Below are 144,179 nucleotides of genomic sequence, written 5' to 3' on the forward strand. Positions count from 1 at the left end.
AGAAACTTTTGAGGTCCCCTACTGAGTTCTTGGAAGGAGATTAGACTTTAAAAGGGACCCATACCATGCCAGAGTATTGCTGTGAGTACCCTCAGGAGCAATTAACCCTATCAGTAATGGCATGAGTAGGGTTGCTCCTGGATGTAATATCTGCATGCTGGGCAGTGAGCCACGAGCAAGGTCAGGCAAACTCTACAGCAGAATGATTTGGCTGCTAACCTGCAGAGCTGCAAAGTGAGTGATATTGAAAAACCATAGAGACAAAGGGTTTGGTGGCATGAGACTGACGTTCTGCAGGACTTCTTGGGCCATCAGCACAGGATCTGTGAGCAATTTAGTCAGTTCAGCTTGCTGTTTTGAAAAGGCAGAAACTGAGCCACAAAGGATAATGAGGTTTTCTTAAGGTAATTAGAAAGATTTTTTTAAAAAACTTGTTTATGTTGTATTATTGTGTTCTGTACTCTCCTTGACTGCTGAGCCATTTCTGGTTCACCTTTCACTGCTGACCAATTCTTTACTCCAGTAAAGTGTTACTTCTTAACACCATGAAACCTTCATATATATTTTTTTCTCTCTTCCTTGGTTTCTTTAAATCTCAGTGACTAATATATTGTCTTTTTTCTTTCTTCCAGCTCTTGGCTCTGGGTTGTTTTTAATTGGACCCTTGTTAACAGCTTCCTTGTTTCCCTGTATCCATACACAAAGCACAGCTGCATGCTCTCCCTCTCAACCACAGGAGAAGAAATCAGAAAACAAAGTTCCCCCGAGGGAGCCCAGCCTGTCTCTTCTATAACAAGCTGTAGCAACTTTTACAAAATGACTGCCTCTGTGCGCAGACAGCTGAGCTCTCTGAGACAAATCTGGGGCTTGGAGTGCACAGACATAATAATTACCAGAAATACATCACAAGCCCCTTTCCTGGCATTAGTTAGGCCATTCCTAAATCACAAGGTGCAGTCTCTCTCTCACTCCTGACTCTCTGGGTACAAAAACTTTTGCTTTCTGTCATTCTCTCTCGGAACACTGCAATTTTTCTCCCTTAAATTGTAAATGATAACACCTGCTGGGGCTCTTATTTGTTCATTCCCGTATCTCTGGCTGCTCCCTGTGTGAGATATTACGCCCACACAGAGGTATGAAATATACAGTAGCTGTTTGTGAAACTTCTATATGAAAGATGCAGTGAATATAAATAATGGTATTGTTCCGATGTTCTTCATCTTGTATCTGACAGAACATGTTCAAGAAACTCCAGGAGCACTATAAAGCTGATGGAGAAGTCATTCACACTGTATCAGTGTAGCTGAAAACAAATGAGCAGGACTGATCTGGACATCCTATTTTCCTTTCACCACCAGAGTGTATTTATTCCTCAAGTCATACCATATTCATATTTACTTTAATGATTCATAAACATCCCAGGTTCCAGAAGCTTCTAATTAACTCATCTATTTAGTGTCATTAACAGATGCCCAGGGAGTGATTTATTGTACACTACCGGATCACACTAACATATAAATCCAGCCAATTGAATTGGCAGGCAGTCTAGGTAAATATCTTCTGCTGCTTGTAGATGAGACTCCATCCTAAATTCAACATTAATGCCCTGCAGACTGTGGCTGATGTATTATTGTTTTCTTCCTCTATTACTCTGCACATGTAGCATACATTGTATTGTATAACACTGGTTATTTCCCTGTCTTTTTAAAGAAAAAAAAGACTTAGTGAGCTGCTGCCTCAGATTTGGGGTATATTTTTATGCTGTCTGAGAAAAGAGGAAATCAACAGCCTCAAAGAAGTTTTTGGTCAAGCTCCTTTTGATTTACCTCTGCCTTCTGTAATTTCAAAACTGAAACCAGTCTCTCTAACACCCTAGAGCAAAACAATCCTAAACTTCATGAGACAGTTATATTGGGAACCCTGCCTATAGCAGAGTTGTGGCCACAAGTCCAGCCTTTTTATTGATAAATAAGGCAGTGGCTTTTTGGGCAGTACATGGAGTGAACACCTATGACAGCAAAGTTGCTCTGTGAGTGCTCCCACAGTGATGAGCCTGGGGATGCTCTTAGAGATTCACACTGCTGAATTCCTAGAGGGACTTGCCAAGGTTCACAGCCGGGGCCAGCTGAACCTCGCTGAGCCCGGCAGGCAGAGGCAGAGGGACGGCTCAGCCGGCAGCCGCAGCGGGAGAGCTGCGAGAGCCCAGCCGGGCAGGGCCCGCCCCGCGCCCTGGCTCCGTGTGAGGGCCGCTCCCGGGGTCACTGCCCGAACAGCATCAACGCAGCCAGCCAGCTGCACTTGCTTCACTTGGAAACTGGCGGGCTTCTCTTTCAAATCCTAAACTACTAATTGCCTGTGCTTGTTGCCTGGGTGGGAGCTCTCTCCCAAAGCTCACAGACAAATTACTTACCACGCAGGAGGAGAGTTGCACATATGTGGCAGATAAATTTTACAGTTTTTCTCTTAAGAGCTCACTCCCTTTGTATTCCAGTTCCTCCCAATGGCAGCACCATGAACCAGTTTGTGTTCAAATGCTAAGGAAACATAGAAAAATGCTGTTTTTAAATTCCTTAAGGTGGGAATCATTAAAGGACTGTTAAAATATTCTCTTTTTTAAACAGAAATTATGTTTGTGTCTATTCACAGTCTTTAAAAAAAGGTGAATTTAACCTTTGTGTTTCAATGACACTGAAAGGGACTTTTGTAAATAATTAGGGTGTTTTCTGTTCTATTTCAAAAAAACAATATTTTTAGTAAAGTGACTGGGTTTTAATATACTTTTGACTCAGAATTTTGACTCAGAGATTTTGATAGCAAACCAACTCTGCTCCAAGTCTTACTTACAGCAGTGATATCTGGGGGTGGGTTTCAGGAGCAGGAAGAAATATAAGCAATATTTATGGAGGAATGGGAAGCAAAATGACATTAATAAAGTATTTCTAGGAGTTACTAAATTTCTCCTCAGGACTCACCTCAGCAATCAGTGTGATAACACCACCACAATGAGCGTGACTGTTTTAAATTTCAGTTAAAGCTTTCATCTTGACTATAGCACCCTTCAGCCCTGCTTCTGTCTCTCACAGTCTGTTCCAAAGATGCTTATGGTCTCGAACAGAACAGTGCAGGCACAGCCTGCTCCTAGCAGCTGTGTTGCAAGGAAGGCCTGGGCTGGGGCTGCAGCAATCCTGTGCCATGAGCACAGAGCACACACACCATGCACCTCCTGTGCTGGGCAGATTCTCAGTTCTCAAACTCTGTGACACAACTGTCTATATAATTTGAAAAGCCAACAGAAAGCGTCATAGATGATAGCTATGTGCTCCAGACATTCAAGGACCTGTGCAGACAGTGCACAAAACTACTTTGCAAATGCATGATAAACAGGCTAAGGAATTGTCTAGAACACACAGCTTAAACACATGTAGGTCAAGAAGCAGAAAGATTTCCTTTTAAGAACATCTCAGTTAAGAAGAAATGCATTGATAAAAGTTAAAAATCTGGCCACAGATGACAGGAACACTGTGAGAGCACACTGATGCCACAGCACGTGCTATGCCGCACATCTCTATTGTCATTTCGGTCACTCACTTCAGACTCTAATGCCACCAAACATTTAAGGAGGCACAGGAAGCAATAGCTATTAATGAAAATCAGGTACTTGAAACCATTTTAGAAACTCTCTCCTTGTGTGGCTTTGGGCTGGGGTAGTTACTTTTCTTCACGGTAGCTGTGTTTTTGGATTTGTGCTTATGTGTCGAGATGTTTTCATTATTGCTGAGCAGTGCTTACACAGGGTCAAGCCATTTTCTGCTTCTCCCCTCACCAGCAAATAGGCAGGGGGCACATAAGCTCACATCAAGCTCAGCATATAAAGCTGGGAAGGAAGGTTGGAGGACATTTGGAGTGGTGTTTGTCCTCCCATGTCACCATTACACCTGATGGAGCTCTGCTTTCCTGGGAGTGGCTGAACACCTGCCTGCCCATGGGAAGCTGTGAATGAATTCCTTTTTCTGCACTGCTTGTGTTTTGCTTTGCTTGTGTCTTGCATGCTTTTTACTTTCCTTATTGAACTGTCCTTATCTTAACCCACGAGTTCTCTCACTTCACCCTTCCGATTCTCTCCATCCCAACACAGAGGAAGCTGAGTGCATGGCTGCATGGGGCTGAGTTACCAGCTGGGGTTAATTCTCTCCATCCCAACAACACAGGGGAAGCTGAGTGCATGGCTGCATGGGGCTCAGTTACCAGCTGGGGTTAAACCACAACTCTCCTCCAACCCAGTTCTGATCTGTTCCTAACCTTACAGAACAGCAGAACAGTCATCAGGGCCCGAGTCCCATCACCCCCCTCAGCTGTTTGTATTCCAGGAGTCTTGCACAGCTCTGCTACACTGTGATGGCATTAGGCACTACTAGTGCTTTGATTCAGCAATTTTAAGTTGCATTTTTTCTATTAAAAAAAAAATAATAAACTACAGGTGAAATAGGTAAGACTGGAGATGCTCTTATAATGTCAGGAATAACAACACAATTGCACACCCTCCATGATTTTATTAATAAATAAAGATCAACATCAAGAGAAGTATTGATTCACATGGTGCTTACAGAGAAATTTAGGCTGGACAGGGCTTTTGAGGGCATGAGGTCTATTTGCAAGAGTTAACTTTTGTATTCAGAGATAAATAAGCTATTGTGTTATATTAGGTCAGTTTCATAATCTCTAACAGGCCAGCTGTAAGAACTAGTTTTATGAAGATCAGCAACCTCGATTTAGAAAGAAATCTAATATCCCACTGAAATCCATATCAAGGCCAAGAAGCATTTCTAAAGGACTTCTACATAGCATGTGAATTTTAACACAAACCATGATGCTGGAGAGAATAATGAAATATAAGGGTTCTTAAATATTTTGTCACAAACCCAATACTAAATAACAGAATAAATTATTAGGACAATAACCTGCAAATACCGAGATACAGTAATAAGCAGTACCACCTCATAAAAATAAATTTTAATATTAACAACCCAATTTCATATGAATGCATATTAATCTATATTTTTTTTTTCCAAAGTTCAAAAAATGTTCGAGTTCTATATTGTCTGCAAAGATGGGTTTATTCTCCTTCATTCTTCTGCACTGACTGCATGGCTTCTGCTTTAACTCTATTTCGTTTTCTTTTTCTTCTTTTCTTCTTTTCAGCAGAAGGCTCCTGACCCTCCTGTGTTTTCTTCTTTTTCTTCTTCAGACAGCTGAGAGGATTGGGGCCTCCTGCCCTTTTGCGTTTCCTTCTCTTTTCACCTTCTTGCTTTACTAGTCCTTCTTTTTCTTTAAGCTCCACAATACTTTGTTTTTGGTACTCTGGAACAAGCTGATTTGTCTGCAACTTTTGAACAAATGCCAAAGATTTAGGAGAAGGTTTGTCTAGCACCATAGTGTTCTGAATAATAAAGAGGAGAGGAATGCCAGGCTTCCTTTTCACTTTCTTTGATAACTCCTGGTCCTGCAAGATTAAACACTTTAGTCAATATTTTCAGATGGAATGGTATTTGCAATTCAAATGCACCTACTTTTAATACAAAACTATGAAGATAAATTACATTATGAAAAAGATAAGAAACTTAATCTAGCAGATATACATGGCAGTGCCTTTCACAGCAACTAAATTTCATTTTCTCTCCTGATTAGCTGTACTCCTGATGCAAAATTTACCAACATTCTCCCTTTTCCTGCATGTATATGCATACATACATTTTTTGAGGAAAAAGTCCCAATTTTCTTGTATGCAGACCACCACACCACAAGAAGTAACAATTTTTTCTGTAATAAGTAATTTTTTAACTCCTGTAACCTACATAACTATAAAGAATTCTACTATAAACTCTTTTATATATATTGTATATCAATTATACATGCAGTGCCAATAACAAACCCAAGAAAAAAGGGCTTTTTTATTTGTATAGTTATTTTTTCTTTAGTTAGTTCAAAATGTCTTAAAATTGAAGTTATATGGATGTTAACATTTAATGTCATTTTTCAGACTACTGTGCAAAGCAGTTCAGGGAAGAGGATGCACACACAAGCAATATGCAAATTAACATTCATGAGTTGTTTTTTACATGTCAATAGGTAGTCAGTATGTTCTCATACTCCTTCACCTAAAGTAAGCAACATCATTACAAAGTAAAAAAAAACCAATCTAGTTGTTCAAGTAGGAGAAAAGATTCCCTGCTTTGTAATTAGGAAATACATTAAAGAGCGAGTAAGGCTTTACATGATTAATTCCCACCAACTATTTAAAAACCTCATAATCAAAGTTACTGTAGGCTTCTTTATCCTTAGCTATCAAAACATCACTTCAAAAGAAATGGAGCTACATTTCCCATGAGCTTTTACCTGTGTGGCAATAAAGAAGTGATGAGGGTTGCCATCTTCAATCATGGAAAGTAAACAGGCTGAACCACTCACAGGATTCTTATGGTGAGAACAGCTTCGAACTTGAAATCTCTGGGCAATTAATTTTGCTCCATACAGTGCTTTCCCCAGTGATTCAAGTTCTTTTATGACACATCTGAAAACCAAAAGAGACAATAATTTTTAAGCAAAAAAAACCCTCATATTTTTTACAACAGCAAAAGGCTGATGTGAGTTACTTAGGAATAAGCAATGCCCAGTTGTTCAGGTGCTGTGATTTGTAAATGGCACCCAGAGCTCTGAAAGCAATAGCCCATCTGAAGACATCAGCAAGGTTTCCTTGGCTGTAAACATGATTAACCAGTAATAAAATTAAGATATATTCAATGATTTAAAAATAATTCATATCAGTGACAATGCTGAGTCCTTAAATTTATGCTTGAATACCACCAAGTGTATGAACCACTACCTAACAAAATTATTTTTTAAATTGAATTTATTTTTAAATTAACTCATTATAAAACTTGAAAATGTAATTTATTTTTTAAAATGGAAATAAAAGATCTGGGGAACAACAGGCCAGTCAGTCTCACCTCTGTGCCTGGAAAGATTATGGAGCAGATCCTCCTGGAAAATATGTAAGACATGAGGAAAACAAGGAGATGACTGGTGACAGCCAACATGGTTTCACTAAGGGGAAATCATGAAAAATCTGGTGGCCTTCTGTGTCAGAGTTACAGTGCTGATGGATAAAGAAGGGCAACAGATGTCACCCAACTGGACTTATGCAAAGCTTTGCACACTGTTCCACACAACATCCTTGTTTTTACACTGGAGGCATGGATTTGACAGATGTATCACTGGGTGGGTACGGATTGACTGGAGGCTTGCATTGAAGAGTTGCAGTAAACAGCTCGATGTCCAAGTGGAGACCAGTTACAAGTGTCGTTCCTCAGGGGTTGGTATTGGGACATTTGGCGTCTTTGTCAGTGACATGGACAGTGGGATCCAGTGCACCCTCAGCAAGTTTGCCAAAGACACAAAAATGTGTGGTGCTGTTGACACTCTGGAGGGAAGGAATGCCATCCAGAGGGGCCTGGAGAGGCTTCAGATGGAGGTAATCCTTGTGAAGTTCAACAATGCCAAGTGCAAGGTCCTGTATATGGGTCAGTGCAACCCAAGCACAAATGGATTGAGATGGAAGAGAATGGATGGAGAGCAGCCCTGACAAGAGTGACCTGGGAGGTGTGCTGGTGGACAAGAAGCTCAACATGAGCTGGCAGTGTGAAAGCCAACTCAAAAGCAGTGCAGGCAGCAAGGTGAGGCAGGGGATTCTCCCCCTCTACTCTTAGGGAGACCCCACCTGGGGTCACAGCAAGCCAGCTCATTGCCCCTGCAAGGCTCTTTTCATAACACTGAGGTGCTGTCTCAGCAGCTCAGTATTGTGACAGCAGAGAAAACATGTCCATTCCCCTGGTCTCAGTGGAAGCTGTTGGTCAAATGATGAACAGATACTGCTGACAAAGAAGCAAGAAGTGATGTTTCAACATGACAGGAATAGTTTGGATCACTGCAATTCCCAAACCTTTCACAGGTAAGGACATGACTCAATACTTTATACTGTTTAGAAGTGCAGGCCAGTTCCATACACTGTGCAAGAAGGTTCAGTGTGTTTTTTGAGCCTAGGATACACCTCTTCCTGGTACTTTCACTACATGCCTCCACAGTGAGCAGTTGGCTATTCTGTTATTGCAAATATACAAGGTAACTGCATTTTTGTATTTTAATCTATACAATATACCTAAGGCAGGCAACTTCAGTATGTAGTGTGCATGGCCATATCTTTGTCTAACTCATCCTTGTCCTCCCTTGCGAACAGCAGCTTCGGAAACAACCCAGCACTGGCAGGCTGCAGCTCCGGCCAGGCAGGAGCTCCCTCCCGGCCCACATCTCCGCTTGCCCGTGCTGCTACCACCCCGCCAAGCAGACGCTGCGGGTGGGAAGAGACCCACCGGGCCCTCCCTCACACAGCGGGGTCAGCGCTGGCCCCGCAGTCCGTGCCGCTTTCGGGACGGCAGCTGGGCCCGAGGATGCTCCCAGCCTCCTGCAGGTCACCCCCAGCCCCCAGCCCTCCGCCCCGGGCGCCCTCGCTCCCCGCCGTACCGCGTGGTGCAGAGCTGCGTGGCGCCGCCCAGGTACCCGGGCAGCTGCTCCCGGATCTGGATCTTGTTGCGAAGCGCGGCCTGGCAGAAGGTGCCATCCAGCAGCACCTGGAAGGGCTCGCGGAACTGGAAGTTGTGCTTGTAGAAGCCCATGATCTTCTTCGCGTGCTTTTGTCTCGTCACCCCCATGGCGCCCGCGCCGCCGCCCGGAACGGCCGCGGCTGCCCCGGAAGCTGCGCCAGGCCCGGGCGGGGCCTCCCCGGAGAGCCGGGACCGGCCGGAGCAGCGCCAGGGCAGCACCCGGAGAGCCGGGACCGGCCGGGCCGTGCCGAGATCTTCCCCCGAGAGCCGGGACCGGCCGGGGCGGCCGCCCCGTCCCCGGAGGGTCCCGCCTGCCCGGCCCGCCCTGCACAGGGGTACCCTCAGGGATGGTTCGCTGCCCCTTGTTTTGCGGTGCTGTGCTCGCTCCTGCCGTTCGCTGAGATAAGAAATGCCGAGTTCTCTTTTTTTTGCAGTTCACTGTACTGATAAAATTATAGTTGCTGTCGCAGAGACTGTAGTTTAATCACACCTCAGCACACAGAATCACAGAATCCATTTGGTTGGAAAAGCCCTCTGAGGTCATCGAGTCCAACTCAGGATCCAGCATCACTTTGCCAACCAGACCACGGCACTGAGCCATGTTCAGTCTCGAGCATCTCCAGAGACGGTGATTCTACTCCTCCCTGTGCAGGCCATTCCAGTGTCTAGTCGCCCTTTGTGTTATGAAAGTTCACCTAATGGCCAATCTAAACCTCTCCTGGCACAGCTTAACACTACATCCTCTCATCCTGACACTTGTTACCTGGAAGGCTTAGGAATACTTAGGAAGGCTTAGTCAGTGCCCATTTATATTTGTGCCTATATTGGTTACATCAATCTTCAATGTGCACAAAACCGAAGTTGAAAAGCACATATTCTACATTTTAATTTTTTTTCCAAGACAATTTAATTGCACTGCAATCTGGGGACACAGCTGTCATTGAAAAAGTGCACAAACTCCTCCCTGTCCAAGACAAAACATGAACACACCAGACATCTGGCATTAAGAAACCAAACTTAATGCCCCTGTTTTAGGCAGGCAAGAGGATGTGATACCTTAACACCATCAAAATGAAAATTGGAGACATCTGTCTTGCTATGCAGGTTCCACAGGAGACACCTTTCTGCCTGGGGACAACTGTACTGCAAGCAAAACCATAGCAAGCACCTGCCAGTTTGTTGTAATCAGTCAAGCTGCTCTAAGATCATTTAAGCAAATACTCAGATGTCATATTGGCCTTTTTGCTAGCAAATAGACATGGAAAATAAGTGCTTCCAAGTAAGTTAGTTAGTGTCAAGAGAAAAATGAAAAATAAAGGATTTGATTACTATTCTAGAAATTCAAATGCTTACATGGAAAAGTATTTTAAAGCACTTAGGATGAAAAGTGCAAAGAACAGGTGATTGAGAATATTTTCCATGGATCCAATTGTGATGTTGACAGTATTTTTCTGCCATTAAATTCTTCTTTCCAGCTGTCTTCAGGGGACAGTTGTGCATGCTCCTGAGTATCATGGACATACATGGATATATGCCTTATTATCAGCTAAGTGACACGCTGAATTCGTTATTAGAAATAGTCCTATATATAAAAGTCTTCATCAAACTTCAGTCCTGTAGCTGATGTGTTTCCATAATGCCATGATGATTCAGTTCTCCTATCTAACTGCACAGTTTAATTATTTAAGATGTTAGACAAAAACACTCAGCAAGACTCCGAAGTAAAACCTTACTGGAGAAATTATTTTTTCTTCAAGTAGGTTTTTGCTTGTTTGTTTTTGTGTTCTCTCTGTGTGTGATGACAACTAAGTAACTGCCCAAAGACAGGCACTTGTTCCATGATAAGAACACTTTCCACACCTTACCTTAGAATGAAGAATCTCCAGTGATAACAGCTGCTATTACAGCTATTACAGAATGGAGATAAAAATTAAAAAAAAAAAAGGAAATAAGAGCTTGAACTAGTTTTTGAATGAAGTGCAAAGTAAGATATAATCCAGAGTAGGGCATTAAATACCATTGTGATGAGATACTGTTCTCCTGGTAAATAGTATCATCACAGACAAGTTGTAATGTAGCTGGTATATGTGGAATATGTTCAGAAGGCTGGCTAGCAGGCAAAACACAGCACAGATTTCTCCTTCTTATTCCTCAGAAGATGGCATTAATTGGATGGTAAACTACTTTCAGTACAATTGTTTCATATGTATGCAATTTTCTTAAAAATTATTTTTAATAATTTTAAAATATTAAAAATAAGGTCTCTAAGACTACTATAGCAGAGAAGTACAGTTCTTTCAGCATTTTCTTTCATATTTTGACAGTATTTTTCATAAACTAAAATTTGCCATATTCCTTTCAAGTTCAAATCTTGTACTATTCCCATGAGCCATCTGTAAAGTGGATTTAAAAAAAAAAAAAAAAGTAAGTCTAGGGATTTTATGAGAGGTGTTGAATCCAGACTTCTCTGGTTCCTGGGGTTTGTTGCTTCTGGCAGCTGAAATCCATCCATGTACAATCTCTGGACCCAGCAGGATCCTTATTCTCCCGAGTGTCCTGGACAAGCGTGGCACACACCGAGGGCACTAACAGCCAGCACACAGAACTCTGCCAGAAATGACACATGATGCACATTCAGGGAGTGAAGTGCTGCTGCCCTGTCCAGCTGAGCAGGACTGAAATGCCCAGGAGATCCTCACACACCCTCACTCCCTGTACTCACCAGAACCCCCTCAGTCACAAATCCCCATGGCCCCTCGGTCCATCCAGTGCCCGTGCCTGGACCCTGGCCCTGCCACACATGTATGTGTGTCTCCTGCTCACTGCCTAGTCCAGTTCAAATCTGATAGCAGATTACACATCCACAGGATTAAATTCACTGGGGCAGGCTATTTAGCTGCAAAAGAAAAGTTAGAAACCATCTTCATAAAAAGATAGGACTAGTTGCTGTGATCAGGCAGAGAGCTCAGTAAGACAAATGTACTGAATGCTGCCAGCTCACATTTGAGTCCCCTTACATCTCACTTTCCCATGAGTCTTCCTAGATCCTCCCTTTCCCTGTCTTTGGCCTGTTCCGTGAACATCCCACGGAAAATTTTGCAGACTCCTGCTGATGCACCATAAGAAATTTTGCACAAATATCTTGTGGTACTCATGGATAATCAGGTTTTCCTGTTCTCACCAGAGACAAAGCTCAGACAAACCCTATTCAAGGTGTCTTCCTGGGCAGCTCCTTTAATGTCCTCCAAGCTTCTGCTCCCCACTCTTGTCTTTGTTATCACCTACTTACTCAGCAAATTTTGTGCACCTGTGTGTGTTTCTTAGATCACTTGCCCTCTTGTCTTCTTTTATACTGAACAAATGCAATGAACCAGGTGCTTCTGCATTCCACATACCCTTCAAAGACTGTCAGTAGCACAGCAAAGCTTGTCATAAAGCTCGGGGGAAAGTTATAGCCCTTGTATTTCGTTAAGAAGTTTCATCAATTATCTGGCTGCACCACCAAAAGACTCTGAGTTTGGGGTTTTGCGTGTTTTAGTGTTTTGGGGGATTTGGTTTTTGTTTTTGTCTTTTTTTTTAAGTGAGCATTTTATTGAAGCACTAACAAACCACTTGCATCTTCAGTGGGCTGCTCAACAGCAGTTCCATTGTGCAAGTGAGCCTGAGAAGAAAGATGGAGGTTGTTTTAACATTACCTTTATTAATGTGACTTGCTTTTTCCAAAGACAGGAAACAGAATTAGAAATGGGGAACTTATTTTTCTGAAATACAAGTCCTTGTTTGCTGCCAGACACAGTACAGGTTTCTGGGTACAGGTCTGATCTGACACAATAGTTCCTGTGTCTTTATCAATAATATTAATACTTTGAAGGTAAATAGACATTTTTTATGAAAAAAGGTGTCACTGAAGAAGGAGCCCTTTCTCTGTGTCCAAAGTGGGAGGAGATGTTAATGCTGAACTTCCCAAGCCTGTGCAGAGGTGAAAACCAGGTATCACAGGAAGCTGGGCTTCACCAGAGACACTGCACACAAAATCTGCTCCAGCAGAAAATTAGCCCTCTGCAGAGCAGACTATCTCTTGGCATAAATGAGTTCAGCTCTGGTTTTGAGTGCTAGGTAATGCAGTAGTAGAATTAAATAACAAAATTGCTGTGACATGGATTACTTGAAGTGAAAGCTGTTCTTTATCAAAGAAGCTTTGATGTAGGCCTAGTAACAAGAATTTCCCCTAATAGCTGGCACTTGTTAAATGCTTGTAGCTTGTTGAGAAAATAGCTTCTGATTCTCCCAAAGTTGTCCTGTGTCAGACCCTTTTAATCTGAACGTGTTGCTTTGGGCAAGTCTGCTGAGTGGTTGTCTGCAGTAAGTCTTAGCACCATGCTTAAATATGAGAAATGAACTGATTTACAAAAAAAAGAAAAGGATAAGGTTTTCAATTTCAACATTTAAAAATAAACAAAACTGTAATAAACACAGCCCATAAATCATTGTTTGAGGGTATCTGAAAATACTTTCCTAGGTGTATTTTTTATTAATTTTTCTGAGATATGTATAGGCCATAGAAGAAGATTCATGTGCATTTACTGCTAAATTGTATCTGTCAGAATGTATATTATTCATTGATGGCCACACCTTTCATTACCTTGAGGCTGGTATTGAGATTTTGAATTGTAGTCTTTATCATGTGCATTCTTCTTTTTCAGTGCCTATTTTTCTGATATTTCATGGGAATGCAGTATATGACTTTATAATAACCATGGCTGTGATAAATTCTGTTTTTCCTGCATGGGTTAGTATGATTTCAGCAGATGAGAATTTTGTGTATGACAAAGCTTTCTGCTTTTCTGGCTCTACCATTACCATAGCTAGAAAATTATTTCTGGCTTAAATACCATAACAGCCCATCACAGTATGTCCCACATAACTATCTTTTAAATTGTGTATCATAGGAAGAACACATTTAATGTAGAGATCAGCATATTTAGTTTCACAAGGGTAAGAAAGAAAATACAGAGAGTATCAGTGCAGGTTTTAAGTGACTGCTTATAGTAGCATGTATTTTGAGAATGCTCTGGAGACCAAAGATTTTGCAGGCAACTTTACCTTTCTTATTAGAGCTGAAAGAAATTACAGAAATGAAAAAAACCAGTGGGATTCTTGACAGTTTCTCAAATGTTAAACCAGCTTTGCTGTGTTTTTTGACCTTGAGCTAAATTCACATGAAAGATCAGAACAGAATCAGATCTTATCCAATATAACTAAACTTTCTGAATAGATACACATCTCTGATGCACATCATTTAGTTTATGCAGCATTTTTGGTTGATGCAGCTCTTTATGATGTACATGTTAAACAACTGGTTTCATACTCCTGTAAGGACACACAAGGACATTGTTTTGGAGCAGCCTTCCCTCCCTGCACTGTTCCTCAAGATCTGCACCAGTTAGCTGACATTCTGCAGTGCTGCTCCCTCTGTACTCACTGGTAGAAGCCCTTGCAGGATGTAAAAGTGCCATAATGTAGGAAAATAGAAGTCTTAATGGAGTATCCAGGACTGGAATTGTAACTTCAGTTTGTGAATTTTGAAGAGCACAGGAGACAGGAAGATACCTTGCCAAACCCTGACTATCCTACACCTGATATGAAAGGTAGGTAGAGGGGAATAACAGTGATGCTTTACACATCATCTCCTATTGTGCCTTCATTTTGAGCAGAACATCCCTCTCCCCCTTTTAATATTTCTGATACAAAGTAAATATAAGTCCATTTTAGATCTCTTAAACACCTACATGGTCTTACCTTGGAGATGACAGGAAGCTCAGAAGACATAAAACATTTTTGATTTTTGGTATGCTCACCTCCATTTCCTCAGTTCTTGTTCTCCTTAGAGAAGGTTGTTATATTCATCATGGTAGGGCTTGTGTGCCATCAAGAATTAGAAGGGTCAATTACTTGATTGATTAATTAACTGATTATGAAGAGAAGGTTGAACAAATTGACATCAAAAGAGAAATTATGTGAGAAGAATTCTCCAACAAGAAATTAACTTATGGCCAAAATTCTGATTTATGCCAGAGAACTCACTTCAGTTGCCTGAGATACCGTATGTATCTTTTCACCTTTTCATTGATTTCAGGGAGAAATCAGTTTACTGGGAACAGAGAAGTAGAATTTTTACAGTGTGGTAATAAATCATACATGCTCCCTACACTTACATAATTTTCTAACTTGATACTCTAGAAAAGAGTTTAGCTCTGCTTAGAAACATACGGTAACTGTGAAATACCTTGTCTTTGTTTTACAGGCTAAAATTAGCACTTAAAATGTCTAAGTTTGTTTTATCAAATGCATTTTCAATTAGGCAATTTTTTCATTAATTCCTTCGTCTTTTTTTGTTCCTATTAGCTGTATGCTAATGGGTTTGAGATGCAGTAGTAAATGATCCATTAATAGTAAAAAATAGCTATAAACACTTGAAACATAAAAGTTAATAAGAATAGAAGGTAACTAAAAACACTTATGGGAAAGCATCTATTGAAAAAAGCAGAGAAAAAATGTTGAGTGGTGGAAAACCCCCAGACTTTCCCAAGGAAAGAGCTTATATTTTTTAATATTTCCTTCACATGCAAAAATACCTTATTATGCTACTGCCCATTTTTTAAAATATAATGCTTATACTTCTAATCCAGTAAATGCTAAAAGGTTGCCTGTGTAACAGCATGGCTGAAACCTTCCATGGCCTCTGAAACCTCCATTCTTACAGAAAAGAAATTGAATTTTCCAAGTTTATATTCTAGTCCCATAGTTCCTTATTGCATTTGATGTTTGTCCCTGGGGGTTTCTATGCTCTTGCAGCTTCCACTTTTACAATTTTTCTCTCTCTCCTACACCTTATTACTTTCCATTTCCTACTTCAAATTAAAAAAAAACCCAAACAGCAACAATAAAACCAATTCCTTCACTTGATTGTCTTGAAGAAAATTAGAAAAAAAAATGTGGAATGGATCTGAGCATTGGTATCATTAACTTCTAAAATCTCAACTAGCCTCTTGAGAAATAATAGTAATTAAAAATCCATCTGCACAAAATGCCCATGCATTTATGTAGCCTGATCTTAAATTTTCCTCTGTGGAAAGTAGTAAACATTAGATGAATACCTGACACTTCAGAGGGTGATTATTTATCAGTGAAACAGAACGCTGTAGATGCTGTAGAAATAAGTATGCAAAGGTCCTGACTTCAGTAAGTTGCAGCTGGTGATCAGTGATATCTGAACAAACTGGGAATGGAGTGCTGCCTCATTTATCAGGGAGAACCTACCTTAACATGGGTCGGTATGCCTGGGGATATTTTATTTCTTTGAGTCCTAAATTGCTGTGGTCAGCAGGACACAAATAGCTGAAACTCCTGAATTTCACAAGGCTTATACGCAAAGCTGCTTCCTGAAGCTGGGGCTGGAATTTGGAATTGCCCTGCACGTGGCAGACAGTGCTGCTGAACATAACTGCAGTTATGGGTTCTGTACTGTTACAGAGGCATGCACCTGGCTAAACTTCATCTGCTGGTGAGACATGACGATCCCTGAGGCTTCCCTCTTTTTTGCGGGGAAACAAAAGTAAGAAAAGAATGAGCATTTAACAGATCTTGTCTGTTCCATGGCTTTGGAAATGTTACTCACAGGTCTTCTTGCCATCTTTCTGTTCTCCCCTGATGCTGGGGGATGAGAGCTGAGTAGGTGTTTGGCTGCTGGCCAGGGTTAACCCACCACAGATACCTTCAGATACACAGAGGGACCTCTTGTCATTAGGGTTTTCACTCTCCCAAAGGGATGTGGCAGTGGCATGTAAAGGAGAGGCTCCTATGAAAAGGTAAACAAGAAAGGGATTTCAAAAGGAGCAGAGGTCATGCCAAGCATAGAATTATTGTAGAATAGCTTTATACTTGAACATGAGGATTAAGTACAGCCTTAAAATCACTACACTCCTCCCAAATACAAGCCTTGCTTTACATGGGAAAGGTGTTGGATTCTTTCTTCATTTGTGAGCAGTGCACCGGCCTGCTGAGGCAGTGTAAGAGCTCATTCCCTTTGTGGCACACTGAAAAAGGTCACCAGTGTATTCATACAGAGATGGGCCACAAGCCTTTCATGCCTTTCACATGTGTTTCCCCATGTTTGAAAGCTTGAGCCTGAATATATCACCTCTCTCAGAATACCGAGATTTTCTGAACTTGAAACTTCTGCAAACTGCAAGACATTACAAGGTGATTTTAAGTTTGTGTTAGTTTTGCCACCTAGTTTTAGAGATTATTTTACTGGAAGCAATTATTTATTTTTTTTAACATAATTAATGTTGTTTTAGGCAACTCTAGTTATTTGTACAAGTTTGTATTTGGGTGTTGTTATGTCTCAGTGCAAGTACAGACTGCTATGTGAATCCTAAGTGATTCTTCCCTATTCCTCTACACTTTGTGATAATGAAATTAAAGTATTCATTATGCCTAGAAATATTTGGAATTGCTGAGAGGGCAGGGAAGAAAAACACAGAATTCAGACATGACCTATTTCCCAAGTGGTAACAAGTCATTGCAGGCTAGCCCATCTCGGGTGCATGGTCTTAGCCTGCAGCATACACAAATGAAACTCAAGTTGGTTTAGCCCTTGAGGTAAAGTCAGTCTGACGATTTGGAAGGGATTATATCTTTGAACCCTAATCAGATAATTTCTGTTTAGCAACTCTAGTTCTGCTCATAGCCCTGATATAGTGCAGAGGTGCTTTGGGGGATATGACACATCTCAGTTTCACCAAGGTTTTAACTTAAACAGGACAGGGGAATTAAAGGGTTTTTGGTTGGTTCCAGCTGTCTTTTGATTTAAGAGAACAATTTAAAAATGATTAATGGAGACTGTGCATTACTTGAATTTCCTAAAGTATTTTGTGATGAAAGTCTTCTGTTTTGTGGTTTTCCTGAGTAGCTTGGGCAACGTTTCTAAATTCTTCACACTGACATCCTTTTTGTGGCCTCCTTTTCAAGAATTCATAATTTTCAACGGTGAAATTTTTTATGGCCTCTTGCCCCCAGTGATTTGGTGAGTTTTGTAAGGTAGAAAGTTGATATTTGCTTTTCATTTTTCATGTTAATCATAATTAACAAAATTGACTCAATTATTCTGGCAGTGCATTAAGTAGTAAGCCCTATGCCAGTCCCTTGAATAGGGATATTTTGGGTGCCCACAGCAATATCTCTGAACATGGTAATGTTTTGTGCTGTAGTTACTTGTTGGGGTTTTTTGGTGTTTTTTTTTGGGTTTGTAGTTTTTTGGGGTTTTGTTGTTGGTTGGTTGTTTTTTTTGTCTTGCTTTGTTTGATTTTGTTTGTTTTTTGTTTTTGTTTTTGGTTTTTTTAAATTAGATTGATTTTCTGTTCAGAAATTTCATAGGCCAGGATAATATATCACATTTGTATTATCCCAGAAGTTTTCATTCTTTTTCAGATCCCTAAGAATTTGCCAGTGTTAAAGCACTGTGCATTTCAGAAGGTATGTTTTCCTATTTCAATACCCTTCAACAATATTTTGAAGTATTCCACACATCTCCAGCAGTCCATGGATGGGAGTTGAAAATCACTGTATTACCATAGTACTGCTTCCTACTCTTTGTTTTCTTTAATTGAATTTATTTGACCAGATTTAGTTTAACAAGGGCAAGTGCTGGATTCTGCACCCATGACAGGGCAGCCCTGGCTGTGTGTACAGACTGGGGAATGAGAGGCTGGAGAGCAGAGCCATGGAAGGGGCCCTGGGGGGTGATGTCAAGCTGAACATGAGCCAGCAGTGCCCTGGCAGCCAGGAGGGCCAACCCTGTCCTGGGGGCATCAGGGACAGCATCACCAGCTGGGCAAGGGAGGGGATTGTCCTGCTCTGCTCTGAGCTGGGGCAGTCTCACCTCAGTGAGTGCTGGGGGCTGTTTCAGTCACCACAGTATAAAAAAGATATTAAACCATTAAAGAGCATCCAAAGGAGGACAACCAAGGTGATGCAGGGCCTTGAGGAGATGCTGTATGAGGAGCAGCTGAGGTCACTTGGTCTGCTCAGCCTGGAGAACACTGAGGAGAAACCTCACACAGTTTACAGCTTCCTCAGTGGGGGAAGTGGAGGGGCAGGTACTGATCTCTTCACCCTCATGACCAGTGACAGCACACGAGGAAACAGCATGAAGCTGAGTCAGGGGAGGCTTAGGTTGGATATCAGAAAAGATTCTTCACTCAGAGGGTGGTTAGGCACTGGAACAGCCCCCCAGGGAAGTGGTCATGGCCTGAAACCTGACAAAGCTCAAGAGGCATTGGGACAACACTCTCAGGCACATGGTGTGAGTCTTGGGGATGTCCTGTGCAGCCAGAGCTGCACTTGATGATCCTGAGGGGTCCCTTCCAACTCAGCATATTCAATGATTCTATGACTATTATATTATGAGGTAAAACTGGATATTCATGTTAATATAACAGCTAAGTGAAATAATAACATTGAATTAAACAACTTCATTCTCTAGAAAAACATCAAAAGGCAGTGCCAGTGGGAGTGCAGCCTTCAGTCATGGAAACCTAAGGGCAGGACTCAAATGTTCAACACCTCCATGATGGCTGAGCTTGCTGGCCACAGCACACTGCCCTGAAGCTCAGGGTTGTTATTGCATCAGCCTCTCTACAAACTGCTTGTAGAAAAACCCCCTCTGCCCACTGCACGTGCACTTCAGTCTCTTTGGGGCACAGGCCCTATTTACCTCAGTGATGCTGCCATTGTGAACTTCCCCTTCAATCTCCATTTAAGAATTATTTTCCCAATGGAAAATGTGAAGTGAGATTCATCATACCTTCCTTTAGACATCTATCACAAGGTGTCCTTAGCAGAGCTGGGTGTCCAGATTTCTTGCTAGGGTCAATGCAGTTCTAGTCAGTGATATCAGTGGCATTTAGGATACATTTTGCCTTCCTGGGATGATTATTATACTGGATTCTTTGCTTGAATTTGTTCCAGCAGCAATGCAAGGAACTGATAGGGACTATTCTAAGTGATGTTAGAATTGTTTTATAGGAATAAGCAAATGTTGGGTCTGTGGCTGCAGGCAAATACACATACATTTTAATATTGGTGTTGATAAATATGTTCCTCACCCTTAAGTAGAAATGACTGTTAGCTACATTGTTGAAAAGATAAATTTTTATGAAGTCACATATTTGGCAAAGTGTCTGAACAGATTTGGGGGGCTTGGTAGGGCTGCCTTTCACAGCACGTTGCATTTTTCAGAAAAAATTTGAAGAGTAGAGTTTGAAATTAAATTAGAAAAAAGCACACAAAAAAACCCCAACCTCAAACAAAATAAAGCAGCAAAAGCAACTGTTTTAATGCAACACAAACAATTCCTGAGAATTGCATGTGAAGTTGATAGTTCAGGGATTAGTGTAATGTTAAGAGTTTGCACTGATGCCTTGTTATTCATGCTCAGGACAGAGATTCACGTCACTCCACAGCAGTTTGGTTTTTGTAAAGGTAATACACAAAGCCTTCAAATCTCTTAGAAGTACATCTCCCTCAACACTTGCAGGTTTATTAGGTGAAAATCCAAGACTAGAGTCTCCTCAGCCATGCTGGGAGCCCTCACTGCAGCCCAGGGCTGGGAATTCAGGTCCCTGTGGCATCAGAGCTGCCCAAGGTGGCCTTGGAAATGCACAGATGGAGCTTCCTGGGCTGCCAGAGATGGTTTGCCAGGGGCCAGCTGGCAGTTGGACCAGGGCAGTGACCCTTCCCCTCCCCTCAGCACTGGTGAGGCCACACCTCAAAGCCTGAGCTCAGTTCTGGGCCCATCACTACAAGAAGGACATTGAGGGGCTGGAGTGAGTCCAGAGATGGGCAATGAGCTGGGGAAGGGTCTGGAGCACAGGGCTGATGAGGAGCAGCTGAGAGAGCTGGGGGTGTTTGGCCTGGGGAAAAGAAGGCTCAAGGGAGACCTTATTGCTCTCTACATCTCCCTGAAAGTGTTGCTCAAACAGGTTCTTTCAGCCAGTGTGCAAGAGGCCAATCCACACAGAGTTCAGGTATTTGATTTATTTACAGTTCTATGCAGAAAGGGGTGCTGGGTGGCAAATCTACAAAGCCAGCACAATGACTACCAAAACTTTTCACTATTTATACATTTTAGCAAAGGCACTAATGTTCATTTGTTAGAAGTTACTTAGTTCTCTTATTAATTAGCATTCTATCTTCTATTGGTTAATGATTCTCTTGCTTCCCACGTTAATTAGTCTGCATGCTAAGTCCTTATCTTCCTTTGAGTTGGTGGCTTTCTTGAGTCATGATTTTCCACTGCTGAATTACTTTTTACCCCATGGGAGCTGATGCAGCACAGTTGCTGAGTTGTCCTTATTAGTTTCTTCCTTATCTTGAGGGTTCTGCCAAATATCCTTGTGGCCCATAAATTCCGCATTCTTTGTGTCCACTGCCAGTGGCACATCCTTCTTCCCAAGCTCTTTGTTAACTTTCCCCTAGGTCTGTGGCATCTTTCCCCTAGTTCTGAGATCACTGAAGAATATCCAGCGTTTAACCTTAACAAGGCAACAAGTATGTTTTCTTTCTAATGCCTGGACATTGCTTAGACCTTGTTAGCTGCTATCTAATTCACAGAATAAATCTCCTTTTTTGTTGATTAGGCTTGAAGGCATACAAAGAACAAATGTCAAAGAATAAATTTTCTTTCTTAATTTTTTTTTTACATATTCCACATTTTGAAACCAAAGAAGGTTGTGGCCAGATGGAGGTCCATTGAAACAGGTCGACCCCCATGGCAGGGAGAAATGATGAGGAGGACTCCATCTTATCAGAAGGCTAATTAATTACTTTATTATATGATATTATTCTATATTATATTACACTATATTGCCTTACATCTAAACTGAATCTGCCAAGCACTCCACTCTGCACCCCAGCTGCACAGAATCTTGTGGCTAAACAATCTCCATAGTGCATTCTACTTTGGCACAACACAGGCACAGCAAATGAGATAGGAATTGTTATGATCATTCTCTGAGGTTCAGAGAATGTGAATCTCAGAAATATTCTTGGGAAGATTGCCTTGCTTTTCTCTGTGAGGAGAAATGTGGCTACAGAGGTTGGCCTCATCTCCCAGGTAAATAGTGACAGGATGGGTGACAGAAACAGAGGACATGGCCTCAACCGGTACCAGGGGAGGTTTAGGTTGGGCATCAGGGAGAATTTCTTCCCAGAAAGGGCGATTAACCACTGGAATGGGCTGCCCAGGGAGCGCAGTCGGCATCGATGGAGTGTTAGGAGACGCCTGGATGGGCACTCAGTGCCATGGTGTAGGGGAGAAGGTGATGTTTGCTCATAGGATGGACTCGATGATCCTGGCGCTTTTTCCAATGTAAATGATTCTGTGGAGAGGAAAGCCGGCAGGGAAGGCTGTTTCGGCTGTCGCATGCCGGATGAGCTGGCACAAGGCCCCAGGCCCAGTCTCTGCGGGCACACCCGGGCCGAGCCCTAAGCCGGCACCGCCGCCACGCCGGACCCCCCGCTCGCCGCTCCGCGTTCCCGCCCGGGGCCGTTTGGCCGCGCAGCGCCCCGGCCGCGCCGCCGCTTCCGGTGTGGCGCGCTTCCCTTTCCGGCCGTGCGGGGCAGCCATGGCGTCGCGCAAGGAGGGCTCGGGCGCTGCCGGCGGCGGCTTCGGCGCCTCCAAGGGCAAAGGCAAAGCCGCCACCGCGGGGGACTCGGCCGTCAAGCAAGTGCAGATCGACGGGCTGGTGAGCAGAGGGCCCGGGGCCTCCGCGGGCGGGGGGCGGGCGGGGTGGCCGCGTGGAGCCGCCGGCGGGGCCCGTGCGTGGGGCGGTGCCGCGGCGGAGCCTCGTGTCCTGCCGGGAGCGGCGCTTCTCGAGGGGCAGGAACAGCGTCCTGCCCCTGCCCGGCGTCCTGCCCCTGTCCGGCTTCTTATCCCTGTCCGGCTTCTTATCCATCCCTGCCCGGCTTCTTATTTATCCCTGCCCGGCTTCTTATTTATCCCTGCCCGGCTTCTTATTTACCCCTGCCCGGCTTCTTATTTACCCCTGTCCGGTTTCCCGGCTGTGCCCGTCTTCCCGGCTGTGCCCGACTTCTTATTTATCCCTGCCCGGCTTCCCGGCTGTGCCCAGGCTCCCCGTGCTCGTCCCTGGTGTGTCAGCCAAGGCCGGGCCAGCGCAGAGTGATTTGTCTGTAATGTCCCATTCCCCCGTTCAGTTCTGCCGTCCCTGTGCCCGGAGTTGCTCTTTGCAGCTTTCATAGCTCACATTCGTACCAAATACCCGGAAAATGCCGCAGGTGTAAGAGCTGAGAAGCGCAGTGGGTTTTCCCTCACCCTTTGTGCTTTTTGCCTTCTCTGTCAGGGCTGTCAGAACCTCCTGCCTTTGCTTAGTGAGAAATAAATTAAACTGATGGGGTGAAGTGGCTTAGCAGAGAGCAGAGCCTTCCTAATACAGACAGTCCGTGCAGGCCAAAACTGGAAGAGCATCTGCTAAAGTTGGTTCTTGGCTTTGCTGCTGCTTCTTTATGTGTTGGTTCAGGACATGAAGAGTTGGTAATACTGTTAGTGACACAAGGAGAAAAAGTTACTTCTTAAGGATCGAAACATTGTTTTATTACTTCATCATCTTTGCCAGGTGTCAACAGAACACTGCACAGCTGGAGTGTGAAGGGGAGAGTTGGCACCCTGGTTATGAGAAAGAAGATCATAGTTTTGAGACAAGCTTTGGTGCCTGCTTGGCATTTTTAGTAGTAGTTCTCAGCTCTTATCCTGGAGCTATACAGTGTAGTAAATATTTGGGAAGATGAAGAATAATTTATTTGTGTGTAATAGGTCTTGTGAAGAAGGAAGTCTGAATCACATTTTTTCTGCCCTGTTGTGTCCAGCTATCTGTGTGCCTGTGGCTTTGGTGCATGAGGCATTTTCAAGGAGTGGTGAAAACTGACCAGTTGTGAAATGTTCCAGAAAAGCCAGCAGTGGGTAGCAGGCTGCTCCTGCTGCAGGCTGGTGCCATACACTTTGATAACAGCTGGTAAATTTGATTTATTTGCTCCTGGTTTTTCTTTATCAGGCATATAATCTGCTTTGTGAGCTGCTGTTGATTCAGATCAGCTGTGACCTGATGCTCTGCTTCTGACAGTCCAGCAAATGCTTATGATTTTGTTTTGTTTCATGTTTTTTTTTCCCTCTCCTTGTATTTTCTTCTGGTACAGCACAGTGGTGCCTCTCACATGGAGTCAGTACAGAGGGAGGTGATTTATTGATAACTATCAAAGCTTTCAACTTTCCACCTCCTGCAGATGTCTCCTAGACAAAGTGTTCTCAGGACATTGACACTGGTTCATAAACTTCTGTGACATCTGTGATGGAGAGAAATGTTGGCATAAATCTGCTTGCTATGCAAACAATGTGAATTGTGTTAGAAGTCCTTCAGATGTCTTACTGAAATTCTTCTGAAGTGTTCCTGATACCTCACTGGTTTAAATGTCTGCTCTCACAAAGTAACAGCACTTCCTCCTCATCTTGGTGATGGCCAGGGTGATTGCACACCAAGAGCTGTGAATTCAGGAGGGCATCAGGGGACTTGGTGATCTCTTTCTCCTCAGTGGTGTCCCATCTCCTGGCAGTGTCACAATTAACCCTTCAAGTGGGGCTGCTTTGAAAGCAGAGGCATGTTTAGGTGCCTTGCTTTGGAGTCTGTGAGTGCAAAATAGAAGATGCATCAGTAGTCTCTCTGTGTGAGAGTGTGATAGAAGTGTGATATGTTTAGAAGGCTTGGTGTTTCAGAGGAATAATAAAGTTAAAAAACCCTCAGTATTTGTAATGAAAAGAACATCTGAATGTCAGGATGTTACCTTAATATGTAATGGTGCAGCAATTTCTGCTTCTTGGGCCTCTTTTTAAAATCTGGTACAAATAAGGCATTCTAGAGTTAACTTCTTTCTTATTTTAATCTGTTCAACTTCTTAAATAAACTTAGAATGAAAATGGATTCCGGTATAGGTGGTCTGGTTTATCTAAGAAATTGGAAAATGCAGGGTAAAAAATTAGCCTCCAGAAGCACATTATAAAATGTGCTTTTTCCTTCAGGTGAGATGTAAGAATTCATGAATTCGTTTTTGACCATCCTGACAAAAAGATCAGATTAAGTGCCACCTATGATATCCTGTTGTCTTTGCTTCCTGTTGTCAAATTTGACTGGATATTCTGTCATGTTTTCTCCAGTCAAGGAGCCCAGAGAGAGCTTTTGTTTGCAGCAGTGCCCAGGCTTGGGGAAGAGTGACTGCTGGAAAGAGCCTGGGGGTGCTGGTTGACAGCAACCACGTGTGCCCAGGTGTCCAGAAGGAGCAGTGGCATCCTGGCCTGGGGCAGGAGCAGGGGAGTGACTGTCCCCTGGACACAGCACTGGTGAGGCTGCACCTCAAACCCCATGTTCAGTTTTGGGCTCTTTGCTACAAGGAAGTCCTTGAGGGCCTGGAGCATGTCTGAGGAAGGGGCTGGAGCACAGCTCAGGTGAGGAGCACTGAGGGAGCTGGGGCTGTTCAGCCTGGAGAAAAGGAGGCCCAGGGGAGTCCTTGTCACTCCCTACAGCTCCCTGAAAGGAGGCTGCAGCCAGGTGGGGTTGGTCTCTTCTCCAAGGTAACCAGTGATAGGACAAGAGGAAATGGGCTCAGGTTGGTACAGGAGAGGTTTAAGTTGGATATTAGGAAAAATTTCTTTACTGAAAGGGTGGTTAAATATTGTAACAGGCAGCCCAGAGTGGTGGAATCACCATTCCTCAAAAGTGTTTGAAAATATGTGTAGATGTGGCACTTAAATACGTGGTTTCATGGTTGATGGTGAGACTTGATGATCTTAAGGGATCTTTTGCTAAACAGTTCTCTGATTCTATAATTATTACAAGCTGTCAGAAATAATTATACAGAATTTGCTTACCATAATTTGCTTACACTTTTTTTTTTTTTTTCTTTTTTTTTGCAAGAGGTGTTGATGGACTCTGGTTTGTTCTATTCTGGAAATTCTTCAATGGGAACCAAATATTTGGTAATTCAGCTGATAAAATTAATCAGATTTGGTTCACTGATATTATAGTATTTTCCTTCACTAAGAAATTTCATCTATAAGCTGATGTATTTTAGGACATAAGAAATAATTATTCCTTTGAATGATTTTTAGGTTAACAGAAAATTCTAGATTTCCATCAAGTCTTGGAGACTTCTCTAAAATGCTTCCCTAGTGAAACTTCTAACCCTACCACACTGCCTAAAATTGCACCTGTGGAGGATTCCTTGGCATATTTATGCATTTCTGATGATTTTAGTAGTGATATCAGGCAACATAGAGAACTGTGAAGGCAGAAGTGAACTGGTGTGTCATTCAAAGGCATAATATGATCTGGTAGGGTAAGTAAGTAGCATTTTTACATGATGAGCATCAAAGTCGGTGTCATTCAGAAATTGAACTAATATCCAAAACCAGTGGTGGATTGTGGGTTGTGTCAGACCAATAAAGTGTGGGTGATGGATATATGGAAAATTTCTTCTGGAAAATAGCAGCTGTGGGATGGGAGGTGGGGAACTCTTAGCAAGGCAGGTGTGCTGCTAGGCCAGATAAGTGTTATTATGAATCACATTTGCCTTCAGAGTAGTTACAAGGGACTGTGTTTTTACTGGGAAGGTGTTTCATTCTCTGCAAAGCTTCTGCCTGAGGGTATTCTAGGAAAGAAGGTAAAATTACCTAAATTCATCTAACTAAATTCTTAAGCTCCAAAATTACTTTTTCTTTTTAAATCTTGCCCTTGCATTTATTTACACATTCAAAAAATTACACACCCAGAAATGGTTCTGAAGAACAGTGTTAGCTGACTGAAAAGGGTTTGCTTATGCATGGCTCTTGCAAAGTAATATAACAAGATCCTTAGCTCATGCTTAATCATTCATATGTGCATTGCTTTTATCATTTCACTAATGGGAATGATGCTTCCTTTTTTACTCAACCACTGCACGTGATTTCTTTTTACACATATGTCCATTGCACACAATTTTAACATATTGTAGGAAGTAGCAAAAGTTACGTAGGTTTCTATTCTTATATCTTCATAACTGCTGATGTGCAAAACCCTCAATACTAATAACAAATTGCTACTACACCTTAAGGTATCTTTGTAAGTTTGTTTGGAGTAAATGCAAACATACATTGGCCAAAACATAAATATGTCAAGGGGATGGTTAGAAGTTGTAGGCCTTGTCTGCCTGTGTGCATCACCATCACCAGTGGGGCTATAGTGCCACATTCTCTTGTGTCAGGTACGAGTGATTTAATCAAAGATTGTTACTTCAAGCTTCATTACATCATCCCTGATTTGGTGATGCTCTGGTGTGCCTAGTGCTCTGTATTCTTATCTATGGTAAGTATATATAGAGGATTTATTTGCTTATTTGCAATAACACAGATAAGAATATATGAGTCTACATGTTCAAAAAACCTCTCAGATAATTTTTGAATTCTTTTTCAGTAGTTGCTCTGTTCATAATTGTGATATTTAGGTGGCTTGTGTGTCACAGACACATTTTATGAAAAATCCTTTCCCTAGAATGTTTTCTTCTGAGAAGCTGAGAGGCCTCAGGAACAAAATGTAACCAATGGTTATCTGCTGCTGTGGAATGCAGCAGGTGCACCTGTGATTGGTCTCATGGGCTTGTTTGTAATTAATGGCCAATCACAGTCAGCTGGCTTGGACTCTTCTGACACACAAGCTTTTGTTATCATTCTTCCTTTTCAATTCTTAGCTAGCCTTCTGGTGAAATCCTTTCTTCTATTCTTTTAGTATAGTTTTAGTATAATATATATCATCAAATAATAAATCAAGCCTTCTGAAACATGGAGTCAGATCCTTGTCTCTTCCCTCATCCTAAGACCCCTGTGAACACTGTCACACTTGTGCATTCTTTTAATTACCATCCATTTTTGCCATAAAGAGGTTGGATACATTGGACTGTATCCTCAGCTGTTTGTAGGGAGGAGCCCTTCAGGATGATATGTTTGACCACAGTAAATGAAATAAGGTCCCATGATTACTGAAAATCAGTTTATAAGACTTGTAAATGTTTGTGTAAGGACTTTAAAAAATGACAACTTTTGACACTATGGAAAGAAAAGAATCAATTTCCATAGTAAATTTTGTAATTTTGTTGTACTGGTGAAGCCTGTATTGAGCTGGCTGAAATCTCTGACATTTCTTGAATTGTGAATTTTGTGCTTTCCCTAGCATTTCTTGTGTTTCTTTTTTTCCTTCTTTACCCTTTCTGAAGACTTTGCAAGAATGCAGAGTGGTGGGTTCTGCCTGCTGTCATTTATAGTGTTTCTGACATTGCAGAGCTGTAGAGGAGTATTTTAGGATATAACATCCTTCAGGCTGTATTGTATTTTGTGTTTCTTCCAAAGGAGTTAAAATGGAATTTTAATTTGAAGTTTAATCTTGTTGACTTTTCCTTGACCTGTTTCCCTAAAGAGTTAGATGACATTGTGCTGGCTCTGAGAGTTGGTGTGTGGATTGAATACTGGCTTGATGTATTCATGGATACCTTGAACCATGGAGAAGACAGTAGAGCTTTGTTTTATATTCTATTAATCTTCATGTATTAACAATGAGTTGCATGAATCTAACCCAGAAGGGAACTTCTGACATATAATCTGTGCTTAAATTCAGAAGAGAAAGCATTAGTATGTGCTGGTAAGTTGAAAGGGCAAGAACCTCCTTGGAATATAACAATTTTCAGGCTTAGTGAAATTTCTTGAACTGCAGTTGGTAAAGTACCCATATCATGATGTTCTGAGAATGCAAATTTCAGTGTTTTGTCAGTGGATAGGAGGGGATATGTGCTGGCAGAGCACAAACTTTAAATGATTTGTAAGAGTGCAGTGGTGCACTCAGCATCTCCTAAGTGTCATGGTAAGTGTACCCTGGTGAGGCATTTGGAACAGCAACATCTGGTATCGCTTCATGCCATCAAACTTGTGTGCTGACAAAAGGAGTTACTCTGAATGTGGAGGTGCCTTAAATGTTTCAGCAGTGTTACACTTTAAGACTTCAAGGGGAAAATCTTGCTTCAAAACAGGCTTTTCTTTTGCTGCATGCAGGGAGGAATAATGTGTTGCCCTCTACACTGCTGTCACTAGCAGTTCAAATTCTCTGATTTTTGGCCCTCTTATGTGCATATCAAACTGGTCTCTGGCGTGGTAATTGTGAATTCATAGCTCCTGTGAAAACAGCAGATCGTGCTCTTGTGGTTCCTTGTTGTTTGTGTCGATACTGAGGACGAGTATTTCCATCAGATACCTTTCAAATAAATTCCTACCTTTTAGTGATTAAAATGTTCCATCTAAAATGCAGCAGGTAATAATCATGACCTTTTGTGCTGGTTGGTGTTAGCTTTGACTCTGTGTTGGGAGGTGACCAGTGATGATTCTGTTGCTGAGTGCAATCAGTGCATTATGTCTGCTTGCACACTGAACATTGTTAAATGTTCTCCTTTGGTTTTCAGTTTATTGTAAAAAAATCTGAGCTTTGCAGCTGGCATTCAGTGTGTGTGGGTGAGAGAAGGGTACACAGAACTGCAGGCCCCAGGGAGAGACCCAGCAGGTACAGATACTGAGAGGCCCTTGGTGTTGTGTATGAAATGAACACCTCCCAGACCCTATTCAGTCTCTGGACTTTTTCTTCCACCTTTTAAATAAATCTTACAGACTGTATGAAAGACCTTGTAGGAAGAGGAGCAAACTTTTTTTGGTCCCCTAATCTTTGAAAAAGGATGGTATATCTTCAACTTATTGTTGCTATAGTATTTTATCATTAATCTTTGTTTGCCAGAGATATTTTTTGGATATGGTTCCTTTTGGATGTTGTTTTTCCATATTTACACACAAGCTCAAAATACCTCCTCAGCGATGGTATAGTTTTGAGCATACTTTTCTTTCATATTATTTTTAATAATTCCAGCAGCATTAAGATTGCAGAGATGTGATACTGACTTTACCAACAGTGTATAACAGTTTAATTACATTACCACATAACAAAATCATACCAGCTTAATGGAAAGTAAATTAATTGTTAATGTACCAAATGGAAAAAATTTAGGCTCATATAATAAATATTCTTGTTAGTATTTTGTATGATTATTCAATAATCCAAAACAAAGGCAGTAGAGCTTAACTTTGATAATGTCTTTTTTAATGTGCATACACAAAGTTACTACAGCATAAGTGTGGGAATATTTTTGAATGACTTGTGTATGGATATTTATTTCAGATAAGCATTCTATTAATTTCTTTTGGCTTTATCAAATTTTAAAGTTAATAGACAGGCTTATTTACTCACGGGAGTTTGAAGATGTGCCTGAATTTTGCTTTGTGCATGCAATAACAGGCTAATTCTCTTTTGTAAATATTTGGGTTTTTTTCCTGGACAGAGAGTGTGTGGATGTTGCTTTGAGCATGTAAGTCTTGTTGGTCTTTGCCTTTGTTCTGCTCACATGTTGTATCCTGCTTTGCAGTGTGTTTGCTGCACATCCTTCCTGTTCCTTGGAGCCCATATCTGGGCAAGAAGCAGTGTTCATACCCCTTCCTGTTTAGCAAGTTCTTTGATGTTTAGGAACATGGAGGTGTAAATCACTTATCATTATTTGGGGGTTTTTTGTGCCTACCTGAGGAAAGTATGGAGTCTGACAAAATGCTTCTTCAATCTAGGGCTGAGTTTTGAGCACTTGGGTCTTGGGATTTTTTACTATTACATTATTATCAATGCAAAGAAAATTAGCTGTTTTAAAGCTTTTTCAACTTTAGATGAGATGTAGGATATTTACTGCAGCTGTCATCACTCCTTGGAAGCAATTTGAAAGCCATACTGCCTTCTCCATTGGCACTCTCAGTGATAAAATTTCGAATGGTTGTTTTTAATCTCTTTGTCACAGTAGCTGTTATTAGAAATGGAACTCTGCTGGAAGTGATTTTCATGTGGCAGTGTTCAGATGATGACACAAAGGCAAATCTCTGTTCGAAAGATGGGAAAGCTGAAGCAATAACTGACGTTCATGGTTTGGGCTTTTTTTTTCCCCCCTCAATTTTATACTTTTAAGTCAGCAGGAAAACTGAGACTCCATGCAGGCTTGGTTCTCTGGATTGCACTAGCTGTTACTAGGAGGATCTGTCTCTGTTGCAGCCCCTTAGCACATAACCAAGTGTTTGCCAGAAAGGCTGAGTGTTTCAATGTGGAAAAAATCATTGTGCAAAAAGTTATAAATTACCCTACTGGAATGGAAGTCATTCCAGTAGGGATTTTACTGGTTACTTGGAAGCATCTGTTGAATGCATATGGAAGTCATGCTTTGAAGACACACCCTTAAGTAGCATATTCCAGTTTTGTTGTGCAGGGTATGTTTTTTGGAAAAGATCAGTAGTCTCAGATGAACTCCCACTCCCTCATCCCCATCTAGGTCTGCCTTTGCTGATTTTTGAAGGTCAAATAGATAAGAGTAACTGTCTTGCAGTTTTTCTTCAACTTCAAAATGGTAGCAGTCTGGCACAATCTGATTAAAGAATAGGCTGTTAAATATTGCTACTGCTGCTTTTGGCTGTCATCTTTAAATCTTTTTGTAGGAAGCTGCTAGAAGTTGATGCTGAAGAAAACCTTGTACTTGCAATACACACTCCTTGTGCACCATGAATGTGAACTCTGGTATTCACTAACACACAGAACGTTTTGTCCACTGTGTGCTGAAGGATAAATACAAAGTTCTGGTGTTTGGAGCAGAAAATGTTGAAACTGTGCCTGTCTATACCACTTGTATATAATTTCCATATGTTGTGCTCTGAAGGAATATATTCCTTAGCTTTCATTCTTGAAATGATGGCTAGATATTGAATTCAGTAAGAATAATAAATATGAATTGTATTGGCAGTTTGCAAAAACTGCCTGAACTACTGAATGTTTTCAAAAGTGTTTTGTTCAGTGAGATTTGGGAAATAGAAGAAATAATATACTAAGTAGTTCTGGGGAAATGCTCCATCCCTCTTGCAACCAGCAGAATTTTGATGTTAATCTCATCCCATCCCTGTCTCTGCCTCCTGTCAGTGTGCTGGCCATGTCTAATGCCCTGCCTTTGCACCAGGAGGTCTGGGGCTGTCCTATGGAAGGGTTTCTATGAGGAAGTGATTCTGCAGTGCCTGTGGCCTTGATGGTTTCCATGGGAATGTGCAGGAATCCATGTGCTGTGAAATGTGTTATGAAACTTTGCATTGCAGAGAACTGTGTTTTACCAGCATGTGAGCACAGCAATGGCTGTGCACATGTAATTCTGCATTTCTAGTTACATTGAGGCAATATTAAAGTGTTCTAATGGCTTGTGATTAACCCTGGAGATGATTGTTAGCCTGAACTACTGTAAAACTCAAATGTAGTGGGACAAAAATGAAGAAGAGATGGGTCTATTTGGTAACACACACCTTGATTAACATTCAGTATTTTTCTGTTTTAATAACCTTTGCTTTTCTCCACTATTTAAATAGTTTTTCCTTTGATGTGTTGCAGTTTGTGTTTAACTGCTTCCTTTTGCAAGAACAAGCAGCTCACTTGGACATGAGTAAATAAATGACTTAAACAGATATTTCATGATACCTACAAGACATTAGCTGATGAATGTAAATTCCTGGCAGAGTCAAGGAAAACCACAGCCTATGAAAACCCAACATGCCTCTAGCCAAAACCCAGTAATCTTCCCTTCTGATGTTGAACTTGTGCAGAAACAGCCTTGGTGTCTGTACTATTTCAGTTCTTCTGTCTGAACTCCACCTACCTGTGTAGTCTTGTCTCAGTTTGTCTATTCCATTTTATATTTTGGATATTAACCAGTTTTAGTTCTAGGTACTGAGAAATGTTTCATGTTCTGTGTCTGGTTTTACATGAAATCAGTAATTTTCGTAATTTGAAGTAGGTTATGATTTTTTAAAAAAATCTTTCTGACTTTGAAAGTGTCCCAGTAATAGAACGAGGGAGCAGCCAACCTGTGTTTGCAGCAAAGCTTGCTTCCAGTGAGTGAACAGCCTGTGTGTCAATCACTTGGCAGTGCCCGTAGGATCTGGGCTTGCGCTGTGGGAACAGCCACCCTGACGGGAAGTGGGGCGCTGTTGGCAGGGGCAGCCAGGCTGTGTCCCTGTAGGGAGGCCCCCTTCTTGTTAGAATGGTTTTCCCTCCTGCTATTCGGGAAATTCTAGAGCTCTTGAGTCACAGCAGTTTGGAAGTAATTCTTCTTAAAAAGAAATAAAGCAACTGAAAGAGCAGGTGCTTTAGAAGTGTTTTCTGTGGGATATTTCGGTGGTGGTTGAAGCTTTGCTTGCAGTTCGTGTTGAGCATGCTGCTGAGCTACACATAATCTGTGCAAGAGTGTTCAGAAAGTGAAAAATAAACAGAATGTCTATTTTTTTCTAGACTAAGCTTCAGGATAAGCAAGGTACAGCTTTTTCAGCCACGCTCCAAACAGTGCACATAAGCAGTTAATGTTCAGGAAGAATGACAAAATGCCTCTTGGCCAGTGACTGACTAAAAATTGTGCTTTGAGTCAGCCGCATACTGAAATAAAGTGACAAGGGATGTTATATCTGGTTTATTGCTGTATATGGGTGTTATCACCTTCTTTGTCCTGTTGGAAAGAAACCCTAACCAAATGCTGAAGGAAAGTGAGATGGCTGTAAGCAAGAGGTAGTCTGGAAAACCATCTAAATTCCTGTCATTACAGGGGGAAATGGTTCCTAAACCAAGCAGAAGTGACAGAAAAGACTTGTTACATCAATAATGTGTTATGATTTGGGTAGTTTTCTTTAGCCTCATGTAGATATTGTGGAGCAGAAAGGTTACTGATATTCCCTCTTGCAGTTAAATAATTTGAAGTCTTGAGGTTTACAAACTAAGCAAGTGTTATGGTACTAACTGATGCCATAGGACACCCAGAGACCAAAAAGCTTTGGATGCTTCTCATGTGCTTCCTACTACTCAAAAATATTAATATAGTACAGAAGCATGTAGTATCATCCCCCCATATTCAAGGTGGACAATTTTCTGTTCAATTTAACATGGGTTTCCAGAATGGTTTGGTGCTGAGCACCTACATGAGACAAAGTTGACAGACTCCTATAATTTATAATTTCAGTGTAAAAAATATATGTAGCATTCTCTGCTTGAGGCCCACGTGAGATCAGTGCACGTTGTTCATTGCTGGTGAATTTAGGCTCAGCTCCAAGAAACCTCTGCTCATGTCAAAAGGATATTTTGCTGTTTGCACCCAATTGAGATGGTATGAAATTGCATGCAACGTTCTGTTATGCTCCTATGTAATTATTGTTTTTAAGCCCCAAATTTTTGTCAAGTTCAGAAATAAGATTTTAACATCTGGTGTTGAATTAGGTGTTGAGTGACATAAAATGTAAGCTTACTCTTCCAAGAGCTGGATGTACAAAGACTTCATAAATGTTGCTGTTTTGACTCTAGCAAGTCAAGATAAAGGAAAATTATTGTGGGGCGTTTGAGGTCTTCTGTCCAAAGAATGACTGCTACACTTGCTAGATAGAACAGTGAGGGCTAAGGCTTGTTGTTTCTGCAGTTGCTGTTCAGAACTATATTCTTCTGAAGTTACCTTGCTTTTAAGTCTACTCAGTCTTGGCCTTAGGTTTTTCAACAGAATGTTTAGATTAAGTAGCTTTTGATTACTTCTCAGGGAATTAAATTTTTTTTTGGCCACCAAACATAGTTAGAACTGAAGACATCTGCCAAAATAATTACTTTAGGATGTTGAAGGTCTTAATAGAAAATTATTTTTAAATTTTTTTCTTTTACTTCTTCTGAGATAAAATTGGTCAAAGAGCTTTAAGAATTTTTATTCTAAAGTTAAGTATGAAGAAGAAAAGAAAAGATGTCTAGACATCCATCATGTCAGAAATGGTCAAAAATGCAGTCCTGTTCAATAAGAGAATCTAGAAAAATTCAAAGATCTCTGCAAATAAGCTGGAATATGCATTTAAGTGACTTCAGTGTTTATCAGTAGAAATTGTCATATTTATTGAGATTAGTATAACATGCAAAGTTCAGTTTCACCTCTAATCTTTGGTTTCATACAATGGTTTGGGTTGGAAGGGACCTTAAGAATCACCTAGTTCCAGCCCCCGTGTCATGGGCAGGGAAACCTCTCACAGGACCAGGTTGCTCAGAGCTCAATCCAGCCTGGCCTTGAACACCTTCAGGGATGGGGCATCCACTGCTTCTCTGGGCAACCTGTGGCAGTGCCTCACCATCCTCACAGTTAAGCATTTTTTCTAATATCTGATTTAGAAACACTCTCTTTAAGTTTGAAGCCAATCCCCCTTGTCCTGTCACAACATGTTCTTGTAATTCCTCTCCATTATCCTTGTCGGCTCCCTGCAGGTGCTGGAGGGCCACAGTCAGGTCAACCCAAGGCCTTTTTTTTCCAGGCTGAACAAGGCCAAATCTCTCAGCTTTTCCTCACAGGAGAGGTATTCCATCCCTCTGGTCAGCTTGGTGGCTTCCTCTGGATTCACTCTAACAGGTCCATGGCCTTCCTGCACTGGGGAGTCCAGAGCTGGACACAGCACTGCAGGTGGGATCTCATGAGAGTGGAGCAGAAGGACAGAGTCACCTGCTCGACCTGCTGCACCCTCTGCCTTGGATGCAGCCAGGACCTGTTTGGCTTTGTGGCCTGGGGGTGCCCAGTGCCAGCTCAGGTCCGGCCTCACATCCAGCAGCACCCCAAGTCCTGCTGGCCAGGGCTGCTCTCCGTGCATCCAGCCCCCAGCCTGTGCTCTGAGCCAGGTGCAGCACCCTGCCCTTCTCTTACAAAATCTGATGCAGTTCCCGTGGCCTACTTCTTGAGCTTGTCCAGATCCCTCTGGATGGCATTCTGTCCTTCAGGACTGTCAGCCACTCAGCTCAGCTTGGTGTTGGGCTCATGCCATGACTTTATGTGGTGGCAAGTCTTGTGCCATGAAGGTTCATATCCAACAGTTCTGAGACCAGGGTGTCAACCTGTTGATTCTGTACTTACTTCTGACATGTTATCTGTCACAGTGCTTTCTAGAACCCATTTCTGTGCACTGCCCTGATTAAGGTGGAATTTCCAATGTGTGTCTGTAAACATCTGTCTCCTTAATCATCTGGAACAGTGTGTCATGTGTATCAGACATATGTTCTCTTAATGTTAATCGTTGCAGTAATATCTTTAATTTACTTCAGAGTTCCTTTTCTCCTGGCAGGAAAGTTGAGAGTCTCTGTTATTGTCTTATCAAATGGTGCTGTAGCCAGGAGACAAATCAGCTCAAGGCAAGTTTTTTTGGTCAGCTTCCAGAACTTGTCTTTTGTAACTGTAGGATAAGCACTTATCTGTAGTGTATAAAAACCTCATCTGGAGCTATTAAAATGTTAACATTGCTCATGTTTCATGATATCTAGGGTTTTTGTATTTTTTCCCAAGTCTTTGTTTAAAAACAAAGCTATTCCATCCTTACTTGGGTATTTCAGAACTGTTTAATTAAATTTCATTTTTGCATAGCTAATTGATTGTTTCAGCACATCACCAGCTGTAGATTTGCTTTTGGTGTAGGGCTACCTGGAGAAGGAGACATGGACACTAAATTACAGTAAAATGTGGTATGTCTTCATGTGGATATTAATTGCTAAACAGTTCAACTCTTTATCCAGAGGTGGCATATATGCCATACATATACACACCATTTATGTATATCAAGAAGATGTTGATTCCAGGCAGCTCTGAGGTTAACACAATTGCCTCAGTCATTGTTAGTAATGACTAATATTGTGATCTGTCCATTTACAAAGCTGTGTTATCAGTTCTCTTTTGAATCTGGTTTATGCTAGGAGTTTAAGTAAAATGGCTCATGCTGAAACAGTGATAAATAAAAGTTCATGGTTTGAGTTTTAAGGGTTTGTGTGGAGAAGGCACATGTGTGATATGGATGCATTCAAAGTGTGTCACACATGATTGGCAGTCACAGCTTTGAGACCCTTTTGCCAGGCTGGCTGTGGGTCACAGTGTCACGGAGTTGAGCACTGGGAGCAGTGAGCCAGTCAGTGCTGACACCGGCTGTGTCCCCAGAGACTCCCTCCCCATCCTCCTCCCCAGATGCTGGCAATTGATGCCAGTGGTTGTGACCACAAAGCTTTCTTGGGTGGCAAAACATGTTAAGCATTTAAAAAGATAGAAATACTTAATTTAAGACTGTATATCAGTGTGCTGTATCATGTATTCGCTGGGCTAACAGGAGCTCTCTCTTGTTTGATTTCACATGTGCAGGTACTGCAGTCTGGTTTCAATGTGGTGACATTCAGCTCTCTGGAACACTGCTGTAAATGAATCCTCAGTGCTTTGCTGTTGTTTCTCTTTAGATAAATGCAGAAATGTGCATCTTGGTATATTCATGTCCCTACAGTGGGATCTTCACAGAATTTTCCCCTAAAGGCTCATGATACTTCAGCTGTAGGTTCCTGTTACATGTATTTCTGTAGTGAAGAACAAACTTTTGAAATTAGCCACTATGATGTTGGGATGTAGCCCAATTTAAAATTTGGCAGTATGCAGTTAAAATATGTATCTTTGATGTTCTTAATAGTTTCAGAATGGCTTTTATTTTTTTTTTAATTTTTTTTAGTTTAATTTTATTCTTAATGTTTGAACAGCGCTTTGAAGATTTGGAAATTAGAAGCACTGCAGAATTGCAAAGTTGTTTTTTTTTTTTTTTAAATTGAGGATTAATGGTCATTAAAATCTGATAAGTGGCTACTCCAAGTGATTAAATTACTTTGGTGTTTTGAACACTGAATGTACAAGGCTGGGGGATTCTTGAGTTTTATTTAGGAATTACTTGTATATTCTTTTCTGAAGAGTCATTATGTACTTGAATATTTCTTACATGCTGATTTACTAAATCGTGCTGCATATGATTATTGACTTGTCTTCAGGATATTAGAGTTTAGAAATCAGAGGGATTTTTTGTTATTTGATACATTTTCTCCTTAAAAACATAACCTTTCCTGGCTGGCCAGCTGCATTACTTTAGTAACAGCAGCAGTTGAAATGGTTTGGTTTGGATAAATGTTAATTTTGTGTAGCTATGGCATAGCAGTGAAGGGTCTATGGGTATTTAAAACAATTTATAGCTTGTACAAAGGAGCAATATCTCCTATTAGGGGAATAATTGGATAGGAATTATAAATGGTGTTAGGAAGGTGAATCAGCATTGACTGAAAGATGCTTATACTGGTGTTCATTTAAATATCTTTGGGAGTTTTTTTAAGTGTTATTTGGAAAAAACTGATACTTTTCAATGTGCTGCATTACTTGCATTATTTATATTAACATTTACTACATTTATTTTCAGACTAATATAACTGCTCTGATTCTGTTCCCATGCTTCACAAACATAGCATATTTTTCTTTTAGGAAATATCTAGATACAAGTTAGTGCTCATTTCTCTTGAGTATATGTGGTTTATTCAGTATGAAGTATTGAAATGTTATGGCATTGGTGTTTGCATAGTGGTCAGCTCTTCCTGCTGTATCTAGACTAGCAAACAAATGGAAATTACATTTTTTTAGTGTTGTAGCTGATGTTATTACTAGAGAAGTAGCTCTGCTTTACACCTGCAGATCTGTTTTTGGTACTGAAATACAAGTTTCAGAGCACATTTCCTGCTTGGTCATATGGTAGTGTTTTGGTGGCAGGGTTTTCAATCTGAGCTGAAGAGTCTGCTGTACAAAAGACTGGTGTCTAAAGTGCTAAATAAAACTGTCCAGAACAAAGAACAAAATGCAAACAAAAATCCTGTGTCGTTGGATGCATCTTTTTATAAGTGATTTTGGTAGCTAATGTATTCTCCAGTGTAGTCATAAACACAAACTTCTGCAGTGTCCTAGTGGCTGTGAAATTTGGAGTATTGAGTTCATGAACTTCTCTGCTCCCTTTCTCAGCCTCTGCTGGAAAACGAGGTTGCAGGTAGGCTTAAATCCCTGGGGTCTGTGTCTCCCTGGATAATGTCTGCTCTGATCTTCAGGCTGGAGATTGAAAAGTGCAGGCTTTTCATTGTGTATTGGGGTATTTGGTTAACATTTAAGAACTCTGAACTCCTAGTTTTCTTCCTCTGAAAAGTCATTGATACTCTGTGACAGCCCATGCTTGTTTCATTTGTGACTGCTTTCTGTGAGCAATTATCAGAAACGCTGCAGCAAATTGGCATTGTGTCATAAATGCCCCTGGAATGAAGTCAAACAGGCAAATAATACATTAACAGGGACACTCAGTGTGCATAGAGAGCTCAAGAGAAAACGAGAAAAATAGTGGAAAAGGTGAAGTTTACAAGACTGTAAAGATGCTGAGAGTAGTTGTAGACAACTGAGTGCCCTCTGTGCTGTGTTCTGGCAGGGTAGTTAGGGATGCCATGGCTGTGGAAGACAGGGCTTATGGCAAATATGTGATAAACCTTAGCTTTACACTAAATGCAAGCTGAATATTATTTATGTGCTGACTCATATATTCATCTGCTACGCCCAGGTGATCTCAAACTGGTGGTTGGTGTATTGTTTCCATCACTGTTGAATACTGCTTCACTACCCACTGATCCTAATTTCCTTACTGTTTTCCCATGAAATAACATGTATATAACCAAAGTATCTCTTTGTGTCTCTGCTCTGTAGACCTGTTTTAGCAAATTGAATAAAAATGTGTGGCTGCAAAGGATTTGAGTGACAGATGTGAATGAGTATTGGAGTGAAATGTTGTTTCATTGAGAAGCTGCAATGCAAGTATATATAGATTGAAGAGGAAGCACAAATGAATGATACTGTAAATAAACAAGGAGTCAGGGGGTGTTAGTCCAGTTTGATACTGAAATCCAACTTAGTTGGAAATGGGTATTTCTTTTCAGTTTTACCCTCTGTACCCTGCCTTGAAGTATGAAGCTCATTTTCCCATTTTAGCCCAAGAAGGCAGTGTATTTGCAAATATCTTCTACTCTCCTTTTTCTTTCATTTAATCTCTGTTAGGGTACTTCAGTACATTAATGGTGTTTTACAAAGAGTGACATCTGCTCATCAACAAAGGAGAGAGCTAGGGACAAATATATGTTCCTGATGTGTAAGTACAAGCTTAACTTCCTTCCCCCCCCTCCCCTGCAGAATGTTCTCTAAAAGCCAGTACTTGTACAAAGCCTGTTCTAAGGGCAGTTCAGCTGAAATCTACTAAACTAGTTTGTTTGCCAGCAGATGTTAAAGTAGTATTGCTTTAATGAAAACAATAATCATCAGACATTTTCTGTTGAATTTTGAATGGATGAATTAGGGTTTAGTAGAATAAACCTCTCTTACACTGGAGAAAGCATAAGTTCTTTCAAGTCAAGGTTTGTGGTTAGTGTTGTACCTTATTGTAGTTCTTGTCAAGTATAAAATGTTATTCAAGTATGAAGTGTTGCTAGCAAATGACTGGCTGTTTTTGAGTGGTTTTGTTCATACTGTTCCAATTTACAGTATCATCTCATGAGAATTATTCATTGTAGAGTTCAGATTTAAGAAAGGAAGTGGAAATTATGTTGTTAAAAATATTATGAGTAATTTGTGCATTTTTTTTTCTTTTATCATTGATTTTCCTTAAATACCCTATGACATGCCATTCACATTATATAACTTGAACTATCATCTGAAGTAAAACTTGAGTGAGATGTACTTTAGAAGATTATTGCAATTGAAATTTGATGGGATCTGCACCTTTTAAAAAATTCCTACCAGTTTCTGCATAGTTTTTTAAGATGTTTTGTTAGTTCTTTGTGCCCTCTTTCCTTCAAGAGGGGGCTTATTGGATCTGCAAGATACTGTTAAAAGCTCACAGTTAAAGCAACAAGCTAAAGTAAAAAGGATCAATATTTCATTTTAGAATGGTGTTTCAAAAAATTGATTTAGAACTGCATTTTGATGGTTTATTTAATGGTCTTGTTTTTTCCCTGTAATATTAGGATGGCTGTCTGTTCCTCAGCCTGTATTAAAATTGCTGGTGCTTAAGCTCACTTGCCTTGCAGCTCTAAACCATGCAACAAATTTAAAATTCCAGATACATAGGTTTGAGGACAAAACCAATGCATTGCATATTATGATTTTATCATTTTGTGTTCTAGGTTGTGTTAAAGATCATTAAACATTACCAAGAAGAAGGACAGGGGAATGAAGTGGTTCAAGGCGTGCTGCTGGGTCTTGTGGTGGATGACAGACTGGAAATCACAAATTGCTTCCCTTTCCCTCAGCATACAGAGGATGATGCAGACTTTGATGAAGGTAATAGTTAAAGTGTTGTAAAACTTAGACTAAAAAGAAGATGTCTATGGGCTGTAAAGGCCTTTTTTCCTTCACAGTGAGCAGAACCTTGTATGTACTCAGATTTTTTACTCTGGGTTGAAGTGTCAATGTTTAATTGGAGTGCTGTCCTGAAAATCCAACTTAAAGCTTTTCTGTATAAGGGAAGTTATAGGGGATGGATACTTTATGATATGGACATTTATTTTGGGATGAGACTCCATAGAGGAAGTTACATTAGTTTCCTGTCTGCAATTCATAATCACTTTGAAGCTTTTTATGGAAATGGCTGTGTGTACGTGTGTGCACACATACACATCTGGATGTAGCTTGGCACATAGATTGCCTCTCTGTGGAATTAATTGTATGCATTAAGTACTCATTGGAAATCTGGAGAGCAGAGCTTTGTGAGTTTTGAGAGACTTTGGCTAACTTGAAGTCTGGATGATCATTTTGCTAAGTGAGCTAGAATGTAGTATGGGTGGTTTCTGTCTGTCTCAGTGGTTTTTGCTGGTCCTAGTGATGTTTTGCTAGTGACACTGTAAGTTAGTGTGATTGGCTTGGCACAGAATGACATCAAATTTATAAAGCCAACTTAAAAGGCTTACAGTTCTAATATTGATATCATAAGTATGCATGTGTGTATTTAAGGATGCTATTAGAAAAACTTTATTAGGGCATAAAGAGTCAGTTTAACTTCAAGAGTAACTAAAGAGGCAATATAGTCAAAGTAGTTGCAATTGCTTCTGTTTTGATAACTCAGTTTGAACAAGATCACTTAATCTGTATGTATAAACTGCTTTTTCTTGCTTATAATGAAATTAGGTATTATTAAATTAATATATTATCTTAAAAGAATCTTGGGCTCTGCTTTTATAGCAGAGATAATTTTAAGAAGTCTTTGCAGCTTGGTAAGGTTTTGTCGCTGTTAATTGTCTTCTTGTGGGATTATACCGTTAGGTCAAAGAAAATAAGAGTGCAAAAACAAAAAGGAATCTTAATTGTCCTACAATAACGTGGTGCTTGAGTCAGAACTATATTTTACTAAAGCCTAAGAAATATTTTAGCTCCTTCTAGGCTCCTTCTCTACTGGAGCTCTTCAAAGGATTGAAGTAATCAAAATTCTTAATTGGACCCCATGCTTCATTTTTTTCTGTAGAAAATGGCTGAATTATTTCCATGTAGCTGATAGGAGAGCAAGTATTGAAAGGGATTTCTCAGTGTCAGAGATGGATTCATCTCACTGTAGGATGGCTCCCATGCTGAGCTGTAAGCCTGTGATCTGGTATGCAGGGTTCAACTCTTTGTGTTCGGGAGAAACTTCCTTCCAGGGAAGTGATTTTTGGTGCAAGTCTTTCCTTTTTAAGCAAGTAGGCAATAATCCTGACATTAACTAAGGTCCAAAGGCAAAGCTTCCCTCACCTGGACCCCTTGGCTTTTCAGCTTTCTGTTCCCATGCTGTGGCACAGAAAGCAAAGCAAGCTCTGGCCAGAGAGGGAAGTGAGCCTGTGGCAGTGAGGCTGGTGCTGCCTCTGGCAGTGGTGGGAAGCTGCAGCCAGGTCAGGGAGCTTGCCTGTGCTAAACCCTGTCAGCTAATTCAGGAGAATTTCCTATGGGTTTCCATCTTCCCTAGCCTGTACTTCATGTATCACAGACATGTTGCCTGTGTATTCTTCTCAGTGAAATGCAGTTAAATAGACTGAACCACTTAGAAAATGCCAAGTGCTCGTGTTCAGTCTGCATTCCCTTTACTAGGGGCCTGTTGGGATCTTTAACCTATGTAGTAGAGCCTAGAGAAGATGAAAACTTAAACAAAATGGCTGTTGGGGTTGCTTGCTTGAGCCTTTGGTATCTTTTTAGGCTCCTCAGAGTTGTCTTCTGTCTTGCCAATGTGAAAAACAATAATGTTTTATAAATGCCCCCTTTTTGTTTTTCCTGGACCTGTGTTTCCCTATGTAAGCATCCTGCCAGATTTTCAAAAGATTCTTTTTCTTCTAGATGCAGATAATTCAAGTAGAGAAATCTCTTGTTATGTGCCAGAATATTAAAATGGAGGATGCTAAAAACCAAAGAAAACAAGGCACCTCCTGCCTCCTACGACTAGTGTATTACTTCAGTACCCTGCCTGGCTTTACATATTTGCACAAATTCAGGCCCACAGATATGGAGGGAAAATACAAAGGCCTTGGGCACTTCAGTGCTGCTGTCACACAGAATAATACTTAACATTGTGCTCTTTTGTCAGGATGATGTTGCATCATCTGCTGCCTTAGTGTAGGCCTTAGTGGTCTCGAGGTGACTGTTGTTAAGAGAATTTGAGCTTTTGTACGGGAGGGTGATATTTGAGCAAATAAACTGTTGGGTAATTGGCAAGACACATTCACATAAATGTTTTCCTCTTTTAAGCTGTGCAAACCTAATACAAAACACATTTTTGAGGGTGCTAAGAAAATATCCTTAAATTGAACTTGAAATAGGTATGTATGACATTTAAGAATCAGTTTGATAAAGATGTATTTAAACTTGCTTACAGCAACCATTGCTTTAGATATGCTTAGTTATGCTTTTGTTATGGTGCCATTTTGTCTCTTGCTTCTAATGCTTGAGATAATATCAAATTTTGACTATTTGTTACAGAATTACTTCAAAAATTAATAAAAAAAACCATATCTGAACTTGTTATTTTACTGCAAGAACATTTGTTAATGCAATTCGAATTGGACTATTTCTGAAACTACAGAAAACAGAGAGAGGTTTTTTCAGGTAATTCTTATTTCAAATGTGGGTAGACTGTCCACCATGTATGAATCTGCAGGTGTTTTTCATCATAGAAAGTTTCTCCTGAAGTGTTGTCTTCCTATGATTCTTTTTACAGAGTGCAATTTTTTTGGTGAGATTTCCTGTCAGGGAAGTCTTAAACACTTAGGCTGGCCTGCTGCAGCATGAGATTTTTAGTGGGGGTGAGAGGGTTCAACCCAGCTCTCTGTTAGAAATCTGTAGGTGAAGTTTGGTTGATGATGTGTGAGCTAATAGAGGAAAATTGCAGAATTGTTGTTGAGTCCTCAGCAAAAGATGCTTCAATGTGAATGTTCAGTATTTTAGGGCTGCACTTTGGGCTTTTGGTTAGGCATTTACTTTTCACATAATTTTGCTTCCTTTTTGCTGGTGGACTTCAATCCTCATAGGCATTGGCTTTATTTTTCAAAGCACTGATCTTAAATTTCATAAAGATGCTTTCAGCGATTTACATGTGCGACCCCTATTCCTGTGCCCCCTGTCTCCCCTTCCCCACGTCCTCCACCCCACAGATTGAACTCTTGTTTAGGGAAAATCAGATTTCTGCTGTAAGGGTTTTTGGCTTAGGTACTTCTGTGAAAAGTTGTAGTATTCCAGCTTGTCTTACTGAGGGTAATTTTCTGAGAAGTGCTTTCACTTTAGGGCACTTCCAAGCCTTTGTCTGAGCATAGTTTTGCTGTCTTTCAGTTAAGGTTTAGTAAAAACCTTATTTTCTCTATGTTCTTCCTGATAAATAAATGTACTTTTCATGTCTGTATATTTCCAAGCAACATGTTAAGTTCAATCCTTGGCACTTTATTAACTTCATCTTCAGTCCTTTTCGCTGAGTAGCTTTTCTCACAATTTAAAGGAAATTTATGTTCCCTTCTTGGAAATACAGCAGTTAAAAATGAAACATACCTCTTGTCATTCATTATAGATGTTGTGAGACAGGTTATTTCATTATTTTGAAACAGATTTATTTGACTCTGATGTATTTTAGTAACTTAGTTACTAAAGCAAAGATGATAAACCAGGTCCTGTTGTAAATTTGCCAATCGGAACTTTGACAGTTATATAATTATATATCAAAATAAGTTCTATATGGTTGTAACCTTTTCTTCTTCTATTAGATTCCCTCTGAAATGCTCCAGAAGGAAAGCTGATACTTTCTCCCCCTATCCCCCAACATTATTTTTACTTTGTTGCTTAGGAGGATTAATTTCTGTTTTCAGGTTAGAATTGATGATTAAATATTCAATTACCTGTGGTTTTCTGTGTTTTAGGTTGTATTTAGTTGTGTAATCATTCAGTAACAACTAGAAATAACATAGTGTGACATTTCCACAAACCCACCATTTTGTTAGCCTCAAATGGGTGCAGTTTCATGTGGACAAAGGTATCATAGCTCATAAATAGTGCTTTTTCAGGGTTTTACTTGGCCAGGGCCAGCAGCAGTTTGAGCTACTGAGCCTTGCCTGCTCTGTTCACTCACCTGTGACATGTGGTCCTTGCAGAAGCAGAGGGCTTCAGGTAGAATCACAGAATCATCAAGGTTGGAAGAAAATGAGAAGATTATCAAGTCCCACTATTGCCCAGTACTATCACTGTAACCCCTGAACCACATCACCCAGGACCAGATCCAGATACCCTTTAAATACTTCAGGGCTGGTGAATCTGCCACCTCCCTGGGCAGCTTATTCCAATGCCTGACTACCTCAACACTGGAAAAAGAAATTCTGATACCTAATCTGCATCTGCCCTGTCTCAGTTTAAGGCCATTTCCTCTGGTCCCCACTGCAGGCACAGCAGAATAGACTGGCCTCCACCTCATGACACCCTCCTTTCAGATGGCTGTAGAGAGCAGTGAGGTCCCTCCTGAGCCTCCTCTGCTCAAAACTGAGCAGACACAGCTCCATCCGCTGTTCCCTTAAGACATATTTTCTAGACCTCTCATAAGCCTTGTTGCGATAGGGTCCAAATGGACTCTGTGAGGGTCGATTTCTTTTGTTAGTATTGCTGTAGTAGTCCTGGTGTCATTAAATCACTGCCCTCCCAGCAGTGTTGGTTCATCTGTTTTCTGTAAAGGCTTCTGTCCAGGTTAGATTTAGTCAGTTTTTCTTGTTTTATTCCCATTTTAAATCAAAGGTTTTATCATTGTATTTATCATCTTGTATTTCTCTTGTATTGTGTGACAGACCTTGAACATGCAGTGACTATAACTATGTTCTGAATAGACAGATACAGTTTTAGCTTTTTTTTGTTCATATAGGTTTATTCTCTCTAGATACAACAGTTGCAGCTCTTGTCTTTTGTTGTTTACTGTAAGAAAATTGAATGCTTATGAAATGAAGAAATCAGGTTACATGATATTTGAATTTTATTTCACTAAGGGCAGGAACAGATAACACAAAAGCTCCCTAATCACAGCCTTGGTTCTGGTTCCAGTTGTAGTCATTTATGTAGATTCCTCATCTGTGTTTTTTGTAAGGGCCTGTTGTAATTTAGGAAGAAAGCCATACTGTGTAAATGTTGACTTTTCAATTACTGGGTGCTGGTGAATGCCTGTCAGGTTTGTCCATGCATTTATGAAGTTACACTTCATTCTCTGTGTAAAAAAGGATATAGAATTTTATGCTTGTTTGTTTGTTTTTATTTCTTTCTTTATCATTTGGGTATAATGAATATGTGAAATAGTCCATAGGCTCAATAAGGTTTAATTTATATAAAGAATTTAGATGATTATGACAAAGGGTGGATGATCAGTTGTTAAGCATTCAAAATAATGTCACCTGATCTTTGATTTTTTTTTTTATGGTTTGCCAGAACTGATACTGCAATATAATGATGGACAAAAACTTTATTTATTATGTGCTTGTCATCCTATAAGATGTATCACATCTTCAAGGTTTTTTAATAAATCTTCTAATCACACCTGAATTATTTTGTACTTTACTTGTCCCTAGTGCAATCCCTTGATTTGTTTCCTGCAGGGAAGCTAATATTGACATGGTTTGTGTAATTGTGATGGTTCAGTGGAGTAGCAGGCATGCAGCCTGTTAAATGTTTTGCCTGAATTTTCATACTGTGCAGACTTAGCTGTAACGACTGCAGGTTTTTGTTTTCAATAAGTAAGAAAGGAGAAATCCCACTAAAAGCCTGCTTTACGGGGCGCGGGCTGAAGTGTGCTTGTCTCTATCAGAGGCGGCAGTGAATGGCAGAGGATGCTTTTGTAATCACGAGTGCTAAGAAACAGCGAGGCATGTGAATTGTCCGGGTGTCCCCGCCATGGCCCCTCGTGTATCCCCCCCCGATGGCCGCATGTCCCCCGCCGTGTCCGTGTGTCCCCCGCCGTGTCCGTGTGTCCCCCGCCGTGTCCGTGTGTCCCCCGCCGTGTCCGTGTGTCCCCCGCCGTGTCCGTGTGTCCCCCGCCGTGTCCGTGTGTCCCCCGCCGTGTCCGTGTGTCCCCCGCCGTGTCCGTGTGTCCCCCGTGGCCGGGAGCCGCCGGCAGAGGGCGCCCGTGGCCAGCGCTCGGCCCGGCCCTCCCGGCCGGTGTCCCGGGGCGCGCGGTGCCTTCTCTGACACGGGGCATGTAATCTTTTGCACAAACGAACACAGAAAATTTGTTAGAAAGTGCATTGACTATCCTGACTCAGTATTTTTGTGGTTCTTAAATAAGCCTAAATGTGCCGTGTGCTCTAAGGCTCAGTGTAGATGGGAGAATTAGACTGACTTCCATGTGTGTGTATCCTAAAAGCAGGACGGAGCTCGCTTCTTCTGCGGGTTTGCTTCTTTGCTTCCCAATTCTGCCACGCTAACTAAGAGAGAGGAGGCAGCAATTGTGATGGAGCTCAATGGTTTATCTAAAGGGATTTACACTACTGGACTGTGCACACATAAAAATTGCACATCGACTATTCCTCTTCTGACAGTATTGCTCAAACTGCCTGAAATGCTTTGTTTACTGCATTTTTGGATTTTCACGTTGATTTTTACTGTAGGGGCAATACTTTAAAGTGGTAGGTTAATCCTTTTGTTCAACATCTAATTTTATATCAAAAAAGAGAAATTATTTTGCTCTTTAAAGTACCATGCATATTAAAGTTTTATTTAAATCAGTTTCCATTGAAATGTTGCTGCAAAATAAGTTAGTGTAATATGATTTAAAATGCAAGATGTTCTACTAGCTCTTAGCTTTTTTGTTGTTTTTTTTTTTTAAGAAAACATATTTAATGGCACTTTTCCTTGAGCAATTTTAAGCAGAAAAACCTAGCCTAAAATCCGTTGTAGGTTGCTTGATTTTTTTTTTCTCCGTAATTTGCAATTGCAGGGATATTATTATCTTACTTAATAAGCTCCCATGCTGTACTTTACTTAAAATTGTATTTAAGAATATTCACTTACTTAGCCTGAAAATGAAGTTAGAAAAGCGTCTGTTTTAACAGATAGGTAGTTAGATGTATATTACTGATTTTTAGTGGCATTGAAATGAGCTGGGAGATTGTATCCAACTCAGCTATTTAAACATTTCGTTATATGGAAGATTTCATCTTGAAGCCAGGAGTTTTTACTTTGTAGCTTGTGTTCTATCTTAGCTGTACTCTTTATTTATAATCATGATACACAATAATTTAGTTTGTTATATGGATATTTAATATAATCTTGTAAGACTTGCAGAAACTCATTAATTTTTATATGGTCAGCAATATGAAAGCCCAGTTTCTTTTACCTTCAGTTTTGATAAAATATTACAAATGAGATATTCTGAATTTAATTTTTTTGGTGCTAATATAATCAGCTCAGCATTGACTGAAGACATTAAAGAGCACAGAAGCAGATAACCAATTAAATGATGAAAGTGCATGTGTGTGTATGTATGTATATACACCACACTTAGTGTCTGCTCGTGTCTACCTCTATGTTTGGAGGAACTAAAGCTTCATCCAGAAGGAAGCCCAATGTTGTGAGGACAACATTGTCAGTTCTGCTAAAAACGTTCAGCTTCTTCATCCTTGATGATTTTCCTTGGTCTTGGACAATGTGGTACAGGAGTGGCTGTTTCAGTAGGACTGCCTGGATCTCACTCTCTGTAAGGGACCAATTATTTGTGGACCTTGTGGTTCCCCTCAGCCTTGGCCATACATTTGGGCTCTGCACTCATCTGTTCTTTTCCCAGTGGGACTGGACCAAGAGGAAGAGAGAGTTCTTTCAACACCTTCTTATTACCTCTTTCCATTCCCCCTCCTTCCCTTTTTTGCTAATGCAAGTATTTAGCCATTTCCTTTCCCAAAGAAAGCTGTAATAAACTTGAGGGAGCTGAAGGCAAGCACAGCAAAATGAGCAGATCCCCTATTTTTTTTTTTTTTCTGAGAGCTAAAATTAAGGAAATGCCTATAGTTCTATTGAAAAGCAGTTCCAATCAATGCATCTGTGTGAGAGGTAATAGAAACTGATTGAAATAAATAGTAGTAGTAAATTATGAAAAATCATTTTCATTCTTATTTCTTGTTCAATAATGTTTTATGGACTTATCAGCTGCATAATATGGAAAAATTATGTAGCATTATTCTCTCAGAAAATGTTCCATACTCAAGATACAGTACACATGAAAGCTAAGTTGCACCTCTTTTGTTCATAGTGTTCACATTTATTTTTTTGATGTAAAGGTAGAGACAAGAAGCTGGCCCGAGGTTCAGGACTGAATTTGGAATTAAATAGTTGAGGAACAGACTCAAAATCCATTCTGCTGGCAGGAAACCCACTGCAGCAGTGGAGTTAAAGAGATACAAGAATTTTTTTCATAAAAAATTAGAGAACTTTAAGATGTTTTAAAAATACTAGTCTTTGATAGAAAATAGAAAAATCTTAGTAAAGTTTATGTTTGTATCTTTATTTTAGCATTAGTTGTTTATGATTAATACATATTGTGAAATCCAGTGGTGCAGTCAAAAATATATGGAAAAACTGAGAAAGCTCAAACTGAGCAGATCTTGCTTATTTCTGTAGTTTGAAGGTAATCCACTGTATAGAATCCTAATATCAGCAAAATTTAAGAGAGTAAAAACTACTTTAAAACTCCAGTGAAGATGAGCAGGGTGTGCATAGTTGCACATGTAATAGTGTACAGTAACTTAAATTTATATAAATCCTTATTGACTGCATCCACAAAATGTTTTTGTTGCAGATAAGGCTCTCACCCATCTGACTGAAGAAATTCACTCTTTTGGTTTGTGGTGTGTCAGTTGATAAGTTGCAGTAGTAGTATGTAGCTTGTAGTATGTATCTTGCCTTTTGTTTCATTGTGCTGAATTCACAGTTTGATTTCTCTTATTGGATTACGTGCTTCGGTACAGTGTAAATTCATGCAGTAGAAAAATACACATGAAAATAGGTGTTTACAGTAAAATACTTACATGTTTTTGTAAGTTTAGTGTGATAAATCCTCTGTACATATTTATAGCCAGCATGCAGACATGTGGAGTTCTAGTTAAAAATAAAAATGGAAAGATTTCTTCAAACTGTTTTAGAAAACAAAACAGGCATATTCTTTGTGTGATATATATAGGTCATAAGGGACATCTGCTAAGGATAATTTTCTAACACTTGCTAACAATCCTAATATAATATGGCCTATTCATCAGTCATATTGTTCCTGACTTGGCTAGCATGGATTTTAGTGATTCCCGATGTGCATTTAGACTCCCTTAATTGCTAGTTTCTTGCTGTTCTGTCTTATTGTTTTGTAGGACAATGCATAAGCGGGCACAGAATAATCAAAATGGTTTCCCTGGCCATATTAGGCACCTAACAAGAGATGTATTTGCTGTGCAATGTGTGCGTGTTTTTGCAAGTAGAAGTCTCGTTGAAACAAAATAAATCTTACCAGGGAAGTAATTCAAGGATTTGAACACGCTGTTCAGTGTCTGTGTGTGTATATATTTATATACAAAAACCTGATCCATGTGGGGTGTATTGCAGATTTTGTAATGCTCTTTTATGCAGCAGAGAAATCGGAGGGGTCAGGGAGGAGCTGCCGACTCTAAACATCATAATTTTGAAGTTCTCGATAAACTGTTAAATTGTGCCAGTTTTGTGTCTTTGGTTGAGAAACAAAAGCTTCTTTAGAGATATTTGCAGTAGAGCTGAGATCTAATCTTTTAGGTTTTAATCAACTCAGAATTTCACTTAGCTGCAAGGCATTTGACTCCTGAAGAGGTGCATGTAATGTTCTTGCAGCTTGCACACGTGAGGCAAATAGTGCTGGGCTTCATTGTTTGAGGGGAGAGATGTTATGGTGGGGGTTAGGTTTTGATATTAGTGAAAAAGGAAACTGACCAGGTGAAGCTTGGCAAAACTACTTAAAGGGGTATTTGCAATTTGACTGTAGATGGAAATATTTTTTTTTCTTTTCCTATTTTTTGTTCTTTTAATTTTTACCAATTTGTATTGCTCCACTGTTCCATACTGTGCTCTTACCTACAGATAGAATAATAGCTGTTTAATGCTGTAGGATAATTGTGATAATAATTAAGTGTTTTATCTTGATCTGTTTTCTGCTACTCTGTGATAATGAAAGAGAAAAAAAAAGCTAGAAATTGTAGCTTTTGCAGCAATTTGGGGGAAGCTTTCTTTATAACTTACTCTCGGTGTTGATTCTTGTTCAAAATTGTTATCCCTCTGATCAGTTTTGGGAAGAGCAAAGCAATTTTTTTTTCTAGATTTGTTACTCTCATTTTTACTCAGTTGTTTTTGCCAAGCACGGTAGATGGTCTATAAAATCCCGCATAGCTGCAAAACAGGAAAATTGTTTGTTGGGGCTTTGTTGTTTTGGGGTTTTTTTCCAATTCTATTAGTGATTTTTACTTCTGTTCTAACAAAATGTGTTTAGGAAGACTGGTGTGGACTATTAAAGCAGTGCCGATGATCGAGAATAAATCAGCCTGGGACTGTGAAGTCAGTTGTTGAGTATAGTTAAAAGATCATAGTCTACACAAATGTTGATTTCATTCACAGTTTAAATCTGTATCTCTGTGGCCTAATTGAAGTATTTTACAGGACTTAATAGTTGTTGTCCACATTGAATAGTTGAAAATTTCATTCATCTGTGCTCAGTTGATTTAAACAGTTTGGCAAAAAGGGTGTGTAAACTATTTTGCTTAGAATATATGTACAGTTTAGGCAGAGAACTACTGCTTTTCTGTAACTGCAGCCTGGGAGAAAGGAACAAGGAAAGACTGAGGAGGGAACTGGAGACGCCGTTGTAAGGATGCAGTTTGGACACTGGGTGCCACTCCTGGTACACACTGAGCCTGAAAGACTTTCTCAACACCGTGGAACAGCAGGCACTTGTAAAAATGGAGGTCTTTGTATACTCACGGAATTCTGAAGGTCTTCATCCCCTGAGCCTAGTGGTTCTTGTAGCTGAGAAACATTGTCCTCAGTCCTATGAGGAGTAACCAAAGATACAGGGGCAGGATTTTTTTTTTTTTTTTTCAGTTCTACTGAGAATGGTTTTCTAGACTTGGTATGTTGCTGTCTAGTTCCATACCTCCCATCATGTGTAAGAGAGATAAGAGTGCAACACCAGCTGTTCAGGAACTGGACCAAATATGACAATTCTCCTCCGAAATAGAAAAAATAATTGCAAAACTAAAAAATGTTAATGAAATGTCTGCCTGCAAGCATATATATATATACATATATATATATTTATAAAATATATATATACATATATGTATATGTATGTATGTATTTTTATATATAGTTTCATTCTGCCATGTGCTTTCTTTTTAGATCATTTCAGTGTCAGATTCATTTGGTGGTGCGTTACTGGTAGAAGACCAGAGGAAAGGACAGTTGAGGATGGTTTGGGATTGGTCAGTTTAGTGGACTTGGAGGCAGTGATGGTTTCCAATAGGCACTAAGTGTTGAAGATATGAGGAATGCTGAGGAGATGGAATAAGGAGTGGGAGTAAGAAATGTTTAGATGTAAATTGGAGTGAGGTTAGTGCTTCCACCCTGAAAGCTGTGTAGCTCTCAAACTAGGAAGCGTGACCTGATTTATGCTTTACTGTGCTCATGCCCAGAGGCGTCAGCTGGCTCTGGGTGTCCCAAACATTATACAAACACATACTTGCTCAAACATTTTAGAAACAGCACAGGAGTTTAGGTGTCCAGTTCTTAATGGCTTTCAGTGGAATATTGTTGGCATCTCTTTGTGGCTAATTTGGAAACTGAAATTTCAGTTATAGCCGAAAGGCAAGTGGGGGTTTGGAAGGTGAAATACCATAGCATTTTAGAAAGATTAGACCTCTAAACCTTATTTCCATACCAAAATTTTGTCTCTTTTGTATGAAAAGAAATTGAAATAGTGGGTCAGAAAATAACATGCACTTGGAGAGGAAGCAAAACACTACTTGAAATGATGAGTGACAGGGTGAGGGATGGGAAGCACCTTGTAAAATTCTACTTTGATGCAATGATGTAGAATTAAAAACAAAACATCCCTCTATCGTGAAATGTAGAAATTTGAGCTCTTGGTTTTACTTTTTAAAATGACATTTGAAAAAGGTTCCTGCTATTCACAGTGCTCCATTGTATGATACTTGACCAAATCTTCCAAGGCATTTTTCTTGTAATGATGTTTCAAGTGAAAAATTAATTGATGTATTCAAACATATAAAGCACAAAGTTAAATGAAGAATAAATGTCAAATCAGCTTTTTTTTCCTCTTTATCTGCTTGCTGTCAGAGCTTATAGTAATTTTAAAGGTAATGACTTCCATAAGTAGGCAAAAATTTTGACTGTGTTTTTACATGAAACTTTCAGATTAAATCTAGTAAAGTTGACATTAAATTTTTAAATTTTTTGGACAAACATATTGGCCCACAGAAAACTATGGCAAACATGAATCATTTGGTATTCCTCTGTAATTAGCTGTGCTTTATGTAGATGGTGAATAATACAAAGACACGCTGGTTTCTGTGGTTTTGCCAACTGTGGTGAAATGCCTTATTTTAAAATTGGTATTTTTAAATTTTTTTTTTATTTTTTCATATTAGACCTTCTTATCGAAAAGCACCAGATACATAAACAGAGCCAAAAACGAAAGAACTGGCACAAACCTTTTGTTGCCACCTGGAAATCTATTAAATGGGACACTTTAAATAATGAGTATGGCATGTGATAAGCTAGAGCCACCTGGGTTTTATTGGGCTGCTCGATGCTTTGATCACAACTTTATTTAAAGAGGTGTCTGTTTACAACGTCAATGTTCCTTGTCATCACTGTGATTTAGATTTTAATCTGACACAATACAAAGAGGAATTGCAAAAATCAAGACAGTACTCAAATGGTAAAGTGGTGTGGGAGAGATGCTAGTTCAATGTGTCAACCTGGGAACAGAAGCACCTGTTTAAGCAAGACCTGTAATCTGGAAGAGCAGTAGATGGCTTTCAGGAGATGTGGGACACATCATGCCATGGAGAGAGTGTTAATAACTCAGGCTTGCTGGCAGCAGACAGAGTTTACATGGAATGGGGTGCTGTCATCTTGGATGGAGGGATCAGGGCCAGTGAGTGAGGCCATGTGTGTGTTGGTTTGGTGCAGCTGTGTCCCTTAGGAGCTGGTGCCACAAGGCAAGGCAGCACAGCTGGTGTCACAAGGCAGCACAGCTCTGCAATGCACTTCTGGTCCAGCCTGGAGTTCCCAGCACAGCCCTTTGCAGAGTGCAGACATGCTCCTTAACATTTCCCTTTCTTGCATGTAAAGGACACTTTAACATGAAAGGAGGAGTACTCGGGTCCAGCTTCTGATACTGCTCATACTTGCTAACCAGTTAATAAAATCTGATCCATCTTAATAACTTTGAATAGGGGAAAGATCTGTTTTTATTCTTTCTATTACTAAAATTTTGATACAGTTCTGCAGCTATGAAATAAAGCCATCACTGTATAGAGGTCGTGTAGGTTATCTCTTTGAGGCTTTGCTGATTGGCAAAGGAAGGAGAGCTGCTTGTTTGGTGATGTCTAGGTATTGGTTTGGTTGTGGGTACTTGAGCATATTATTGAGCCAGGAACAACACTGCTTTTCTTGCTGAGTTGCCTGCTGCTGAAAATGCCCTCTCCCCTGCCTCCCCCCCTTTTTAGTATTACAGCTGTGTAGCAGCTAGTGTTTTACAGTAATGGTGACAGGAGTTCTTAATTGGGATTGATTCTGTTGTGTGCTTTTGCTTTCTTCAGTGTAGAGAGGCTGAAGGGACATTTGATGAAATCTCTCTAAAGAAAAATGGTTTTGCCCGATATTTTTCCTGCATCCAGGGTGGTTGCAAGAAGAAGCAGAAGGTTGAGCTTGTATTAGGGTGAGTCATGAGGAGAAAGAGAACTGTACCACAAGAATAGTGGTACAGTAGGGCAGGTTGAGTGGAAGTCTGGGGAGGTCGTGAAGGATACGTTAGCCAGATGTTTGCTGCAAACAGTGTGTAATGGGAGGAAACAGCTATCAGATGACTTTTAGCTCTGTCCCTGTGATTTTGATATCCTATTTATCCTGAATTTGAAAGAGACTTTTAAATTACTGAAACTGATGCATTTCAACTACTGTAATTTGATCAACTAGTTAAGTAATATTTTCCATACCCCCTCCTGTATGTGGAAGTCTTCATTTGTGCAAGGGTTGATGTGAAGGTAGTTTGATTTAATTGGAAATATGTACAGTTATGAAATGGGAACCCAACATTTGCATGAAAGCATCTCAACTGATGTAGTTTAAGTATGTCAGAATAGTATGAAGAAGAAATAATATTTTAATTATTTGTCATTTTACTCAGTTGCATATGTTGCAGGTTTTTCCTCTTTAGCGTAAAGGAAAGCAGTTGATGTGAATATGGTAAACATGGAGTAATGCCCAAATGTCTTTTAAGATCTACTACTTTATAAAATAAAAAAGGTAATTTTAGTAGGGAATAGGGCAAATTTGGGGGAATCCTCCCCATTTGTAAATGTCTGATTTTGGTGGTTTTAGTTTTTTTCTGTTTTTAAATTGCATACAAAAGTCGAAGCTTCCATATATTTTTTAATTGGAAAATCTGGGGTTTTTTTCTTGATATTTTTAGCAATTATAGTGTTAATATTAAAATTCATTACATATGTGCAAGTAACTGTTTCATTAGTTCACATTTTCTCTTTCAGAACAAATAACGTTTAATAATTAAGCTAAATTTTTTAATAACTTTTACCGCTGACTTTTTTGCATTCAAGGAAGTGCTACAATCTTAGTTGAAATGGCAGCAGGTCTGTATTTTCAGGCCATGAGCATGCACTCTGTCTCAAAGCTTCCTGCTTATTTCACTTTTCCTTGCTTCAGAAGTTCTCATTCTTGTGTCACTATGCTTTTACTCACTTTCAAAGCTTAAGTGAGCCTCTAAACGTGTCCACAGGAGATGCTGGACTGCCTTGGTGGGCTGAGGTCCCTTCACTCCTCCTGGTGCCCAGCTGGTGTGTCCCTGGTCCTGCTCTGCTTCACCCAGCTGCACTCCAGCCAGACCTGTAGCCAAGCCCTTGCTTGTACAGGTGGGAACTGGGAAGTGCCCTATAAATAGGGACAGATGGTCACTGCCTGGGGTTGTCTGGACCTAGCCTGTGTGTTTAAGAGACTTTCAGTTTTCTCTCATCAATGGGTTTATTTCTGTCTGGATCACGTTTCAAATGTGCTGCTCTTCTTAAGGTTAAAAAGGTATTGGTGGAAAGAAGCAAATGTTAGTGGTCAATTTTTATATTCAAGTGTCAAAGCATAGTATTAATGTACACCCCAATCCCCATTAACTCATTAGGTTACTTCCACCATACTTGTAAGTCTTGCAGCCAAATATGTTTTAAATATGGGAATACATTGATAAAATTATTTGTTTATTGTAAATTTGGATAAAAATAGCCATTGTCACTTATAAGAGCACATTTTTGGATTGGCCATTTTTAGGAAAGGTGTTGCTAATGTTCTGGGCCTCCAGCTCAAGTAGACTTTTTTGGTTTTATTTCCTAGTAATGTATTGGAGATCTTTGGCTCTGCTAAAGGCCTATCTCTGTGTTTTTGAAGATTACAGCTAACAGTTATAGTTACTGTTACTGCAGCTCTCCCGGATACAGGTTGTGCCTGATACTGTTCCCTGAGGTTGGAGCCAACATTCTTTTGCAGAAGGTGTGCTGTGGTTTGAGAGCTGTGTCACCAGGTGAAGTAGCTACAGGAGGAAGTGGATAGGCTACACTGTATTTCAGCCAAGGAGTAAGAGACTGACCGGTTCTTTTCAGAGACACCACGGTCTCAGACTCCTGGGAGTCTTAAACCTCCATTGCAGAGGAAAAGCAGGTGGATTCAGAGCCCTGCAGGGTAAGTAATTAGTCAGAGGACTGTTAGTCAAGGGTCTGTTCACAATGAGGGCTGGAAGCAGGTCACTGCACATAGCAGGAGGAAGGTTCCTCCTTGGAATTTGACAAGTAGGACTGGCACCTTCTGCAAAGGTGTGAGGCTCTGGAACTAGAGAGCCAGACAGCTGATGAGGTGATTGAAGGTCTTTCTGGGATAGTGGGGCCTCCTGAGGCAGTGCCACCTCTACCCTGTATCACAACCTCCTCTGTTAACAGAAGTGGGTAATTGCAATAGGAGACTCCCTCCTAAGGGGTACAAAGGGCCCAATATGCAGAGTGGACCCCACTCCCAGGGATGTCTGCAGTCTCCCAGGAGCTCAGGTAAGGGACATTACTGACAAACTCTCCAATCTAGTAAAGCCCTCTGATTACTATCCACTTTGGTTGTTCAAGCTGGTGGTGATGAAAGAACTGAAGTTCTGAGGGCAATCAAAAGAGACTTCAGGGCCCTGGGGAGATTGGTGGAAGGATCAGAAGTGTGGGTAGTGATTTCCTTGAGCCTTCTGGTAACAAGGAATAATATTAATAGGAATAGGGAGGTCCATCAGGTCAAGTTGTGGCTCCTAGGTTGGTGTCAGTGGAAAAACTTTGCGATTTTTGACTGCAGGATGGTATACTCAACACCCACTCTAACACCTGACAGGATGCATCTGTCTCAAAGGGGAAAAAGAGCTCTAGGACAGGAGCTAATGGGGCTCATTGTTAGAGCTTTAAACTGGCTTGGAAGGAAGAAAGGAACAAACAAAGCTCACCAGTGATGAGTGATGGGACCATGCGCCAAAACTTGAGGAAGGGAGTATTAGTGAATCCCCTAATTTGCATTACCAGGTATTGGATACAATCTACCACACTCAGAATGTTTCTACGCTAACACATGTGAGGAACAAACAAGAGGAGCTTCAGGCTTTGTCCCAGTCCCAGAGATTTGACATTACTGGTATAAGTGAAACCTGGTGGGATGAGTCCTGTGTCTGGAGTGCCCTGTTGGAGGGTTACAGGCTCTTCAGGAGGGACAGGCAGGGCAGAAGAGGCTGGGGGTTGTCATTGTATGTAATAGAAATGTTCAAATGCATGGAGCTCACAGTTGGAATGACACAATTGAGAGTCTCTGTGGGAGAATCAAGGGGCAAACAATTCAGATGTCTTTGTAAGGGTCTGCTGTAACCTCCCAGCCAGGACAATGATGCTGATGAATTTATTCTTTGAGGAACTAAGGGACACTTCCAAGTCAACTGCCCTTGTCCTTATGGAGGGCTTTAGCTTGCCAGAAATTAACTGGGAGCATCACACAGCTGGTACAACCTGCACCAGAAGATTCCTAAAAATCTGGATGACAGCTTTGGAAGAGGTCCTAAGGGAGCTGGCAGGGAGAGGTTCCCTCCTTGATTTGCTGCTTGTCAACAGAGTGGATCTCATGAGCAAAGTCAAAATTGGTGGCTGTCTTGGCCACATTGACAACAGAGTGATAAAATTTAAAATCTCTGTTGACAGGAAGAAAAGTGCCAGCAAGACCCCAGCTCTGGACATGAGGGAGCAGACTCCAGGCTGCTCAGGGAATTAGTGAGTAAAGTCCCCTGGGAAAAAGTTTTTGTACATGCTGGGGTCCCTCACTGCTGGTCACAGTTCAAACATCACCTCCTAAGGGCACAGGAGCAGGCAGTTCTCAAATGTTGGGAGTCAGGCAGGGGAGGCAGAAGGCCAACTTGGCTAAGCAGGGATCTTCTGTTGGAAATAAGGTAAAAAAGGAAGGTGCATGCCCACTGGAAGCACATGAGAGGAATACAGAGATGCTGATTGCTTCTGTAAGGAGAGGATTTGTGTGGCGAAAACTCAGTTGGAGTTGAATCTGGGCAGAACTGTGGGGCACAATAAAAAGTTTTTTCAAATCTGTTAGTGGCAAAAGGCAGTGTAGAAATAAAATTGTCCTGTTACAGGATGAGGAAAACAGGGACAGACACAAGGCAGAGATGTTTAATGCATTCTTTGCCTCTTTCTTTAACACAGAGGAGACTCCAAGGGGTGTCCTGAGCTGGAGGACCATGACTGAGAGAGTGATTAACTCCCAGTTGACCCTGAAACTGTGCAGGATTTGCTGCTCCAGCTGTATCCTTACAAATATCTGGTGCCTGGTGAGGTTCATCCAAGGATCCCCAAGGAGCTGACTGATGTCATTGCAGAATCTCTCTTGATTTTTGAGCTGTCTTGGGAATCCAGAGAGGTCCTAGCTAACTGGAAGCTGGCAAACATTATCCCAGTTTTCAAGAAGGGCAAGAAAGAGGAGCCCAGAAACTGCAGAACTGTCAGTCTTACTTCAGTGCCTGGCAAAGTTAAAGAAAATATTATTCTGAGATATTGAAAGCACCAGGCAGACAATGCAGTCGTAGGTCACATCCGGCATGGCTTCATGGGAGGAAAGTCCTGGTATGAAACCTGATTTCCTTTCATGTCAGGTAACTCACCTAGTTGATTAAGGGAAGCCAATTGTTGTAATCTTTTTGGATTCCAGTAAAGCTTCAGCATTCCTGTCTCTCACAGGATCCTTCTGGACAAAATGTCCAGCCCACAGCTGGGCAAAGACATCATGGGATGGGTGAGCAACTGCTGATGGGTCAGGCACAAAAGGTTGTGGTGAATGAGGTGACATCAGACTGGCAGCCTGTCACTCGGGCTCTGTGCTCTTCAGCATCTTCATCAATGGCTTGGACACGGGACTGCAAGGGGCACGGAGCAAGTTCCCAGATGATACAAAACTGGGAGGGGCTGTTGGCTCCCTCAGAGGCAGGGAGGTCCTGCAGAGAGACCGTGACAAATTAGAGGGCTGGGCAGTCCCAAACAATGTGAAGTTCAGTAAGGGCAAGTGTCAGATTCTGCACCTGGCATGGGGCAGCCCTGGCTGTGTGTACAGACTGGGGAATGAGAGGCTCCAGAGCAGAGCCATGGAAAGGGACCTGGGGGTCCTGGTGGATGGCAAATTGAACATGAGCCAGCAGTGCCCTGGCAGCCAGGAGGGCCAACCCTGTCCTGGGGGCATCAGGGGCAGCATCACCAGCAGGGCAAGGGAGGGGATTGTCCTGCTCTGCTCTGCTCTGCTCTGGGGTAGCCTCACCTCAAGTCCTGGGTGCAGTTTTGAGTGCCACAATGAGAAAGATTCTAACTATTAGAGAGCATCCAAAGAAGGGCAAAGAAAGTGTTGAAGGGCCTTGAAGGGAAGCCATGTGAGGAGTGCATAAAGAGTTCCTCATGAGGGGAGGGGGAGAGCCAGACACTGATCTTTTCTCTGTGGCAGCCAGCAACAGGACGTGAGAGAACAGCCTGAGGCTGTGTCAAGGGAGGCTTAGGTCGGATATCAGGAAAAATGTTCACCCTGAGGGTGTTGGGGACACTGGAACAGGCTCCCCAGGGAAGTTGTGACAGCACTGACAGAGTTTGAGAAGTGTTTGGACAATACTCTGAGGCACATGGTGGGGCTCTTGGTGCTGTGCTGTGCAGGGCCAGGAGTTGGACTGGATGATTCTTGTGGGTCCCTTCCTACTCAGCTTATTCTGTAAAGTGGTAAAATAATACACCTTCCAGTATCATCAGAGATCAGTGTCATATCTTGATTAACACAAGGTCACCATTCTCATTTTATCAAGTTGTGGCTAAAAGTGATAAAATAATTGTTGACGTGGATGAGAAGAACTACAAGTTTCATACAATTTATTAACTAATGCTAAATACATTTTTTCATATATATGCATTCAAACTCTTACAAGGCCCATCTGGCCTCTACTTTTGTTATGTAGGTATGGAATGAATATAGCATGATGTGAAGAACATACTTGATCAGGTGTTTTTAAACACATCAGTAGTCTTTTTAATTTAAAAAGTATTAACTGTTTAGAAGTCCTGTTGATATTTTTCTTCCCAAAATGCTTTTCTCTTGTCAGAACTAGTGTAAAGGTATATATGTGTTCTTTCTGTCTCTGTGTAGAAGAGAGGTGTGTAGCGCACTGAACATCTATAAAATGCTATTGCTGTTGGCTCTGTGAGAAGGGAAAATTACTCAAAAGAGACTTGGAAGAAAATAATGGAAAGGGACGTAGCTTTCAGGCTTGAGGAACTGCAAAGCACTTCTGAGCTGTGGAAGGAAAAAAAAAAGACTTTGTTTATGCTAGTAAATTATAAACTTGAAGCTATAGTGAATGCAGGACTAAAGTGGATTTAGCCGGTGCTGTGTAACTTTGATCATCATTATGGTTTGTTTTGCATTTCCTTCATAGTGTCCCAGGCTATCTTTGAAATGGCTTTGTTGTCATCATGTCATCCACACGTACAGACTCTGAAACTGCTCTTCTGTCCTATCTGGAACCTTGCAAATGCTGTATTTTCTTTAGCTTTCCAAAGTATTTGGTGTCTTATTCCATCTTTTTGTATGGAATATCACTCTGTGATAAATTAATTTTTACTGTCACCTCTTTTTTAGGAAGTCTCTCTTTTTTAAAGTCTCTCCCATTCCCTGTCCAGATTATGCCATTAGGGTTACATTTGATTTATAGTTCTCTTGTCTTTTGCCTTGATCTTTTTCTGTCCTTCCCCCAGCTTGTCCTATTAACATAGAACAGAACTGCCCTTGCTTGCACTGCTGCTCTTTTTCCCCTGGACTTCCTGCTTGGAAACCTTTTTTCTGCTTGATCTTCTGACCTGCAGACCAGGCTGATAAAAGCACTATCTCTTTGCTGCACTGTCATTTTTGCTAGCTCTGCTGGATCTGTATCACCAGCGATCCTGAGTGTAAATTTTCCAGTGTTTATGTTACTGCCTGTTCCAAAATTAAAATTGTGTTATTAATTTAGAAGGAAGTCTCCATCTAATATATTAGTTAAATAACATTATGATGAATGAAGTGTAAGCATTCAAGCTGCTAATAAACCAATGCATGTTTTGAAAAATATGCAATTAAGAGTTAAATTTGCAAGAGTGGCCGGTGGTCCTTTTGCTGCTTCTACTTTACAGCTTTTATGCTCATTAGATGGTATCTAGCAACACACATTACATGCAGCTGACAGAAGTTTCATGGATCTTGCAGCCAAAAACACAGTCTGTGTCCAGCTTGCAGGCTGGGTCTTTGGGCAGTCTACCTGAAGCTGCAGATGCCTTGAAGCAAATGCCCTGTTTTATATAGGAAAGTGTAGGTAGCTGAACCACAAAAGTGCACTGTGTCTAAGATGTCTGCTGCAGGGAATCGAGCCAGCGTGTGTAGGAGAGAGTTTTAATGGTTGTAAAGCTGCCAACACTAGGTAAAAGGTGGGATAAGAGAATGATTTGTACCTGGAGTGTGAGATTAATACCCTGCACTTGCATAGCACCTTTCATTTGACGATCTTGGCGTGCTTTATGATCAGTTAATTGCCTCATAACCTCTCTGTGAGGTAAAAGCTATCACTAGTTTATGGTTAAAGAAGCTGATGCATAGAAGAATTGAAGTAACTTCCTTGGGATGCCTGGGTAGTTGTAGCAAAAATATTTGAAGTTCATCTCATGCTAATTTTTGGATGTCTGGCATCACAACACTTAATTTCACTACACAAAAGGCAATAATTGATTCTAGCCCTTTTTGTTCCTCCGGCTCTTCAGTTGTGTGAGCTCCTTCCCTGTGCTTTTGTTCCCCATGGTCCTTTGAACTGTGGTCTTACAGGTGACAGCTGTTGAAAAGGGAAATAAAGTTCTTTTAGCTGAGTTAGAGCACTGCAAATTGTCTGTCTCTTTTAAAAGTGAAGAGCAGAGTATTACCATGGAAATAGTTAAATCTTGACTTTCTTCCCACTCTTCTCAAAATGCAGGTGTCAAAATACATTCTTCGTATGTTCCCTTTTGTTCTTGTCACTTAAAGAAATCATAAACCTGTAATCCTGTACTGCCTGAGTTGCCATGCTTGAAGCTAAATATGTATTTTGCTTGTGGTGGCTGGGCAATTCTGGATGAACTAAAAAGTAACTAGCAATGCTCCCATGAAGGCATGGCTTTGTCTCTGTTAGAATTTACGAGCATTAAATAAAATTGCATTTCCCTTTTAGTGTGTGGACACACCTCTCTGTTACCCAAAGTAAACTTCCACTTACTTTTTTCCTATTCACCTTTTTTTTCATGTTATGCATAAAATAATCAGAGATATTTTTTATTGTTTTAACCACGTCGGTATAAAATTCCTACTTGTCCATCCTGGTTAGGAGAACAGGAGTACCTGGCAGTTAAGTGTGTCCTGGGAAAGGATACCTCAAGTCATTGGTTAAAGAGGCATATGAAAATGAAATTTGTGTATTAGGGGAAACAGTGCTACAGGCTACATCCTTTGTAGTAGTGTATGTGAAAAGCTATCTTCAGAAAGGTGACTCAAAGTAGTAATTCTTAAGGTAGAAGTGTACTTCAGAATTTATTTTGAACTATGACAGTATATATCCTGATTTAAAGTACACAAAAATAAAAATGGACACTTGCATACCACCCCACATCACGAAACATGATTTCTGTATTACATGTACCAGTTATTAATAGTGACTTCCTTTTGGTTTTAAGAGAGAGAGTCAAAGGTAGTGAGAAAAATATAATAATAATCATGAGCTCAGTAAGTAGAACACATTTTTTGACCTCAGCTTTGTAGAGGAAAAAGGAAAAAGTAAACAGGATTTTCTGTTAAAGTACTGTGGACTTGACAGAACTGGTAATTGGTTTTAATCTTTCATTTCAGCTGCTTTGCCTCACTGGATGAAGTAGGGTTTTTTTCTACTTCTTAATATGCCACAGTGCATCTCATGCTGCAAGGCAAAATCATAAAGTGAAGTATTCAAGATAGATGAAAATTTTTTACTTCCTTTTTTTTTACCCCAAACCTGTGGTTTGTCTTTTATTTCTGATCTGTATCTCATTTAGGAAGGCCATAAAGTATTTCTTCCTTAAAATAAGAGTGACTAGGGCTGAACATCATTTAACTAATTTCTTAAAGAGAAATATTTTGAAACAGATGTACAAACCTTGTCTTTGTTACAGAAGACAATCTTAGAAGCTTTTCAGGTGGCACAAGGTGATTTCTGTGATGAGAAGGGAAATGGTTGGTTTCCAGGGAGAAAACTTAAAATCATTACGGTTGGAAAAGACCTCCACGATGATTGAGTCCAGCCTTTTACTGAACACCATAGCCTGTAGTGCCACGTCCAGGCAATCCTTGAACCTTTCTGGTGATGGTGACTCTGCCACTTTCCTGAGAAGCCTCTTCCAATGCCTGACTACCCTTTCAGTGAAGAAATTCATCTTGATGTCAAACCTGAACTTTCTGAGGCACAGCTTGAGGCCCTTTCCTCTTGTCCTGTTGCTTGTTGCCAGTGAAAAGAATTTAGCAGTTTTAAGTTCAAATGACAAGCTGAGAGGTTTTGAGCAAAGTGCAGTTGCTGATGCTGTTTTTAAAAATTTTAGAATCACAGAATGGCCTGGGTTGGGAAGGACCTTAAAGATCACCTAGTCCTATCCCTCTGCTGTGGAAAATGATTCTGTCAAACTGCTGTAATGTATACAGGTAACATTATATATTATACTGCATACAGGTAACATTAACCAACTTGTTCCAATTCATCATCCAGCTCTAAGAAGGTTAATTAGGTCACCATTTGTGCGTTACAACTTTCAGAGGTTCATACTGGTGAGTGTTCAAACTGGCATGGTAGGGAATGGAGCAGAATTCATCTCAAGTAAGAATACCTGCAAACCTTCTGATGGTGACTTTTCTAGTGCTTGGTACTTGTTCTGCATTTGGCAGTTTAACTAAAGAGCTGTTGCTCTAGCCTGGGTAAAGTTATGGTCATGCTGAAGAAAAGCAAACCCCTTTGGTTGTTTTTCTCTTCTGTGTAGTACAAAATGCATGGTGTTATGGGTGTTTTACTAATTTCTGTGTTCTACCTGCATGGAGTTTCTCTCCTGCCAGACTTGCACACGTTTTTCATTGTTGAAATGGTATTGATGCATCACCCATTTTCAGTGCTCAGTTCATTTGTCACACAGAAGAGAACTGTCTCTGCTGCCATAAAATTTGTTTTATTGCCAATACATTTAAACACTTTTGATTAACTTTTATTGGGGCCCTTTTATTAAATTTGATGCCTGTGAATATCATGCTGAGGTAAAGATTGCTACTTCGGATGCCACAAATTTTATTAAATTATTATCTCAGAGCATGGTGGTTCTTTTTTCCTGGTCTGGGCATCAAGTTGATTTGGAATCTGGCAAAAGAACATGTTGTTTCCTTCTTTTAAATTGGCATCCTGCTAAGTAGTAGGGCCTCCTGGTTGCTTTACACAATTATTTTTAAGATATGCAGAAAACTCCAGAAATATGAATAGACTTCTTTCTTTTAAAAGCTTGGTGTTTCATTGAAAGATACATTTATTTTGTTTGCCTCTTCTACAAAACAGTTTGTAAAATAATAACGCCCAAGAAAACATAGCTTTTACATGCAGTGTTGTTGTCTTTACAGAAAATAATCCAGCTGACCTATGTGAAACACCTATTTACTGTTTCCCTTCACAGTGGGCTGGAAATGGAGTTTTTAGTATTTAATGATTCAGCCCTGAAGGAAGAGATTTTATTTTTATTTTTAAATTGAATTGACTACTTTTAGTGCAAGTTAATTAGACCTTACTCCCAAGAAGAATAAAACACTAGTAATCTCACTGCAGGTCAATATTGATTTGAAGATTACATTTTATTAATTTTACATTTTAAAAAGGAATACATTTTCATTATTTAAGAAACTTTGCTGTGTAAAAGTAGGTGTCCTTATATTTGTTGATAATAAGTATTTTTTACAAATGTAATGGATGTCATGAGATTCTGTGTAATGGAAACGATGTAGTAATTAATTTATATCATAACAATGAAATAGTATTATAGGTCCATTTTGGTGAGGATAGAGATGTGCCAGTTACATCCTGGGACTTGAACAAGCCAAGTGGGTTACTAAAAATGGACTACAAGATAATGTTTGCTTACAGTTTTAACTGGGGAAAGAATGTCTTTATCATGTTTTTTGAGAAAAAATCAGATTAATTAGCCATAGTCCCCAGTGGTAAATAGGCAAAGAAGGATTGGCAAAAAACATATCAGTGAGAAATGCAGAAGATGATAGTTTGCTACTTTTATGTTTATAAGGTGGTAATTTACTAGTTTTGTATTTAGTCAGTGAGAGTTGCATAAGTAAGCAGGCAAAGCTTAAGAAGCAGGGACAGTGTAAAGATATATGGGCATTAAATTGGCAAAGAGTGGAAGGAGAGAGAAGAGAATTAGTACATGAAGAAAGAGTATATTTACTATAGTGGGAGTTGTAATTCTATGTTACTGGGAGTGAAGTGATGATTGGAAGTAGAAGTTGAAAGGCAGGGTGTTGTTTTTTTGGTAGGGTCTCTTTCTGTAAAGATAAGGCTAAAATGGGTGAATTTATTTTCTGCATTGTAAAAATCAAAGGGTTTGATTCAATGCATAAAAACCAGCATTTGAGAAATTTGATGAACTGTGTGCTAAGTGATTATTTTACCTCCACAAGAGACCCTGAGGCCTGCAAGTTTTTTGACACTGAAGGAAATGTGTAATTTTTTAAAATAACTCCTGCTGTTAACCTAAGAGAGAACTTCCATATGGAAACCTAATATAAGTTCCCCTAGCCATGCCAGAAATGCAGATATGGTGTTTCATGTAGGCTTTTCTGTGGCTCTCAGGCACACAATTGCTGAACATGTGACAGTAAAGAATGTATTTCATCCTAAATTGGTAATAAGCTGTGTTTTGTATGAAAAGAGGATAGTAATCTTTGCCTTGTGCCACCTAATCTGATAACACTACAAAACACTACAAAATGAAAATATGGGCATCTGTTCTAGAACATGTGGTGTTTTCTTTTTTAATAGTAATTTCTACTTTCAGTTTATGTCTCCTGTTCAAAAAAGATTTTGAAGCTTTTCCTTTCCCCAGGCTTCCATGGACTAATCCTCTACATATGAAACTATGGCTTTCCTTTTCTAAAAATGAAGGAACTGGTTATGAAATGTATAATTTCTTGAGCTTTAGGTAGATCTTCATGTGGAGGGCCAAACCATATCACTCTGCTCCCTTTTCGTCAGAGGAACATGCTTTGTATGCTTTTAAAAAATTGCTAGAAGTACTTTATCATTGTGTATTCCATTATGGTAGACAGTATTTCACAAAAACCACATATAAAAGACATATAAAAGAAAAATTTAATGTGCTCTGTAGATATTCTGGAAGGTGATCTGTCTGCATACCAGGAAAGATGTTTGCTTCAAACATACTCAAGAAAACAAGTTTATTTTCTTAAGCAAGCGAGCTGTTTATACAAAATATTGTCACTTCAGGACACATATGAAGTTAATGACTAGAATCTGTTTGAGGTGCTGTCAGATGGTAGTATATGTTTTTGGCACACCATGCTTACTAGTATTCTGATGTTTTGGGCTAGATTTTATTTTAAACATAATTTATCTGAAAACTGGGCATGTAAATAGTGCTCTCCTTCCTCCCCAACAGAAACATTCCTTCTAAAAATTTTCCTTGACATTTTTAAAATGTGTCATTGTAAAACCAACTGGGGAACAAGACCTGAACAGTTACAAGAGTCACAGTATTTGAGGTCTACTCTGCTGCTTATCATAGGTATATTGTTTTCTTTAGGAGTAAAAAGAAAATATATTTCAGTAAATTACTATAGCTGGATGGCCTTCATGGTAGTTGAAAAAGAAAGAGAAATAGCTGACTTATTTTATAATAATAATATAATAATTTGTTATTGAAAAAAGGCTACTTCACATCTATTAGAAGACTGCACAGTATTATAACCAGCTAGAAAAAATGGATTCTAAGTCATTCCAAAATAAATAAAGCTTGTGGTTCTTACTGTGATACTGGAAAGGGGGAAAAATAAAGTCTTAAGAAATATTTTAACATGTTGTTTTTCTAAGTATAATTAATTAATGGCTCCTAATTTTTTTCCTGTCTAATTTGTATAAGTCAATTATTACCAATGGGAAAAAAATTCAAACAAGCCAAACAGATTTTCAGTTACTTTTTTATAACAATTCCACAAAATGTGGAATGAAGTCTGGTAACTTCACTGTTCCATGCAATGGGCAGATTAAAGCAGGATTTTTAAGCATTGTTTTAGAATAAGCCAGCTACTTACCCGGTTCTGAAAATTTCACTAGTCTCATGTAATTGAGGAAAAAGACAATGACAAATTGAGTTAATTTCATCTAGTCCCACTTAGCACCTAACATTACAGGCACAAAGAGTCTACTGTTTTTCAGACACCTTTTTTGGCTATTTTAAATAACAGGAAGGTAACATGCAGATTTTTCTGGTTCTCCTAATTTTTTTAGTTTCTTGGTGGCTGCTGTGGAAGTGTGGGGCTATTGCAGACAAAGGGAGCGGTTTACAAAGGTGGAGGAAGGGCGGAGTAGAAGCTTGGGAATGTCCCTGAACAATATTTCAAAGGCCAGATTTTTTCTATTGAAACAAATCTCTTTAGGCTTATTTTGTGTTTATAAAATTGTAAATTTTCTCTCTCTCTCAGAGAGTAGCAAATTTGGTGGCAGGGGAAATCTCAGTTGGCATTTCACCCTAGGATGAGAAGGTACCTGTAATCTGGCCATAAAAAAAGCACAACAGTGATCAGAATTAAGCAGCAAATGGTAAAACCCAGATATGTTAAATGTTTCAACCTGTTAAATGTTGAAAGTATTTACTGGAGGAGATGATGGTTTTTCATTCCAAGTTTATAAGGCAGTACTATGTTACACTCTCACAGAAATATGCAAGTAAAGAGATGATAAGGTGAGATATCTTCCATTTTACTAGACACAGAACTACTTTCAATGTATAAACTTCAAGGGTGACACATTTGGTTTACAAAAAGATACATGCTTTTAATCAAGTTTTTCCTGTGATTTAGCTGATGCAGTCTGGTTTTTTTGCAAAACCTCTCACGAGTTCTTTGTTTGAGCACATTTTAAGCTGTAATTGCACGCAGTGTTCTGGTGAGATGGAGGGGCCTGTATCCCTGAGTGTTTTGTTTGTTTTGGTTTGGTTTTGTTTTTAAGTATATGCTGAAACAGTTTTCTAAAAATCATTCTGGTGTTTTGATTTTTACAGTACCTCAGCCTTTCAAGTATTCAGTTTAATGAACTGTCTCTGTTAAAACACAAGCATGTTTTCTCTGCTGGGTTTTCATGTTCCTAGAAGTTGGGTATCTCAGAGGATTTTTAGAGTGCTTTGTAAGCTACTCACTAATTTTTCATGGAACTCAGTCTTTTTCCATAAATTTTATTTAAGTGACTCAGAAAGTGTAAATGGGTTCTTCAGTTCCTAGCAAAGTGTCCTGCTTGCTTGCAGCATCCATTTGATGGTGTAGCAGGTAAAATCAGCTCTAGAATAGTGGCCCCAGAGGGTTGCTGTACATTTGCTTATTTCTGTCAAGGTACCTGTAAACCCAAATGTGGTCATGTTGCATTTGTGTAATGCACCAACTGCCATGTTCCCTTGCTTGGAAGTGTTAGCAAGTTGAGTGTTGGGATTAGGAAATACACCTGATAAAATAATAGATTTTTATCAAGCTTTCTTGAGCATCCTGACAGAGGAGTGGTTCCTCAAAGAAAAGCGAGAATGATTTGCAGCTGGTTTTGGACAACTCTTCATAAGCAAAGTCGGCAGTGTTTGTGCTTTTTGTAAAAAATGTAGCTGAAATAATGCCAAAGGTGATGAAAAGTGTGAGAATAGGAAAATGGGAATGAACCCTTAGTATTGAAGGAATATTTACATGCAGAAAATGGAAAGCTAGACAAAAGCTTAAAAGTAGAGAGATAAACTTACATTTGTTGTAGCAACAACAGCTTTTCCTTTCCCCTCCAGCTTTCTTTATTAATGTATTAAAGCAGTTGAATAGGAAAACTATCTGTATTAGCTTGGTGAATTGATATGAAGAAATTATCAGTATACTGGTCAAAGCTGAAGGAAGGCCAATTATAATAATTTTTAAACAGAAGAAGATAACCAAGAGACTGGATTGTTTATTTGTTGCTTTGTGGATCCTATACATAGGAATGGCTGTGTTTTAAGTTGCAATTGACTTCTTTTAAGAATGTGTCAAGGAGACAACTTGAGAGGATCCCCACATTTTGACTGTAAGCAGTGCATTTAGTGAGCTTTCTGCATCAAAAAGAGCAGATGTGTTTCAAGGTGGGATTTTCTATGCAACATGAAGCTTGCTTGGATTGAAAAGAAAATGAGCTGTAGGGAACGTCAAGCTAAGGAAGAGAGACAGCTGGAAATAATAAGAAGGAAATACACTGGCTAGTTTTTATCAGCTGTCCTACTCAGAGAGGAAGTTGAGAGGTTTTGTGAAATGGGTAAAAGGTGATTCAGTGGGTTGTATAAAGCCTGAGCTGGTGAAGTGGCTTTCATTGAAGACAAAGATGCCCAAGAATGTCAGTGCCTAGTAAAGGGTATGGAGGTGTTAACTGGTGCTGTGGGAACATGCTGTTGTGATCCAGCCTGAAGGATCAAACTTAATTCCGGGACTTGATCCTGCATTTGCTGTAAAATTAAACATATGCCTCAGTGCTTTTAGTTATTCTGCTATTTTGCCAGTCTACCAAGAATAGAAATCTCTGGTTTTTCTTTTCCTTTTCCCTTCCTTCCTTGTCTTCCTCCCCTTCCTTTTTCACAGTTGAAATTTGAATAATATTTTTTTGTGATTAATCTTGTCTGCATAGCATTCTGCAGAGAGGAAAACCCTTTCTTTAGTGGTTCCTGCCTGGACTTATTTCATGTAGTTGTTAATTGGTCATAGATTGAAATACAGTATGTACCATTATTTCCTCTTCATAACTTGATCTTACTCCTACTTGCCAATAGCACCAGAGATGTGTGTGTATGGATGGGGACAGTGATTTGCACACACTTGAGGATAGACAGAAGACTGCAGAATGACTTAAAGCAAGATATGTCAACGTCTTTAAGTCCTGAAACTCTGCTTGGCAATAGAATTTTCAGTAACTATTTCCTAACTTAATGTTATGTAAAAATACTCAAATCAGTAGTTCTAACACCAGCAGCCTCTGAAGACCTTGACTATTAATGCACTCTTCTATTGCATGTTTTTCTATCTCAGACTGGATAGGATCTTTAATCATTAAAATACTTTTTGTATTGATACATGATGCCCTCTTAAATGCCTGTTTTCGATAACAAAACAAATGGTTACTCCTTAGACAGCTTTCCACACAGAAGTGAGGGGCTCTGTGGTTGGTTTTGTTTGTTTTTTGGTAAGAGAAGATATTTGTTTTGGAATTCTGACACTCCTTTTTAGTTATTTGCTGCATAAATCCTGTGTCGGTATGTAAGGCACTCTGACTATGTATTTATCCTTCACACTGTAAATTCAGTGAATTAAAGTTTCCAGTTAATGACACAGAGCCCTTGCTTTTAATTTTACAGTATTTTCTCAGTTTCTCAAATGTAAGAAACAAAGTACATATGTATTATTTGATCAATTCTGTAAGTTCTGGATGACTTTAAATTATTTAAATCTTATTTAAGTGTCTTGCCGATGTTTTTCCTAATCTGTTATAGCTCTTGTTAGGGCACTTATTGCTGGGAGCAGACCATTTCATTGCTCTGCAGTTTCTGAAGCAAATGATCATTGCTATAGGAAGACCTTTATAGGTAGAGTTTAATTGAAATTTGTTCTTGGCTGTTAAATTTTGTAATTTAAGCACCCCTGGCAAAGCAGCCCTTACCTACCCAAGGCAATTGTATGGTGGCCTGAAAGCAACAGTGTATTGACTAAGTTGGATGGCTTCAAGAATGGTGAATTAACTGTAACATGTAATTCATCCCTTCTTTGATATTTTTAGGACAGTTTTTTTTTTTTAATGATGAATAGGGAAAAAAAATTGATTGGGTATTTCTAGTTACAGTGCTGTTCATTCTAGAAGGAGTGATTTGTTCTCTGCAGTTGAACTTTTATAATACATGTGATTTAATCTATCAGCTGAGGATGGGAGCCATCCCAGCTGTCCCTCCGTGCATTTGGCTGCCTGGTCCTGCCTCCTGCCTCGGGCAGGATCTGGGGCTTGCATGGCCACAGAGCGAGTCAGATCAGCTTGTTGATCTACTGGAGACTGGAGGAAGAGGAGGATTTGGTATGGACCTCCCATTTCAGCAGCAGTTGAGGGTAAAGGATTGAGTGTGACATGAAACGGTCTGATTTTTTATTCTCAGCTAAGTATGCAGATAATGTCAGATACAGTAATTCTGAAATAAGCCTGAGCAAAGTATTACCTGTTTGACCGCTGTAGCCTTGTCAAATTCTGTAAAATAGCAAAGCAGCTGCCATGACTCTCGTTAAGGGAAGAACTACATTTGAGCTCACAAAGAAAGACAGGTTACTTGAGCATTTAGACAATACTTGAGATTCATCCAAACTGCTCTACTATGTTCAAGGCAGTGTAAATGGATAATGATTTCTAGAGCCTTGCATGGAAGCTTCACAGGGCTCTGTGCATCTGATTGACATTTTGGTTCTTTGTGTTGGTTTGGATTTTTTGGGAATATGGGGTGGGTTTTGCTTTGAGTTCTGAAAAGCTTTTGCATCACACTTGTCTTCAGAATATTCCAAAGTTACATTGCAAGGTGGATTATTTGCAACAGTTATTTGGAAGAGAAGCTGGGGCTTGCTTGTTTTTTCTTAAATCTGAACAAATGCCAGTACCCCCTCCATGCCTTGATTCTCCTTGTGTCAGAAGTGATCCTTCTTTGTCCATTCTTCTCCTGCAGCCTTTCATCTCTTTTCTGCCCAGGGTCAAGGACCAGGACACAAGTAGCACCTAATAATTTTGTGTACTTGGTGTTGCAGTTCTGTTTCTGCATGATAGATTCTTGGTTTTGTGCATGATTTATGTCATGACACTGCTGGCCTGATCACGTTTTCTGTGGCCAGTTCTTCATTTCTGTTCCCTAGGTGATCACATGACATTTATATCTTCCATGGCTTTCTCCCATGTCTTGCATTAAATATATATATATAAAACTTTTTTATTATATTATTACAATAATTGCATTTTTGCAAATTTAAGTGTGAGAAAAGGGCTCTGTACTGAGGGAGTTTTTTGCAGCACAGTTTGTGTTACCACGTAATCTATTTTTTAGAAAAGTTTCCATGTTCCTCTGATTAAGCATCTTAATCATTTTCAGTTCTACTTTAAAATTTTTGTCCAAGAAAAATAAGTTTGGATGTGGATATTACTTCTTCATCTTCTGACTAACCAGATGCTCACTGGGTATTTATGCTTTTTTGTCCCTGGTTTGATGTTAAAATTGTTTAGTGACCAATTTTGTTGCTCACCAAACAATGTGTAGTGATCAGTTCTGTTTCCACTGCCTGTAATGTTCCTGCCATTTATAACACTGTATAAAATCCAGTCTCTCTTTCGTCAGTACTAATGGAAGTGAATGATAGTATGAGGTGATGGAAACATTTTATTTCCTAAACACTTCCCAGTTTGCCGTTGATTTTGGTTTCCCTGGTGGACTGATCTTTCACAGCTGTTGCAGAATGTAAGTGCGTTTTTTCCCTGCTGTGAGATATCTGCCTTTTTCTAAACTCTCCATGGCACAAAAGGGTCTTTTTAAAATGTCACAAATATAAAGCAATTTCTGTTGGCATTAAATGTAAACATTTTGCTGTCATTGTTTATGGAAGAAATTGAAAGTTTAGGAGTGAATGGGTAAAAAAAGATAAATATTGAGCAGTCTCCATATAGAAACAGGAATGTGAGTTACACATAGTTTGTTCCTTAGGAAATATCTTACATTCAGTTTTATCAGTTACTGCTTGAAAATACTTGGGGCTTCACTTCTGTATAATTGCAGTGACTATGCTGTCCATTGTCTACTCTTGGTTATTTTATTTTGCCACTCTAAGTTTTGTCAAATGTAATGATATATGGATGAATTAACTGTAAGTTTGCTTGCACTCTAAAACTAGTGAAACTATATTTATGCACATATCCAGTTTTAGCTATATATATTTATGTATATAAATATGCCTAGATAAATGGTTTCATATGTTTAAAACTGCCTAAAACCCCTTATGATATAAAATAATAGGATAGGTTTTAATTGAGATAACTTTACTTTTAGAAATTATTTTCCACTGAGGGTTAGCGCTGGGCATTAATGCATACATATGGAAGCATAATGTTGATTCAGATGGAAGAGGAAATATCAATTTAGATTGAGGAATGTGTTCCCTATAATCCTCCCTGTTCTCAGTTATTCTTGTAGAGCTTTGCACAGAGTTTGTAGCTATGGTGCGGGAATACTAACTTCAGTAGCAGATGTGAGCCTGAAGCTTATTACATGTTCCACCAGATGTTTCATTTATCTTTAGGGCAACCTTCTGGTTGTTTTTTATATCAAACACTGTGAGAAATAAAATTCAGAATATATTTTAAACATGTTATGAATATTTGAAGATAAAGGAAACCTTTTACAACTTGAAGAACCATTGTAATGTCTCATATTAAATATATTTTTCTTTTAGATTGTATTTCAGCAAGATATTGTATAATTTCCATTTGTATAATGATCCAGTCTTAGACTAAGCTTGCCTGTAAAGATAATGTAACACTAAACAGAGCAGATTTTGTATGTTTATGTAAGCCTATTGTCCACTTCTATATTTATTAATAGTTCACGTGATTTGATATCTTACATATTTACTGCTAGAGATTGTTCACAGCATAAAGTAGTCTTTTGGATGAAGAAGCCTCAGTAATTTCAGTAATAATTCTGAATCTCAAGAAGAGATCCCTTGGGCTGATGCAGTTGATATTTCTTGAAGGAAATTAATCTTTTAATTTCATCTTTGAGTAAGTGGGCCACTTGTGTGGCTCACTGGTTTTGTCTTTGCACAAAGGCCTTCACCTCTGTGCAGAATGGGATATCAGAAATTCAGCTTTTGTCCACCCTCAGCTACTCCTGTGCTCAAATCATGTGCCACCCTTGCCATATTTCAGTTACAGCATTGTTTAAAAGCTGATGTGTGTCTGGTGTCTGTGAACAAAAAATAAGTGTAGCACTCCCATGTCATGGAAAGTTTTGCCAGGGAAAATTGTAGGGGATAGCAAGTAAAATGTTTATCTGTGTTTAGTGAATTTTGTTCATCAGGCATGTTTAATAATGTGAGGACACGTCAGGGAATTTGGAGGTCTCTTTTAAAAGCTAATTACATGTCTTTAAGTCCTGGGTACTATTCCTGACCCTCCTCATGCTTCCAAAGTAATGCCTAAGAGAGGAGGCTGTGAGAGTAGACTTGGTTCACCACATGGCCTTTTAATGAGAGAGGAGAAGACCCTGGCCTCCTTCTCCTTTGAAGGGCAACAATGGAAAGGGCAAAGTTTCAGATGTGTTGGGGTGATCATACAGCTCATTTTGCCAGCTGCCTGGAAATCTCTCTGCAGGAGTGGTTGTCCATTGCAGAAGTGGGATGGATCACCATGGGCTGGGTTATGCTGAGTCCAAGGTAGACATCTGGATTTGTGAAACCATTGTGAATTCAGCTCTCCTGCAGAGAAGTTTCAGTAGGCGCAGTTGTCACTTTCTTGAGTGTTTCTAACTCTTAGGACTTTGGCAAGGACATTCTTTTCTGTGGATTCTTTTCTGTGGAATCTTCCACTTGCTAACAGAGTGGGACATGGTTTCAAGACTCCTGAACTCCCTATGTGTAAGACTTGAAGAAAGATTATTTGTAAAAAAACTGTATTTGACTCTTAGCTAATCAGCAACTGAATGTATTGGGCAGTGGAAAAACTGTTATGCTACCAATCAGCATGATTTGGTTGGTGTTTTATGGCTGAGGCTGCATATACACCACAAGCTCTGTGTCTGCGTGGATACATTAAGGCTCTCTAATAAGCATCACTGACTCAGTTCCCACAGAGAGAAGGATTTTTTTTCCAGTCCCCTTGAGTATATTCAAATGATAAAAGATGGAGGAGCTACTTAAAACACAAATTGCAGATTTTTAAGTAGTTGTTTAGAGACTCTTGAGAATGATATAAACATCTTTCATCTAAGGCAGAGTAAACTTCTTACGAAGTTTGCAGATTCCCTGCTGGGACCTGATACTGTGATTGTTATACGTAAAAATAAAATACATTGAGAAATTTAAAATAATTAGGTAAGCATAAATTGAGGTTATTCTTGCTGAATTGTTACCTTAACAGATACCTCAAAGTTGCCACTGTTCCACTCATTAAACTTGTATTATTTTGAACTGTTTTCTGGTATAAATGTGTAACTGTGAGAAATGGAAGTTTTTAGTTTTTTCCGTGAAATACTTCAGGAAATAGCATTCTTTGTAATACCTTGAAGAGAAGGAGTCTTCAGCAGCCCATCTAGATGTAATTCTGGTTATAGTGATATTAAAGAGAATTTACTGAGTCTGCTCTTGATGGCTGCAACACTATTTTAAAAAAAATTAAATGCAACTTTAAAAATAGGACATCATGGTCAATGTACTAAAATGCTTTTTAATTTGCATTTCTTTCTGCCACATTTCTCTGTTGAATAAAATTAATTCTCCAGGCCTTTATTTTCAAGTCCTCTGACATTGACATTGCAGTTCGGTGTTATTCAGTCCTTGGCTTTGTTTCCTTTTTGTCCTTTGACAGTTCTGTATTTTTGTATTTGCTTACCATATTGAACTGCAGATGCAAATCTAAGCACAGTTTGTGTAACAAAATATTTTCAGACTGGCTTACCCATGTTAATTTTTTGAAACAATTTCTGTTACATTTTTGACATTCAGTGAGACTGTCTAAAATAAATATAGTCTGTGGCTGTTAACCAGAGATTTTGCACCTATTGTGACTTGTGTCTTGTTTGCATTTGAAAAAGTATTTAGGCTGAATCCTTTGAGAATTACATAGTCCTCTGTATAATTGCTTTTAACGTTTTCAATAACTAACAAAAAGATGAATGCAGAATGAAAATAATTGCTTTTGAAACACAAAAAAATCTCCTTCAATGAGATTTCACACTATGGTTGCTTGTTTGTAGAAACCTATATTTTATTCAAGGCAAACTTGGTTTACTTATATTGTGATATTTTTATTTTAGCAATTAGCAGAACTTTGTGATTTTGGCCCTTTTAAAAGAAATAATGTTTTATGTGACTGAAATTCATGTTTCTTTTTGTTATTTTTCTTTACTGTATTCTAACTTGCTAAGCCATCTTTTCCAGTCAGAGAATCATTGAATTGCTGAGCTTGGAAGCAGTGTCTGGAGATGTCTGGTTCAATCCTCCTGCTCAAAGCAGCACAGCTAGAACAGGTTGTACACACGAGTTTTAATTGATTCCAAGACTGGAGGCTCTACAGCTTCTCTTGACAACTACTGGAAAGTTTGCCCTTCCTTAGAGTTTGAAAGCAAACAAACAAACAAGCTATTTTGTCATATATTGAAGTTGAATTTCCAAAATCTCCATGCACATGGATAAGATCCCTCTCCCTTCTCCAGCTCTCTCAGCCTCTCCTTGAATGACAGATGCCCCAGTGCCAGTCATCTTTGTGGCCTGTCCCTGAGCTCTCTGCAGTAGGTGCAGGAGCCCAGCACTGGACACAGCACCCCAGATGTGTCTTGCCAGGGCTGAGCAGAGGGGAAGGATCATCCCCTCAACCTGCTGGGAGTGCTTTGCCTAATGCCCAAGAACTCCCGGCCTGTCCATTGAAAGTCACTCTGGAAGTCAGCACAAACCTCCTTCTGGTTTTTATCATGGCAAACTAGCTGGGGGTGCACTCTGTCCCATCATCCCGGTCATTAATGAAGATGACTGAAGAGTATTGGACCCAGTATCAATCCCTTGGGCACACAAAGAGAGACTGGCATCCAGATGGACTTAGTGCTGCTGCTCACAGCCCTGCATGGCTCATCATCTTTGTGGCTTTTTTCTGAAGTGTGTTTGGATAGTATTAATCTTCTTGTATTCTTTTTTTTTTATCCCCTCCAACTATAATTTGAGTTTGTAAATACAATGTTGTTGCAAAGGCATTTTCGCAGTTAGTGAAAAATAGGTACCACCAAGTGATTTGATGATTCATCTCTTCCTCAAATGAAACTGTTTTGCTTCAAGGCTTTGTTCAGAATAAATGGTGAGTGCTGTCCCAAGGGTTTGTAGTCTTCAGAGAAAAGCGAGAGTGGAAAGAATTGACTTGTCCAGCCCCCATCAGGGAGTCCTTCAGCTGAGCAAGCAGTGGAACCACAGCCTACAGCCTCCAGCTCTGATGTACTATGCTTTTTCTCTTACTCATTAAAGAATCGATTGCAGTGAATCTGCCCCTCTGCTTCCCAACTTGTTTCCAATGTAAAAAACCTTCTTTAAGTTTATAACTTCCTTCTTGGCACAGAGCATTTCTTCTGCCTGTTCAAACAGGGTGTGAGTTCAGTTCTTGGCTACTTTAAAAGAACAAGCCACACTTAGATATAAAAGTTGCAAGTGCTATGTTGCTGAAATATTAGCTTTGGCTTGCAAAATCCTGCCATATGATGTTACAAGCCCTAGAAAGAGGAGGAATTCATCCTGACTCTGTCTTGTGTAGCTTGATCTAAAAGCCATGAGCTTTATTTTCTAAATTAAATATTCTCAAACTGTTGTGGGTTTTAGTTTTGTTTAAATTATTTGGTATCTTTGCATTGGAACATAGTGCACAATCTCAAATTGCTGTGTGCCAAAGGCTGCTCCTGCAAAGGCATGATTGTCTTTTACCTCAGGTATCTAACCACTCCTGGTTTTATTGTTCCTCTTGCTGGGCTGTGGAACAGACTTCCTGAATCTGGCCTGAATTCATTGTTTCTTTGAGGATACATTGAAGAAGTAGAAGTGATACTGATGCAGGCATTGCTGGTGTTAGCTTGGGCTTTAGAAACTCCGCTGAGCTATACCAATGATGATGCCATTCAGTAGATGCTATGCAGTGTTATAGCTCCTTACTGCAGGAGTAATGCTCAGTGAAATGGGGATTTCTGTTCTGAGTTACCTTGGCCTGATTCTCCCTAAGCATGAAGTTATTATCTGGGCAATGGTGAGAAATTATAAGCTGAAAATTTTTTGGAGTGGGAGTGAGGATTGAGATGAACTTTGTAATAGTGGAAACAAATGCTATCAGCCTTCATTGTCTTGTTGAGAAGTTGCCTTTACCTTACCTTTTCTGTGTATTTAAAAGCATGGTCATGTGCATTAACATTTACTATGGGAAATACACCTTGATTCACGGTTAAATATCTGTTTACATAAGAGATGTATATATGTATATGTTGTGTGTATGTATGTATGTATTCTTTCCTCTCTCCCCCTTCTTCCACTCCTCACATCTGTATGTATGTATGTATGTGTACATATATGCACACACATGACTGAAAATAAAGGAGGCAGTAAGTGATGATGCATCTGATTTCCATGGGAAGAAAATGGAACATGTAGTAGTTAACTATGCAGGTTGTTCAGGACAAGGTTGGAAGTCTGGTATAGAAATAGTTTGGGGATTTGGAAAATGTTAATGCAGTTAATGCACAGTTAGTCTGGTCTGTCTTGACCAGTTGAAATGCCATTCTGGTGTACCAGGTTTTACTTTTTTTACATCCACATAGGAGGCCTCTGAAAGCTGACGCATTGTTGTTTAGGTGCTGCAGTAGATTCCTGTGTGTTAAAGCAAGATCTGGTGTGTGTGTGTCTCCCTAACTGTGGTGGTTCTTGTGGTAAAGTGGCACGGTAGCTGCCACTGAGCCTTTCGAAACTGTACTGCTGGCTTTCCATGGCACCTGGGCTGTGAATTGCTAACCCTGTTTTAAAGCATCATTTTGGAGTTATTTAAAAGTCTGTGCTGCTATGCCTGAAACTGTAACACTTTTAAAACCTTAAGTACTGTAATATTCTTTCACTAATTAAATGTTGCGCATGCTAATTTATTGATAGATGCTGTGGTAGTAGTCATATAAGGAAACAGTACAATGTATTAGTGATGTTCCTGAACATTTCTGATTTCAAATTGGCATTAAAAGGTTTTACCTAATAAGGCATAACACTGGCTTTTTTCTAGCATCACTGCTTAGCTGTATGGGATGAGATGTGATGAAAATTTGGATGCCATCAGCTCTGGATGATGATTTTTTGATCAGTGTCATATCTCTCACTGTAAGCTCTTGCTGCCTGCTGGCATATGTGGCCACCATATAATTTCTTGCATCTCCAATATCCTTCTAATGGTATCACCCGTCATGATGAAATGCACACAATATTATTTGTAATATTTAGGGAGCAAAGGAGGCTGATTTTTCACATGCAGGAAGGGACTACCTCTATGACATTTGATTTAATCTGTTGTTTCTTGGTGCAGCCAACAGCTTCCAAAATAATTGTGCTGTGACTGTTGTTTGGCAGGGAAGACTTAATAAAGAAGCAGAAAATGTCTTGTGATCTAATTGCAGTAATTTAAGAGTCTTTTGGGCAAATGCTTTCACAAGGTTTGAACCAGTAGTCTTATTCTTCCTCCAAAATTGAATCTTTTTCCTCAAGCTCCCTAGAAAATGTTGATCAGTGTCTTCTACTTTTGAACCCATCTAAAATCAGTTTCCTTCATATTATTTCACAAACTTAAAACTATCCTAAAGAAAATTGCAAGCAATTCTTGGTAGCCATCATGCTACAATAAAATACTAGTGTAAAATGTGCTACTCAAAAAAGGGAGTTTTCTGATATACTCAGTTCTGGCTCTCATTAGGCATCATCTCTGTATGGATCCGTGGCCTCCACATGTGCAATGCAAACCTTTCACTTCATCCAGAGAAATCTTTAGGTGGCTGGGTTGTTTACTTACCCTTTTGTAAGCCTGCATGTTGAGAATTTTTCGTGTTAGAGTTTGGATAAAAAAAGCTGAGTTTTCCTTCTCTTTTGAAGAGTTGCCTAGTGATAAGAAGTGGTGTTAAATATGTGTGTCTGTTGTGTAGTGGCAATCATTAGCTCAGGAACTAAACCAGAAGGGAACCTGTCACTCTAATCTGCCTGCAAGCTAAACAAGGGCAGAGATTTCTGTTGTGGCAGGGATTGCAAGCAAAAGGACTTGACTCATTTTATCTGGAAGTCAATGCTTGGCAAAGCGAATGTCTGACCCTGGATCTTGTAGTGAAGAGATACTTTGTCATCTGTCTGCTGGGTAGGACTTGGCTTGAATTCTGACTTACTTGTACCTCCTGTGAGTTAAAGTGTTGCTCATGGCTTGAAGACGTGGCTGGCAGCCACGAGGAGCACTTGTAGATGGTCCTGCAGCAGAGATCCGAGTGAAGCTGCCCTTTGTTAGAGCTTTCAGCTCAGTCATTGCTCTCTAAGCTGGTCAGATGGGATGTCTCAGACTGTGTCCTGGACTGCTCAATGGGATGTGTTCCTTGGAGGTGTAAGTGGGGCTCTAAGAATGTTTTAAGTGATGTGCTGAAGCGTCCTTGTGACATTGTGTTCATGTAGGTATTAGACAAAGCTCCTAGTTGCTGTGTTAAATGAGGGGTGATAGTTAAGTGCTGCTCTTACTGAAGAGAAAGAAGTTAATGTGGCATTTCACAGCTGTTTGCTCAGCAAGTAGCAGCACCTGGGCTAGACAAAACTGGTAGACTTTGTCAAACTAGTTGAATTTTGGGGGTTGTGTGGGGTCCTTCTGCCTTCCTGAAAGGAGCAGTAGCTGCTGACTGCTTCAGGCCTTCCTGGTGCTTGGGCAGGTCCTGCGCTGCACAGTAGAACCCCAGCAGAAGCAGCAGTAAGGGCAATGCTGAAGATATAATAATATTTTTATTTTTTAATACAATACCTGTGTAATTTTGATTCAAAGGATGAGTTTATGGTGGTGGCTACCATGTTCTTTTGTTTTGCCAAAAATTGGAACTTCACTGAGTCTCACTGCTAAATGTTTAGTAGTGTTATCGCTACATGATGGGCTGATGGAGGTCACAGAAAAATAACTGGTGTAACTTTCAGCTGAAAAAATAGGCAGTAGCAATGAATTGCTATAAAGACAATTCAGGAATATTGCTGTATGGGGGCTGTGTGTGCTTCAGTGCTCAGACCGTGTTTTATGAGCTTGAAACTTAAGAACAATGTGAAAAATTCTTGAAAGCAGACTTGTGCATATTTAATACCAAGCCACCAGAAAACCACTTGCTTCATTGTATCTGGTAACACGAAATGGGTGTCTTGACTTTAAATAAGCTGTGGAAGATGTCCCTCCACTTCCCATTGCCCTTTGAATTTCAGCAGTGCAAACAGTTATTGGTAGAAAACACCCAAACTTTGAAGCTTTACAAAGAAGAAAAGTGGTTTTTTTCTGTGTTTTCAGGGAGATGAGGAATTTAAAAGGGCCAAAACCCCTTATGTGAAGTCATCATTTTTCTTCACTTACTGAAAAGTTATTAACTAAATGAGACTGACTTTCTTGTGATGCATGCTGTATGAAATTACTGATTTTCAAAATGCAGTTTTTGAGTTGTTTCCATTTCAGTCTGTTCCTGTTCTGCTTTCAAATTGTTGAATATGAAAATCTGTGTTATATTAAAGTAAAAGTGACTGTGTAATTCATTAATCTTTAAACATTTCCAAAATTTTCCAGGTAATTGAATAACCTCTTTGAGTATTTATGTAATATAAAATTTCATAAAAAATACATTAATCTGATTGACATTTATGTAGGAAAGGAATTAGTTTCACCACACATTTTTGTGTTATTGTGTGCTTAATTGCTTTGTAACTTAGAGCATTAAGGTAGATATGTTGTAAAGAATATGTTGATATTTTGTAAAGAGAGAGCTTTTACCTGTTAATGTATCCTCACTAGAGTAAACAAGCTAAAATCAATGGCTGTTAAACAAAGGACATCTTAAGAAACTTTAAAAAAACATTTTTAAAGGGTGTGCTTTGTTAGATATGAGGTTACTGTAACACAGAGTTGATTTTTGACCATGCTAATTCCTTTTCATGCCTTTAATCCTTCTTTGCATGTTAGCAGCTAGAATGACACTGGACAAAATTGGTGTAAGTAAAGGCTTCAAGGTGCTGAAGTCCATGGGAATACACTCCTAATAGAAAACAGTTGATGCTTTCATTAGGCATGTGATGTTTATTAGGAAATGAGATATCATCTTCCTGCCTTCTTACAAGGAAAGCAAGCTTTAGGCTGAACAGATGGCATTTTTAGTAGTACAATTTACTGCTGTCATGACAATGTAGGCTGACTGAAACTTTTTCTCTGGATAAAGATTTTGATCTCATATCAAATTTCTCTTCAATCAATGTAGAGATAGTAGTGTAGTAAGCCAAATGAATGCTTGGACAAGAATAGTGTTTACCTGCCCTATAGGAGGAGATGGAGGATTAATTGCCAAGTGTTTGTAAGATGCTGTGAAGATGGATCTTTCTAGATAAATGTGAAAAAATACTCAAAAGATGTGGCAGAAAGCCTTCAAATGTTGCTTTTTCTTTTGACCATTTCTTCTTGATAATCGTTGCCAACAAAATAGTTTAATTATATTGCTTGATTTTAACATTATTTCAAGATGCTAGTTTGTGGTGAATTTCTGAATTAAAATTGCTTTTTGAAAACTCAATGTTTTAATATTTCTGAAAGATAGTATTGTAATGCTTTTATCCTTTGGAATAGTGTTGCATACGTTAGAAGACAATTTCACAAGTTACCTTGACAGTCCTACCCATCACATTTAGAGTCATCTTCAGGCTTGAATGTACTTATTTAAAAACAGGACAAGTTTCCATTATCTTGAATTGTGTAGAGAATTGTGTGATCAGTGAGATTTAGCTTGTCCAAAGGCTTATCTGAGTGTTTTGCTCATGTGTTAATAAAATGCTGTAATAGGTTGATGGCTTTGATTGCCTCCTAATTCACTGATTGTGTGCTTAGACCAGAGTCCCAAACCCACTGTCAGAAACCTCTGGGTGAGTGCCAGCACATGTGCAGGAAGTGGTGTGCTTCCATTTTCTGCTTTCCCCTTGTCCTGTCACGCACATCCCCATGCTCCCCATCCCCTTGTTTTACTCATTTGCTCTCCAAACTTGTCCTCATCCTTTATTCCCCCCAGTGACAGAGCCGCCCTTTCCTCCCTTGCCCTGCTTGGTCAGAGCTGTCAGCTGTCCTTGTGCTGGCCTGTGGCTCAGAGCCTCCTCTGTAAGGTAGCAAGGTAGTCATGGGCAGTCACTGCTGGCTGTGCTGGGGTGTCCCTGATCCCAGGACAGTTCTCCCTCTCCCTGATATCGGGGCTGTGGTCAGCTCTGCTGGGGACTGTGCTCTGGCAACTGCTGGCTAAAGTAACAAAGAACAGTCTGGAGGTACTTGGTAAGTATCTCCTGACAGAAGCACTCCAAATGTGGGGTTTTATTTTTATTATGTTCTGTTACTTTTCACTGTTCACCTACTGATTGTGATATCTCCTCTGGGTGTCCTGTACTTTATTCTGTTGAGCACAATTAATATCACACAGTGCTGTCATAAAACTAACATTGGGTTTTGATCATGGTTAAAAATGAATGAGTTTACTGAGTGTACATAATGAATTGGTACTGAAGAGTCTTTCCTCTTCTGTTTCTCTTATTCTTTCTCATAAAAGCAAGGACCATTTTGTTGTAGAAAAACACGAAGGTACTAGCAAAGCTTCAGTTGTTGTAATAAGCATACACTTAGAAGAGGTTGGCTTTTATTTGAGCAGTAGTGTTGGTAGCGTAGATGGAGGGGATTCTTAAAGATTTGTAGCCAATTTATCTCATAGCCTGATAGCCTGTACAAAAAATGCAGATTTGTGAATGTTCAGTTTTTCTTCCTCTGTTGTAACTCATTAGAACACCAAAAAAAAAAAAAAAAAAGCTGGTGAGTGGCTTGGAACACAAGTTCTATGAGGAACGACTGAGGGAGCTGGGGGTGTTTAGCCTGGAGAAAAGAAGACTCAGAGGTGACCTTATCACTCTCTACAACTCCCTGAAAGGCGGCCGTGGTCAGCTGGGGGTTGGTCTCTTTCTCCAGGCAGCAACTGACAGAATGAGAGGACACAGTCTCAAGCTGCGCCAAGGGAAATATAGGTTGGATATTAGGAAAAAGTTTTTTACAGAAAGGGTGATAATGTACTGGAATGGTCTGCTGGGGAGGTGATGGAGTCACCATTCCTGGATGTGTTTAAAAAAAGCCTGGATATGGCACTGGGTGCCAGGGTTTAGTTGAGGTGTTGGGGCTGGGTTGGACTTGGTGATCTTGAGGGTCTCTTCCAACCCAGTGATAGTGATTCTGTGATTTGGCCACATAGGTTCTACCATTTTTTTCATTCTTCAATTTAGCAATTAAAATAGGGTTGAATTAAGTCTTTTGACTTGCTTTTCATTTTGTGCTTTTATGACTATGACTCTTGGACTTTTGCCTATTTTCATGATTTTTTTCCCCCATCCAGCTACCTACAGAACCTGGTCTGCTTAATTTCCAAGTTTAGACGAGGTCAGGTGCTTCCAGCCCTGGATAGCAAAAGTGCATAAAATAGAGCACTGTTGTGTAACCATGACTTGATATTTCAGTGGAGGAAATTAATATTATTGAGGAAGGCAATATTTATTTTTAATTTTTTTTTTCTCCATGAATAGGGGAATTGTTGGGTTACTGAGCTTGAGCAGTTGTCTTGGGAGAAGTGTGTATGTGTGAGGTGGTTGGATATAGATAAAAATCTGTAAATATTTGTATGCATATGTGTTGCACACTTTAGACAGAGAAATATATTTCAGCAGTATCTAAAGGCTTTTTCAGATGAAACATTGCCTTTGCTGGAATTAATTCTGAATTCTGGTTTCTCTTTTCTCATTCTTTTTAGTTGTATTTTTTAACCATAACAAGTTGGTTGTGGCATTCCTTTTTTTTGTATCTTCACAATTGGAATTGTTATCAATAGATGCAGTTATTGTGATTCATAGTTTTTTAGACAATTAATTGAGATTGTGTGTGTGGAGGGAAACGAATTAATCTGTTGTCTCCATAATTCTCTGTGCTAAATTAAATAAATCAATTTTCCTTCTTTTCAAATGCATATGCTGGTTCCTTGAACTAGCATCTGCTAACTTGGTTTAGTCATTGAAGATACTGTCTGAAGCATACATGTGGTTTGGCAAAGTTAATATGTATAGAAAACCCCAAATTTTTCTGTGCTGTGAAGTGTATAGCACTTGTTCAGTACGCATGCTACCACATGGTAGCGCTTCAAAACAGATAAATTATTGCATTAAAATACAATCCACATTAATAGTGGTGCTACAAAAGGAATATTTTGGTTGTTTTTCAGTATATTTTGACCAGATTAACCAAAATTTGCTATGCTCATGTTGCTTGTTAAATTCAGAGAAGTGTTGGCACAGAAACTGGGTGCTGTCTCTTCTGATGGACTTTTGTGTCCCTTGGACAGTATGCCTAATCTTGAGTAAATTTTAGGTAGTTTTACTTCATGTGTCTTCTGGGTGCTCACCATTCTTTGGGGAAACAATATTCATCCTCAGATTCATTCTCCTTGAGTGTCTTTGTGAGGAGGCTGTGGAAGGTAAGGGAGCAGTCAAGGTCCTCTTTGTTCTTGAACCAGTGACCTGCCCTTCTGAAGGCACGTGCAACTTCTGCTCTTTGAACACACTTAAAGGACAAATTTGGGACACATGGGTTGAAGCAAACACTAAGTTGTGAGTGGCAGACCGAGGTGTTAGTGGTTTGTAGCTTAGAGTTGGTTGTTACTTCTTTTGCACAGGGCCCACGGCAGCAAGCTGGGTGATGAGCAGCATAAAACCAGTCAGTCTGTGGCACCTAACACTGGTACAGAGTCCTTCCATTTCAGTGGGTTTGGCTTTTTAGGAGGCATGTGGATTGCTGCTCTTAAAATCAAATTTCTTAAAGTGTATCAACTTGAGTTATCTTTTGGAAATTAAGGCCTTGAGCCAGTGAGGTGTCATCAAATATATTGCCTCCAGGCAGGCCACTATTGATCACCCACGTGTCACAATAGTTACTGATAGTCTGAATGTGGCCAGGCTGAAATGCATCTCCTCGTATGATAACAATCACTGTTTCAGTCAGCAACATGCATATGTGATCCCATGAGAGGTGAATTCTAATGAATTTTTCTTGGTAAAGAAACAATTCAATAATAAGTAAACTTGCATCATTTGCCAGTTGTTTTTGAACTCTAGGCTTTTAGATTTGTTTGCATTTTAGAATAATGATGGACCTTTTTTTTTAATGCTTCAGCTGATTTGACCTATTCTGAAATTAGGCTTTCAAATAGTGAAATTACTGACCAGATATTTTAAGTTATAGAAAACATGGCTGAATTGTCCCAGTGTTGAATAGGCCATTACATTAGGACTCAATTCTTTGTCTTGTATCTGGTATATTATGTACATTTTTTCTTTGGTTGTGGTTTTTTGGGTGTGGTTTGGGGTTTTTTGAGGGTTTTTTTTGTTGGTAAGGTAGAGTATATATCTCCTATATGTTAAAGCCCAGATAAAGTTTCTAATATTGGCAGTACTTTCTAGAAAAGGAAAATGTCTTTGTTATTCTATTACTTTAAAAAATCTTTTACAGTATTTATTAAAACAAAATAAACTGCTATAATAGGGTTTACTGTCAAGGTTTTTCAGTCAAGGCATTTTCGTAATACAAATCCACATACGTCAGTCATTTTTAAACAAAACCCCGTATTGTATAGTTTTGCACTTTTGTTTGCTTTAGGCAAGTTATAGTAATGCTTTCTAGCTTCCTTTATTCCCTCCCCCCACCCATTTGGTTGCAAACTAACAAAAAAATGTCCTTTTAGAGGAAGGAGGTGGTGTTTTTTAATAATAAGAAAAGTGAGAATCTTTTAAAAAACTTGTAAAATCTAAGAATCTCAGAAAGGTGCTCAGGAGAGCATTGGTGGCTCAGGCTCAGAGTTTGCACGTTCTCAGGGCAAGCAGCACTGCTGGGAAGTGCAGGCGTGGCTGTTGCCTTTCCTCATAAGGACATCCCTGAACAAATAGTTTGTTTTAAAATGCAGGTACACTGTCTAAATGTGAGGGAGAAGGAGGCAGCATCCTGGTGTGGTTCTTCCCCTGCCCTTTTCTCTGATCACCTCAGTTCTGGGTGCTCTTAGACTAAGAGGCTCTTTCAGTGTCAGCTTTGCAGAGTGGCTTGGGAGGGACTGTGACACAAAAAAGTGCACAGCTGTCCCAAATGCTAGCAGATTGAGCAATAAATAGAAGGAAAGGAGAGAGGGAACTCTTGCCCAGTCTGTGCTAAGCTTCTAGGTGAAAAGATGACGTTCTGTAGATTGGGCAAAGGATGTAAAGAAACAGTGGTAACGGTATCAACGAAAGCAGCTTGGGGGCTGTTATCCATTTGTGCAAGTTGGCAGCTTGTTGGAGCTATCTAGCTACTAATACATGTTATAAAATATATATGTTTGGTTAAAAGAGTTTCCATTTCTCCCTGGTGGGGACTGCATCATGTTTTAATTTCTGCAGTTGTTTTCCCAAGGCAAAGATGTTAGCTATTGATGCTTTATTGGTTCTTTGACATTTTTTCCATTATTGCCTTCATTATCATCTAACTGCTAACAGTCATGAGAGGAGGAATTGCTGACATGAAATCTGGGATGGTTTTCAGTGAGTCCTTTTTCTTCTGGATAATATCTCTTGCATCGTGTTACATCTCTTACATGTAGCTGGGTGTACTGTGTTTAAGAAAAGAACTTGTTCCTGGAACTTGGTTACCAGTTAGCTCCCAGAGGAACACTTTTGAGAGCATGATATGCCTTTATTCAAGTTTGTTAAAGACCTGGATGTTTTCCTGCTCTTGAATATTACACTTCTCAAGGTGGAAATTATCTGGATGTATCAGCCACATGACTTCATAGGAATCTATGTCTAAGTATCTTTTCCCCATCATTACATGACCATCTCTACTTTGAGAGTGTCCAGCATTACAAGAGAATTGCCACTGCAAGAAGTCTAGCTCAGCTATCTAAAAGTCCGCATTTAATTTAATTAAATTTGATAATCACAAAATCCTTCCTAGTTTTTCCTCTTAATGACTTCATTTGGCTACAGAGGATCTAACTGTGATTTCATTTTTTAGCATGTTGTAGCAAGTCATATGAGAAACAAGTCATTCTTGCTTTCTACACAGATATACCTTTGAAAATCTTATTTTAACCAAAAGAGTTTATTCTAGCTATACTTAATAACTGGATATGCTTTTTCAATTCAAAATCATGCTTACATGAGGAGTCTTTTAGTTTGTTTTCTTGTTTTAATTATAAAATTTAGAAACTTACCATCTTCGCCTCCAAAAAGTCCACAAAAACTTTTAAAGGACTGAACCTCTTTGACAAACTAGATCTTTTCTTTTGAGCTAAACACTGAGATGAAAAAGCACTGGGCTCTGGGTAAGCAGCTGTGTTCAGCCTGGCCTCTCTTTCTGGAAGTAGCACAATGAGCTTGCTTAGGTCTGGCAAGGGGAAAGATTTTCATTCTGACTTGGAAATAGCTGTTTGATCAATTGTGCAGGCTGCCCTGAAGAGTGTAGAGGCATCTCCAGATTTGCCTAGGTTTAGAGACACCCACATCAAGCAGGCCTCTCCTTTGCTGGCTGTGTTAGAACAGAGCCCACATGGTTTTCCTGTATTGGTTGTGGGATGCTGGATTATCACCGTGCCCTGGATGAAACACAAATTTCAATAATTCCTGTTAAGATACTATGGTATAAAATACAATCACCAGCATGTAGTGATAGAAGGAGTCTGCAAAGTTTTCTGTGAGTGTATGTAGGTTACTAGAATACAACAGTCAGCCAGATATGGCAATTTAATGAAAAGGCAATTTAAGAAGACTGCAGAATGTAGTTTGTGATGCAAGGATGAGTGATAAGTTGGAAAAATATTTGTCCAGTCTTGAAGAATGTCTCCTCGTATCTTTAAATAATATGTTTGGATTTTTTTTCTCCTTTTGAAAGGATATGAAGTAGGGTCTGAAAATGTAGCACATTCCACAGCTAATTAATTTGTATTTCTCTCTTTTATAATGAATATCATATTTGCATCAGTACAAGGAGAAGCCTTGAAAAAAAATTGCCAAAAAAGAACACATGGGGTGTGTGTGTTATCTTTGTAATTTTTGCAGCTGCAGACAAAACTTAAGGATTGTGTAGTGTTTTTGCATTTGATTTGGCTGTGAGTTGGCTCCAAATGTTGGTTCATCTGATAATCACACTGATTTCTCTTTCCTTAAATTTAACCAGCAGTCACAGTGCCTGTCTGTTTAAAAGGTCTGATAAGTGATAAAGCGTGTTGTTCTGTTTGATGGGATTGTGTTAAATATTCCTGAACAAAACTCTGTATCATGAAGGTGATTGAATGAAGCATTTAATAGAAATAGAATTTTGTGTTGGTACAAGGAAACATTACAGCTGCTGGTGTAAAAAGCCTTACAAAAAGTATGTTCTCTACTGTTTAAGGTAACTTGCTGTATTTAGATGCATGTGTATTATAAACAATAATACGTACATGCATGCATCCTTTGCATTTATACACACCAAAAAGAAGAAACAGTGTTGAAAATTGGAAATAAAATGCAATCAAAAGTATCTTAACAGCTGTAGCTGGTTCCCCAAGCTCTGATACTGAAAATGTAGTTTTATGTTGTGAAAAAGACAGTTTATAATCAATTTCATATATTCATTAAATAATTCTCCTTTTGAATCCAAAAGTTACCTAATTCCAGACAGCATTGCTGTCTATTACTTAAATCACAATAAGTCTTTGTTACTAAATGGTAAAATGTTACTGCTTAATGAAACCCCCAGTATCAGATATTTTTTTATGAATGTGGAAGGTAGTGCACACTGTAAATGACGTGTAACAGTTTGTTGATCACTGTAGCAATTAACTGCAGCTGGAAAAAGTCTGCTTACTCAGGCTGGTTTTACTCTCATTCTCTGAGAAGCTCTGGGTTTTAATGAAGATAGTCCAGTGAGTAAACAAATTTCTAGGCTGTTGCAAAAATGAAAATAAAATACAATTGACTCATTTAATATCAAGTTTTCTCTTTAAATACTACCGATTGTGTAAGTTTACTTTTTTAACACGCCTTTTATTTAATCCAGTCCAATACCAGATGGAAATGATGCGAAGCCTGCGCCACGTAAACATTGATCATCTTCACGTTGGCTGGTACCAGTCCACATACTATGGCTCTTTTGTCACCCGTGCCCTCCTGGACTCCCAGTTCAGTTACCAGCATGCAATTGAGGAGTCTGTAGTTCTCATTTACGGTTAGTATGAGGTTTCCTTTATTACTCTTTTCCCCTCTTAATATTATTACTACTATTTTTGTATTCTGTCTTTTGCCTGTAAGAGTAGCCTGGCAGGCCTTTTCGAGTAAATACCAACCCTGTGTCTACGGCAGCCTCAGCAGCAGCTAAGTCTAGACAGGGTTTCCTTCTTTCTGTTTATTTTTCTTGCTATCAGAGCCCTGATGTGTACGTTTTGGAATGCTGGAGTAGCTGCTTCATTTTTATTCCTTCATCTCCCCTCCCTCGTGGAAGGGGCTGGTGGAACCCGACCAGATGTCTAACAAACCCCGCTTGCTAGCGTGTCTGGCTCTGTACGTGACTGACCAATCATCACACGAATTGCCAAGTTTTTTTAATACCTCTGACAGAAGCATACAAAACCTGGACTGTTTCTTAGCACAAAGATTTTTTTCTTTTCTGCCTATTTAATGGTGTTTCCTCAAGCTCTCCAGACCAGATGTTCTGTGCTGTATCAGAACCGTAGGCAATTTAACAGCTTTATAGCCTCCCCCTCCCCAAACACTCACAGTTTGCCATATCTGGCAGACTTGCATATAGTTTCCAGCTGAGAAGTAAATGTAACGTCCTGAGTATCTGTCAGAAAAAATACTAATGAATACGATCAATCTTATGAGCTGCCCCAAAATTGTTTCAGTATGTTAACAATTGGATTACAGTAAAGAACAAGTTGTTAAAGTATACTTATATTGGCTGGAAACATTGCATCATCAGACCTTGATGAATTTTCCACTTGTTTCAGTCTATTTTGGTTTTCATTTTATCACCGATTGCTAAAAGTTTTACTGTGTTAAGTTTCAGACAACATGAATGTTAACACAGCTTTTATTCTTGTGTTGGCATGCTTCAGCTGTTATCATGCTGCAAGTGTTAAGCTTCTTTGTCCAAGGAATGTAACAGTTTGTTTGGAAAATTTCCGCCTAAATTCAAGGCAAAACGAATCTTTGTATGTGCCACTTACATTGTCATGCACAAAGTGGCATGGCAACTTGATCTGAATTAGCTTATTGCTACTCTAAAATTAATTTTTTTTCATATAAAATGCTGTTTAATGAATATTTTAATTTACTGCAGAATGACTGGAAGGAAGAATCTTTATTTAAATGAGGTCACTCTTAACATAAGTTCTGTGGATAATTCATACAAACAAAGGAAATGTGAATTGGACCTTTAATGGGGAAATAATACAAGTAGAATGGATCAAGATTCCCCCCAAGTTCTCCAAGCTAAGTTTACTACTTGGCGTCACTTTATATTGTTGGTTGTATTTTACATAGCAGTGCAATAGGACTGCCTCTGCTATGGTGTCTTTTCTGAGTTTGTTGTCTTTAATTTTTTTTTCACTAGGACTACTTAGTAATTTTTCCTCCTGTTTATGTCATTCAGATATTTAAAAAGAAAAAGTCAGTCCGGGTTTGGTAATAATAGGCTTCCTTCCATTTTTAATAATAGATCCCATTAAGACTGCCCAAGGGTCTTTGTCACTGAAGGCATATAGGCTGACTCCCAAATTGATGGAAGTTTGCAAGGAAAAAGACTTCTCTCCAGAAGCGTAAGTAACTTCAAATAACGTTTTCTCATAGGGTTTCCTGAGTTATTGGGACACAGAACGGTACCTGGGGTTATGGAATGCTGTATTTTAAAATCTCATGTATCAGTGTGTGCTGGGGAAAAGGACCTGCATGGGCTGTGACAGTCGTGCAGTGGCACAGTGGGCTGAGGAGGTGTGAGAGGCTGGCTGGGCATTTCCAGAAGTGGGGGCACCCAAACTGGGTTTGGGGCTACTCAGAGGGTGTGCTGTAAGGCACATGGGGTAGATAGCTGTAAATGGGAGCAGAGCCAAAAACAGAAAAAAAAAAATGGAGAGAGGGAAATAGCTGGTCTGTCTTTTTTTCCCCCAGAATTAAAATAGAACAGGTATTCTGGAATAGCTGTCCCAGTGGATTTGTTCTAAATTAACTCCCCATGTGGACACCATCTTCTGGAGTAAAGTAGGATAGATTACTGTGTTTCAAAATATTGGCTACTTGTTACAGATGTAGGCCTTAGCATCCTTTGCCTCCAACTGTTTGGGGTTCAATAGCAAAAGCACAAGCACAAATAACTTGTTAAAATCACTTTGTTGAGGAAAAACATTTGAGGAAAAATGTATTCATTTAATTGCTTGGTGTCTTCAACTGTAATGATGAGCAAACAAATCTGTGAGCAGTCAAAAAAAAGGGGGATGAAGGCAAAAAGCAAAAGTTTTTGTTCCAAAATCCAGTATGAATATAAAGAAATTAAGGTTCTCTTTCCTTAGAGACTTCTAAATCATGCTTTTATATCCATATTTTACGAAAAGTATTACTGTCTATTTTATTTATTTTATTATAAAGGAACAGCAATAGTTTTTTATGTGTATGTTGTAAAAAAATACACACTAAAAATTTATGTTTTAATATTCACCACAGAATTTAATTATTCCAAAAAATACAATATTTTGTGAATCTACTTTTTTGGTCAGTAAAAATTGTATTTGTTCAAGTATTGGGAAAATTGTTCTTCTTGGTAGTAGTTACGATATTTAAAGGTATTTTAGCATCATGTGGTAACTAACTGTTTAGTTCTGCTCAAGAAATGCTGATGGCAGGAAAAGCAGTAAAATATTTTGGAAGGGGCAGAGTTAATCCTGTCAGTACAGTCTCTTGCTGGAGGCTTTTTCACGTAGGTAATCTATTAACAAGCAAGGCAGCTGCTTGTCTTCTGAGAATTTTTCCTAGAGAAGCTTTTCCTAGTCTTTGTAAATAAACGTGAGGTTTTGCCATGCAAATGCTGTCTTAACAAAACTTGACTCTTGTTTAATTTTGGAAGTATGAAAATCAAGAATTTTTACAAAACTGTTTGTTGGAAGAACAATTCAACAAAGAGAATGAGATACTGTTTATATTAGTAAATATTCTGTAACTTTTTTCACAGCTTGAAAAAGGCAAATATTGCATATGAAAACATGTTTGAAGAAGTGCCTATTGTCATTAAGAATTCATACCTGATCAATGTGATGTTGTGGGAACTGGAAAAGAAATCCGCAGTAGCTGATAGGCATGAGTTGCTCAGTCTGGCTAGCAGGTAAGTACTTGTTACAGTAATGGATGTACTTTTATTCGCTTTCCCAAACCACAGTTTAGCACCTTGGGTGAAATCCCAGTCTCATTACAGTCCATGGAAGCTTTGCCTTGACTTTTAATGGGGTTAACACTTTACCCTTCGTGTTCTTTTGCTGAAGGAAAAACTGCATGGTAAAACTGTAGCATTAGATTCAAGGGCTAAATTCAGTCTCGTATCCTCATACACTTGCCATGCTTGAAATGGATAAATGTTTCAAAAGAGTGTGTTTTTTCAAGAAAATATGGGCACTCAGAAATTACGGGCAAATAGATCTATTAAAAATAGGTTTTGTTAAATATTCTGTTAGTAATTACATAAACTATTTTAATAAAAAAGAAATCTTCAGTAGCAGGATGAATTTTAAAATAAAATAATAAACAGTCTGATAAACTGGCAAAAATGCCACTGATGGTTATGACAGACAGCATTCATGATGTTGGAAATTGTTTTAAGAGTTTCTAAAATTATCTTCTCATAACTTTGTCTAGGAATAACTTTTTCTTCTTGTAGCACTTTGCCCTGAAAATCCACTTTTGATAACAAAGTAGGCATGACTTCTAGCAGTCTGATCAAAAATTTGGCAGTATTTAAATCTTACACAACACAATCAGTTGGATTATTATTGTTGCATGTAGAAGCTAGGTTGTATTCATGAATAAGTTTTTGGGGTAAAACAGTTCACTTTGGCATTGAGATTCTGATCCTAGTGGCCTTTTTACTTTTTCCTTTTTTCTCCTGCTCCCCTTCCCTCCCCCGTCATGTAAGGCTGAGGTTAATGGATATGTATTTCTAGTGGTCCCTGTGTTGCCTAAGTTAGCAGAAATTTTCCACTTTCTCTACTTGAGCTTATGTGGATGTTCAGAGGGATCTGATAGCTTTTAGAGAAGTGATCAAGAGAGAACGGGTGTAGGGTTGAACTGTGCTGGGGAATTCACAAATGCCACAAGTAATACTTAGTCAGTAATTCTGTCCAGTAAAGTTGTTACTTTGCACATTGGAATTTGTGAAGTGAAGAATTCTTGCTGAGATAGTCAGTGTGTTTACTCTGCAGGTGTTCTGTAAGTCATTTTCTTTCCATGGTCAAAGATCACAGAGCTTTTCCCATTTGAGGAGAGGATGAGGGCTGGATGCAGGAGATTACAATGGTTTGATTCCTTGTGAGCTCTATCACTTTGTGGTGAAATTGAGGAAGGACCATGCTGAGGATACAGAAGGTTCCCAGGTGGCCTGGCAGCACCGCCCTCAGTTGATTCTTTGGGTTTCTTCCTGTGTAAAGGGCTGGGACTACCTGACACCCTGGATCTAGTAAGGGCTGCTGCTAGAGACACAAGACAATTCTGGAAATGGAAAGTAATTTGAACAGATCACAAATCACAGCTGTAGGTCTTATGTAGTAACTGTTCTGTGCCACTGTCGTGACTCAAGATAAAAGATAAGAAATGTACAAATTACTTTCTGTTCTGGTGTTAAATGTCCCGTGCAAGACAGGCTTTTGTGTTGGTCTTTGTACCAGTAAAGGGAATGAGAGGTGAACAAGAAAAGAACCAGCCCAAAACTAAAACCAGACTTTCCTGGCAGATTTCTGAAGCTCGCCTGATCTCTTTGAGGAATGTAAGGTGCTTAGTTTGGTTTGAAGGAAAGTTTTGGGAATTACTCCAGTGGGTTGTTTGGAGGGTTTTGTATGTGTCCTTTGTTTAGTATTTGATAGCTACTTTTAGTTACCAGGCAGGTTACATTCAATGATATCTTATATTGGTATAACTGGCAAAGCAGGTGGCAAATTAAAGCATTTTAATGCTTGTTTATTCAAAGTTAGGTGACTTGTACTGTCTGCTGAAATGTTTAGATAGTTTTTCCTTGAATTCAGCTATGAAGATTACTCTGTCAAAGCATGCATTACTTGAAAAGTAGGGAGTTCAAAGCTCCACTATTCTGGAGTTTTATTTTCACATTTCCTTATTTTTGTCTTTCAGCAGTTTAGGCTAAAACATTTCAGATAACTTTTAATTTTGGTGCATATCTTCCTCACTTAACTTTGCTGTTGTTGACAGTAACTTCAGAGCTAGTTTTTGGGTTTGGCCTTCTTTTTGGTTTTTGTCTTAGTTTGTTTTGTTTAATTGTGGGACTTTTTTGCTTTGGTTTTTTGTTTTGGGTTTTGTGATATTTTTGTTTGTTTCTTAGTTTGGGTTTTTGTTGTTGTTTTATTTCTTTGGAGTCTTGGATTTGTTGGGCTTTTGGGGGGCTTTTTTGGCTCCTTGAGAGCATCCCTGAACTTCTGTACTCTCTGAAGCAATGATTTTGGCAATAAAATTATTTACCCATAGTTCCTCTCTTCTGAAGAGTTTGCTTCATCAAGAATTTCACATGTACAGCCACCCACCTTGTCTGAGTTTAAAGCTCTACCTATTTGAGGCACTTTGCTTGCACCTTAGTATCTTTCTCCATTTGAAGTATATTTGTGATAATTGTATATAGTAATTTACTTTTTTGGACATAAAGTTGTGTTTCTCTTGTGAAATACGAATTGACTCAAGTACTCTAGGCAAATAGGTTGAAGGCAGACTAACACAAGGTTAGCAAGTAATAGCAAGTAAAGGCCTTTTACTCAAACAGTTATCCTGCTACCCTTAAGGACCAAAATGTCTTGAAGACCTTGGAGTACTGCCAGTCTTTTGATAGAGACTCAAGAATTAAAATCCTGTCAGATAATGTTCCAGATCTGCAGGGAAATAATTACAACCAACTTTCTCATTCTCATCCATCTCTTCCTTATTCTATTGATGATCTAGTTTAAATTAAAAAAAGCTTTCTTGTGGTCTAGCTTCATAATAGGGTTGTTCTATAATATCTCAATTTGTCTCAAACAATTTTTCTAATAATGTGCGTCAGTAGAAGCAAACATGTGCTGAACATTTACTGCACTAACATCTACTTGGCAGTTATATTTTTCAAACATCAGATGCAGTATTTTTGCAGAAGTAATATAAGAAGGGTTGCTTTGGCTTTTAAAAACAATATTAACCTTTACACATTGCACTGCTTATTCAAAACTCTCAATGTGCTTAACGGATTATTAAGATAATTATGAAAATCTCTAATTTGCAGGTGGGAGAACCTGACACAGAGAGAGTAAATGTGTTGCCCAAAGGTACACATCAAAGTCACAATGGAAAACAGAATGGAACTCACGACTCTTTACTTACATATCTCATTCAAACAAAATCCTCTTAAACAACACAGGTTGAACTCAGGCTGAAATGCTGAGATGTAAACAAGTTCTGCTAAGTAGTGGGAACGTACCTTACACATTTTTAATCAAAAAGATGTGCTTTGGCCAGCAGTACTTCTCTAATCCACCCAAAGCTGTTCCCACTAGGAGGAAAATTATGTACAGGATGGCACCTGTCCCAAAAAGCAGTGGCTGAGAGGGGGCCTCAGTGGAGTGGTGGAAAGTGGAAAAAATGAGCAGCAGATACAGCATTTTCCAGCGCTTCCACTTGCTGTTCCTTGCTCTCATCTTCCTTAGCAAGCAAAATAAAATTAAATAAGTGAGGGGGTCCAATAATGGCAGTTGTAGGCAGGTTTAGGGGGCTGTCTTTTTTGCACATCTCCAGCTTCAGGGTTGTTATAGCCCAAACTTTGGTGCCTGGGTGCAGCACAGTGACCCGGGTGTCGGAGGAGCAGGAGGAGCAGGGCCGCACTGTGGGGCAGCACTGTGCCAGCTGATTCCAGCTGTGCCTGGACACAGGCAAAGGAGTCAGCAGCACATGGGCACTGGGAGCCATGGGAATTGCTGCTTCTCTTTGAAGCTTGGCTGTCTGACTTGAAGCTTCATTTTGGGTGTTTCAGACCTTTAGCAAGTGTGTCTGGAGTCCTTTTCTGATTAAAGATGCTGAAGTAAATATGGGCTTCATGTGTAGTTCCCCATTATGAATGCTACAGAAGCAGAGCCAGTTTGAGGTTCCAGTCCCAGCTGTTTGTCTTTTTTCTCTCCACTACGCCCATTTCATCTCTACATCCCTCCCACCCTCAAAGATTTTTATTTCCTCATCTGTTTCAGAATATGGCTGTACAAATAGCTTTTGTGGCATAGTCTGATGGAAAAAGTCAGACTAAAAACTCCCACTCCTCCCTTCCAGCCTTCCCCTCTGCCTCCCCCCAAAAACTAGAAACCCCAACAGGGGGTGTTTTTGCATTTAGAGTAGACTGTTTCACTGAAGGAGTTTGAAGTGTGCCCACGCAAACAGCTGAATCCATAGAGCTCAGAGTGCTGTAGGCTGTGGGCAAGGGAGAGGCAGGGAGATGCTGGTGGTGGAACCTCTCAAACTGCCTTTGCTGGCAGCAGTGAGCTGGACCTTTGCTCTCCTTAAAATATATCTGCAAAGGGAAGTATGGTGGTATGAGCACTCACTCCCTTGGGAAGAGCAAGGCTTGCATTCAGGTCTCTTAGCCAGATCTGTATCCTACAAAGATGCCCTTGTGTAGTGAGTGGTCTGTGAGTTCAGTTAACGTGTCGTTGTTGCTTTCTCCTTCTGTGGGTGCTGGATTCCATCACTGCCAACTGCAGGGCTCACCAGCAGAAAGAACAAGACAGGAAAGACATCAGTGTTATCTGCAGGTTAGACTATTCTGCTCACAGGTTTCTGTCTTTCACCCTCAGAATTAATTGACCCTTGTATTTGATCATTGTTAAACAAGGAATCTGTTGAACAAGGAATCTCATGTGTCGATGACCTGATCTTATATCTACCCTTGTGGGTAAACAATTACATCCCATCATATATAAGGCTGTTACAGAAAAAATGCACAGCTCAGGAAACTGCTTTCCAGACTATAGTTTCTAGTGTGTTTTATGATGTAAAGAGGCTTTGACAAATTCCCTTTGGCAGTTTGTATGTGTTAGTCATTTTGGGGCATTTTTGATTATGCTATCTAATTAAGCTACACAAATAAGTCTCAAATTATAAATTTCCAGAAGTTCTGTGGGTCACTCCTTACAGGTCCATGATTCTGGTAACAGTTGTGGTGAAGGAGTCTTCTCACATTAGATTATTCTTCATTAGATGTGTAAGAATCCACATGGTAGGTACTTCTTCTGATTTTTCATTTTCCCCCTCTTTTCTTATCTGTATTTCTTCACAAAAAAGAACACAGTCCCCATGTGAGAGGGGGGACTTTGTGATGAAAGCTGATAGTTTTCTTCAATGAAGATTCACTGTACCAGAGGAGTGGTGGTCTCCTGGTGCTATCTTGAGGTGGAGCTGTCTTCTAGCTCAATTCAAGAGTGCCTTCAGGTCATCACCACAGTGTGATCTCAGACCTGATTTGTTTCAGATGAAACTAAACTGAAAAGAGGCTTTGGGAGGATAATTACTGTGCTTCAGCCACTTGCAGATCACTGGACCATGTCAGAAGCAGTGATAAGAAACCCCCCAAACACATGTAGCATGGCCATTGGTTTCTCAGCACCAGCTGTTTTGCTTTATAGGTCTGTTCCTGTTGGTCTGCATTACTCACTAATTTAAATGTAAACTCAATTAATTGCCTCTTTTGCTGAATCTGCTGACTGAAATGCAGCCATTGAAATAGCAGTTTCTTTATTACTGATCCCCCCAGAACAACAACAAATGCAAGTGCTGAGCTCTGCATTGTCTGCACTTGACTGTCACAGAGCCCTGTAGGGAAGTGAGTCTAGATAAGGACGCAAGTAGCACTTACTGGCACCACTTTTTTTTTTTTTTTTAATATATTTAATTTTTTAAATTGTATTGATGCATAGAGGGCATTTAGGTACCTGGCAGTGTGATCTTTGAGATCTGCTGTAGGGAATGCACAATGGATGGAGGTGCCTAAAGCACCCTTTGAGCAAATTAGGTGTATGATGAGTGTTATGGGCTGAAGCAGTGTGATCTAACTTCCAGAGTATCAGCAGAATAAACTTCAGCTGAATAAAACTTCCTTAGAGATGGTATGTAAGCATTTTTACAAACTACTTCCTATTTGTCTTTCTGGTTTTTTAAGGGATGGAGCAAAAAAGGGTATCAGCCGCATGAGAACTGAGGGAAAAGCTGGTTCTGTATTTGCAGCATACTTATCACTTCATGTCTCAGTTCACATCTGTTTAAGTTATCTGTTTTTTGTTGCCCTGGCAATGAGAGCTAACACTGTGTTACTGCAACTTCTGACAATAACTCTCTGTTTCTATGCTCTGTTGTACTAAGCTGGTCCCAGAGAGATTCACATAAAATCATTCTTTGTAACCAACTATATTTCACAGGGACACTATCTGTAAAATAATTCTGTATTTCTGTTGTGCACATACCTTACAAAGCTATTAGTGTGTACCTATACATGCATTTCTGATAATATCCAGTTCTAACACTAACTCCATACTATATAAACTCTGTAAAAAACTGAAAGCATGCATGCTCCTGGCCATGGCAATATTCCACAGTTCTAAATATCATGTGCTTGAAATGCTCAACCAAAAAAACCCCAAGAAGTTTAAAAATAATTATTATAGTGGCGCCTTTCTTGCTGCTGTGAGCTGAACTCCTCCACACCATCTGCCTCTGTATGCAAGTGCGATTTAACTCTGGCTTGTAAATAAATTGTGGTCTGAGGTTCCTGATGCAGGCCTTTGTTCAGTGAGCAGCCCAGTGAGTGAAACAGCTGTCCTTGCACTCAGAGATAAGGGTGTCTCCTGCTCTCTTTTCTGCAGGTATTCCTAAGTGCATGATCACCTTCTGTCTCCAGCTATGAGTTCTATGGATTCTGGAAATAATTTACACTTAGGGATGTGCTCAGTATTACATGTGTGGTTCTCTTTTGACTTTATGCCTTGTCTTCCAGTTAGAGTTTTTCCAGTCCATAGGCTGTAGGATGATAGGAAAGCATTGTGAAAGAAGAGAGAATCTCAGATAACATGGTGAAACAGTGATTGAAGGGTGGGATTTTGACATTGAAGTGCACCAAACTTTAAATTGGAAAGAAACTCTCATAATTGCTAGATTTCAGTTAAGGAGGAGAAAGATGGAGTTTTGAGTTGTTGGTCATCAGCCAAGTAGGACAAGAGAACCAACAAACCAGCTTCTGATCAAAGAGATCAATAGTGAGCAGAAAGTGTCCTTCTTCTACTGTTCTACCCTGTAAACACAATTTAGGAGGATGTCTCCATGGGCACCAACCTAAAAACTTCCAAAACTTTGACTTGGAAGGTATACCTTAAGTTGAACATTCCTGCAAAATACTGAATGCATTGCTAAAAATGGTAACAATAAAAGTTGTTTAACAGACTGCATTTGTCTGGCCAAGGCAGGAGATCGCATTGCTGGACACGCCCAGCCTGCTGCTTCCATGTTGCCTATGGTATGGAATGTGGAGCTGGCTGGACAGGACACAGACTCCCTCTCAACAGCTAGGATCAAACCATGTCTGCTGAGCTTCCAGGCATGGGTAATGAGATGGAGTTCTGAAGAATATTTAGCTGTTCTTAATCAGAATAATATTTAACAGAGAGATAATTGAAAATTTGTGCAAAACAAAATAAAGGTAGTGAATTTTAAAAAGTAATATGAAACCAAACATTTTGAGCACATCTCCTGGAATGTTGCTTGGGTTACATGTCACAAAAACATCAGACTTTTTCTTTTAGATGTATGCTCTGCATCTCTAATAACTGTAAATTCATGCAAGGTATTGTTTTTTCATTAGTGGGAGGTTACTAGAAAGACCAAAACACTTAAACTTGGTATTTGCAGTGAGGCAAAGATGCTAGAGGACAAGATGCCATGTAAAGTATCATCAAATAAATATATGAACAAAGATAATCAGGAACTTAAAAATTTGCAAATGGTGTCATTAGTGCAGAAATACTGTTCAGGAGACAGAATGAATTTTTAATTTTAATTTTTTTGTAGTAAATTTAATCTTTCATGAATGCTTCTCCTTTTTCAGTAATCACCTTGGGAAGAGCCTGCAGCTGCTGATGGACAGAGTGGATGAGATGAGCCAAGACATTGTTAAATACAATACCTACCTGAGGAATGTAAGCAAGCAGCAGCAGCAGAAACATCAGGTTGGTAACATGAAGAAACTTAAGTGAGAGAATTTTTTTCAACAAAATACAGTTTGGGTTGTGTTATCCAAGACAGAAAAATTGGGATCTAAGCAAGATCTATCAAAAATACACCTGTTAAGCAGTGTGATGGGTTGCCCCTGGCTCGATGCCAAATTCCCCAGAAAGCCAGTTTATCACTCCTCTCCTCAGCTGGGCATGAGAGAAAAAATGCAGAAGTCTCATGGGTTGATCTAAGGGCAGGAAGAAGTCACTCACCAATTACCATCTCAGGCAAAACAGGCTTGACTTAGGGTAATGAATTTAATTTATTATCAATCAAATCAGAGTAGAGTGATGAGAAATGAACCCAAATCTTAGAACACCTTCCCTTCACCCATCCCTACTTTTTGGGTTCAACTTCAGTCCCAATGTTCTCTCCTTCTTCCCCTCAGTAGTGCAGGGGGCCAGGGAACAGGGGCTGTGGTCAGTTCATTCATACATCTCTGCTGCTCCTTCCTCAGGGAGAGGTCCCCTCACATTCCTCCCCTGCTCCATGGGCTGCAAGGGCACAGCTGCTTCACCATGTTCTGCACCACAGGCTGCAGAGGAATCTCCTTCCTCACTGACCTTGGTGTCTGCAGGGCTGTTTCTCTCACATACTCTCATTCCTCTCTCTTGGCTGGCATTTTTTCCCCATCTGAAATGTTTTATCCCAGAGGTTCTGTCACTGTCACTGTTGGGCTTGGCCTTGGCCAGTGCTGGCTCCATCTCAGAGCCAGCTGCTGTTTGGCATATTGGACATGGGGGCAGCTTCTGGCAGCTTTTCACAGAATCCACCCCTGTGGTCCCCCTGCTACCAAAGTCTTGTCACAAACCCACTACAAGAAGATTTCTTAAATGGGTTACTCAGTGGGCAATTACCAAATGAATTTACTTCTAGTGACATAGGGTATGGATTTAGCTTTCTTCACTATTTTACATGTTCATTAGTGATTTAGGATTAACCAGAATAATTTATAAGTACTCCATGGACACAGGAATAAGAGCTTCAGTAAATGAAAGGGGTGAAACTATAAGTTTTGTTGCAAACCAAACTGTGTCTTAGTACCATCATATGTGGTCATGCATCTAGAAATAAAGCATAGTCCAGTGGACTGTCAGGAAGTTGGACTGTTCTCTGATTGAAAAGGACATTTGAGTCATATTTAGTATCAATAAATAGTGATGCTGATTGGGTGATGCTGACTTTCAATTCCTGGTGCCAGAGGGCCTCTTTAAAATTCAAAGCATTAGAGAATTAGAATTAAAATCCATTGATTAGAGATTGAGTATGAAGAGCAGCACTAGGTGACCCTGCTTGAGCAGAAGGGTTGGACAAGGTGACCTTCAGAGGTCCCTTCCAACCTTAAGTATTCTGATATTTGAAGACCATGTTACTTTCTTTGCTCTTGCTGCACAGATAAAGCAATGCTCTGTCTGACTGTAGGAGGATGGTGGTAAATTGGAAAAAAGCACCATGAGAATTATTTGAAAGCCTGGAGAGAAGATTTTGGTGAACAGAATTCACATAATATGAAAAGTTAACAAGTTACTTGCTTACTCAAGAGATACCTTCATGATGAATAAATTGGAGCTCTTTTATCTAGCAGACAGAGATATGACAAGATTGAATATTGGCCAACTGAAAATGGACCAGATCACATTTAAGATAAAATGTTGTTGGTATTGCCACACACAGTGATTATTAAAGAGAGCACCTGTTGTTCATGTAAAAGACTTCATCACTGACTGTTTTAAAATCAAAATTGCTTTTTTCCACATGAATGTAGCATGGACAGGGAATATTTTAGGGAAGCAGCAAGCATTATTTTAGGGATCAGTGGTCTGTCCTGGCCATGGAATTCGCAAGGACATAGAAGCTTCATGCATGTTATCTTCAGAATTTTTTTCCCTTACTGCCTAATTTGAATAGAATGATGGCATCTACTTCAAAGGTTTTTGTTAGCAACAAGGGGATCTATTTATTTTGAAAAGCAGAGCAAAGAAGGTTCCATGGTGTCTCACTAATTTCTTTACTAACTATAGCTGCTTCAGTAGTGGCTCGTTGCAGCATACTTAGTGGTCGTAACTTCATTTCTAGAATGGAGCAATTGTGATTAAGAGCAAGCCATTTCAATAAAGAATAATAGGCAGACTGCTGAGAAGTAAATGGGGTAATGCAAAGAAAGAAGAAACTGCATGCAATTCACATACAAATATGGGCATTTCACATTTTATTTTTAACATTGTCCAAAAACATGTATTTGTCACTACTACTGGAAAAAAATTACTTCATTTGATTCTGCCACCAAGTAAGAACTGTTTTCAAACTCATTAGATCACAGATACATTTAAGTAAGCAAGAGAAAACAGTCTGTACTCTTTGTCTCCTTAAAGACTTTTTTCTTGTGTTCAGTGTGAGGACTTTGAAGACAAACTTTATAACTAAATCCTCACTGCCACATACAATATGAAATCTCACATAGTTCCTGAATTTATGAGCTTTCTAAGAACAAATGTTTATCTGATAGCTGCAGAAACATTTGTCTCAACTTTTTATAAGTTTGAGTAATTTCTGTGGCAAAGAGAAGTATGGAAAACAATTTTTTATATATATATATAGAGCAGAAAAACTTTTACAAGCTGCTATTCTAGCATGTTAATGGAGAAATGAACCATTGTGCTTGGTTTCAGCCACCACTTTGTTCTCATTTTGGAGTTAATATTTTTTGGCTTTAAATGCCTTATTTAATCAAGTTCTCTTCCCCTTTCACATTAATATTGTTTTGATCTTTAACTTACATAAAATGCAGAATTTTTGGTTTGTGCAACTATCTGAGGTGGTGGCTTCTCATACCTACATATTCCACCCTTGCTTTTCTCTATGCGTGGGGCAGTAGAGGCCTTTTCCAACCATGCTCTATTCTTTCCATCAGATACAGTGTTTATCTTTGAAAAATTTTAGAAGCTAAGCCCGCTACCTCAGTACTGTATGATTCTCCATTATCTCACTTATTTAAGGTGCCATGTGGGATGGGGAATGTCTTGTTGCCAGTGAATTGAAATAAACTGTGAATTACACTATATTGTTTGTAGTAACCTGAATTGCATTAAAAAATGTAATTTTTAAAACATACTTGCTGGTTTCTTGAAAACATCTGAAAAATTTTTCTGCAGCTTTTAAGTCCTGCTGCATTTTGATTCTGTTGTTTTATTTCAGTATCAGCAGAGACGTCAGCAAGAAAACATACAGCGTCAAAGCCGAGGAGAGCCCCCTCTTCCTGAGGAGGACATCAATAAGCTTTTTAAACCACCACAACCACCTCCAAGAATGGAGTCACTCCTTATTGCAGGTAATGTTTAGCAGTGCTTTCAAATTGCCTTTTAACATAAGAATGTCCGCTTGGGAAAAAGCACAGTTGTATCCTTTGAAAGCATTTTAAGTTTTCATTACTTTTGCCATTATGGTATGATATTTTAGCTTGGTAGCATTCCACATCCTATCCTTGATATTGTCAATTTCACATTTTAAAGGAGAGATGGAGAAATTCCCCATGGGGCAGGCTTTTTCCATGAGTGGGTATAACTGCTCCCTTCACTGATGCCCCAGCCTCTCCTCAGCTCCAGAACTTCAGGAGCTATACAGACAAGACCCAGGAGTAAGCTCTTTGGGCTGGAACTTCTCATTCAGAGCAGTTGACAGCAGCCCCAAGTTATTGGTAATATTTATAGGTTTAAACTGATTGTTGCAGCAGCTGAGAAGGTTTTGTTTTTAATTTCAAATAGAGTAGAGATCATTTCTTTGTTTTGTATGGCCAGAGGTTTAGGGAAACTATCCCCATATTGTTGCACTGCCAGGAGAGAGGAGATAAAAATCAGAATAAAGCATAGATAACGAGAGACACCACCCCCCAGTTTCTTCAGTTCACTGGTGGGCTGCAGGCATGGCCACTGTCAGTGCCTGTTCTGTGCCTCCTGAAAGGGTAAAAACACCTGGGACCTCACAGTGCCAACAGAGAGCAGGCAACCTAGGTGCCCTGCTAAGTAAAATAAGTTTGGAAAATATAATGAGGAAGCAAATTGTTTAACTGTTGCAGGCCTTTTGGATCAGATAGCTATCACCTTGTTTTGTACCGAGAGAAAATTTAATATCCTGGTAGTGTTCTGTACATCAAAGAGTGCTTTGGCATTAAAAAAAAAGTGGATTTGAATTACCTGAATTTTGAAGTGACCAAGAGTTTATTATTTTGATATTTAATAGTTTCACACTGATAATAAGTGCTGTGTTTAGAAGAAAGGATATTCTTGATTTATTACTCCTTAAAGAGTCTTTTAGAAAACCCTATTGTTTTTATAGTTTTTAGCAGTTACTGAATCCTAGCAGCATTAAAGTATTTAAATATTCAGCTCTAACAGAGCTTATAAATGCAACTGAAGAGTGTATATGTGTAATGTGTTTTTTATGAAAGTGAAAGCTTAGGATGAATCACCCCTTACGAGAGAAGGAATTGAAAACTATTACACTTAAAGGAAAAGACAGTTTTCAGCCAAAGCACTTTCTTTCTTTGTTCTTTTACCATAGTCAGGGGAAGAATTGAAAGCATCCACTTCAACTTAGATGAAATAAAGTTTGTGGATAAAGAATAAAACTTAGGTCTTTGTCTCTGAGGCACTGAAAAACTTCTCAAATAGAGAGTTCTCTACTTCTCTTTAAATTGAGAGTTTATTGGCCTTCTAAACAGCCTTAATTTTGATTAAACTGGCTTCAGGTTTTGCTACTTGTAGCTAACAAGGGAAATAACTTGTAGCTGTAAGAGTGTAAAAATGTTTTGATGGGCACATTTGATTTGTAAAGCACTGACAAATCTTCATACCCTGGTGATTTTTGAAATAAAATGAAATGTTAGGTAGAAAAAAAGGCTAGCAGAATGTCACAGAGGAATGGCACAATTTTCAGTATGCTGCTGAAAAATACTTCTTGCAAAAATTTTAATAGAGAAGGCATGTGCATAAGAACAGAACTGAAATTCAGTCTTGTTGAATTTTTAGAGCAGCTAAATTGAAGAATTAATGTGATTGGGCTTTCAGTCCAGCAGCAATAATTGTTTATTCTTTTTATTGTCATATGTATTTTCAGAAACTGCTTGTAGTGCTGGAAAATTAAGGGGTTTTTTTGAGCATATCAGTTTACCTGTTCTCCTAATTTAGTTTCTTCTTCTTCCCAAACATACTTGAGCATCCTGAAAATTTAAAATTCCAAAGTGTGGAGTAGTTGAGCAGAGTTAGTGGCTTCTCTGTAAATCCTCAGTGATTCATACATATTTGGCTTTTGAAAAACTATGTTCTGGGGTGCCTTTCTGAATTTCAAGACTGACAGAGGTTTACTCTTTCATTTTGACAGGTCAAATAAATACCTACTGCCAGAATATTAAGGAGTTCAATGCACAGAACCTGGGCAAGCTTTTCATGGCTCAGGCTCTCCAGGATTACAACAACTGAAGAAACTTTGCTGAAGCCCTCAACAAGAAGTGTAATTTACAGCTTTACACTGTTCATGATCATCTTGAAAATTTATTATATTGGGAGGAACGTCTTGTAAAACAGAGTCAACTTGGTTTATGTAGAATTCCCTTATAATAGAAAAATAAAGGCACATTTTAATGATATTTTAGTATTTTCTTACTTGTTGGCCGAATTGAACTGGAATTTTCTGTGGTCACTCAGGTTTTATAAATGTTTGGCAGTTATTCATGTTTAGTCATAGCAAATAATACAGGTTTTATTTAACTTGGAGTCAGAAATAAAAACAAATACTACAAATGTTCAGTATAACTGACTTAGAGAAGAAATTTAAGATTTCCCAGTTTTGGTTGAGAAGTTACAACTGCAATGTGCTAGACACTTGGGGCAGTTGCTCATTTTTATTTTAATCTGTTTGGACAGTCTGGTGCAATGCTCCTTCTGTATCACCGTTGTTTCTTAGACTTCACATTCAGAACATACAAAACCAGTTGGATGTGGAGACTGGTCCCCACCATATTTTGTTGTGTTCCCATTTCCTCTTGCTGCCACCAACTGCATTGAAATCAGAATCTGGAACCAAAACCTGCAATGAAAACCAGTTAATGGTTGGACTTGGAGATCCCAAAGGTCTTTTTCAACCTAAGCAATTCTGTGCAATCCAGTGATGCTACTGACTTGTTCATGACAGAAAGTCCAGAAGTAGCTGGAGCAGCCAGTGTGGTGTAAAAGAGCAGCATCTGCTGGAGCTGTTCATGTGGACGAGTCTTTATTCCTGAACTTGCTCTACTTATCTCTTTAAAAAGAAAGTTAAAGATTTAGTACATGGCAACTCACACATGTTGCTGTCATGATTTCGTCTTTTTTTCCTCTTTAGTTCTTGCATGTCATTGTGTCTTGAATACCAAGAGCCTAAAATGGCTGAAGAAGTGTTGTTTAGTCTTTTAAAATAACATCCTCTAAACATGGATCTAGCATGGAATATTTCAGTCTGAATGAATATTCAGGTGAATATTTTGGAAAGTCATAAGTGTGTGAAACCTGGGGTTTAGACTAAGTACTCATTCTTTTCCAATCTAAGCTATAGTGATTGCAATATTTATGTAGATATGTATGCAAATTTTGATCAGCCCTCACGTATCTGTCAAATTGCCAGGCTGATATTTTACTTTGGAAACTTTATGCACCTTTTTTTTGTGTTAGCTTTCATACAGTGAACTCCTCTGAAATCAGAGATCACTAAAGTATCCTGCTACAGCGCCACATGATTTTAATTTCCTATACAAAAAATATTCAAACTGTGTTAATTTTTCTAGTTTCTCTAGCAAAATAACCACCAGGGAACAGATGTAGGAGCAGATAATTAGGCTAAGATGAGATATTTGAGTGAGAAAAAATGATCTCCTGGATAACTGGGAATAGAAGACTGACCCTGTATGTGTATGGCAGGAAGCAGCAGTAACATTATCCGTACTAGGAGGTCTGCAAAGTTAGCAAAACAGATACTTGGAACAGGTTAAAAACAACCTGTGTGTCTTGAACTAGTTCTTTATTATTGAGGATGTAAATGGAGAAAGAAGGCAGTAATATTCTGCACTCAGTGGATTTTTTTTTTTTTTAGCCAGATTAAAAATGTGCTAAATGTCAATTAAAGTCCATTAAGAAATAAGGAAGACTTTAGTAGAGATTTGTAGCTTCTAAAGGCATAGACCTGTGTCAGAGAGGGAAATGAGATACAAAAGTAAGTGACATGTAAGTAAATTTTGGAGATAGTTTAACTGTTCTGTTCTGAATTACACTTTGGTCTTCTGTCATGGTGGAAATAATTCAGAGGAAGCTTCTTTAGGAGGCAGGAGAGGTGGAGTCATTTAAAGGTGTTGATCAAGAAAAGAGAATCAGCATCTGTGGGGATTGGAGATTGATAGGGATGGGGCTGTGTCTTCATACTGGATTCAGTGTGGACTTTCCCCACTATCTATGTATTTCTGTAGCTTTGCTTTTACTTGTTCTTTATGTAATGTAAGTGAGCTAGCAACTCATTCACCACAAGATATGTCCTTTCTATTTCTGATTATCGTACCACAACCTGTTTTTTCTGCTTTCTTGTCTGTGAAAGGCTTTCCTGTGTACCAGTGAATATGTACTGACCTAGTGTCCTTGAGAAATGCATATAAAAAATTTAGAGCTTCTTTTTGGTCAGCACGCCATTGCAGAGGCAGGCATGGCCTGTGCCCCGTGGTTCCCTCTCCGTTACAAATCCTCAGGTAACACAGATACCCACAGGAGACCAAATGTGCACGCAGGAGAAAACCTGCCCTGTGGTTACAGTTACAGGGTCTGCATCAAGCTGTCATCTCTTGTCAGGCTCCTAACCAGGCAGGTTTGGGATAACTGGCTTGTAATTGATTTTTTATTTCTGCAGAACTGTAATCCTTCTAAGAGAAAGTGTTACTATGGTATCCATCTCTAATTGGTGTGAATCTTACAAGCTCTTCAAGCTAGATGTGCAAGTCTTTCAAAAGTGACATTTGAAAGGAGAAAACAGGGGACAATTATCTTAGTTTTGATGCTGGAGAAGAGCAGCATTTCTTCTGGTTGTTTAATACTTAGGATCTTCACCAGTATAGCTGGTGAGATTTTGCTGTGAGATTTACTGCCTCTGTTCCACTGCTGTTTATGAAATGTCTAACTCTACTGACAATTGGAGCAAACGTGGATGTGAAGCGCTGTCTCCCTTAACCACAGCTCTAGCTCAGGTCCCAGTGCCATGACTGCCACTTACCAGGCAGGTGCCCCTTTCCCAGCCCCTTGTCCTGTGTAGACAGAAAGGCTTTGCTGGTGAAAGGTGGGGTGGTTGCAGCTTGGTATTGCATAAAGAGGCAGAAATTCCATGCTCTGGTCATTTGAGGTAGTCACATCAATGGATGGTGCATGCTCCTACTCAGCTTAAAGCAAAGTGGAACAGGGAAATCTCAGTATTTCTAACAGTCTGAAATGTGTCTGGTTGGACCAGCACCCCAGTTATGCTCAGGACAAGCCGTAGGAGAAGGTGCTAAACTTTGGACCTTCTATTGGTTTAACTAAAAAAATAAAAAATTCTTTAGATACAGTTAACTGCCACAGGTGTCAGAATCTAGTTCTTAACATTAATATTTAAGGAAAATGAAACTAAATGGGAGAACTTTTCCGTAATCAGAACATGCTTGGTGTGACCTTGCCTTGACATCATGATATGATGCACTGTTTCCATTCTCTGTTTGGTATTCTCAAAGTTGCACCAGACCACCAGACTTTATCTAGGCTGTAAAGCATTCTGCTGCTGACTGCCCATGTAGAAGAAACACAGGGTACTCCCAACTCTTCTACCCAGATTATCATATCCTTTTTTCTTTTCAGCTCCACATGATATTCTCCCAAATACTTAAACATTTCTACTCCTGTGTGTCCTGTCGAAGTCTGGACCTGTATGCAGAGCTGACCAGTGTGGGTATAAGGAGCTGTCATGCAAGAATGGGTAGTTTGTGCAGATGTAAACACGTGCACAGAGGGGCAGAGTAGAGAAGGTCTGAGTGAGGTTGCAGATGTCCTTTTTGGTGCTAGCAAGGATACTCAGTGGGATTGGCATTGGCAACCAATAACGCTTGTAAAGAACATTTGACATCTTTGTGTTTATGCTCTTTGTACTTTGCAGGTTTCTGCGCCCATGCATTCTTCTTGTTGGTCTGTATTGCTCAGTTTTTTGCCTTCTGACAAATCTCTGATATGACAAATCATGGGTGACAATCTGAGGCATCTTTAAGAAGCAAGCACTATTTAATGATTCTCACTTGGCAGCCAAAGGACTCTGAGTGCTCTGTTGAGACATTGTTAGGAGCTGGTGGTGCAAATAATATCCCAGTCAAAATAAGTGCAGTGTGTGCAGCAAGAGGAATTGAATTGCTGTCTGTAGAACTGCTTCTCATCCAGATTGACAGCCCTGGCGTGAGAGATATGTCCCTCATGATTTTCCATGCCTGTGCATTTCTCCCCTTGAATTTTATACTGCCTTTTAATTTTCTTCAGATTTTGCCCACAGCTTGTTGATTTTTAAGCAAAACCAGCATGCTGCTCTAAAACCCATGCCTTCTGTCATTATATTTACTTTTCCATGAATTCTTCTGGAAAGCTTTGTCTGCAGTTGGAGTGACACTTTAAATTTTGTGATCTGAACATTCCATTTATGGTGGAGGTTTGAGCTGCTCAGGTGTCAGGTATGATCCCAAATTCAACCTTCTCATGTCCCTGCACTTCAGCTTGGCACAGCTCAGGAGATGGTGGTGCTGCTCTTTGGACTAGTCCAGAGGGACTTGTTCAGAAGCTTTTCATGTCAGCTTTACTACTGGAAGGAGGTTTATACAAAGTTGGGCTTGTGTTTTATTTTTGATCTTTTATTGACAGAACAGATTGCTGTTGACACAACTCATCATATGCTTAACAGTAGTGAACTGTGCAGAGCTGTGGAGGATGTCTAAAAACAACAGCTTTGCAAAAGGCTCCTTACTGAGAGAAAAGCAAAAGACTCCTTAATAAAAGAAAAGTTAATGTCTTATTCAATTAAAGCAAACATTTATATGTGAGGAAAAATGGCCAGATCCATTTTACAATGATATTAAAAGGCATTAGACTGTCAGTAAAATAAACAAGGAAGAGTAGCAATGTATTCATCCATCAGAAACACAGCTGAAGCCTTCCAAACTTCATAAGATGAGAAGAAAATGTGTAACAAGGATTGCCATTCTGGTTTGAATGATCAATTTGTTCAGTCTCTCTCCATTACTGAGGGTGATGTTGCTTAAATGTCATAGAATACATCAATCTTTTTTTTTTCCCCCTTCTGGGTTTGACCAATACATATCTAGTTTTATATATGTCATGTTTTCATTACTCAGTGTGTGATTTCATCCCTTATCTCTCAGTAAAACTTATGGAGAGCCATATCCCTCAGGTTAGAAAGTTGAAATCTGGTTGAAAGTTTCAGGGGTCTCAACACATGAGTGTTTGCTTGCTTTTGTATCCTGATGTTTGAAAACAAAGCACTTAAATAAGATTTTCTCTGTCACAGAACTGATTGGTTTTTTTGGTTTTTTTTTTGTTCCCAAATCTTTCATTTTGCTTCTTTAGCATTAGCACATTTAATTATTAGCTCACAGATTGCATCCAAGGCAGAAAAACGTATTATATAACTGGAACTCCCCAGTTGCAATAGACTTGACTTTTTCAAGATGTGGTAAAAAATGTGCTTGAAAGGGAAGTCTTGACTAATAATTACCAATTTACTGACTAATAATGACCAATTTATTTATTTTAGAAGTAGATCAAGGCTAGTCTGTCTTGCAAGAATTTTAACACATGAGCAGTTTCTGTTTTGGACCAAATGTGTGATTTCCACACAGATATTTATTTTTTTCATGGGGGAAAAAAAAAACCCAACCAAAAAGGCATGATCATATTAATTGCTGTGCAGAAGTCTGGCAAATCTGTTGTTACTGGCTATGAAGAAAATAGTTTCCAAAATGATTAGCAATTACAAATGCCAGTGATGTTAGCAACTTCTTTACATGGACTTTAAGGTCATATTGAAGTTAATTTTTCACGTGACTCCTGAAGTCATGCTCTAAGACATCTAAGTTTCTAGTACTGTTAGGGGGAAAAGCCCTTTCGGTTCATAGAAGAGCACTTTCTACAGTTATATATGTGAGCACCAGCAATCATGGGCTTGGTTTCTTGTGGCTTTTTGGTCTTCTTAGTTCAACCACAAATAGCTGTTCACAATGCCTCCTACACACAGCTGCCACATCAGATGTTCAGTTCTCTCTGCAGGAGTTTCTCACTGGAGAGCGAGTGCTGGTGCAGCTCCCATGGCCGTGTGTCCTGCAGGTCTGCTGGGGACCTTGGCAGCCCAGCCGCTGCTCTGTCTGACTGTGCTTGGCCAGGGAGCTTGGGAGGGGTCAGAGGAGCTAAAAACTGTGTGACTGCGTCAGCTCTGCCTCAGAAAAGCTCAACATCATCCTTCATTAATGCTGACACCACCAGCTGTGCACAGCACAGAGTGTGTGCAGGGGAGGCTGTGCAGATCCGCGTTCCCAGGGACCACCAGCATCCATCCGGGGCTGGCTGACGTGGAGTGCAGTCAGACAAGCTCTTGGGAAGTGAAGAGCTCCCATTCGCAAATTGATTTTTTGTTAAGATTTCCATGAGCGTTTAATTAATCCCCACACTCCAAGGAAATAGGGGGGATACCCAGACATATGAATTGTATGTATCTGTAGAAGGGAATCAGGTAATTTATGAGAGGCTTCTGCATCAAACACCAAACTACTTCCATGGTTGTAAAGTGACTGGTTTCTGTTTGTCTGTAAATTACACATGCTTGCAGAAAAGTCAGCATTTGTGGGTGTGAATATATCTTAAATCGTAAGAACTTTCATTAGATGATAGCATTATTAGAAGAGACTCCTTTTGTTTATATATGGTACGTTTCATCTCTTTTAAATAAGTGGCACGAATCAGGCATCTATCTGAAATTTCTCATCCCCTTCATAGGCAGCTTCTGCTTCTTCCTCTCTTGGGACAACCAAACTTTACTTTTCTCCTACAAAACACAGAAGGGCAATCCTCACTGAAGGATGTGACGGAGGACCTGTGCCATGGGCAATCCCAAAGGAGGAAACCCCCATTCCTGGAGAGAAACTTGTCCATGTCTTGTGGCTCACCAGCTGCAAGCTCTGCCTGCTACCAGGCCATAGCAGTGAATGTGCCACTCCAGGCACTAGAGTGGCAGTAGTGCTGTTGATAGACATGGGTGAATAATTTCTTTATGTAGAGGGCAGCTCTTGATTTGAAACATATGAGCTGCTTCTTCATTCACATCTGCCTGGCAACATAGACGTGAGCCCAACAGGAATCCTATCTAAATGCAGATACAATAGATCCAGATAAAGGTCCTCCCTGAGAAGGTCCTTGAATCCCAGTGCTTCATTCCTCCAGTACAACAAGTAGCAATTCTCTCTTTTGTATTTTCTGAGTGTAAGCTCCTTAAGACAGATGCTGCCATCTGTCATATGCATTTAAAGTACTTCATGTGCTCAATCCAGCCCATGCTCAGCAGGCCCTTGATACCATTTGGAGAATCTAAGTATAATTGCCTTATTATTACATCTTATGGAGAAAATAGTACATGATTAGGCTATTAAAAGGTTGTGTACTGAGTAACAGGATGAAGATTGCACTGACAATTCAGGTTTTTCCTGTCTCTTGAGGGCTCAGATTTCCAAAGTCTAGTAAAGCAGAAATTATTGTATGAATTTGTGTAGACTGCCATGGCAGCTGTATTTGAGGCTGTGTTGGAGACACAGTTACTCTCTCTGAGAGCCAGGAGAGTGGAAAGCAGCAGCCCAATGCAATTGCCTGCTATGTGTACCTGACAGCAGAGAGGTGTTAATGAGCTGCTTTGCTACCTGCTGAACAGCAAAGCCGTGTTGAGGCAAAATGCATAGATGTGATGAACACTTCTGGGCTGGTAATGCTACCAGCCAGACAAGGTTGTTCTGCCTCCCCTCTTCTTACCACCTGATTTTAATTTCTTATGTTTATTAATTCTTTAATTATGTCATCATGTTACTTATTGTCAGCCTTTATCCTTGGTCATTCTTTGAATTATAAGATCAAAACTCTCATTTTCCCTTATGGAAGTGCCAGAGCTTTTCATATGAAACTCTAGTTTTCCTTCTCTCTTTTTTTATTTTTTTTATTTTTTTCCCCCTTTTCTGTAACCTCAGCCATGGAAATAGCTGAATCCCTTGAGCTAAAGCTTCCCAAAAAAGATCCTATTAGTCAGACAGCTAACATCAGGAATGTTTAGCCAGAATTGTTCAAAGTTATCCTGAAGCAGAGTATTACAATGGAAAATGTTAAGTAGCTTCCTCATAAGTGTGGCTACTTGTGCTGCCAGTAATATCCTTGGCCTTGTAGAGAATGTTCTTGTGCTAGCTAAATTAGATTAGCTAGGAAATTTGCTCATTCTTTAATGTCTATCAGATTTGAGACTTCTAGGCTTAAGCCTGCTGCCACTAAAGCTGATAGTGAAGTTGTTGGATTCTGTGTGAACGAGGACTTTTCAGGGGTGATGTGAAAATTTTGTACTGTTGAAATCTGTGAGTATTAAGAATATAAGAATATAGGCATTACAGTGCAAAACTAAAGAGAATAGCTTTCAGACTGGACTTAAGTGTGAACAAGAATGTGTATGACAATTCAGTCAGTTTTAACATTAGCTTGTAAAAATCTGTAAGTGTATTAAGAACATAAGACTCCCCATGGCTTCTGGTAAAATTACATTTTTAATATTGTATTAAAAAAAAGTGTGATGAAGGGTTCAATTCAATTTTTCTGAATGCTTCATATATCTGAAGAATTACAACTCTTGGGAGAGCATAATATAATATCTAAAGTCATATTGGTATTTAATGTTTTGTCATTATAGTTCTGCCTTCAGCCTCTGCACCTTATTCCATTACCTTCAGATATGCTGTGGCATTATTCAGATTTAAATAGCTTTTACCTCTCTCTGGCAAGAAAGCAATTCTGAGTGTATTATCTGCATTGTTTTCTAAAGAAAGTGATAATATAAACTGCTGCCCTTTTCAGCTGGAGATGGCTGCCTGGTGGCACTATTTAATAGCAGGTAAACAAGTAGGGTCTCAGCTGGCATATTGTCACTGAGGTGTATAATATGTGCTCTGCTCCTGAGAACAGTTGAGACATTTGCAGATTTAATATACTGAGCCATTTTGTCCTGTATTTTGTGTGTGTTAGGCAATTTTTTTGTCCCCATGAAAATCTATAGAGTATCTTCAATGCTGTCTTATGTTGATTTTGAATCCCCTGAGGCTTTTTTTTTCAGAGCTAAATACCTGCTGTGCCAGGGCATGGGCCAGCCCAGAGCTGTCTTTGGGAGCAGGTAGTTGAGAGGGATGAATCCCTGCCTGAGGTAAGTCCTGTCCCTGGGCTGTGGTACCCCAGCTGGCTGGAGCCCTCTCTGTGTGCTGGGCACAGCCTGGGGCTGGGAGCCTCGGGGCACACGCTGAGCTGTGTCTGTGAGCTGAGCCACTGCCCAGCCTCTGCCATTCCAGCACTGTGCCAAGGAACCGAGAGGGAGGGAGGCTTCAGGATATCCTCTGTGCCAGCCCCTCCCCAGTTTGAGGGCAAGAGTTGATGGTGACTGAAGGCAACACTTTTACTGGCCATTCATGGGGAGCAGAAGCCTGTTCCTGGCAGAGGAGATCTAAAATGTCCAGGGGCAGGACAAGCATCCAATCCATTCATATCCGCCATGCAGAGAACTCACAGTAAGTGCTCCTGCTTGAGCACCTTACACAGTGATCAGCTCAGCTACAAACGAGCTGCTCTCTTTTGGATCACTCTGCTGAGCTAAATGGGAGAACTTCTTTGAAGCTTGTTCATGGCTGATTTTAACAGCAGCAGTCTCATCTTGTTGTATGGGGCTTTAATTGTGCACATCCCATCAGTGCTAATGGAGTTATGCACCTGAAGTCCTGCACATGAAGATGGGACTATAAATCCAGGGTTGCAACCTCATTAAAGTTGTTTATTTCACATGTAATAGCCCTTTTGCCACCAGGATACCTTAATTCATTGCTTTATTTGTCCCTTTGAAAGAAGTCTTCTCATCTCAAGATCATAACTACTTCTGTGCTGTGCCCTTAGATGACCACTCATGCTTTTCTCCATCTCTATTGCTCAGCATGGAAAAAAATAGCACAGACCCACCTCCTGTGAGACCCTGACACAGAGAATTTATTTTAAAAAATCTTTTAGGCTTCACCAACTCCTGCACTGTTTTTCATTATGAGTGCTGGGAGGTACTGCTAGGCCATTTTTCAGTGCAGTTTCCCAGTGCTTTTGGTGGCAAAGCTCTGCTCAGTACTTCCCTGCAGCTGGGGAGGGCAGGGGCGCAGTGAAAGCAGGGGCAGCAGTGCTGGGCTCGTGCTGGAGAAGGTGTGCGTGCATCAGGGAATGAGGTGCTCTGGCATCTGGGCCTGAGGTAAAGGCAGAGAAAAAGAGAAGGTGGGTAAGCCAGGAGAACTGGGGTTTGCAGAGCTGAAGAGGGCTAACTTTAGTGAAGGACAAGTGTCCACACCTAGTGGGATAAAAAGATGGATTTCCCCAAGTGACGAAACAGGCTCAGGTGTGACCATTTACAAAAATATGGTGGTTTGTGAGCAGATGGAGTGTGCTGTTGGCACACAGCCTATGTGGGCTGCTGGGCACAGATGTTTGCTCTAGTCCAACAGAAGAGACACTTCTGACAAGTAGGTACCTTGGTCTTCTGCTTTCTTGTGGGCTTTCCAACCTGAATCCTGTTCATCACTGAAAGGTGATATATGCAGGAAAAACAAGGTCTTTTCTGATTCATCACAAATTGTGGATAGCAAAAAAAAAAAGGTTGTATTCTAATAGCATTTGCTTTGAATTTCTAAATCTTTTTTTGCAAGAATGATTTTATTCACACTGGTTATGAAAAGCTTTGTCATCTCCAGGCCAAGATTTTCTCTAGTAGTTCACCAGCTGAGTGCCCATCACAGGCTGCCCTGGCTTGCCAAAGACATGAATTGAAGTCTGAACTCTCCAAAGGGGGTATAACAAGAGTAATGGCTATTAAGAATATGTGTCATTTCTTACATGGAAGGATTGAAAAACCTGCTTTAGGACCATGTTTCTTGATTTGGATTTGTATGAGTGTTGTGGTTTTGGCAGGAGCATGCTGAGGTTACAGAGAGGACTGGGGGAAGTGAGTGCCTGTTCTTGGTCCAGCCTGGCATGTCAGAGGGCAGTGGATCTGGGGCCAGCTTTAAAACAGGGTGTGTTTCAAAAACACAGGTAGGAAGATGATCACTAAGAGGGAAAAGGGGGGATAATTTTGGAATGTCTTGGTGGGGAGAGGAAAGGGAAGGAATTAGGAAGACACAGAGCTATTTACATGCCCTAACAAATCAACTGACTTGAGGAAATGCCCATGTGTGAGGGAGACATTAAGGGCAGATGCAAAGGTGGTTTTTCATATTACTAAGTGGGAAGATTCTTCAAACTAAGTATAAATATGAATGTGAGCAGACTGAAGCCAGTGATGAGCAGTCTTCTGCAAGTGGTCAGACTATGCTGGTGACCTGGAGAGAATAGGTGTCTGTGTAGGGCAATACTAAGTGAAAATGATCTTGGTGGAACAGGAAACTTTTTTCTCAGGCATTAGTTCAGAGATGACACTTTATTCTGAAGAACTGGAATGTGTCCTCACCACTTTTGTCTGCAAATCAGAGCCTTCTGCAAGGCTCCTGAACCCATCACATCCCCCAGCACCATCTTGCTGTTGTCCAGTGGCTGTCATTTCTGTTTGTGTGTGAGTCTCTTTCAGAATGAACTTTACTGGCATTGCAGAGCTTCCCCTTCACTGCTGCACTCTGTTTGCAATACTCAGCTCACTGAATCAATTTGCAAGTGTAGTTATCCTGATTTGAAACATCTCATTTGGAGATGGATCCAGATGAGACAGCGGCAGTATTGAACTCCATGTTGTGACTCAAAACAATGGCCAAAATGGAACTCCTTTACACATCTATTTCCATTTCCATTTTATTTTCTTATTTATTTAAGTAAATAATTAGGATAGAAGTTGCTCCCAATATGTGCTTCACCCAAGGTTGCATGGTACCCTGGGCAACTGAATCCCCCTTAGAGAAGTTTCAGATTAAAATTCTAAAATTTCAGGTGTGCCGAATGCTTCTGTCTGCTCCACTGTGATAAAGGCATGCTTGCCCTTGGCACACTGTCAAGCTACAGCATTGCAAACATGGCCAGTCTCCAGGCACAGCTTTCCCTCTCCCCATCCATAACTGAGACCATAATTTCCCCACCGTCCCTCTGTGCCCTGCTGGCAAGGCAAGCAGCCATGCCAGCAGTGCAGTCATTCAATTTGTGCAAGCCTAGGGAGACCATGAGGACCCTCCAGTCAAGGACTCTTCAGTGAAACTGCTGGCTCTACCCCTTTTGTGATAATCACAGACATTTATCTATTAAAAGAAACTAATTCAGACACTATCAGTTTGTACCAACTTTTTGTTCTTCCGTTCAGATCTGGTTTTTTGTTCCAGAAGCTGTGCAGGTTTTTGTAATTTTAAGAGGTCTTATTTTTGACCAAATCAGCCCAATGTATCAGTGACAGTAAAAATGAGGCCATTTTATTTTAACATCTGACTGTGAATCATGTTTGACATTGGCAGGGAACAAATAAAGGCATTCTGTTGTTTCCCTGTGAAATGACGGGGGGTGTGTTGGGTTTTTTGGGGGGAGGGAGGAGGGCGGGGTGTTTCTTGCTCTTTTGTTAGAGGTTTTTTTTGCCATCTAGGTCTGTAGTGTGCTACGCAGAAGGTGCACCCCGTGGTTCCTCACAAAACTCTCCTGATTGTGCGTTGGTAGGATGAATATTTAGCAATCAGCTTGGCAGGGGAAGCGCTGCTGGGAGCCACCACCCAGGAAGCATCCCACTACCTGCTTCCAGAGCAGATCCAGCAATACCACTGAGATCCTGGCTGCCACGCCACCTGGATTGCTGGTTGCTGCCCTTTGATGAGACCACACAAGCTGGCTTTGATCTAAAGGCTACCACCTGCCAAGGGCTCTCATATATCTCTTGCCCCATAGTGGTTCATCTCAGCTGTCTTCTGCTGCCTGTATTGGACCTGTCTTCGGGTGCCTCTCTGTGAAATGTGTGCCCAGGGACCAGATGAAGGCACCTCCTTTTGGATGGGATGGTTGTGCCCTGAGCTCTGCCCTCTGCAGAGGAGGCACAGGGGTACCAGCTCAGGTGCATGCAGAGTGTCAGTCAAGTGCACATCCCCCTGGTACCTCTACTGAGATCACACTGCATCGGAGGCTCCCACCTCGTTTTTCCCAGCTCATCCAATATCTTTTGCATGTAGATGAGATCTACCTCTTCATGCTGGGCATGTGATACTCTGAAAACCCTGAATTTGCACCTGGAAATGGGAATAAAGCAAGTCTGCATGAAAGGAGTGCTCTTGCTGTGCTGTGCCACCCTCCCCTGTGTCTGCCAGCAGGTGTGTGTGTGCGCTCCCATGTGCTCTGAAAGTGGAGTGAGTCCCCACTGATGATCAAACTCTGAAACCCAGATTGTGTCCATCTCAGTGAAACAATTGTGTTGGTTACATGAAGTGTATCGTGCCTTTGTCGATATTTTTTAATAGCTACAAATATTTTCTATCAAGTTTTATTAAGTGAGACCCACATACTTCTCCCAGCTGTGACTGCGGTCTGTTCCTACATAGCTGCTCACCCCGCCCTTGCTCAGCAACACTTCACAGTCATGCTGTGGTGCAGATGAAGAATTTGGGTTTGAAGTTGGCAATCTGATTCCCATTAAAGCTGGATGGAAATTTGCCACACACCTGCCTAGGAAGCTGGAATAAATAAATCAGTGCTGTACAGTGATACCAATAGCAAGCAGATAACTTGAAAAACCTTGTACTTGATTCAGCTCCTCTGTGCTCTGTCCTTTCATGGCAAAAGAGAAAAGGAGAAAAACCCCAAGACAGACATGGAGAGGCTAGAAAGGGCTGTGGACCTTCTGAGATGGACAGGGAGAGGCTAGAAAGGGCTGTGGACCTTCTGAGCATGAGCTTTTGCCCTTCTGAAGGAGGGGAAGGGACTGACATCTGGTAGAGCTGAGGAATGCAGCGAGGAGCGCGCACTGTGAGTGAGACCCACTGACGCTCGCTGGGGAGAGAGGCAGCAGCGGGACCGCGGCCGAGTTAATTGCTACAAGTTAATAACCATACATGGCAAAAAGAAGAGCATGAAAATCTCTGTCTGACTCCCATTTTCAGAAATACCTTTGCACTTTAGGAGCAAGTGTGATAAACAGAATTTAGACTCTTCATTGCATGCATTATTTTGCAAGGAAGGCCACCTTTGTTAGATTCAGAATCACAGAATATTCTGGGTTGGAAGAGACCCAAAAGGATCACCACACGAATCTATTAACCAGTAACTGTGGGAGACACTCTTGCTACAAGCATGACTGATTTGCCCTCACTAGATGCAGCTACATGAAGTGTTGAAAGCTGGTATGAAGGAGCTGTGGGCAGAAACTTCCAGGTTTAGGTCCTGTGCTGTTTACAAATTGGTTGATCATATTGGTTTCCTAGTGCTTTCTCACCTTTTTTGCTGTCTTTTCTGCATGCCTATGGACACCTAGTGATTAGTATCTGCAGTTAGAGCAAATGTCATCAAATCTACTTTGTTTCATGTTGTATTTTGTGCCTCTAGCAGTCTTGGCATCTCAGATGAGAGATGAAGTCTAGTGTTTTCCTTTAGGAGTTCACAAGCTTTATTTGAGAATATAATCTTAACAAAGATTGGTTTGCATTTAAAGAAACCTTGATTTGCATAAAATCGTGTTAGATTTTTTTCTGCAACATCTTTTAATTACCATTCTTTCTTATTATTGAAATCTAAGCGATTTGTGCCTCCAGGCTGCTGGTGATCTGTAAGTTACATTGGAGACAATATATCTAATTCAGCAAGAATGATGCACTGACTCCAAGACACAGCGCAGCCTGTTAAAAGAGATAATCTAATCTAAATGCTAAATATGAATAGATTAAGGATGTAGTCACTTTCAGAATTGCAGTTTGTGACTGGGCTCATGGGCTTTAATGACAACTCCCTCCCTGTTGTCAAACCTCCACCTGCACCTGAAGCACAGCAGAATTGCATCTGTTATTATCACAAAAACCTTATCAACTGCATAGACACCTGTTAATCTTCTGCAACCTGTTTACACATAGACTTGCCCTTGCAGGCCTGGTCTTGAAAAGGGGGCACAAAAATTACCTCTTGGATGGCAGCAGATAAGCCAGGCCAAGCTGAAGAGCTGCCTCACTGCAGCCCTGCCTCCCCTACTCTGGTGCCTGTGGTCTCTGTCCCTGCCACGCTGCCCCAGGTGAGGAGGGACTGGGGGAGAAGGAATAACCTGTATCTCCAAACACAGTCCTGCTGTCACAGCAAGGAGGGCAGCTGTGCTGCAGATAGGAAGAAGATTTGCTGCACAACAAGGTGTCATTCCCTTAGTGTTGCTTTCCAGTGCTGTAAACTCCCAGGGCCAATGTAAATAATATATGTGTATTAAACAGAAGTGGTTTCTACTATTACATAGTTATTGTAACTATTTCCAAGCTGCATGTCAAAGAGATTTTTCAGGCATGTCTGTGCTCAGGGGGAAACTGTAGGTAGATCTGTGTGCTCAATTTCAGCATTAATCTTGGGACAAGTAGGTAACAAGTAGTCTCTCAATGACATTACAGTATATTGTGTTTACGATGTCAGACTAAGGCCATTCTGATTTTTTGACTTCTATAAAACACCCCATATACTGTACTAGGAAATAGTCACTTTTTACATACGATGTGCCAGGTTGGTATGGTTAGACAGTTTTGGTACATTTCCAAAGAAACTAGACTTCTGGGATTTTTTATTTCATTCCGCCCAGTGCAATCTGATCTACTGCTGGTCCCATGTGAAGCCAGTTTATGTACCTTTGGCCACACAACTCCACATGATTACTAGCTGACTTTCTTGGCTCTTAGAAAAATTGTCAGGCAATTTTTTGATGTTAGCTCCCAACAAGAGAAACAGGGTGCTTGCTGGTAATTCTTTAAATACAGGGTAATTAAAAAAAAAAAATCCTTGAACTACATTTTTCTTAAATTTGGGCAGTTATAAGATACTGGTTTCTTTATTGGGGAGAAACAATGTTCTTTTACTCCTAGCTGGAAACTGGAGCAGACTTTGTGACAGAGAAATCTGTTTTACTAATAAAATCTATCAATCAGCTAAACGTACATACCCAATAATTCCTCCAGGGTCATGCAAACTGCTCACTGGAAAACTGCAGAGTCTGTCATACCTGGAAGTATTTCTAGATGTTATTATTTTTCAAGTTTTGGTGCTTGTCAGGATGGCAAATTTAGGAATAATGGGATCCTTTCACCTTTTATTTAGCTACTGGAGGAGCTGCATCTCTCGGTTGTAGCTGTGGTTTAACTCCATTTCCCTGTAGGCTCTTCAGGGTCAGGCATTTCCTGTCGTGCTCCTGGGATGGGGTGATCATGGGTGGGGTGGTTCTGCAAGGACAGATGAACAACATCACTTCTGGAGTGGTAGCACTGCCCACCCAGCACAGTGGGTCCAGTCCTGCCCCTGTAATGCTGCTAACAGAGGGTTGGGACCATGGCCTGGGAGCAGGGTAAGACTTTGGAGTGAATTTGAGAGGCATGCTTTGCATGTTACTGGCCAGGGAACGTTCTGCTGTTAGTTTCTGTGTGGTGCAGGAACAGTGGGGAGGAGGTGGCACATTCCTGATTCAGTGGGAGAAGACTCTGGCCTTGGGAGCCCAAGTCAGAGCTCTGCCCTATTTCACAGAAGCTAAACGAGCGTTTCTCAATCTTTTAAAATCAAAGGACCTACAAGGTTTTTGATCTGAGCACCAGCAGCCAGGGAGTGAGTGGTGCCTGTAGGCAGGCACTGACAGAAATGCCTGCCAACTGCGTGGGATGCTGTGTGTGTGTTTTGGTTTGGTTCCTTAATTATTTTTCTGCAATCAGTTCCCGGACCACCTTCTGGTGCCTTTTGGGTTGTGGGTTGCCCATGGGCCCCACAGAGCAAGGCTGAGCTGGATGACTGTTTAGAACTTGGCTGCACCAGAGGCACTGTGGATGAGGGATTTATGTGCTGTTACATATATTCCCTGAAATAATCACTTCTCTCTGAAGTACTTTGATATTGATAAGCGGCTGAGGTAGAATTCGTGTTCCTATCTGGTCCTACATGCCTTGTTTTGTAGTTATTCATCTTTACTGGTTTTCTCATATAGACTTTATTTAGTAATTATTTCTTTACAATGATCTACATTAATTCAGACATTGCATCCAAGGATTTCATCCAATGTGTGCATTTCAGGTGAAACATTAGAAACATTTCTGTAATAATTTTTCTGTATTACATGTAGGAATTTTTAAATTTAACATTAAAAAATACACTTCAGTTGTACAGGCCAGCTTCTAAGTGGCTGCAGGCAGGAAATTGAAAGTTGGATGCTCTCCTCCAGCCCAGTGGAAGAAAAAGTTTCACAGGAGCTGGGCTTCAAGGCCAGCTCAGTGTGGTCTTGGTTTGCTGAGCTTGCTGCTTCACAGGGAACCCAAGCTCCTTCCTAGGGATGCATGAAACTGTCAGGAGACTGGTCAGCATCATTTTGCCCTGCAGAGGACTGTGTGCTGCTGCTGCTGCCCTGCAGTGGGGTCTTTCGAGGGATGTTTGTTTTCTGTTGTGTCAAATCAGTGACAGCTCATGGACACTGGGGCAGTGGTTAGTTGGTGGTCACAGATTAAACTCAGAATCCCAACCTGCCCTGAGGAGGAGCTGACAGATGCACTGGGTGTCTGACAGGGGAGTGCAGGGCTGGGGCAGAGCATGGGAAGTGACTGACATCACTTCATTACCCTCTCTCAATTCCTATAGTCAAGGTCTTGGGCAAATGCTAAGAAAAAAGCTGCTTTCAAAAGATGTCATGTGCCAATATTTAATGCACAGCTCATGGCTTCAGGCTGAGATCTGCTGGTCCTGCAGCAGTGACAGGTTCCCACTTCCTGCATCCACCTGCAGAGTTCCCAGGGCAACAGAGCCAAAGGCATTCACCTAGGAAAGGTGAGTGATGACAGGATTAGGATAAAGCAAAGGTAAATCAATCACTGCCTGTGAAAAGGGTAATTAGTGAGCAGGTCACCACTTAGTAGCTGGGCTTTTGACCTGTTTGGCCAGGCCAGTGTTTTCAGGAGTGGCTGATGGTCTGTAGAACTTCATCTCTCCAGTACATGCATCCCATTCTGTGGGCCACTGGCTGAGTGATGAATCTGGCTGTGCTGCAGCAGAGCTTAACCCTGCTCATGAACAGCCACTGTAAAAAACATCTGGGGCATGTGCTGCATTTCAAACATTGATGTCATGGCTGTTTTTGTTGCTGTTTCAAAACACTGGAAGAGACAAGGCGACAGGATTATATAGTTTGCCGGCTCTCTTTTGCTTGTTCCTAATCTTAAAGTGATTTTTCTTTTCAGTCATAAATAGCATTCTTTTCATTTTCTTTTAATTTTGCTGCTGCTTTGGTTGTCAGATCTGGTTTATATACTCAGTGTATACACACATATGCCTTAAAATAGAGGGATCCTGCCTGTTTTGCCTCAGGCACTTTGCAGCCCATTCCTCATAATAGCAACAGCAAATCTACTCAAAGAGCAAATCTTTCTGCCCTGCCAAGGGCATGACTTGCAGCAGGGTGGGTGGAGACAGCACTGGACCTCTGTACTCTCCTCAGAGAGGAGACCTCTGTACCTTACCTGTCCCACAGCTAAGGAAAACTGAATCATCCCTCACAGATGAGCAATTGGGATTTTTTTTTTTTGTCACAGGATTAGATGAGAGCGGAGCCCTCCTCACCTGTCCTGTAGGAATGTGTTCTTTCCTGTATTCGATTGAAAAAAATGATGGTGCAGCAATTTTCTTGTGTGGCTCTTGATGTTGATATTTTCTTTAAGTATCATTTTCTGTGAGCAGAGAAGAATCTTGGGTTTCTTTTTGTGTTAGAAGAAGGAAATTTTCTAAGTAATGCTCTAAGTTTATTGAAGAAAAACTTGAGAGTTTTTCAGCTTCAAGGATGAAAACCCAAAAGGTGAACAAGAAGAAACCCACAGGATATTATTATCAAGACAAACAAGCAAGCCAACCAACTAGCCAACCCAACAAATACAGACCTAAGCCAGTTTCTGGTGGAGGGTGGCAGTGGTGTGGGTGTCTGTCTGTTGGACTGATGATGCTGTCAATAATCCCTCTGTTCCTCCTCCTCCCCCTTGTCTTCTAATTTTGTGAATGATATTTTTATAACTGCTTCTGGTGTTGGTCTAGGGGAGACACCAGGAGAAACACCATCATCTGATTTGCTCTGGCCTTGGCTGCGTTTTCCCTTGCAGGTTTCTTGCTTGCTGGCTGTGCTGCTGCCTCCCTCATTGCCCCTGTTCTGGGTCAGGGGGTTCAGCAGCTTGGGAGGGCATCAGGTCCTTTAAGGCTGATCTGCTTGGCCTGGACACTTTTACAAATGTGTGTTACATTGATCTAATTGTCCTCTGCCCTGACAGAGCTGACAGCCTGCAGACCTCCCAGGATGTGCCCTTCCCTGCTTTGTGACTTTCCCTCCATCATTTTCCATATCATGTCTATCTTTCTCACTGCCAGAAGAGCTTAGGACAGACCTGGGAATGGAGGTACTGTGGCTTTATTAAGAGGATCTGATATTGTTATTTATTTTTCCCATGGTTCTTCTATTAATGACCATTGCAGCTCATGCTTTTTTAAAATCTGACATTAAACAATTCATTTAAGAATTATGGATGCTTAATTTCAAGCTTTGCCTGAAAATACCCACAAGATTTATATTACAAGTTGCCAAAACCAGTAGCTCTGCAGAGGGGAAGCTGCTGCAGCTCCACAGGCTCAGGCCCAGGCAGCAGTGACACTGAGCACGTGCTCCCAGTAGGACACACATCCCTGTGTGCACAGCCTGAAAGCAACAGGGAGTAAAGCAGGTAGAAATACACAAACACAGCACAAATGACCTAATCCTGCCCTCTTGTCCGTCCTGTCCTATGCAGTACCCCAGAGATTTGCCCTGCTGCCCTCATGCTCCTGGGTCTTTCCTACCCCCTGGGGCTGATGCTCTCCTGGGACAGCCTGGAGGAGCTGGGACAGGGTTTCTTGTCTCTGACTGAGGCGCCACTGGTGTCTCTGTGCTGTCCTGTGTGGGTGTGAGCCTTTCATCAGAGAACTGAACAGGTTATTTCTGGAAATAGAAATGGTACAGAAACACTAGAGATTACTCAAGACTTAGGCATGTTCAGAAATGCCTGACTGACTTAGCAGCCTTGTATCCTTCTTTGGTACTTAAAAACATTAAAACTCATCAAAAAAAATGGCTGCTGTTTGTGGTCCCAAGTTGCCTTTGCATTTACTCCTGTTTTGACTAGTACTGCACAAGCTGTAGATTTTGTACTATGAAAACTGCTCCCAACATAACAATTTATGGTGAAACTGCAGCATATATTTTAGAAAGATAAAGACTTTGATTCAGGACTGGATAAGTAATGAAAAATGCATCACACCATTTAGCAACTTGTACAAACAGCAACTTTGGTCTAACAGACAGTGTTTTGTCAAAATCCACTGTCTAAAACCTAATTGAAATGTTGTGCTGATTGACAGAGCTGTAGTCAACAACATTCCATGTAGAAGAGTATATTTTCTTCCCCGTGTGCTTGTTAGATTAAAGAGCTCTCAAGGATCAGAAGTGTCTCTGTCTAAGGAACAGAGGCATCTGTGAATGGTAGGGGTGTAATTTCCTACCCGCCTCCAGTTACACTCTCTTGTGATCCATCTGTCTGTGAAGCTATCAGGTATTGTGTTTTATAATTACTGCTTGTTAAAAATATCATCCTCATTGTAAGCTTAAAAAAGGAAATCTCAACAGACCCTCAAAAAATGAAAGCAAAGCTACTTCTAGGAAAAAACTCAACAACTTTTAATGAGAAATAGATGAAAAGTGTGAACACCTTACACAAGGATTTGATTTTAAAAAACCCCTACCAAGCCACATAGAGCGTTTCAATGATAAAAGAAATGTACGTGCTTATGAAAATGTTTCATGTCAAGAATGTGTGCAAGAGTTTTTAGGTGAGATGTCTCAGTATAATTGCAGGATCACACCAAGGAGTGTCCTTTGCCTGTTCAGGTGCAAGACTGAACTCAGAGTTTGACCTTCAAGGTAACAGCTGTGTTCAACTCCCTTCATCTGGGAACAAAGTGGTGCATCAAATTGACAGGAAAGATGGATGGACTTGTTAATGGGATCTGGGTCTCCTTAATAAGTGCCTGATTTCCCTGTGGAGCTGATTTTAGGCAGGAGGAGCAGGTGCCTCACAGCCCTGGTTTTCCCTTCAGCTAGATGAGAGGGGACACTGCTTGTCCCCTTCCAACAGACCCAGATTTGCTTCTCACAGAAAGAAAAGACTGTGGCTGAGTTACATGTCTGGACCTAGGACTGGGAAGCTCTTTTTAGGCTCTTGTTAAGGATACAGCCAGGACTGACATTTTGGAAGTCTCTGGAGGCATGCAATTTCCATGATGAATATATTAGGAATTAGAAGAACCATTGTACTGAGCATTAGAGGAGCCTTAATTAAGTGGATTGATCCTACCTGGACTATTTATTGCCTCTGTGACACTGAACTATTAAAGCAAGAAAGAGCATTATCAGGTAGAGGGACTGAAAACTCATGCATAATCCTAGGGACTGTGATGGCAAGGCTCAGTGTGTCTCTGATTTAGCAACAGAATTTACCCTGTCTTTATTGATGAACACACATCCTATTCCTTATCCTTGTTCTGATATCACCATTTGCTTCTACAGAAAACTAGATGTCCCCAGCCCAGCTGAGCTATGTGTCTGAGAAAAGAGACTCAGCTGATACTGTCTACTCTTTCCATTTTATTCCTAGTTGCTTCCTGCTTTCTTTTCTTGATTCCTGTTCACCCATATTAGGAATCAGTCATCCAGAAGTTGCAGAGTTACATTTGCTTGCATGTCCTCTCTGAAAGGAGCTGATCTGTCTATACCAATAACATCCTGAGAGGCCACCTAAGTCCAGCTGGCCTTGTCCCTTCCTGCAATGCTACGTGCCAAAGTTTCTTGTTGGGACAAGCAAGCTCACTCCCCATGTCCAGGCACAGACAGACAGACCAGAAGGTGTTGGGCAGACCTACACAGTAGTGATACAGGGTCCTGCATGTAAGCCTGGGAGAGAAAAAAGTGAAATGACCAACTGTGGGTCATGGCCATGGATTCATTATTATTTTGGAACTAAGGCCATAAGCCCTGATGCTGCATATCTTCAGCCTGGCACCTTCAGTGAAGCTGTGCCAACTTCCACAGGCTGGTGAGTTCCACTGTGTCTTAGTAACTCTGTGCCTATTCCTTCCTCTGCAGGTGGTCAGCATGGCAGGGAGAAGATGGGGCAGATTTTCACACCAGAGTTCAACTTGACTAGCTGGAATTAGAAGAAATAACCGGAAGCTTGCAGAGGCAGGGAAAGAGTTAAAAACTGGAATTCCAGTTTCGACATCAAGAGCAATCATGACTTTTACTACATCCTTCTGCCCAGCAAGTATAGTAACAAACTGGGTGGATGACGATCTCTCTCTGTTTGTAGAGACTGAAAATTATGGTATTTGCATGGCAATAAACTGTTGTGGGAATAAAAACAGCTCTCAGATGTTTACTGCTGGCAAACAGGGGAACTCTGAAAAAAGGGATCCCATAAGGATTTATGATTTGTGGTGGAGAAACTGACAGTAAAATATATATTTAAAAAAGCCAGTATTCTTACCTGGTACCATGGGCATGCTCTGCTTCTTCATGGTTTCACCCCACTGGACTGTATTTCACACTCTGCAGAGGAAGTACACTTTCTTTGCAGAATGAGAGCGTGACAACTTCTTTCTCATCCTCTGTCCTGGAGGCTTGTTAAAAGGAGGAAGAATAATTGCATCTGGAAAGTGAGTGGCTAAATTACCCAGGAACCAAAGAATTGGAATAGTGTGAGGGGAGTTGATGTACAGTTTGTGGGTTACTCCAGCTATTATCTCAAATGGCTCATCCCATGGAACTATGATAGGGTAACCAGAGGGTTACTCTACTTTTAGTCACAATTCAGGTGTTGCCCCTGGGGATCTCTGTGCACTGAGTGGACTGTTTTTCCTGAGGAAAGACTGTAATTAAAATACTCTTTAAGCTCTCCTGTATGTATATTCAGTCCATGGGGAACCTACAGAGACAAGTGCCCAGATGTAGAACTCCTGGGATTTCATCCACTGGGACACACACAAATATGTCTCCAAGGGTCATATGTGGTTTTTCCAATAAAAGTCTTCTGTGCCAAGGCTGTCAGGAGAAGAGAATGAGGAGGATGGACATACTGCCCTGGGGGGACACTGGGCATGGCATGGCCCACAGCCACTCTGGTGGTCAGGGTGCCTGAGCTGGGACTGCGAGACCTCCCTGCGGCAGTGTCTGGAAGCTGAAGGGGAATTTCTGCATCCAGAAGGGAGCCAGCTTTTCATAAGGAAATAATCTCATACAACAGTGTGATGAATTTGTGTGCATGTATATCCTTGGCTGCTGGAGGCAGTCCAAGCTACGTGTCTGTGTGCCATAGGCCCTCTGTGGCTCAGAGCAAACAGAGGATCCCTTTCAGCCTACGTGGTGGGGAACCGTCCCTCTGGCATGAGGCATCCCTCATTCATGGGTCATTTCCCAAGCTGGGCGTTTTGGCTTAACAATGCTCAGGAAAGAGACTTTGATTTTTGCTGGTTTATACTAGTGAAATCTCTGGAGAAAGAATGGTTGATTTTGTGCAGTTATGCTTAATTAATTTAATTTGGTAATGGTAGATTTTTATTGGTGAAAGCTCTCTTTCTCCTGTGTAACCCAAAGAACCTGCCAGCACTGCTCTAGCAAGTCACCCCCTACACAGATAAGACCTGATGCAAAGCGGTGCTCAGGATCTGGCTGGTGCCCTTTGCTCTTGCATGGAAGGGTCTGGCAAAAAACATTCATGCACTTCAGCCCAGAAATGTTCCTCAGAGCGGAGCAGCCTGGGGGTGCGTGGGTGCCGCAGCCGCTCCGAGCGGGCAGGAGGGAAGGGCTCCCTGCCAGCAGGGCTGCCTGTGCCCGGGGGCTGCACTGAGCCATCTCTGTTCCCACTCTGCGGCCACCCTGGCCTCCGGCTTTCCCAGTAGTTACGTCAGAGCCTGTGCACTTTGCCAGTAGGTTTGATACGACTGACTAAAAGCACCATTTTCCTGGTAAAACAAACACAGACTCCTTTTTAAAAACACCTTTTGATACTTTATGAGCAGGGCTGGTATATGTAACCTATCAAGCCCAACATATGGCTTATTATGACATTTAGCTGATTAAAATAGTCTAGACATAAACTTGAGATTTCAAAAATGTTTAAGCTAAGTCCGAAATACATTTTAATGTACAGTAGATGTATACTGCAATTTGGGCCACCTGTGTCCCTGTAGGAATTATGGAGCAGGAAGTACTTTTGACTCAAGAAGTGTGTCTGAAAATTGAGGCAGTAAATTAACAACAGCTTGTCTATTAGATTATTTCACCCATAAAGGAGTCTGTATATTTCTAAATGCCTCATGATTTTCAATACCTTGCTGTTGTTACTTTTATTAAAGAAGGAGGTTGGCAACAGTCTGGACATCTAGCTCGAGCACATTTTTAGAAAATCGTGGAATAAATAGCAGCAGCCAGCCAGACGGTGGTGAAGCATAGCTGTGGCCACAAAAGGAGGAAACCCCAGCCTGGCCTGTTAGTGGGCACGGTGGTGCCGGTGTTCCCTGGCATCCAGGGACTCAGCCCAGCTGGTTTCAGACACTGGGCTGCTGCTTGTGGGTTGTTCTAAAGCCAAAGGCAGGGCACAGTGTACACACCACCACTGACCACCTCTGTAAAAGGCCAGATAATTTACCTCTTTGTCAGCTTCCTGGTCTCACTGCATAACTTCACATCATCATCATCTTGCCTGCCTTTCTCTTTTATTTTCCTTCCTTCCAAGAGTTTGGTCTGTTTATGGTTGTTCAGCTGTCTCTGAAAAGGCCAGAATAGGAAATTAAAAAAAAAAAAAAATTCCTGCTACATGATCTGTCCCAAGCTTCCCTGGAGTGGCTTTCAAAGAGGGGAGCAATGAATCCTAAACACCTCAGGGAGAGAGCAGTCTCCACAGACTCCTAGTAAGGGGCATCACGTGAGGCTGAATAATAGTCAGGGCATCTTCAGCAGGGGAACAGGGCTGGGGAGAAATACCTACAGAGAAATTTCCATGAGGAGGAAGTTATGGCATAGAATATGCATTCTATCCCCTATAAATTGTTATGTAATTCCTATTTTGTTGAGCAGTTCTGCCACATACGTTAGACCTAATGATTTGCACAGCTCATGAGACTGGCTTACATGGGGTGATTATTTTGGCAAAGAACTGTGTTATGTTCAGTCTGGTCATTATGCAGGGGTCTAGATACATTACCCCTCTGTGGTTCATCGTCAGGAGAGATGTGTGCCTTCCTCCTGGACACCCCTGTACCGCTGAACAGAATAACACATTGTCTGGGGTATGGGATAGTGTTTCAAGGACAAGAAAAATGAAACCACTGGGACAACTCATGGAAACTCCGTTCACTTGAAGAAAACAGGGCTGTGGTTTGGTAGCTAGTACTCTAATAGACTTGCAACACCTCATCTGCAGGGTGGGTCAGTAGGAAACTGGCAGGTGAAGGTGGTGGAAGATGCGTCCCTACTCTGGGTCTGGGCTAACATACTGGTGTCACTGGTCCAGCCAAGGCTACTTGGTGGTAGAAGGCTCCTGTTCTGCCTGCAGGGAGGTCTTCCTGTGGCATTAGAGCTTGTGGCAAGTGTTTAGGCTGCCTGCAGCACAGATGCTCTGTCTAGCAGCCCATCTGATATGCAAGAGCTAAGTGCAGAGCCCAGTTTATCTGAGGGGCTTCAGACAGAAACCGGCTGCAGCCAAGTCGAGGCAAACATATACACACAAACCTCAAACTCCTCTGAATCTCCCTCCTCTTCCCTGGTTTCTCCCTTTTGTGCTCCCCTTGCCTCGTTGGCTTGGCATTGCCCCATCTCTGTTCTTCCAGGCTTGGTCCATCTGGCTGGTTGCTAAATCAGGGCTGGGCAGCCTTGCCAGGATGCCGGGTTCTGTCTGACCGCCCAAAGGCCTCTCTCTTGCCTTTAATCCATGAATGAAAGTGAGCCAGGCAGAGGGGAACATTCTGGCTTTGCTGCAGGATGCTTTGTGTCCCTGTGTCCAGCACATGACGTGGTTGTCTCTCTGCACAGGCAGAGTTGGGTGAGATGGGCCAGCGTGGGCTGCAGCCACAGCCTGGGGGCAGGGGGCAGGGGCTGCCGGGTGGGTGATGGACCCCAGTGGGGCTGCAGCACTGCTGGGACACAAGGAGCAGTTGTCACTCTGGATCAGCCTCTCCCATCCCAGAATGCAGCATATTAAAGCAATTAAGAAAAGCTCTGCTCAACACAGGGATTTTAAGGGGAAATATGAATGTACGGATACGGCATTCCTCGATCAGAGGGGAGAAATAGCAGAGGGTAAATTAAGCACAGCTGGAATGAGCATAAGAAATAGATTAATTCCACAAGAATCTTTTTTTTTTTCTTTCCGTTCTTTAAAAATTATGGGAGCTAGGAAAACTAGCACATCTTAATTCCACTTGGTATGCAACCCTTTAGTCCTCTAGCCTGTCAGCCAGCATGCACTGAATTCAAGTACAAGCCATTCATCCTACAAACCCTTGGTCAGGGACACCTCTCCCACACTCACCCCTGCTCATATCCTTCTCTCCTCTCCTTGTGCTTCTGTGAGGACAAATACTGTGGACAAGGAAACTCTGGAAAATATATCAGGAAATTATTTGTATGTTGTGATACTCGTTCAGAGAAATGAACAGAACTCATCTGCAAGAACAATGTCAGGCTCTCCTTCCAGTATCCTTGCCAGAGAGGAGATCATCCCTCAGTTCTGAGGCTGCACAGAACTTGAGAGGATGGTGTCTTGTTCTGTGGCTCAGGTGTTTAGTTTAATGCAACCTGTACAGTAGATAATAGCGGAGTTGTGGACTGAGGCTCACCAGCTACTTCTGCTGCAAAGAGCTGATACTCAGCTCTTCTTGGTTCTAGGCACCTTATCACAAGGTTGGACAGGACCTGTGAAATCCTGAGCTTTGCCTGGGTGCTTCTGAATTATGGGGGATACGTTGCTCTCTTTCCTGCTGTAACCTAAGTATGGGCAAGCCCATCCAACCATTGCTCAGAGCAAGGATCATCTTCACACTAGTGCCTGTAGGGCCTGGAGTGTACTCTGAGAGGGTGGATGAGTCCAGGGATCTGAGTCCAGAGAGGTTGGGTGGAGGCAGCTGGTGCCTGGAGCTGCCCAAAGCTGCAGGAACAAGCATCGTGTTCCCCTGGCTGTGGTGTGTGGCCACAGGCTCAGCAGCAGCTGAGGCACTCCCTGTACAGGGACTCATTGGCCCCTTGGTTCAGTCAGCCTCTGGCCTCCATCCTTCCCCTCCATCCCTCAGGCCTCTGGGATTTTGCCTCTCCCAGGAAAGTCTGTCCTTGAGTTTGGGGCAGGCTGTCAGGAACTGCCCCCACCACCAAAGGGCTTGGCCCCACAGCCCTGCAATGGCACCATCTCAGGGACGGCTGAGCTGCAGCAGCTCTGGGTAAAAAAGATGGAAGATAAAAGAGTCAGGAAGAGGATAATTCTGGATGCTTATTGTAGGCCCTGCAAAAGCAGGAAAGGGTTTGAAAGAACAGATGAAGACTGTTGCCATAACATACAAATTGGTACATCAACCAGTGGTGGACAAGAAATGCAAGTTATGGCTGGCACTTGACTCTTACCTCATATACCTGCTGGGGAAAAGCATAAAGGATAGCCTTGATTTTGAGTGTCTTGGCTTCACTTAACTTGTACAGCAGCCATAACACTAAGTAAATACATGTTTTCTGGGAAGATATTTTCTTTTTCTCTTTGGCAATGAAGATTTTTGTTGTTTTTTATTTAATAAAATAACATATGGTCATAAATTGAAATTCATTTACTCAACCATATAGACGACTTTGTCGGAACATGTCCAGTCTTCAGTTAAAGATATATTTGAGCAGATTTCAAATACCGTATATATTTAAAATGAGGTGAATAATCCTTAAGGCATTTTGAAAATGGTGCTTAAGAAAAGTCTGTTCACAGTATATTTTGCTAACTTCCCCCTGTACTGTACAGATAAATACAATGTCTTCAGTGATGCACTCAGGCTATCACAAATGTTAAACTAGGCAGGTGTGTATGGAGTCCCAACCATGAGAACAGTATGGATAAAATACCCTCTGTGAGGCTGGGAGGCAGGGCTGCATTTCTGAGGGTTTCAGGGCATCTCTTGGACTCTCTGTGTCATGGTTTGACACTGGCCAAATGCCAGACCCTCATGAAAGTAATTTGCTCATCCCTTTCTTGCTCTCAGCTGTGCACAGGAGAGGAAAAGAAAAAAAAAAGGAGGGCTCATGAGTTGAGATAAGGATTGGGAGAAAGCACTGTAAGGGGCAAAATAGGTTCAAATTTAAAGGTATAAAGTAAATTTATTATTAACAGAGTCAGAGGAGGATAATGAGAAGTACAATATGCCTTTAAAACACCTTTTTTTTTCTCCTCAGGACCTCCCTCCTGCCTATCAAAGCACAGGGAGACAGGGTGTGGGGTTTTGGTCAGTTTGTCCATCACTTAAGATCCTCTTCTTTTTGCTCAGGGAGAGGAGCCTTCTCTGCTGTGCCACGGGATCCCTCCCACAGGCAAAGAGTCCTCCCAAAACTGTTGTGGCATGGGTCATTCAGTCTCTTAAGGATAGCCTGCTCTAGTTTGGAAGCAAGGACTCTCTATCTCTGGAACCAGGTCCCTCTCTCTGTTTGGGTGTCCCACTGGATCACAGCTTTCTCTGCCATCCACCTGCTCTGGTGTGAGTATTTTTCTCACAGGCTGTGAGTGGACCTCTGCATCCCCCATGGACTTCACGCATTATGGGGGACAGCCAGTTTCACCATAGTCCTCACTCTGGCTTGCAGAGGAATTTCGGCTCCGGTTCTTGGAGCACTTCTTCCCCCTCTTTCTCTTCCACTGGTGCTGCTGTGTTGTTTTCCCTCACATGTCCTCACACCCTCCTCTTCTCTGACCAGAATAAAAACTGCTGCTTGTAGGTGCCATTGCCAACAAGTTCCCCTAATTTAAATATTCCTGCGGGATCCCGCAGTGGCTGGCGAGGGGTGGCCAGGCCGCAAGGGGCACTGCAGGCCGCACCAAGATGGCGGTGGCCACAGTGCATCGCCATGGGCTGCCCCTGGGAAAAAAACCCATGTTTGCGCTGTTTTGATTTTCTTCTTAAATATGCGATCACAGAGGTGTTACCAGCCTCTCTAACTGGCCCAGTAGCGTCTCTGTCTTCAGAACCATCAGAGATTGCTCTGTCAGATATGGTGGAAGATTCTAGCAGCTTCTCACAGAAGCCATTCTGTGGCCCTCCCCTGCTACCAAAAACCAGCCTGTGCCAAACCAACACACTCTGATGAGTGCCCTGGAGCATCATCCTTTGAGCTGTGTCAGGGCATCCTCATACTGTGCACACTGCCCTCTCCATGTAGGCCTTTCCCCTTCCCTGTGCTTGCTCTGTCCTTCCGTTGCTCTCCCTCCTTCCCTCCAGGGTCACTGGCTTGAGAGGGCCAGAGTCATTGCACCATTCCCAAGCCAGGAGGCGAGCTGTTTTATAAGGATGATATTTCCTAGCAGAAGGGCTCTGATGCCTTAAAACATTTCTTTTTGTATCATCTGAGCAGCATAAAGAAGCCTTAAAGGAGGAGAAGAATTCTCACTACACTTGTGGAATGAAAGGATATAAATATATTGTAATATACTCATGGCACACTATTGCTGAATTTTAGCACATTAGACTCTGCTCTCGCACTTACCTGAAGCCACTGCCTTTGCTGGCTCCTGCTCAGTATGCTGGGTCCTTGAGAAACCCTCCAGAGCAATCACAGAAAGATTTTGCAAGACTGGCAGGAAGTTAAAGGGATGTTCAAAGCAGGATTGTAGACTTCAAACAAAGCTGTACAGATAATTTAGACTTCAGGACTGTAATTAGATAGAAGAAAATGTATGCTGTGATAAACCCAGCTGCTGTTCTCATAGCATGTGACTGATATTATGGGCACAAGGCCAGGATCAAAAAAGGTCACAGCCATGGTTAAAATGCTGCCTTCTAAAATTTATCAGATTTGATGTGCATGTTCAGGATGATGAACTGCTGGTTCAGATACTCCTCTCACCTCATTTGAGGAGGCCAGGCCAGAGCTGCCCCTTACAAGTTGATTGTTCCTCCTGCAAAGCCTAGTCAGAGATTTTTCACAACCATGTGTGAACCAAGCTGTGCGAAATATGGGCGAGCAAAAGAGGTCTTGATGAGGTGACTCATTTGCAGCAGCATAAATTCTGCTCATTTTATTCAAAGAAACCTTCTGTCGTGGTTAATATCATAGCATGAATCTTGATCAATGATGCTTCTAAAGCTTGGATCTTGCAACTACTTCATGACCTCTGTAACACAACAGAGATGAATCCAAAAATATGGGTATGTCCAATGATTAAGACAATGTATAATCTACACTGTTGTCAAGGATGAACAAAAAACTCCATCCATGGCAGGATTTTGGTGTAAAAAAAGTAAGAGTCACAGTGAGATCACTGAGAGACATTCAATTTGAAGATCTTATTTCTCCAGTCAGACTTAAAATTGTTGCCAGGTTGAAGTAAAACAGATTAAAAAGAAAAGTGTGGCATTTAGCATCAGAACAGAAAATGAGCCAGTCATGCTCTCACCTTATCTCTGACATAGGCTTGCTTTGGCAAACCTGATATGTCACCTAGTGTGTTGATGTCTTAATTTTGCCATCTGTAAAATGGTGATACCTATTATGTTTCCTGAAGGGGCATGGGTGATGTATGTTTAGCAGCTGATAAATGTAAAATTCATATTTTGAAAAAATACACACTCAATTGTATGAAATTTCAGTGATAAATCAGTGAATTAAAAAGTCTGATTGCCAGGAAGGCAGGGGCTGAGTGGGACCTGCAGGCCTGTAAGTCAGTGGTGAGTTGTGATGGTAGGACTATATTTCTGGTTTCAAATGTCTTTCTTTTCTCTCTTCTCTGATACTCTCTCTTTTTTTTTTCCTTAAAAAAAAAAAGCAACCCTAAATTATATCTTAGGGTTTTGAAATAGCATCAAAGGCATACTTGGAATGCTTATAAATAGCTGTATCTTTTCTTGAAGGTGTGGTGTCTCAGTTTATTTGAGGACTGATGTAGAGAGGCATTGTGGGCCTGTGGGCCTGTGGGCCTGGGGCTGTGGGTACTTCACAGGGCTGGCTCCCTGGCAAGGCCTGTGCTCATCCTCCCTGCTCATCCTCCTTGCTCACTCGTGTACCCAGACCCTGCTTCTCCACGGCCACTTGTTGCTCTGCCCTGCCTGTGCCACCCGCCCTGGGGGATGTTATGTATGTGCAGGCTTGTCCCAGTGCCTTCCTCCCTTGCCATCCCATGTTTGTCTCCCCAAACCCTCCTCTTCTTCCTCTCCAACTCACAGCTTGAGCTGGGGCCGCCCTTTCCTCTGGCTTTAGACACAGGGGTAGAGAGCAATTCCTTCCTGCATGCCTCCCTAGGAAAGATCTAATAACAAGTCCCCTCTCTCTGTGGGGTCTGGAGGTTCCACAGCCACATCCCTTGGAGCCACCCCCGTGGCTGGCACACTGTCCCAGTGCCACACACAGGGAGCTGGCAGCGAGCTGTGAGCACAGGGGAGATGTGCCAGACAGAAGAGCAAAGCCTCTTCCTTGAAGACAAGAACTGAAGGGCCATGGATGTGATCTGCAGAAGGATCTGTGCTTTCCACAGCTGGGGGGAAGGTGGCTCTCCCGGGATGGATCAGGAAGAACCATGGGATGGCACCTCGTGGCATGGCAGCACAGGGACAGGCTGCTGGAAGAAAAACCCAGCGTCTCTTGGCTCAGAGTCCATGGAATGAACTGTAACCACCAGCCTATAAATGAGAACATCCAAACAAACAAACAGAAATAAGACCAAATAAAAAAAAAAAAAAGAAAAAGAAAAAGGAAAAAAAAGTGAAAAAAAAAAAAAAGAATCCAGAACGGTGCAGCTCTGACTCTGGGCCCTGTCGTCTTCTAGGACTGATGAAGCGACTGGGTGGTTCTTCAGATTCCTGTGGTCTGAACACACACCCTAGTCATCACTGAGATGAGCACGGAAAAAAACAGTAATGAAAGAGGGCTCTGATTTATTTCCTGATAAAATAACCTTTGCTCTCAAAGGCTAACATTTCAGCTCCAGCTTGCAGAGAATGATCTTTTATTTCCATCCATCAAAGCCTACATCGTGCTGGATATCCAGAGTATTCTTCACACACAGCCATCTGTTGGCCAATGAAGGAAAATTACTACCTATAACTTTTTTTTCTGAGGGAGGAGAAAAAGGAGGGGGGCAGAAGTCTGTATTAAGGACTGAAATAATTACTATCCATTGCAAGCCTGTGACTACAGGAAAACTGCTTAAAAATACCAAGCAGGCCAAAAAGGTTTTTCTACAGTATAAATAATCTCTGTGTTTTTGGAGCCTTTGATTTGAATCATCATCCAAATAATTCCTTTTTTGTTTTTGCTCAGGTCAACATCCTGAATGAGTATTCAGGGCCTTCCCTTTCTGCTGCTGTATTAGATAAATACCAGTACTTCACATTTTTGTCCATTGCTGGTGTCACTTGGTGTGAGGTAAGAGCCTGCAGTGTTGATTGAGAGCAACAAGAGTAACAGTTAAGATTTCCAGTTCACATGGATGATTTCACACCACATTGTGCTGCAAATGGCTACAGGGAACTGTCAGTGTAAGTGAGTTAAAAAGCAAGGCAGATGTTTATTTGCAATCAAAACATTAGCCGAGCTTGATACCCGATGAGGCAGAGGCACCTGCTCTGCAAAGGAACTGTTTGAAATAATGAGTTGTTTTTCATAAAAGAGAGCCTGCTGCAGTATATTTTTCTGAAAATATAACTTTTTAATGTCAGTGATCTGCACTTGGGTAGAACAAAGTAGAAGGTCTTGCAGTGCTCATGTGATCACCCTAATGAGCAAAGTGATCAGCGATCCCCAAAGCACGACAGATTGGGGTTCACGTGGCCCAGGGCCTCTGTACTGCCTCTGCCTGGGAATGCCAGCTCAGTGTCAGCCATGGGAGATGCCAGCGTTGTCCCTGGGTTCTGATGGAAAATTTGTGGATGTTTTGGGGTGCTCTGAGAAGGCACATTTTACAGGGCTCCATTCTGTCAGTCCTGAGCCTTTGGAGGGTTGGCAGAGCCCCTCCACCACATGGGGTTGCTGGTTTTACAAAGCTCTGTGAAGAGGCACTGTAGCATGAAGCTTGTGTGGGCATAGAAAGCAGCAAGGGACTGTTATTCTGTGAAGGTGGATAGAGGGTGTTCATGGGTGCATGTACTGCAAATCATCCAGCATGTGGGAACAAATGTTTTAATCTACAGAGATTAGCACACAGAAGTAAAGGTAAAGAGGAGTGCAGAGACCATGACCCTAAGTCTCTTGAAATCATCAGGGATTTCTTTTTTTGCTAGAAGCTGAGCTTTGCTTTTTTCCTTGGAGAGCTCATTCAAGCTCAGAGGAGGTCCAGAAGGGATGGGATGAAGAAGGAGGAGTAGGAAGACTTCTGTGCAGATGAGTGACGCTGACATAGGTCATCAGTAGGCACTGACAGACTCAAAACTCCCCAGACCCCCTACAGAAAGCACAAATTTTATTTCCTTTGAGTTAAAAAGAATAGCCTTTCATAGCTAGCAAATATTATTGAGACGCTTCCCATGAGCCAGCCACTGCAATGCACAGAGTTACCTTGAAGCAGTGCAATAGGATTAAAGGTCAGCCTCCTGTGTGGGTGCCTCCAGCAACAGTCAGTGGGAGTTTCAAGGGCTGAATATCCTCACTGCAGTCAGTTAAGGCCTTACTTGAGAAGGCAAGTCAATGTTGGTTTTATTATGAGACAATATTAAATGGCATAGGCCATCCAGCCATTAGCCTATCTACCCTGGCTATAGGGAAACATTCATGGCCCAAAACAGAAGCTGGGAAAAAATTGCAGAATAACAGAAAAGAGCCATAATTTCCTCATTTTCAAGTTCTGGTGTTAAGGACCTACAGGATTATTCCCCAGTTCTCAGCTAACCATTCCTTCCTGCTGTTGTTGTAAGCAGTTTTCACATAGTCTGACTTCCCTCAAAGTGTACCCTTCATCCACAAGGACCCCATAAAAAGTATTAGGCAAAGATTAAACATTATAAACGTATAACCAGCTCATAAAATGAGTTTTAAATGCTAAGCATGAAAGGGTGAATTTGCCTAAGGGGGCTGCTCTGAACTCCATTGACTCAGGGAAACTTGCTCCTTGAGAGACATATTTATCACTGTAGTTTATTTGTATTACAAGAGGAACCACTGGAGACTGGGGGCTTCATTGTGTGGAGTGCAGCTCAGACATTCAATGAGAATAAATTCCCCCTGAATATTTCATATCAAAACTGGTAGGAGAGGCCTAGGCTAATAATAATAACAGAAGATCTTCTATTCACATTTCTAAGGATGTTCAGAATGAAGGACTTTGCTGAGTGTGTGCTGGTGGTCCTGTAAAAGCAAAGGGGCTCAGCCCAATCCTTCAACACGTCCCACTGCAGATCCCTAGTAGAATCAGCCCCTGAATGCCCTTTCAGGTGATTTGTACTAGGCCTGAGCCCTCTGCACTGGTCCCACTTCATGTCTTCTTATAACAGATTGTTTTTTTAATTGAGATTCAAATGCAGAAAAGATAGAAGAAAGCTCCTGGGATATCACCTTCATTCACAAGGGCAGACAAGGATCTAGGCATTGGCTGCAGAAGCAAAAATGCTGCATTAAGTGACATAAACAGCCAGAAGAGAAACGCAGCCACAAAGACTGCAGGAAGAAAATACACTTTTGTATGGATGATTTGAGTACAAGGATGGTGGAAAAAAACATCCAGAATGGAGACAGACCTATATTTATCATCCTTAATAGCTGACCTGATTTTTCAGGTCTGCCAAAGATGTGAGAGCTTTCCCAGAATGATTTATTTTACACCCAACTCCTCAACAAATAGCCTCTATGTCAGTAGAGTTTGTAACCAAAGAAGCATTGATAATTGCCTGTGTCAAAAGAAGAGTTAAATTTTGCATTAAATTCCAAGCCTTTCCATTCCTCTAGGCTAGCTAACATTTCCTATCATCGTCTGACTCGAGTTTGTTTTCATGTTTCATTTTCTTTCCCATTGATGTATTAGCCTGGTAGACTGAGTTTTCTCAGAGGGTGAACTTTTGTGCAAGTTTCATTAAAAATATTTCACAATACCTCTCTAAAATGTGATCTGTGCTTTTGTGCTGATTGAAAATGGTGCAGCAGCTTGTTAAAGCATATGCTTTTGTATTTCATCAAAACAGATACTTTTTTAAAATGGAAATCTCAACTATTATGTTTCTCTGTGGAGATTAGAGTGAGCATTTTCAAACTGTCAATAGAATTACTTTGAGCCTGATTCTCTTGTCAGATGTACCTCAATAAATA

At 40.6% G+C, this 144,179-nt stretch overlaps 2 protein-coding genes across 2 annotated transcripts; one reads left to right on the forward strand and one right to left on the reverse strand.

Moving 5' to 3' along the window:
• Nucleotides 1-4,478: 4,478 nt before the first annotated feature.
• Nucleotides 4,479-8,788, reverse strand: UTP23 (UTP23 small subunit processome component). Its single transcript, XM_058029286.1, has 3 exons — nucleotides 8,575-8,788; nucleotides 6,394-6,568; nucleotides 4,479-5,500 (listed from the first exon to the last, which is right to left on the reverse strand). The coding sequence occupies exons 1-3, from the start codon at nucleotides 8,760-8,762 to the stop codon at nucleotides 5,114-5,116; spliced, it is 750 nt and encodes a 249-aa protein (XP_057885269.1). The 5' UTR covers nucleotides 8,763-8,788; the 3' UTR covers nucleotides 4,479-5,113.
• Nucleotides 8,789-22,318: 13,530 nt separating this feature from the next.
• Nucleotides 22,319-108,729, forward strand: EIF3H (eukaryotic translation initiation factor 3 subunit H). The gene is made up of 8 exons (XM_058040453.1): nucleotides 22,319-22,462; nucleotides 40,952-41,108; nucleotides 91,615-91,782; nucleotides 93,274-93,373; nucleotides 94,777-94,926; nucleotides 102,922-103,042; nucleotides 106,284-106,416; nucleotides 108,465-108,729. The coding sequence occupies exons 1-8, from the start codon at nucleotides 22,343-22,345 to the stop codon at nucleotides 108,560-108,562; spliced, it is 1,047 nt and encodes a 348-aa protein (XP_057896436.1). The 5' UTR covers nucleotides 22,319-22,342; the 3' UTR covers nucleotides 108,563-108,729.
• The last annotated feature ends 35,450 nt before the right edge of the window (nucleotides 108,730-144,179 follow it).

Source organism: Melospiza georgiana, chromosome 1 (assembly GCF_028018845.1).
Source record: "Melospiza georgiana isolate bMelGeo1 chromosome 1, bMelGeo1.pri, whole genome shotgun sequence".
Lineage (NCBI taxonomy): Eukaryota > Metazoa > Chordata > Aves > Passeriformes > Passerellidae > Melospiza > Melospiza georgiana.

What these genes read in the sequence shown, in the direction of transcription:
- UTP23 (XM_058029286.1), bottom strand. Translation starts at nt 8,762, where the DNA reads ATGGGGGTGACGAGACAAAAGCACGCGAAGAAGATCATGGGCTTCTAC. An exon ending in ACGCAGCTCTGCACCACGCG is followed by an intron (nt 6,569 to 8,574) that starts GTACGGCGGGGA and finishes TTTGGTTTTCAG; the next exon opens with ATGTGTCATAAAAGAACTTG. An exon ending in ACTTCTTTATTGCCACACAG is followed by an intron (nt 5,501 to 6,393) that starts GTAAAAGCTCAT and finishes TTAATCTTGCAG; the next exon opens with GACCAGGAGTTATCAAAGAA.
- EIF3H (XM_058040453.1), top strand. Translation starts at nt 22,343, where the DNA reads ATGGCGTCGCGCAAGGAGGGCTCGGGCGCTGCCGGCGGCGGCTTCGGC. An exon ending in GTCTGTAGTTCTCATTTACG is followed by an intron (nt 91,783 to 93,273) that starts GTTAGTATGAGG and finishes TTTTAATAATAG; the next exon opens with ATCCCATTAAGACTGCCCAA. An exon ending in TTGCTCAGTCTGGCTAGCAG is followed by an intron (nt 94,927 to 102,921) that starts GTAAGTACTTGT and finishes CTCCTTTTTCAG; the next exon opens with TAATCACCTTGGGAAGAGCC.